This window comes from Esox lucius, chromosome 12, assembly GCF_011004845.1.
Source record: "Esox lucius isolate fEsoLuc1 chromosome 12, fEsoLuc1.pri, whole genome shotgun sequence".
Classification (NCBI taxonomy): Eukaryota; Metazoa; Chordata; class Actinopteri; order Esociformes; family Esocidae; genus Esox; species Esox lucius.
This window is the reverse complement of record NC_047580.1, coordinates 8,412,711-8,529,514: the sequence shown is the minus strand read 5'-3', so window position 1 is coordinate 8,529,514 and position 116,804 is coordinate 8,412,711. Positions and strand designations below refer to the sequence as shown.

Genomic DNA, 116,804 nt, shown 5'->3' with positions numbered 1-116,804 from the left:
GACAGTTCTACTTTTAAAGTTCCATCATACAGCGAGTGGCCTTGGAATGCGTCTCTGTGTTGCCTCAGCAAGGGCCGCAGCATGTTTTGGAGCGCCAGAGAAAAAGGTGGCAAAAGCAGTTAAATCTACAAAACACACCTTCAGGATGTGCATCCTTGCTGAACAAAGTTGTTGCAAGGTCAGGTTAATCTGATGAGTATAGCAGTGAACAAACCGGGCATGTCTCTTTCATTAGCGTCTGTACCCTTCTGACGTTTCCACTCATTACAGCCTCACCATCATAAGTCTGAGCGATCAGCTGTTCTCCCAGTTTCAGTGGTTAGGGTTAGGGTTATTAGAGAGGCCAAGTCCAGTTTTATCTTTGACTTCCACAAACTCAAAAAACCTCTCTGTCATTATATTGTCAGGCAACATGTATCGCAACACAACCACCATTTGTGATTTACAGGAGACATCAGTTGTCTCATCTGCCTGTATGGAAACAAATTATGTCTCGTCCACTTACTTGGCTATCTCCTCCCTGTACACTTCATACATACTTCATAACAGTTTGTTTTGTACAGTGCTAGATGTCCCTGTGAAGATGGGCTGAGCGTCATAGTGCCTCAGAAGTCTCGAATCGCCCTCACACTCGAAAATGCATCTGAATATTCCAGGATTCAAGGAGTCCACCAACTGTGGTTTCACATTTTCCTGTATGCACTGTCAACTTGGGCTGCGACATTTACTCTTCTAAATAAGCCCAATTTCACAGCATTGTCCAGATGACTCCCGCTGCTCTCATGTTGTGCAATTCTCTCAGAAAGATGTTTCAAATCTTTGTAACACATCTTCGACCAAGTACCATCTCCACCAAATAGCAGACATGGAAAACAGAAGAGTACCTTCTTTTGTATGCTAACTGTTAGTCACTTTTTCTACAAAAACGACTCCACATTAAACCCGCGGTTACTTTTACTAGCAGTTTGAGTGATGACAACATCCCATGGCTGATGGGCACCAAGTCGCTTTACTTCAAGTTTCTCCTCCAAATTAAGGGTTTCAAACCGGTGCTCGAGTATGAAATCCACTTTATTCATTTTCTCAAGTTATCTGGCATTTGTGAAGCTAACAAGCTAGCTAAGACAATCTACCCTCCTCGCTCTTCTGGCCTAATGTTGGCGCCAGACAGACAGCCAATCAGGTATGAAATACAAAATGATGCTGTAGTGGGGCTACCGGCTGTCAGCCCCACTTGGCATCACATTCATGTGATCTATATTGATCACACTAACATTCTGAGCATGTGTATTAATATCTTCACACTTACAATGTACATTGCATTGTGAGAGAGGGGCTACTACTGCTGCAAACTCCAATTGGCAGAACGCAGTCTGAAGCAGCAAGGTAGGTACCAATGAACATGAAATAAAATCCTAACACAAATGATATGCAATTTAGGAAGATGCAATATTCATAGATAATAAATTATATGAAGTAATCCTTGAAAAAAAAAAAACATAATTTTGTTACAGTTCTTTCTGTTGACAACAGTTGGTGCTGGGCCCCACCTGCCCCTAATGACCAGTCGCCCCTGAATATGTAATAAATGCATTTTAAAGTTACAGTAAACGTTAGGTATTACAGCACTGGGGTTAAGATTTGGGTTAAGGTTAGGTATCACAGCACTGGGGTTAAAGTTAGAGTAAATGTTTTGGTTATTGTTAGAAAGAAAATCACTTTGTAACACCAGCACTCGCCGCTCCTAACAGGAAGTTCCTATTTGTATCAGCGGGTAGTTCAAATACTAAATACTCCAACAGAAGTAAACTACTTAGTCCAAATGTACTTACACATTATTGGAAAAAGTACTAATAATAAATCCCAAATTAAATATGTAAAATAACAAATACACATAGTTATTAGAACTCAGGCTTTGAACATCCTCCAAGTGGAATAAATAAAGTAATACATGAATATAGAGTCAAGTAGATAACAGAGTAAATACAAAGCATAATAAGTCAAATATGTAATTCAATATTGTTGACAGTATCAGGCAGCACTTTTCTTGGGATAAAATAAGTGCAGGAACTGACAAATCGCACATTAACCTATGTTCATCAAAATGTATGTTGTAATAAGGCTTGTTCCATTGAAGTAGACTTTACCAGATGGCCCAGATGGCCCTTTTGCCTAAAAAAGGAACTGGAACTTTGTTTGCCTAAAATTAGAAGTACTAGAACGCCGTTCTGGACCGTTCCAGCCCAAGTCAAGCTGGTAACAAATAAAAGGCTTTGTCCCCACAGAAGTGCTTTTGATTCCAAAATGTCTTGCATAGCCAGTGGAGGGATCTGCACTAGGAAATACTTCAGTTTCAGTTCAGGACTTTGAACCCATGGCACCCTGATGATTTGGAGAGGGCAATATTCACCCCATGTGTCCAGCCAGTTCTGTGTAGGCTTATGTGTTCTTTTCAGTGTTGTAGCTTAGATGTTCTATAATAGTCTGCTGTAAATGCTACGAGTCAGACATATAGGAAATTCTTTCTCAGTGCTTATTGTTCCAAATTGTTGTGTTTTTCAACACCATCTCTTTCAAACATACATGCCACACACAACAAAGTGCACACACAGACCACAAAACGCACACACACACACACACACACACACGCACACACACATTCATAATGCTTAGAAACTGATGACTCAAGTTGACGGTAAGCAAGGTCTCTAAGTGGGTCAGGCTTTCAGAGTGAGACCAAGGCTAATTCTGTTTAAACACCTGTACACACACACACACACACACACACACACATGCCGACACACACACATGCAGACACAGGCAAACACACACACACCTTTTAAGGCATGGTGGCATCAATCTGCTGTGTGTTCTATGAAGTGACTAGCGTTTTCCTGTTTTAAAGATACCAATGTTTCTTATCAGTTCACATGGTTTTAGAAAACCCCTGGGGGAAAAATCGGTTTTAAACAACATACAGAAAATCTGTGAAATTGCAACAACTTTGTATTTGTTTTTATGTATCAGTGACCAATAATGCATTCATGTATTATTGTATTCATGTGAAATCCATAGATTAGGGCCTAATTAGTTCATATCTATGAACAGCTTTCCTTACATGAACTGATGTAGTAAAGTCTTTTAAATGGTTTTATGTTGCATTTATATCTATATTTTTTGTCTCCACCCTTCACCGATCTGATTACCACTGTAAATAAAAGCCTTGCAAAAAAAAACTTTTTAAAAAGTAATTAGGGAAAGTACTTTAAAACCAAAAACAGTTAGGAACGTTGATCAGAAAGCCACTATCTAGTTTGACCATCATTTGCCTTATGCAATGTGACTTATCTCACTGACATACAGTTGATCAGGCCTTTGGAATGTTGTCCCACAAGTTGTTGGATATAAGCCGGGGATAGGAACGTGTTGATCCAGAGCATCCCCGACATGCTCAGTGGGTGACATGTCTGGTGAGTAGGCAGGCCATGGAACAACTGGTACGTCTTCAGCTTCCAGGAATTGTGTGCAGATCATTGTTACATGTTGTGGTGCATTATCATTCTGAAACATGAGAGGAGAGTTGGAGAATGAATGCAATGGGCCTCAGTATCTTGTCATACACTCACCTAAAGGATTATTATGAACACCATACTAATACTGTGTTTAACCTACTTTCGCCTTCAGAACTGCCTTAATTCTATGTGGCATTCTATGTGGCAACAAGATGCTGAAAGCATTCTTTAGAAATGTTGGCCCATACTGATAGGATTTGTTGGATGCACATCCAGGGCACGAAGCTTCCGTTCCACCACATCCCAAAGATGCTCTATTGGGTTGAGATCTGGTGACTGTGGGGGCCATTTCAGCCATTTCAGTCATGTTTAAGAAACCCATTTGAAATGATTCGAGCTTTGTGACATGGTGCATTATCCTGCTGGAAGTAGCCATCAGAGGATGGGTACATGGTGGTCATAAAGGGATGGACATGGTCAGAAACAATGCTCAGGTAGGCTGTGGCATTTAAACAATGCTCAATTGGCACTAAGGGGCCTAAAGTGTGCCAAGAAAACATCCCCCACACCATAATACCACCACCACCAGCCTGCACAGGCATGATGGATCCATGTTCTCATTCTGTTTACGCCAAATTCTGACTCTACCATCTGAATGTCTCAACAGAAATCAGACCAGGCAACATTCTTCCAGTCTTCAACTGTCCAGTTTTGGTGAGATTGTGCAAATTGTAGCCTCTTTTTCCTATTTGTAGTGGAGATGAGTGGTACCCGGTGGGGTCTTCTGCTGTTGTAGCCCATCCGCCTCAAGGTTGTGCGTGTTGGGGCTTCACAAATGCTTTGCGGCATACCTCGGTTGTGACGAGTGGTTATTTCAGTCAAAGTTGCTCTTCTATCAGTTGGGCCATTCTCCTCTGACCTCTAGCATCAACAAGGCATTTTCGCCCACAGGACTGCCGCATACTGGATGTTTTTCCCTTTTCACACCATTCTTTGTAAACCCTAGAAATGGTTGTGCATGAAAATCCCAGTAACTGAGCAGATTGTGAAATACTCAGACCAGCCCGTCTGGCACCAACAACCATGCCACACTCAAAATTGCTTAAATCACCTTTCTTTCCCATTCTGACATTCAGTTTGGAGTTCAGGAGATTGCCTTGACCAGGACCACACCCCTAAATGCATTGAAGCAACTGCCATGTGATTGGTTGATTAGATAATTGCATTAATGAGAAATTGAACAGGTGTTCCTAATAATCCTTTAGGTGAGTGTAGTGTCTCTGTGCATTCAAACAGCCATCGATAACATGGTATTATTATTGTTGTCGGTAGCCCTGCGCATCAGTGGGCTAGTGTCCCAGGTCCCAAGACTGAAGTTGGCTTCAATGCTGCAGACTGCAATCAGGTCAAGACCCTGGTGAGAACGTCGAAAAGGAACATTTTGAATGAGGAACAGAAGCGTTCAATTTGCAGTGGTCTCTTAATGTCACCCAAAACCTTCCTTTTTTGACTTTTTTGGAAAGGAAAGAAAAAGGTGCAGTGGTCTCTTTTATTATTTACTTCAGGATGGGCTATAGACAATAACTGCCATAGACAATAAATGCTGTAATGGAAGGTACCATGAATTTACAGGTTTATGCTCTCAGGTTTCCTCAAAACCATATGCAAATGCATATTGTGATGGTAATTCCAATGTATCGACACTCGGGAGTAAGAAACAGAGACAAAGTTCTCTTGGCACATTCTAACAGTTTTATTAACTATTATGCAAATATGAGAGACGCGTCAACCGCTTACCAACATAATCCAGACATGTGTGTCACAATCAAAGTAAAGATCTACATACCAGCCAATGGAAAGACAGACATTTCTCAAATGCACCTTAGTCAAAAAGTTCCATAACAACATACACACAGATACATTTGCAATAAAGTAGAGTGTAAAGAGAGCTGCCGTGTCAACATGGCAGCAAAAGGTGTTCGTTAATTAGCATATAAATATAGTAATTTATGACATGTCAACTAAAGCTATAGCAGTGAGCTTATCTTACACCTCATCTCTCATTTAATTAAACCACAGGGTGATAGCAAACATGCTCCCACACATCCTGGAAACTCTAAGGGGAGGTTAAGTGGGGGGTCTTCATTTCTGTGAAATCTTTAATTAGTGATCTGGGTCATGTTGTTATTATAAAATTGCTTAGATGAAAAACATGAAATGGTATACAGTACAAAGAAGGAAAGAGATATACACCCACATTATGGCATTTAGCAATATTATTAATATGTAGTTCAACATCAGACCCACCATTTTAAGCACAATATTTTCACTACAAGGAGCAAAAAAATTTCAAGTCTTATCGTAAAGTCAAACTTATAATTTCTACCTTGGCTTGTTTTCAAGAACTTGTGCATTTTGTAAAGTACAGTCAAATCTATGACCAGGAAGTGACATACACAAAATCTAATCATACCTGGAACTAGTTAGTGAAATAATATTACAACATATGACCTTTGAAATGTGTAAACAGGAAGTGAAAGTTGTAATAGTTTACCAACATACAGTAAATCAGTTAACATATGACTAGTGTTTTTAGAATTAAACTGTCAGTCCTGCAGGCCTATCATGGATGTAGCTTTCATGGTACAGAACCTGTAGAACCAGTGCTGTCTGTGTGTATTGGAAAATAAACCCGCCTACAGACACAGGTGTGGACCGTCACGTTGGGAAGAAAATCACCAAAGACAGATGACAGTGTCCCATTTCGACATCTGACATCCTGTTCACAACCTTCATACTGTTCACAACCCTCATCCTGTTTACAACATATTTACTGTGCCTTCATAGAGTCTACAACCGTAGTTCTCCACCCCAGGCCTCAGGACTCAAAGAACTGCTGGTTGGATTTCTAACACTTTCAATACTGACCAGCTTAGACCTGGGACACCAGGTGAATGCAATTAACTGTCAGGCAGAACAGAAAAATAGCAGTAGTCTGGGTCCCAAGGCTCGGAGTTGAGAACCCCTGATCCACAACCATCTCACGTTTTGAAAATGCAAATTTTCTAATTTCATTGTCTCAGGATTTCTTAGGTAAGAATCTTTTTTAGTTTTTAGTGGGTAAAATTATATTTGTCAGTGATTATAACGGATTACAAGTGTAAGCCTGCTAGGAATTGGATAGGTCAGGGCTGGCCAACCCTGTTCCTGGAGAGCCACTGTCCTGTAGGTTTTCTCTCCAACTCTTATTTAGCACACCTGATTCTAATTAGTAGTTGGATGAAAAGCAGACTCAGGTTAGTCACAAATGAGGCTGAAGAGAAAACCTACTGGACAGTGGCTCTCCAGGAACAGGGTTGGCCAGCCCTGGGATAGGTCTTTACCAACTTTCCATAAGTAGCAATATAGATTTAGCAATATTCGACCAATCATCTTAGAAAGCTACTCAAGTTTGGGGAAGTTCCTTAGGTAGCATTGGTTGACAGCAATCTTCAAGTCATGACACAAATATTTGATTGGATTTAGATTGAAGATCTGAGTATGACATCCAAGGACATTTACACTTATTTTTCTCAATCTCTCAAGTCAGTTGTCTACTTTGCCAGTCTTTGAATGGCTACAGTACAGACACCTGTATGCTATTGACTGATGATTTGCACACAGGTGTATATCAAAAATGACACATGCAGAGGAGAATGACATCACTGCTATATAATGTCAGAAGAAAATTCTCACCAGAACAGTTTACATCTCCAAATGTATTAGAAAAGCCAGCATTGTTATCAAACCTTTGTTGTAGTAACTCAAGGTCTGGCAAAGCAGAACAATAGAACTATATTACTTAGCTATTCTACTGTAGCTTTGCCTGTGTGCTTTCAGTTGCTGTCATGCTTTCTGTCTCAGTTTCAGATTTCTTGCACACCTGACCCCAACCAAGCCTTGTCAGCGGTAGCATAAAGGGCCTCTCAGAAAACAGCTCCGGGTAACAAGGAGTAGAAAACTGCAAAGAGCAAGAAGCTGTTCCCCGGCCCAGGTTTTTGTTTTATTTATCAGTTGAATATAGTTACATCCATTTTTTAATAAATGCCCTCCAGGGCCAAGAACACTGGCACAGTGCCCATTCCCTGCGTCTCCCCTCACAGTGTAATTGAAGACAACCACCAAGTGGGCGTAAATCTTCCATAAGCTATATAAGGTATACTGTACATAATGACTGAATGATAATAATGGTCAGGTGTCAGGTTTCTGCTGGGACATGAGGTATTGGTCACCTGTATTTGCTATTTGACTATCTTGTCCTCATAATAGACCATCTTAGTTTGACCAGAGCCAGCCGTTTCCTCTCGAGTGACCCAGATTATTAATGAACCATGTGCTCACCCAGGAAAGCGTGATCATGGAGACAGAAACTTACTCTGATGCTAAGATTAGATTTTTTTTTACAATGGTAAACGACATTTGTTAATCTCAGAGATGGTTATAGAATATAACAAAAAAGAAATCCAGCATGGACATTGCTATTTAAGGCATAATGTGAGGTAAAAACAAAAAAGAAGCAAGGATCAGCCAATGAAGTGCAAAGAAGATGGGAGTCCCACACAGTTGAATACATGACAATTGTGGCAGCCCTTGATGCTGATGGCCATGCAGCTGTCTACTGGTGACTGGAGGCTTCTATCCTGTGTGTTTTATCCTGGGTATTCCCTGTGTACTGACTTCCTGCTTACTACAGGGAAATGAAGATCAAAGCACAAGAGTCCAACCCCCGCTGTTCACAAATGTTTGTATAATGTCAAGTCTACTGCTGTAAATAAATGTGATCACTCTCTGATTGAGATGTACACACAAGCATACATAGCCAAAGATACATAGGCAAATGATTGAGCACACAGGACAAAGACTTGTAGAAAACTCAATTATTTTATTAAACTTCTATCTTATGTAATCTGTATATATAAAAGTTCTAAAGCCGTTGGCCTGAAACTAGAACAGAGTGAGGCTGGCGTGTTTCATCATTTACGCATTTACATAAGTCCTCATGATTTACCAGCCACCAGAATGGTACAAACAGACAAGAACAATACGAGCCGTAAACCGAGGCGAAAAAAAATAAAATGAATCACGTACGGAATAGAAAACGACTGCGTGATGCAACTTTGTGAAAAAGGTCACTCGAAAAAACGGGGAGAAGAAGACCGGAATAAATAACAGGTGAAGCGTTGTCGCTCACAGTCGATTGGCCATGCCATCTGACCCCGTACTCCGCTTAGCCATGATTGGACGTGTGGATCCAAGGAGGCGGACTTAGAGGGGGTGTTGGACCAGTGGTACTATGGAAACATAAGTGCACACAATGGGGTGTGTATGTGCATATCTGAGAAGAGCTTTGTGCGTGTGCGTGTGTGTGTATGTGTTTGTGATACGACCCTCAGTTTGCAGACCATGTGCTTCAGTCATTGGTAAACACTCATAAAAAGGACAATTCTCAATCACGCCTCTGGGCATAGCATTTTTTCCATCATAATATCCTTTTTTGTTTCAATTTCTCTTAAATACAATATTTTACATCTCAGATTAAATACCAATGTGTGTGTGTGTGTGCACGCACACGTGCGTGTGTGCTCGAGTTTATGTTGGCGCACAAGGTGTTGCCTGTGCTTTCCAATAGGTTCTACTGGCACATTGTCCAGCCTGACGGACCCAGCCAGGGCTGACAGACCAGCCTGCAGACCTCAAACCATCACTACCCTCATCAATACCCGGGGTGACGTAGTGTGTGCATTTGCGTTGTGCGTCTCTTTGCGAGTCTGAATGGCACGCGTGTGTGCGTGTGTGTTTGCGCTGGACGAGCTCAGTCGCTGTCGCTGGTGTCGCTGCTGGGGTCTCCCTGGACCTTGTTGCGGTGCTGCATGGCCCGGTGGTACGCAACCTGCACGGACTTGCGAATGTTGGACTTCCTCCCCTCCTGCATCTTCTCCTTGTCCAGCTCCTGATCCACACCCAGGGGCACCAGCTTGGAGCGCGGCAGCCACTGCCTGTGGACACACACACACACACACACACACACACACACACACACACACACACACACACACACACACACACACACACACACACACACACACACACACACACACACACACACACACACACACACACACACACACACACACACACACACACACACACACACACACACACACACACGGCTTGGTTTCCACAGAAAAGACACGTGGGGGAAACGGAGGGTCGCGGCTCCTTCTGATACTCGCAGTCCCAAAGAGGAACGCTTTTCTTGCGTAATGAGTTTAGAGCCACAAGCGGCAGGTGTCTTGACCTTAAAACGCTATTTTCAGAGCATCCTCTTCAACCAGGCCTGACCTACTTCTGATTATTTAAAAAAAATATTATATTTTTGCTTTTCTTCGCTAAGAAAAGTTCCGTTTGTTTTCGCCCTGCTTGCAGACAGCATTCTGGGAAAGGCTGTTGAGCTGACTGTCGCCTACATCCTGAGGGTTTCTGCCTGAGGGTTTCTGATTCTGGGTTTTTTCTGCCTCCACTTAGTAAGTGGCTGACATATACAAGAGGAGGCCTTCAATTCAACACTTCTCTGCCAGAGTGGGAGAGGACTTTGTGTGGGACAGAGACAAGGTGAAAAAGACAAAAATTTGTGGAAACAAAGAGAGAGAGAGAGAGAGAGAGAGAGAGAGAGAGAGAGAGGAAGGAAGGGGAAAAGACAAACACAAAATACAGAAAAACAGAGAGGAACAGAGAGAGAGAGAGACAGCATATTTACTGACCAGGTCCTCTTGTTGTCAAAGAAGAGGACCAGGAAGAGATGCTCCCGAGCCTCCTGGGTCATCTGCTCCCCCAGCTTCAGGACGTCCAGTGGAGGCACAGGGATGGGGACCCCTCGGTGGAACACCCCCTCCCGGGGCATCTTAGGATCTATGATCTACAGGAGGAGATGGAGGCTTAGAGTACACTACTTTTTCAGTCCCCCCCCCCGGTTAAAACTACATTGACAACAACAAAATGTAACACATCAGACACCAAACATGACACTACCTTGAGAGAAAGAAAAAGAGGGGAAAAAACTATAAAACCATATTTGGATCAACTTTCCCCTTTCTCCCCTGACTCATAAGATGCATTCTCATTTAAGCCACTCTGTCGGTTTCTGACTATCTGCACATTTCCACTGACGTAGAGGAAGTCTAGTGACAGTTAGAAAACCCACTGAGGCCAGACAAACACCTCTCTGCTGACACCTGGTGGTAGGAGAGAGCTATGACCTAATCAGAACAACTGTGGGTTCTCAACACTGTTAAAAAGCAACCCTTTGGAAAACAGTTGCTGATCGTAATATTTCAGGCAACAAAAAATACTGTTCAGGTAAGTGTCCATATGACTAATTACTGATTACTCACAGAAGACCACAGAGAACTCAATGGTTGTAAATACTTCCAGAGGTCTCCCTCATCTGACAATCAGAAATCCCTTCTCAGTTGGGGATATGACAAGTCCTCCCTCATATCATTTAACTAATAGTTTCATGAATATGCTGTAGGAGGAAGGAAACGTGTGTGTGTGTTTGTTCAAATACATGTTGGATTACTAGTGTTAGGTTAAGGTCAGAGTAAGGTAAGGATGAAGTTTAGGGCAGGGGTATACAACAGGGCTGGTTTTTGGTTCCTCCTCATTATTAATTGCACCCACCTGGTGTCTCATGTTTAAATACGTTCCTGATTAGGGCGTCGAAATGAAACCATGGGGTGGAACTGGCTTCAGGGACCAGATTTGAATACCACTGGTTTAGTGGATAGGGAACATTGACAATCACTTTTCTGGTTCCCACAAACATTTAAAAACCAACGTGTGTGTGTGTGCGTTCATCCACGGCTGGGTTACCAAAGCAGGATATGAAGGATAGCCTCGACACTTGGCCCACACCAGGTCCAGAGCGTCCAGGGAGGAGTAGTCATCTGATGGCATCCTACAACCAGATCGTCCTCGGCCCCACCCTACTGGGAAAAACACAAGCTATATCACACACACACGCACGCGCACACACACACACGGTAGAGGAGATGGACCAAGACAGACCGGCGTGCGTGCGTCACTCACAGTGTGAGACGCTGCGTGACCCTCCCACAGAGTACGAGTCATTCTCTGTCCCCGACGTCTCCTCGCTGCTGTCGTCCGGGAAAGCGGAACGGGAGAACGTCTGCTTCCCTCGGCCCTGCTTAGATGGTGTGGTACTGAGAGACAGAGAGAGAATGTTATTCAGTTCAATCATCCCAAACCAAATCAAACTGCAACTGTTCAGTATTAGCCAAACATCCAGAAATACTATTGTATATAATTATGTATGTGTGTTTGTAGGGCGTGTGTGTCCGAGAGCGTTCAATATGTCTGGGTCCCAATTCGTCTGAAACTGGCCACCAATTATATAGCATCTGTTATATTAGATACATTTAAAGGGCTTCATAATGAACACAGCCTTCAATTTCTTTAGTCACTTATCATGTTGAGAAGGCTCACATCTCTATGAGGCGGTCGGCTACACTGTTGGCATGGTAAGGACGAGTTGAGGGACAGATCGGATAGAGAAGCGGGACCGTCTGAGACTGATTCAGTAAATGTGTAGTATTTCATGTGTATTCCTTTTATCAAGATTTGATATTTGAAAGAGCAGAAAGTATAAACTTAGTGGTGGTGGAAAGCTAGCTAGCAGTCAGCGGTAGACTCAGTGATTTGGAGGCTGGAGCAAGATTTCAGTCTGAGCCCCCCCAAACACCCACCCTGCATGAAACAACTTTTAAAAAACATGAACACTCCTGGTTTTCCATTAAGAGGTAAGAATTGGTTCTCTGAACAGGAGGATGTCTATAATACTACTAGATGGGAATGGGACCTTTTTTTGTGACCTTAGTATGAATACTTAATAATAAACCGGGTGGTTTCATTGCTGAATGTCTGATAGCTTTAGTATACGTGAATGTATACTACAGCTATGACAGGAATGTTTTTCATCTTCAAACTGCAGTAGTCTGTTTAAAACTGTGAAAAGATAAGTTAGGGGTTTTTGAGTGCCAGTCAAAAGTTTGTATACACCTACTCATTCAAAGGTATTTCTTTAGTTTTACTACTTTCTGCATTGTAGAATAATACAGACAGTTGAACCCACACAAAAGTAACAAATTCACAAGGGGAAATTCAGCAGAAACCCCTATTAAGCTTAATTTGCAACAAACCCCACCACCCCAAAAACATTATTTTTGCCTACCACTACAAAAGAGTGGATATCACATAGACTTTTGACGAGGATGCTTGTGTGTGCCCCATTTGAACTGGTGTCACTTAACACATTTGTTCCTCACTCAAGCAGTTCTCTCCTTTCTGGTAATAGGAACCAACCAACACTGACAGTTCACCTTTTAAAATATATCAAGTTTGGATATATATATCCAAACTGACAGTTCACCTTTTAAAATATATCAAGTTTGGACACAAGCGACCTTTGAATGACTCTTGGTGGAATGCACTCAAATACGCAGCCATGAGGATGATCTGCGTATTTGTACCTCTAGCATTAACTCTTAAACGATGACTTCGTTTGGATTTGATTATAAAGCATTGTCTATAAGTTACATGACACATTAAAAAATTAACTGTATTCATTCCACAAGATAAAATATCGATTGTAAACGACACATTCTTCTTTATGACATTTTACAGTATTCTGTATATTTCTTTATCTTGCTGTAGAATGAATCGCGTCCAGGAGGCCAAACAAACAACTCCAATTAATCTACTGACGAGGGTGTTGTAATTACCTGGTTCTGTCAGAGGCGGCGCTACTGCTGCTGCTGGTAGTGGATTCAGAGTCCGAGCTGGACCGAGGGAGGCTCCGCTCATTCCTGTACACCCGAAAACTCTCTGTAACCGGCTGGTTTCCCCCGTCGAAGCCATTGGTGGGCAGACCTGGGAGACATAACCATTCAACTCACTGGAGGGAGCAAGAGTTGAAGCTGATTGATCCCTGCCGTTAAATGACAATGTGATGTCGTTGTGTTACGGGGTAGTGTGTGTGTGTGTGTGTGTCTCACTGGGAAGGAGGTCGTCATTGTCACTGTCGCTCTCGGAGCTGGAGCTGCTGTGGGGGCTTCGGGGCCTCTTCCTCTGGCGCGTGGTCGACAGGAGTGGCAGCTGTGGAGGGCCGATCGGACTGGGGCTCACCCCCGCGCCCCCGTGCCCCGCGTCTCGGTTCTTGGGCGGGCGTCCCGGCCTCTTGGGGGGTCCGGCCGTTTTGGGGTTCTTCTTAGAGAAGAGAACCGAGGTGCGGCGTCCCACCTCCGGGGCCAGAGCAGACGACGAGGCGCTAACATCTACACAGGGGGGTGGGCGGAGACAAAACGGGAATGTGACACACACACGAGGACTGACAGTCAGGCACCCATTACCGGCGCCGTTGTTGCGGAGCGGCGCTAACAACCGCCTCACCTTTGCCGCCGATCTCCTGACTGCTGCTCTCCTCGCCCTCGTCGTGGCGTCCCGTGGAGGAGGGGTGATGGGGGAGGGACGGCCCCCGGTCCCCCCCGCCCCCCGTCTCCCTGCCCCCCATGCCCGAGCCCCCGTCCCGTTGGTGGGCCAGTTTCCTCTTGATGACCGCCATCTCCTTCCGCAGGGCTTTGGCCCGGCGCGATAGCCCGACGCTGTGCTTCCCCGAGCTGACCTCGTCGTAGCGCGTCTGGAGGATACACAGCTGCTCCTCCAACGGCAGCCGCCGTCGGTTCTCCGGTAAGAGCAGGTCTAAGAGGCGGAGAGAGATACACAGCAGCGTGGTAACTTAAAGGAGCCACCCACTGGAGTTGTCCCCAAGGTGGAAGGTGAATGTTGAATTACAAGAGGGAAATAGTCCACTGAAATGCTAAAATGCTCCTTGCTCAATTGAGACATGCATACGCTTCTGAACACACATTTTTTTCTCAGATAGGTAAATGATTTTCAGATAGGTAAATGATAATTTGCTATAGTTAGGAAATGTTTTTTCCCATTAACACCAACTGAGCGATTTTTTGTCTGTTTTATTTGAAACCAGAAAACTGCAGTGATTTCTTTATTGCCTCGTCCACAAAATAATGCAATAGCACGGCAGAAATCTCCAGGAAGCATGGCAAAGAGGCTTGAGTAGAAGTACCGGCAATAAAATCGAACATTGGGCAACTAACCCTCATCGTTGGAAGAGAGTGTCCTGTCTCTATCCCTCTCTCGTTCTCGGTCCCTCTCGCGCTCCCTCTCCCGGTCTCGTTCTCGGTCTCGTTCCCGGTCACGCTGGCTGTCTGGGCTGGGCTCTCGGGGGAGGTGCATGCCCGTGTCGTAGTCCAAGCCAATCCGCTCGGCCTGTCTGCGCGCGGTCCTGATCACGGCCCCGCCCATCTCCCGGAGGCGAAGCGCGGCCCGGTAGAACACGGTGTCCTTGGCGTTGTACTTCAGGCAATTGTTGACGATGAGGCCGAAGTCGGCCTCGAAGGCCTCGAAGCTGAGGTAGCGGTGGGACTCTAGAAGGTTCCACATGGTCTGGAAGTCCATAGGCCTCTCGATATGGTCCAGGTAATCCGGAACCTGAACACAGGAAGGAAAAGAAACGCGTGAGATAACCCTTCAGCTGTCAGAACCTTCAATGAAAAGGTAAACCATGTTATGTCGCGTTACTTCGGCCAGGGGGACAGGCTCAGTGAAGAAGTTGCTGGTGTCTCTGTCTTGCAGCTCCTCCAGGGTGCTCCTCAACAGAACCAGGAAGGGAGTCAGCTGCATCTCTAGTGCCATCTGCTGGACTTTGATCTACGTGCAGGCATGGGCGAACAGATCAACACCAGCACAGTGTATACACACCTGTTCTCTGTGCAAACTGACAGATTCCATGTGGGTGTGTCGTACCGTCTCTCTCTTTAGTTTTTCCCTCTTGCGGATGAGCTCCACCAGCAGTCGGGCTCTCTCGAGGTCATGCCGCAGTCTCTGCCAGGCCTTCAGTTGCTCCTTCAGAGCCCAGTTATTTTCCTCGCTGTCCCTCTGTGGCACCAACACACATGTTAGATTGGCAATGTAACACAAACACACAATCACGTGTCACTATCTTTGTGAGGAACCCAAAGATTATTCACATTTAAAATAACTTTTTCCTAAACCAGGCTTTAACCCGAATAAATCTTTTATGCAAAACTTAAGCCCTAAGCCAAAGAAAATGGGGACCTGCAAAAAACTAAAAAAAGGTTTTCCTTGTTTTATTTTTGTTCTATGATTTTTTGGATCCTCACCAGGATAGTAAAACCTATACACACACACAAACAAACACACAGACATGAACGTTTAGTTCGGAGGAGTAACACACCCATACCTCTACAGTTAGTCATGATGCAGAACGAAACCATTACGGAAGATTCAATCACCTAAGACAATGCGAAGCCAACCAAGCACATACGCAACTCGCTCTCACTCGTGAAAAGCCACCACACTTCAGTTCAAACACATGCAGAGCTTCCGGAATATTCTCCCTACCGCTGGGATAACAACACCAGACTGTGTGGTGGTTACCGTAGGAACCTGCGGCGCCGGCACCGGCGGCTGTAGCTGCTCCGCGTTGCGCTGTGACTGCAGGTGGGTCTGGAGACGGCGCAGCAGGGGAACTCCATTCCGGCTCTGCCTCTTCAGGGTCCAGTAGCTGTGTAGCCGCTGCATGAACTGGCTCTTCCTGGGCACCGTCAGGTTACTGGTGATCTTGCTGAGCCTGGGGTGGGACACGTGGGTGGCGGGGTCAGGAATAAAGAGACTGGAGTCCGCGGTGTGCGTGCGTCTACGTGCGATTTGATTGAGTGTGTCATTTAAAAGCAGTACATGCAGAATGGACTAAAACACACCAAAGGTGGCAGCTTATTTCTACTGACTGGAGAGTAAACTGATGGCTGCTGACTGATTGGATGACTAGACAACTTAGCTGGGTGGTTGGCTGACTAGCGAACTGGCTGACTGACTGGTTGGCCGTCTGGCTTGCTAGGTGAACGACCGGCTGGGTAGCTGAATAACTGAATGGCTGTTTGACTGACTGACTGGCTGTGTGACTGACTGGCTGTTACCTGTGTGGTGGTATACAGGGCACAGAGACCACGGGGGCAGCATTCCTCTTCTCAGCCAGTATCTTCCTTGCCCTCTTCATCTTCAGCCTGGACTTGGCCTTTGCCCTCTTGGCCCGCTCTGAGCTCCAGCCCTTGGAGTCGTCGTCGTGGCCAAGACTGGGCTCGTCGTCCTCCTCCAGCTCGCCCTCACTGTGGGACGAGCCCACACTGGCCCCTCCCAGCCCTCCGAGGGGCCGCGCTGAGCCAGGGGGGGTGTGGATGTCGCAGTAGGCTGTCTTGCGGACGCTGAAGGAGGTGCCGTTGGCGCCCGTCTCCCGGACGGGCTCCATCTTCATGTAGAGGCCGGCTTGCTGGGCACAGGTGACGTGGAACGCCGTGTAGCAGTTGGCCTTGTGGCACTGGATGCAGGCCCCGGAGCCGCGCTGCTTGCAGATGTAGCAGGTGAGCTTCCAGCGGGCCGCCGGGATGTGCTCGATGCTGTCGATGGGCTCCAGGAAGACCGTGTTGGCGAAACACACCTGCAGGGGGAGAGAAGGAGGGAGGGGTCAGGAGACCAGCCACAGGGAGCGGATCTTGGACGAGACACAAACAGCGGCAAAACGATCGTACGAGCACTGCTCAAATACACACGTTCCCTGAAAGGCAGTCCTCACACAAACACACAAACACACATACGAGCGCGCGTGCCCTCACCTCGGGAATCCACAGGGCACACACCACGTGGGCCCAGCGCGCGTCGTCCGTCTGCTTGAAGGCCCCGCCCTTGTTGGGGCAGAGGGCGCAGTCAACGGCCCGGCTGGGTGACTGGAGACAGCGGCGGCACAGCCACTGGCCCTCTGGGATGTAGGGGACGCCGTAACACTCCTGGTGCACGGCCAGGTTGCACATGTCACAGAACAGGATCACGTTGCTGTTCTGACACTCGCCGTCATTGCAGATGCAGCACACGGCGTCCTCGTCGACCAGGGTGCTGGGGTCCATCTGGGGACAGCAGGAGGACAAGGAGACAGAGATGAGACGCGTTTAGGAAGAGTAAAGATCCGCTAAGCAGAGGCTGTTTTTACGTCCTACTGCTTAACGCAGTACAGTGCAACTCATAAAGCGAGAGTCTATTTAACCACACGTCTGGAAAACAGGTGGAAAGATGGCTGGCCTGACATGAAAGCTTTCACTCGGAGCTAAGCCCAGAAAAAGAGAGAGAGAGAGAGACAGACAGAGGGCTATGTCTAATGTCTTTCACCTTGTTGTGGCTCTCGAAGTAGGACTCCTTCTCCAAACGATCCATGAGGTACTCAAACACCTCCTGGGGGATCGGCGTTACTCCGTCACTACGCCGCTTGTCGTTCATGATGTCCAGCCAGATATAGTCCTCCTCATCGATGTCATACTCCACCTCCTCATCCAGCTCCTCCACTGATTTATCTATGTACCTGAGGGTGATGTAGTTGTGTGTGGGGTTGAGAGTATGGGCATGAATAGCTTTAGTTACATGACTGTGTTTGGTTATAACTGACCTGTAGTAGGATGAATGTTTGTTTGGTTATAACTGACCTGTAGTAGGATGAATGTTTGTTTGGTTATAACTGACCGGTAGTAGGATGAATGTTTTTTTTGTTATAACTGACCTGTGGTAGGATGAATGTTTGTTTGGTTATATCTAACCTAGTTATTCTTGACCAGTAGTAGGATGAATGTTTGTTTGGTTATATCTAACCTAGTTATTCTTGACCAGTAGTAGGATGAATGTTTGTTTGGTTATAACTGACCTGTAGTAGGTTGAATGTTTGTTCGGTTATAACTGACCTGTGGTAGGATGAATGTTTGTTTGGTTATAACTGACCTGTGGTAGGATGAATGTTTGTTCGGTTATAACTGACCTGTGGTAGGATGAATGTTTGTTTGGTTATATCTAACCTAGTTATTCTTGACCAGTAGTAGGATGAATGTTTGTTTGTTTATAACTAACCTAGTTATTCTTGACCAGTAGTAGGATGGATGTTTGTTTATAACTGACCTGTAGTAGGATGAATGTTTGTTTATAACTGACCTGTAGTAGGATGAATGTTTGTTTATAACTGACCAGTAGTAGGATTAATGTTTTTTTGATTATAACTAACCTGTATTAAGTTGACTGTTTGTTTGGTTATAACTGACCAATTTTAGGATGAATGTTTGTTTGTTTATAACTGACCAGTTTTAGGATGAATATTTGTTTGTTTATAACTGACCTGTTTTAGGATGAATATTTGTTTGTTTATAACTGACCTGTAGTAGGATGAATGTTTATTTGTTTTATAACTGACCTGTTTTAGGATGAATGTTTGTCTGGTTATAACTAACCTGTAGTAGGATGAATGTTTGTTTATAACTGACCTGTAGTAGGATGAATGTTTATTTGTTTTATAACTGACCTGTTTTAGGATGAATGTTTGTCTGGTTATAACTAACCTGTAGTAGGATGAATGTTTGTCTGGTTATAACTAACCTGTAGTAGGATGAATGTTTGTTTATAACTGACCTGTAGTAGGATGAATGTTTGTTTGGGCATAACTGACCTGTAGTAGGATGAATGTTTGGTTATAACTGACCTGTTTTAGGATGACTGTTGTGTTACTGTGACTGACCTGTAATAAGACGAATGTCGTACAGGGGCATCCGGCCTCTCCTGGTCCAGCTCTCGATACACCACCTCAGGCAGTTTGACCGCCGGGCCGGAGGACGTGTTGTGGTGGTGTGACGACCCTTCCTTCTTCTTCTCTTTGCTCTTGTGCTTCCCAGACTTGGGTGTGGCCTTCCCTCCGTTAGCAGCAGGGGTGTCGGGCCTGTCCTTGCCGTTGCCGCCCGCCTCGCTCCCTCCTCCCCCACTGTCTCCCCCGTTACACGCTCCTCCCCCACCCCCGCCTCCCCCTGAGGACGGAGGGTCCTCAGCCCCGCTGTCGTCCTCCGACACCACGTCGATGTTCTCGAAGATGCTGATGCGGTGGATGCGTCCCTGGATCTCTAGCTCCACCATGCGCTGGGCCTGGGCGTAGGTCATTGTCTCCCTGCCCGGGGAGTGGGAGCGCTCCGACCGGTTAGGACTCCCGGGGCTGTTCCCACCCTGCCCCAAACCGCCCGACTTCCCCACACCTCCCTCCCCGTCCCCGGGCCCCAACAAAGAGGCCCGAGGAGGACGACCCTTTCTCTTCTTCTGTGGCATGGCCTGGGCAGGCGTGGGGTTCTCATGGTCGAAGTGGTAGAGGTGGTACTCAATGCCGCTGTAGCTCTTGTAGACCTTGCGACAGGTCTCCACTGGGCACTCATAAGGGGGCTTGGTGGCCCGGAGGTTGTGACAGAAAGTTTTCACGTCAAAGTCCAGCCCCATTGTGCCGTGGGCCACTGCTGGGACAGGAGCTGTTCAAGCTTACATCTGGCACAGATGGGAGAGAATGAGGGAAATCACGCACCCTGATGTATATCTGTACCATAGAATGCTTTCTCTCACTCCAACATAGAGAAACAGAAAGGGGTGTGGGTGTTATGAAAATAAAGTATAAACCACACAGTTGTGTCCATAGGCTTTAGCCTTTTGGAAATCCTAAAAGCCATACCATTTTGTTTTGCAGATTTGAAGGTAACCAAACCCTGCTAACTGCAGGCACGTGGCTAGAGAGCTGTCAACTTTACCATGGCAACGACTGCTGCATCAATTTTTCTTGCTAGCTGCCTAAATTATGTTTGTCGTGCAGTATTGTTAATCATACAGCTGATTTGCAGTTAAGAGTAATGCCTGTTTTCAAATATATAATTTATGTAATTCATAAACTGTATTTTTTTAGTGTGCACTACCAAAACTAGCAAGACAGCTAGCTGGTCGATTTGACAGTCGACTGAAAACATTTGGAAAGATGGGCTACAGATAACGGAAGGTTGATTCAACCAGATACATAAACAGATAAAAATTCTGATTTCTAAACACATGTCCATAGCTTCCACTCACTGAATAAATATATTTACCTGAAGTAGCCCACCACGTACAACTCTGTCAAGCTAGTCAACTTATAATCAATTGCATGAATGTCTAGCCTGATTTTGATCGAGCGAGTGTTTAGTCAATACATTTGTTTAGATACGTATGTTTAGATATACCCTAGATTATGTTCTATTCACGTGCTCAAAATTTCAAGGAAATGTGTAACTGGTGCAACCAGATAGCGATATGCACTAGACTGCAACTGTTGTTGCTAGTTTGTAGCAAAGTGATACATTTGTATCAAACGTTATAGAAACGAGAAAGAACCGTTCTTATGGGTAACAACCTGAGATGATACATTGTAACAGACGACTGAATGGGGCACCATTCAGCTACGTTTCCCTCCACAATATTTAGACCTCACCCTGATCAACCAAACTGCTACAAAATAACAGTATGGTTACCTGATCACAAGCTTTTAATGAAAGGAAAGCTAAACCCAATTCCTTAGTGAAACATTTTGTAGTAGTGAAATTAGCAGTAGCGAAAGATAATTCGATTATTATTTGATAATGTGGCACTCAGCATTCTGGGTCTCATCTCGCTATAGGATAAAACGACTCGAAAAGCTAAATGTTCAATAAAAGCACAAACACATTAAGATTAAAATAGCTAATCAACCACCTTACACATATAAACCTATTCCTTTCTAGAAATCATAAATACATAGCCAATGTATCTCTGAATAATAATCACTTACTACAGGGCTCCTCCTCAAGCTTTCGTGCTGCAAAATATCTTACTCCAGTTCGGTAAATGGGACGATTGCAAATCGATTTATTACTGAATAAAACCCAATCTAATGTCGAGAAATGTGTGTTAAATGATTTAAAAAACAAGACAATGTCCTAGTAATTTCATTGTGATGGGAATAAGTCAGGAACTCTAGCGAACAAAAGGGGCAGCCACTGCTGTACGCCATAGGCGCGTGTGGGCACTTTCGTCAAATAGAGAAGGATTTGCTCGTTGTATTTTTGTCAAAATAAGACTATAATTTCGATGTGTACCATTCTTTTGTGTTCATTGATGGTGTAATGTTGAACCTCGACGCATAACTAGTCAATATGCGTCACATTTTCACCGTTAAATGTAATTTGCGTCCTTTTGTTGTTCTTTTTATGTGGCGAATCTAACGATTCATCTCACAACTTTTAATATACAGCTGGATGCATATGCATTTTTAAAAATGTCCAAAGACCAAAAACGTAATAATAACATAGAGCACATTAGATTTCATGAAAACGTTTAAGATACGATTTTTTCCTTTTGTTTTTATTTTTGTCATTTGCGAATCTGTCATTGTGGAAACGCGAATAATTAAGGGAGGGTTTTGCGCCATAAATTTGAATATGAAAATGACAGCTCAGGGATAGAGTTACACGTGCATGGAAGGTTTGAAATTGATATTTAATCTGTATGTACAAATTATCTAGCTTCACAAATGAAAATAATCCATTAAATATAATTATACAGTCAAATGTTGATTTTTTTGGTCACTATATGACATTTATGAATTTGGTAAGGTTATAATTGTGGAAACTCAAATTTAAAAGACGATTGAATTATATTACCACAGGTCTACATGAAAAAAAACGAGTGTAACAAAGAAAATACATAAATACTGTCACAGTATGTTTTTATTTTCATTGTATTCCTTTTGTTTGTACAAGATAACAGCCCTATAACATTACAGACCTACCACAATAATTCACAGTGTGTATTATGTCCTCTCCAGGACCATGGACTCTGGTTGTCATACAGTTTTATAGTCCTATCAGATAATAGAACATAGTTACAATCAAACTCCCCGCCTTGACATTTTTGTCCAGATTTACCTAGGGTCCCAATTACACTGATGGGCACTCTATGTACATTACCTTGCCAGCGTATTTAAACCCCTGACCAATTCTAAAATTTTACTGAATAAGAAATAGTACATTACCAGTTTGTTCTGCTTGACATTTTATTCACACATTTTATTAACAGCAGTTTTTAACACTGACACTCAAAATCCATTATTGTATGGTGGTATTGGATTCATGTTGGGACACATTAGAAAAACTGGAATGTGTTGCTTCTATCAACCAATACACATTAATATTTGGTAGGGCCATCTTTTTCTGCAATAACAGCCTTAAGTATTTAATGTTAGAGTGATTTTGGCCTATTCGCTACAGGTGTTCAAAGCTGGTTGGATGACACTTGTGGATCTACATTTTCAAATAGTGCAAAGATTCTGTGATTTAGAATTTCAGGACTTTACCACCCTATGAAATAATTTTTTGTTTGAGCCACACCAATGATGCTTTGGCCTTGTGCTTGGGAACATTGTCCTGATGAGAGATGATTTTCCTGAAAGCTTCAGGTTTTCAGAGGACTGAAGCAGGTTCTCTTGCAGTATCTCACTGTATTTTCTCCATCTATTACTCGCAAAATTTGAACTAGATGCCCAGTTGATGCGAATGAGAAACATCCTCACAGCATAATCCTGACACCACCATACTTCACCTTAAGGATGGAGTGTGTTGAGGTATGGGCCTTTTTAGGTTTGTTCCACACATTGTGCTTCCAGTTTTTACCAAAAGCTCAATCATGTTCTCATCTCCTTCATCTTAGCACGGCCACTCATGGATTAAAATAGTACTTTTTCAGTAACAGCTACTTTCTTGCCAGTCTCCAGTACAGGCCAATGTTATGCAGAGCTCTTGACATGATCGACCTTTGCACCATTAATATACTGTAGCCACTGAATTCTGTAGCTCTTTCAAATACATTTTTATCTGAGTTTTCTTTCTCATTTTCAAATATATATAACAGTAAATATAACCTGTGTGTATTATATATGTGAAGAAATCCACACTCACAGTTATGTATAGTTACTATACAGCAAATGGTGGAGACAATGCACATTAATATTTGCACTTAAATGCATCCATTAACAATACATTTTAGAGAATTGTGTGTTCTCAAACAGTACAGTTTGGAAAGTATCACTCTCTCTACATTCTGATGTATTTTCATACTTTAACACAGTTTCTGCTTTCATTGTTCACACAACAGCTTTGTCATCATGGAGTATTGTGATTTATGGCAAAAAAAATGTTTGAGTCAATAAAAAATTTATTCCCTAACAAAATGTGGACAAAGGGTCTGAATACTTCCTGAAGACACTGTACATACATACGTTTGGGCCGGTTTCGCAGACACAGATTAAGCCTAGTCTAGGCCTAAAATAACAAGCAGTTTTCTAAGGAACTTGATTTTTTTAGTCCTAGACTAGGCTTAATTCATGTCTGCGAAACCAGCCCTAAAACCAACATCAATGATCTTACGTCAGTGCTTAATGATTTGAATGATTTCCACCACGCAGCGCTTGCATACAGCCACTTCTGTCATTGCGTGCATCAACACTGACAGTTTCCTATGAAACTCCTGTATAGAGTAAGATACTTAAAATATTTTCACTAGTTCTAAATCACGTTGGCTGTCTGCAATGTCAGAGCGGAAAAACAAGTATGTCAGTGTGACAAATCACCACCCAGAACCTGGGAAAATAAGCAATGTGCATAATGAGTGCAACTCTCACCTGTGTTTTACAGCAAGTAGACAATCACATTTGTACAGTAATATAAGTTCATACTACACTCAAAACAACAAGTTATTTAATAGCTCTATGTTCTAAAAGAATAACAAGAATACACAACTTCAAGCACAAAATAATGTTTATTTCTCTTTAAACATGTACAGTTTTTGTGAATAGTGTGGCTGAATGGGTTGTAGGGCACGGACGGTTCACCTGCTCAGACGTTGAGTTTATTAAACATTAGGGCTCACGCGTCGCCCCCTCGCTGGTTCGGAAGAATGAAACAGCCACACATTCTTATAAATTGACAAAATTGCTGGTCATTGCTCTTCCAAATGTTAAAATGGTACAAAAACCTGCGGTGAACCATTCATTCAAAAGCTTAGAATGACATGTTGTCAGATTAAAATGATAAATCTTTTTAATTAATGGTTCACTAGACATATCTTTTGTACCTTCTCCACATTTGTAAACACTATAACCATCAATGTTGCCAAAATGTTTATGGGAAAATAACTGGACACTTTAATCTCAATCACAGTGTGAAAGCCCTATGGAAAACACCCATCCAGGTGGTGCAAGATCTGAGCAGAGGATTCCGACCAATGTACATGGAAATACACAGCAGGCAAAAGCATTACACAGAGCTTCAGTGCAAGCTTTCAACAATCAGGGTTATATTCAATAGGAGCCAATGTTTCCACAGAACTAAGTGAAATGCATCAGAACAGGCACTGTTCTCTACTCCTCACAGAGAATCGCATCTGCTCTAGAATGTATGGATCGGAATCGCTGACTCCCAGTGAATATTCCAACATTCCCAAATCTAGTCACTAAGTGTAACAGACATGGAGGTGTAGCAGTAAATGTCAGATACAACAAGTAACAGAGAACAGAAATCTCTTACTACTGGAAGTATTTCACCAAAGCAGAACACTCTGCATAATATCCTATAAAAAGTACCAATTCAAACCGAATTGTTGGAATAATATACACTAACTCAACATCCCGAAACAGACAAACAAAAATTTACAAATACTAATTACAGAAACACTGTACAGTTCACAACTTGGCAGGACTGGGGTGCTGAAACCTTAACTTTTGTTGTGGTGGTGAGATTTCTAACTAGATATGCTTATCAGAGGTCAGAAGGTCAGGGGTAACCAAATGTACTGGTGGGTTAAGAGGTGTATTTTCACAAAGTGGAACCAATATTATTCAGTCTGGTTAGAACACCGGTCAACGGGCCTTAATCGAGAATCTACCCCCATTTGTCATATCTAATTCTGAACAGAGAAACCAACCACTTAAAACAAGAAACGAATGCAAGACTATAGTCAATAACCACCTGGGAAATGATACAATTTATTAATTTCAACATGGCAATATAATAACACTGCTTCACATGAACATCCTCTCATTGAGAAAACAACTCACCCTCTGACAAAGGTTCCATTACTGGAGGGCCTCCGCTGTAACATCTAGTGCATATTTTGCTGTTGCCTTATCTAGTACCATGATCAGATAACACACGGTCAACTACCCCTCCTTTAACAAAACCTCAGATCCACCTCAGACAAACTAGCAGCATCAAATCAAGCATAGAAAAATAAAAGAATGGCAATATCTTAAATAATAGTTGTTTGAACTAAATTAATTGTGTTCTTAAATAAAATAGTATATTTTCAACCAAAAAATAAAAAACTAGTTGTTGTAAATGCGATGACTGTTTTTGAGAATTGTAACTTTCCATTGGACATCAACAAAAGCAACTAGCTCGTGTTGCATGTTCCTGGGTAAGGCTTGTGGCAAGGCCACCAAAAAAGTTAGGTGAATGGGGGAAATTGCACTTCAAATCTTGCTTCGCAATCCTGCATCTGCTACATTCTGAGGTGGACACTATTGGTTTCCCTAAAAAAAAAACCTACAAATATAGAACAACAATTAAATAGGTCCACCATTGGGGAATGTTGACTTGAACAGGAATGTTCATTCTAGAAATGCTAACTCTCTGTCTATGACACTCACTACCGGCCAATGAGTGGGTTAATGGTTTAATTTTCAGTTTCTCTCTCAACTGTACATCAGCTGTCTGTTCCCACAAGGCAACTACACATCTCACCTCAATAGCATTCTAAAGTTACATGGGGAGGGTAAACAAAATTAAAAACGTGATTTTATTACTTAAATAAAAGCTTATACTGTTTTAATAGTGCAGTGCTACAAGGGCATTCAAATGTAAACCAAAAAGTATAAAGAAAAAGTGTCTGCAATGCATTACAAAAAGTGGCACCTAAGCCACTACGAAAGAAAATCTCATATGCAGACATGCTTTGTTTTACAGAAAAAGCAATTATCAAGGCACTACACCCCCAGAGAAATTCACCTTAAATACAGATCTTCTGTCCAGTCATCTGAAACCCTTCAACTATTCTAATGTAGTGTTGTTAAGTTTGACAAAACATTAGTAAACCATAAAACTCCATTACACATGACTGCTTATTGGTTATGACGGATTGAGTGAAAACATTGCACTTGTGACCGCTGATATTACAGAATATTTTGTAAGTTTAGATAAGACCAAAGCCAAAAGCAGTAGGTACACAGACGCGCACACATACACACCATTTATACTGTACACACATGCATACGCACTCTCCAACACACAGGAAAAACGACAGGTGCTGTATAAAGTATATCTACACGCACACTGGATATTTACAAGCTCACAGGTTATTTACATGTGTGTTGCTTTTTAATAAAGCGTCAGACCACAAATTCAGAGTGGAGCAGGACTCTCCTGCATAAAGGATCATAGAGGTTGAGCATTATGGTCAAGTAAAGGCCAATACTGAGAACCTCCAACACATGAGCTCCGTCCCATTTTAGCAACCGATGACAGCCACCATCTCAGGTCGCCCCGAAATGTCTTCTGTATTTAAAAACAGATTAGCAATTTAGATTACAAGATTTAGTTGAGATTATTTGATCTGAGAAGTTAAGCAAATCGAATGCACCAAAACTGGACTAACGAAATATTCAATCCACATAGTACCCAACATCCAATTTGAGGAAATGGGGAATCCAGCTTGACATGCTGCTGCTTTCATCCTAATGCATGTCCTAGGATCTGGTCCTCCTCCTCTCACCCTAATGGACGTCCCATGATCTGGTTCTCCTCCTCTCACCCTAATGGAGGTCCCATGATCTGGTTCTCCTCCTCTCATCCTAATGCACGTCCTATGATCTGGTTCTCCTCCTCTCACCCTAATGGACGTCCCATGATCTGGTTCTCCTCCTCTCATCCTAATGCACGTCCTATGATCTGGTTCTCCTCCTCGCATCCTAATGCACGTCCTATGATCTGGTTCTCCTCCTCTCATCCTAATGCACGTCCTATGATCTGGTTCTCCTCCTCTCACCCTAATGCACGTCCTATGATCTGGTTCTCCTTCTCTCATCCTAATGCACATCCTATGATCTGGTTCTCCTTCTCTCATCCTAATGCACGTCCTATGATCTGGTTCTCCTCCTCTCACCCTAATGCACGTCCTATGATCTGGTTCTCCTTCTCTCATCCTAATGCACATCCTATGATCTGGTTCTCCTTCTCTCATCCTAATGCACGTCCTATGATCTTGTGATGATGTGAGCATCGTAAGAGGACAAACTAAATGGCTTTCAGGCAGGACTGTCTTGAAGTGCGAGGGTGACAACATCATGAGCCAAAAGCTATTGCTTTTCTAACCTAAGTGGCAAAAAAGAAAATGTTCAAATAAACACTGATGAGTAAATTAATAAAATGGTGTGGGCCAAAGCAGGCACAATGACATTTAGGAGAGGTCCAGGACTACTGTAAAACGAGTACTTCCACACTCACTGAAGAACAATAATGCAAGACAAATGGAAAGGCAAACCTCTCTACAAAGGGAAGTAAACCTCCACCATACGCATAGAATGAAGAAACACTACTCCCAGTTACAGCTACAAAAGACACTATGAAGAACACTGGTTGTTGAGGTGGGACTGGTGTTACAGTAGGTGGGATCCATGGATGGCTTTTCATTTCATGTCTTATTTGTTATTTGCAAAAGTTATGTCAACACTATAGCCTTCATATAATCATCAATGAATATTGTTTGGCATGCAAACAAAAATGACATAAAAAAATAAATTTTAGTTTAATTTCTCAGATCAAAGTAATCAACTTAGCAGAACTCTAACCGTATCAGTTTTAAGGACAGGATCAATTTCAACACTAAGATCTAAGGTGTTCAAATCTTCTTCCTTGTGCTTTAAGGTGGAGCCATTTATCAGAGCATTGAAAGGTGCTGGCCCCTACGTCCCTCTATTTCCCGGCCCATCATCCCATTGAAAGTGATTAGAATGGTAAACCCGGGGGGAGAACCGGGGGAGAAGTGGAGTTGGGTTCTAAGCATGGCACTAACAACATCCGGGGGCAGTCTGTGTTGAGCGTCGGGGGCCAGGGTTTTTTCAGCTGCAGGGAAGTGCTGGTTGCATCGTTAGGTAGTCCTGGCGTTGGGGCCAATCTCATGGCTGTGTAGGGTCAGGAGGTTCGCCTGCTCCCCTGGGTTGGCCATGGCGGGATAGGGCCTCCCTCCTGCTGCCCCCGTCATGCCCACATAGCTGGGAATACCAGACCACTGCTGGGGGTATATGGTGCTAGAAACCACCCCTCCATAGGGGCCTGCGGGTACCAGACAGCCAGGATGGAGCATGGTAGAGGGGTTGGAGCCAAGGGCAGTGGGCACAGCGGGGCCCAAAGCAGCTGCTAGAGGGCAGGACAGAGGCAGCTGGAACTTGTTTGCAAGGATAGGATGTCTCACCTGAAAGAATCAAAGAGGATGTTTAACAGCGCACACAAAGGTCACGATTCTCATGTAATATAATGGAAAACAAATGGAGACTCGCAACTCCCAAAAAGGGCTTTGTGTTGGTGAGCAACGTTCCCTCTATCTTTTGTAACACACGGTTCAGTGACTGAGCTGGCCTGTGTGGCAACAGGCCGATTTGCGTACTGCCTTTCCGCTGTTCTGATTGGCTGTGGTGCACCTGTCTGTGAACGGCTCCAGACCGACATTTATATTGACGTGCTCACGATCAGCCTACAATCAAATTTGTCATAGTGTTTGTGTGATAATGTGGTCTGCACCGACTGGCCTTCTGTCTGGCGGACCTGGGGGAGCTGAGCGGCATGCATGCGGGGGCTCAGAGGGAATATTGCCGGTGAGTCTCCTTTAGACTTTCAAACGGTTTCTCAGCAGCAGTTACCCCCTGCGTGGCCCCCACCTGGGGCGTCGCTCCAGCATCCAGGGCCTCCCTGCGTCTCTGCTGCTGGATCTGGTTCAGAGAGGGACGCGGCTGATTGGCCGCCAGCGTCTCCTTCGTCCAATCGTCTACGAGCTTGTGCAGGTCGTCCGTGAAGGTGCCAGGCTTCTTGTTGTTGCTGTTGTTCGTCTGCGCCTGAGCCAGCGCTGTCATTGGCTGAGGAGACGGCAAGGGAGTGGAGGCTGGGGGCTGATTGGACGCTGTTGCAGTGGTGCTGTTAGAAGACCCTAGAACCCAGAATGATTGATTTGTAAACACTGGCCCGTTAGACCCTTCTGATGGAATCAATTGGCTGCTATTAGTTTTTTTACAGTTATCTATGGGATTTTACCCAAAGGCTTCTATAGCCTATATATTTACAAAACAATAGTTCCAACTATAATTGGAAAAAGGCGAGCTTGGGTTTTTTGGTGGAACGAAAATAAATCGCAAATCATTTTGTAGAAAAAGCTCAGCTGACTAGAGCAAAAATGCACAATTGACCTGATCTCATTTAACTGGTCGGCAAATGTATAGGTTCCCTTAAAACCTAGCAGCCAAAGGATTCCAGCATGGTTGAAACCCACCCACCCCACCGCGGTAAGACACAAAGGAACCGTTAACGCTGACACAGACCACCACACCAGTCACATTACTCAGACACTTAGGCCAAACACTGCCATGCACTAACAAACAAATCGATCCACCAAGGAGTGTGCACAGTGTCCTGCCACATTGTTTTCTCCACGCCGCCAAACTCGACACGTGGACATGAAACCAAAAAAAGTGCTCATGCTAACACAGTAAATAACAAAAGAAATACAAAAAGAAAACACAAAAAGAAAGCAAAAACAGAGAAAGAAGAAAGTAAATTAGATAGTTACTACTACTGCGCTCTTTGCCTAGACATAGTCGTTTCAGTGTGGACCCTATAAGAAGGTAGAACAGCACAGAGACAGACAGTTAGGCCGCGACACACCACAGGTCTGAACAAGCTGCTTCAGAGCCACACACAGCTATCAATCAGGAAGGGGAAAGAGACAGGAAGAACAGAGTGGAGGGGAGAAGGGGGTTTAATCAGTGACAGGAGTAAGGGGAAGACGAGGCCCTTTTAAATCGTGTGGCCATTCCAAAACGGTAACGGAAAGAAAACAAGGCGGAGAACAGACAGAAGCATAGACCCTGGGTACAGAACACTATTGGGGGTGGAGAACACTGGTCCACGTTAAGGTGGGGCAGGTCAATACCGATTGGTATCTTAAAATGTCTAGAACATTCCTTTAAAACATACTTGGATTAAGACATTGGTTCAGCAGTACTGTTCATATTTTAGGCTGGGAGCCTGCTTCATTTATTTGACTTTCAGGTTTTACATGTTGATCGTCGCAATAGATGAACCAACTGTACAACGGCAGGGTTGGTCGAGGATCTATGCCATGCTCACATTGTAGTCGGAAATAAGCAGAAGCTGTATTACAGAATTGTCAGTGCTCCAAGTACTGGAGTGACCAGACACCTGAAGATTTCTGAACATGGAGCTGTTCAACTACGAGATTGCCTGTGAAAGGTAACATAAAAGAACAAAATAAATATAAACCGAAGAGCACAGAGAGGCTATAGCCAGAGCACATCTGAGTCAGCACTTATCAAGACATGCAGGTAAAGCAGCAGGAGACGAAGAAGAGGGGGAGGAAGAAGATAATATTGATGATACAGCCCTTTTGCACGAGCCAGGCTCCAGCAGTGCCCTGCCCCCCGCCTGCCTGCACCATGCACGTCCTCCCAGTCCAAACATGAGACCGTGAGAAGGGGAGAGACATCCACTACCACAGCCTCTGGAACCTGGCTGGCCTATCAGAAGGGAGGGCTGGCTTTTGTCTCGGTATACAAAGGGTTTGTGGACTTCCGAGCGCCTCAATTCCAGACGTAATACAATTAAGGAAGTGAGTAAATGAAATCACACTCGCAGGATACAAAGGCTTTGGCGGACACACACATACACACATTCTTGCTGGGGTTTCGCATCTGGCATCGTCCATGTTTGGAGAAGACGAGCTCTATGGCATAGGTTATGATTTTGGAGTGGGTTTGAAGCTAGTAGCAGCGCACAAAGCATTTGTATGGAGGGAGGTCTACACCAAGGACAACTTAGAGCTGAGGGGGAGAAAGACACGAGGACAAACACAAAATGGCTACTGTGGGCTTGTGATGGGGACGGACAGGGGGGAAGTGAGGAGAAGGAAAGGATCCACTAAAACGCACAAAAAACAGTCTGGTCTAGAGGAATGAGAGAGGTGAGATAAAGAGACAAGGGATGGGCTGGGAAAAGTAGAAAAGAGAACAAATACAAACAGATGGACAGAGACACTGGTCCACTGAGGAATCTAGTGCGTGGTTTGCTACTAGATTTATAGGTCACTCTCTCTGACGTTTGGTGGTATACCGTCCAGCCTGGAAAAGTGAATATAAGAGGGAAGAAGAGAAGAAACAAAGAGAAAGACACTTGTGTGAAAGGGCTTGGGGTGCGAGAGCCCCACCCATAACAGCAGCAACACCAGGAGACGGGCCTCACATTCACTACAGGGACCAGATGGATCTAAGCACTGGTTTAAGACCGGGTCCCCTTTTCCCCTGAGCCACCCAGACCCACCACCATGAGGAGAGTTAAACTGATCTGTGACCAGTTTACCAGCGGGACCCTCATGCACATTGGCCTCAAAACATTTGAATGGAAGAATGCCGCAATAACAGTGATCATGACTGTTCACGACCATCAACGCAACAATTTCCATGTTCCCTTACGAGATTCAGATTGAGCTGAGAGGTCAGATCACTACAGACGAGGTAGAGCTGTTCGTAATCCTCAGCTGATCCTCAGTGTACATGGTCCACACGTAGTGATTAGTCTGCACTTGGTTTTTAACCTGGATATGGAAATGTGCCAAACCTGCGTGCTGTTCTCCAGTGTGGTCAGTGTGTGTGTGCCCTGGCATCGTGTGTGTATAACTTGGCAGTGTGTGTACCTTGCCCAGGGCCTGCGTGGGTGACCATGCCACCGCCGTAGATGTTGTCAGAGGAGAGGGAGCCTTTGAGGGAGCAGGGCTGCTGGGTCTGGACGGGCTCTGGGGCCATGCTGGTACCGGTGCTGCTGTTGGCACCACTGGAGCGGGACGAGCCTTCGGACACGATGGAGCTTTTAGCCGGGGAGCCTGAGGAGCTCGGCGTGCTTTCTCCTTCCGAGGAAAACACTGGGTAAGCAGCGGAGCGGTTTAGGGAGGACTCATCTCCTGTTATTCGTGCCTCCCGTGCTACAGAGGTTCCCCCATTCATCAACCTCGGCTCAAAAACACCCCCGTTTCTCCTGTTCTCACTCCCTCACGGAAACATTTGTCACCCTTCCCGCTCAATCACACCTCTCCTTATCCCAGTCCCGTCCTCCACCCCCCCAACCCCCCCCCCCCCATGGCCTTGCTCTCACCGGTGGGGGTGGGGTTCAGGTTGTTCTTCAGCTGCTGCACCATGGGGTTGAGCAGCTTGCCTGCCTTCAGCTTGTGTTTGCTGGCGCGGCGCCTGCGGCCACTAGGGGGAGCAGCGTGCAGCAGGCCCACGCCAGGAGGCACCGCCTTCCCCAGCTCCTTATACAGGCGCTCGATCTCGTTCCTCTGGAACGCCTGCAGCTCCGAGATCTCCTTCATGTGCCTGGGGGTGGGGGTGGGGGTGAACGAGGGATGCAATAATCTGTGCAGCGCAATAAGGAAACAATGTAATCAGTTTCTTGCTTTAACCCGGGGGAAGAGCTGTCACACGCTGGCTCGTTGAAATGTTAAAAAGGTCACTCATTTGCAGTTAAACAACGTCAGTGTTTAATGGGAGGCAAATGTTAGTATGTGTGTGATTTCATAGGAGCGTGCGTGGCCGTGCGCATACTTCTCCCTCAGCCTCTGCAGCTCCTTCCTCATGTCCGCGTCCTCGAACTCTGAGTCGTTGTCACTGCTAACGTACGACGCCTGGCCCTGCGGCGAGGGGGTGTGACCGTTCGCCATCACCATCTGCCGGCTTGGCGAATCCGAGCTCTGCACACTGCTGCTCCGGCCGGTGCGGCGCAGGAAGGCCACGGCCCTCTTCATGAGGTCACTTCCGCTGTGCTCCGACAGGGCGTGGCTCGGAGGCTTGTGGTGGGCGGGGGGAAGGGCTAAACTACTGGTGTCCTCCTCGCCGGAGTCGGAGAGGAAGGAGCGGTTGGCTAACACGTCGGCGGTTTGGGCGCGAGTGAGCGGGCCAGGGGTGGCGTTGGGGCCGGAGACGGCAGTGTCCTGGTAGAAGCCCGGAGGAGCGGAGTAGCGGTTACTGCATTGGGTGTCTGGGACGCTCTCTTCCTCCTCGTTGGTCGTCATCACTATAGACCTACTCATGGCCACGCCCACCTCTGCTGCAGCATGAGAGCCCCCCGAGCCACTGGAGGGAGCCAGGGAGCTGCAGGTGCTGTGACTTCTGCCTTTCTCTAAACGACGGATAACGTCCGGAGGAGTGGGGACAATCTGGAGATGGACCAGATATAATTAGAATCCAAGGAAACTTAACTGAAACATAATCAACTTTTTACCAGGTCTAAATGCAATTGAGAAAGAATTACATCTGATTCATTAGTTGTAATCAGTCAAATCTAGTTGTTTCAAAAGAGTCGTCGTATTTTAGCAGGGTTGTCTTAGTATTAAAGGAATAACAGTTGCTGGTTACCTGGAAGCGGCTCTTTGAGCCTAAGGAACTGGGCACAAAGTCTCTCCTGTTCAGCTCATTACAGGCTAGACAGAAAAATTATGCAAAGGCAACATTTAAAATGTGGTAAATCAATTTAATCCCCAATAGTCAAAATAAACACCACACAATACATATAGGATATGCAAGTGTATGACGTAATTTACCTTCAGAGTCATTCTGTGTTACCAACCTATCTGTTAGCTCAGGTATCTGAGGCTGAAAACCAGAAACACATATTTAACAAAAACAATAAAAAAAAACATTTAGCCAAATGTTAGATCAGGGTTACCGTCTGTTAATCAATCTAGCCATTATCAACCCCCTCCAACCACAGAAATCAAACTGTCAGGGGTACAGAGCAACAGCCTAATGGAATATCTGGCCAGAAGCCCTGAGCTGAACTCCCTCTACTAAACACAGTATCAGTTTCACTGAACGCCAGTGATCACAGTCAACGGCTGAATCAATATCACACCAGGGAAACACACACACACACACACACACACACACACACACAACGCCTCACCAATGCCTCTTCCTTCCTGGGGAGCCCACCCTCTGAGGCGGTCTGGGTGTCGGAGACGGGGGGCGAGCTGACACCATCTGTGCTGGAGCCCTGGTGGTCTGAGGCGGTGCTGGAGGGGGCTGACGGAGCGTGCTCCTGGTACAGCAGGTTTCTCAGCTTCTCGTCCAGAGTCTTGATGGTCCGATCCACAAACTCCACCCTGGGGGGCCCCTCTCCATCAGACTCCCCCGGCCCACCGCCACCCCCGGGTCCATCGGGCGGCTGGGAGGCCTGGTGGGCGGGACTCTGTGGCTGCGATGGTGTTGAGGCGCCCCCACCTCCCCCCACCATGCTGGGCGTGGCGTAGGGCTGCTGCAGGACCACTGGCTGCTGGGGGGGTGGCGGAGGGGGCGGGTCCCCCGACAGGCCAGCCCCTTGACCGGGCAGGCAGGAGGGGGCACCGCCCGCGCGCTTCTGTCCCAGCACGTTCACCTCCAGGGACACGGGAGGGACTATGGGGCAGCATGGGATGTCCGTCACCATGGAGACACAGGGCTCACGGACTGAGCACGAGTCGCGGCGCCCTGCGGAAGCAGGGGGTTCGGTTCCGGGGCCCTGGCCCATGTCGTTGTCCTGAGGTACGGGGGGAGCCGAGGGGGCTGGAGTTGGGGCCGTGGTGGTCAGGGACGGGGCCACGGTCGGGGTAGAGACTTGGGGAGTAGTTCTGCAACTGGACCTGGACAAGGACGTGATGCCATCTATACAGGAGGGAACATACGGAGAGGAAGACTGAAGGAAAGATGTCCTGAGGGTGTGTGAGGGGATATTACATCATCACCCTTCCTTCCCCATCAGAGCTCCGTCAGCGAGTCACAAAGCCTGCCCTTCACCAGAGCCCCTGTAGCACTGACGTTATATAACTCACCCATACGCAGAACACGCAACACACACACTAATACCCAACAATATTTACCCACTGTCTTTTATGTGTACGTACTTACATACGTGTAGTGTTTTCCCTATTACTATGAGGACCTGAAAGCAAGTCAAATCTGGCAAAGGTAGTACCTTCTGCACCAAATACACTTTTTGGTGAATTTGGGTTAGATTTCAGGTTTTGGAATTCTTATGCTCCCTCACAAAGCTATAAAAAGTGTGTGTTACCCTTGGCTGTAGAGGTGTCTGATGAAACCTCTTTGTCTGGCGTTGGCGTCTCAGCTACGGGGCAGATGATGAACCAGCGCTTCCCGGTGTGGAGGACTGCCAGAAAGACAGATACACACTCAGAGATACACATCTACTAACATGAACTACCTGGAGCTCAAGAGAATAAAGATGACCACCCAAGATAGAGCTCTAGAGACGGATGAATTCATGCAAGCAAAGTACCTACATTTAGAGAAACAAACATGCTTGGGGGCAGAGTACTCAGGAAAAACAAATATTCAAACACCTCCCAATAAATACTATGATAGCAGTATATTTTTTCAATGATCTGTGTTAAAGATGCTGGCACACATCTTAGTCAGATTGGGAAACACTGCGCACTCCAAAAAGGTTTAATCAATTGGCAAGTGTGGCTGTCCATAACAAAATGGGCAGGTGCGTGTTAAGGTGGTTGGCCAAATGCACATGGCTCCACTTGTTCATGACCCCAGATCACTATTCACTCTCAGGCCACAAGTCTCCCTTCAAGTTCCAAACACTGTGTATGAATCATCATCATCTGTAAATTATCAGTTATTCTAGTCTTTGGTATCGTCTTAGTCTGTCCATCAATATTTCTCTGACCACGTCTGGACGGTGTAATGAGTGACAGATCATTGGGAAATAAAATGAGTAGTGCTGTTCATTTTTATTGTATAAATGTTTTAGTGAGTGTGAAGAAATGAGTCCTCACAAAAATTGAAAAATTGAAATAGGAACATTTTAACATTAGGATGCAGTACATCCATCCATAATTTACAATGCATTCAGAAAGTATTCAGATAGGTTTGGTAAATTTTGTTACATCACATTATAACATTTATTAAAATATCCCCCCCCACTCAATCTACACACAATACCCCATAAATGAAAAAGTATTTGCAAATTTATGAAAGATATTTTATATATCACAGAAATATCAGATCCAGAATCATATCCAGATATCTGGGGACCAAAGTAAAAACCTGATAGCGGTACAAAGAAAATGACTCTCACCCACCCTGAGACTGGTAGCAGTAGATAGGAAGACAGAGACCACAGACCTGACAGATGTCGTAGGGGACAGAACCATTCATCATCTATACCTCGTCGACCATAATATCCTCCAGTCAGGGACTGTAACATCCCATCATTTATCTGACATTGGTTTACAGACCTATTCAAAGCTAATTGAGGGCCTGATTAGTGTCTTTTCTGAGTGGATGTGTTATAAGGGTTGGGCTAGAGATGATGTGCAGACAATATGGGCATCAGGCAGCCAAGCCTTACCGTTCTGCTGGTACACCAGCTGTGGTGAATTCGGTGTGGCCATCTTTGAACCCTTGTGAGGGAGAGAAGCATTTGAAATGGCAGGCACACAAGAGTATCACTTCCAGACAATGAAGCTTGAAAGGGCTTTCAACAATGTCACCTTGTCGGCCCTCTGGATGACAAATGAGGTTAGCGAAGTGTCCCATCAGCAAAGAAAAAGATTTTCTCTGGGTGGTGTTTTGTTGGCAGCCCTTCTCACAAAGCCATCTTGACCGTGTAAAAGGATGCATCTGAAACCGACCACAAAGTTGGCCGCATTGCCACCCCAAACCCTGTCTGCAATACCCTCTCACCTCGCCGCCGAGCATGACAGCCCCGTGGTTCTGCTGGGGACTCCCGGCATGGTCGGAGCCCCTCTCCCCTTCAGCGTCCTCACTCAGCATGTCCTCAGCCTTGTCCACAATGTCCTTCAGCTGCTCTATAAACATCTCCTTCTCCAGGAGCAGGATGAAGTCGTTCTCCACCTGACAGACACAGAGTCGTAGGGGACACATCAATCAGTGTCAGGTCCACTTTAAAGCTTGTTACAAAATGGTCTCGTCTGGACTCGTCTTGGATGAGAACTGGGCTGGGTCTGTGTGAATGTGTTGTAAACCTGCCTTTTCAATGTTAGGCTAACTGCAACAGTTTTGCAATTATTGGCCGAATTCTGAGGGAAATGCAAGAAACAAAAAGTAATGTGCAGAAATTCATCATCCTCAAACAAAAGAAACCCTTCCAGAATATAAAGGACCAGAGTTTATGGAGAGTTTTTGCTGCAATGCAGTGGAGAACAAAATCACAGTGAGTTGTTAAGTGCCTTTAGACATGAAAGAGCATCAGTCACTAAGAGCTAGTTGGAAACACACACCACAAGTATATATTTTTGTCAGAGCTACAGTGCGTGTCTGTGATGTTGAGATTGTTACAGATTTTCAGCCATACAAACGTTTGTGGGGTTCCTCGGCTGTGGAGCTTCTTCAGAAGCCTGTGGAGGGAAGCAACAACCCTCCAACAACCCTCCAACAACCCTCCAGAAGATTACTGGCCTGATGCGGCAGCTCGCTTCTTTCCTCTAACCGTACCATATAAGTCGCAATTTCCTCAGGTGCATCTCCGTCCAGGTCGAACTTGAAAGTGACCATCTTGTGGTTGTGCGTCTCCAGCTGACATTCAACCATCTTGTCACCCGTGTTACACACCTGCATAGGGGGAGGAGCAGTTGTCAGGGACACGGAGACGTACAGGTCGGCGTAAGACAGCTGGTCCCGTACTCACGTTGAGCATGCCAAGTTTGGGCTTGTTGATCCTCTCCTGGCGCGAGCGGGTGCGCGTGGACCGCCGGTGGTGTTTGCGGACCTTGCAGTCGCCCTTCCCCGACCCCTGGGTTCCCTCGTTACCGTCGCTCATCTCCTTCCCAGAGGTGGCGTCCGAGTTCACACTGGGTTGGGCAACGTGACGGAAGGACAAGGTCAGTGAGACGGACTGTACAGCCTGGCTTATGATTTACGCAATGCCTCGAGACACCTGGAAGCCTGCACTGAACCTGGTGAACTGGGGTCTGGTGAAGTGAGAGTACATCCCAAATGTTCATTTATCCGGTACGTGCATACGAAATGGAAGCTTAACGAGTCAATTGAGATTAAAAAAGCCAAATCGGAGGCCTGTATACACGCTTTGATTCAGGGGAAATGGTTTTTCATAATGTAATGCAGGGAGTTCTTGTTACAGCAACACATTTCCAGCACGTACACCAGGGAGAAGAAACAGCATCCGGTTCTCCCTGTTGCCAAATCGTTTATAAATAAACAGTCGGACAGCTTCCCACATGCCCAGCAGTACAATCATGATGTATATATTGAAACCGCAACAAGCCTGGGCAACACTCTGCCACCATATCACCAAAACCGTGGGATTCCACAGCACCAAACCCCTCCCGGTGCCATTTGGCAGACTAGACTAATCCTGATAAATGGGCGAGAGGCATCGCTGAATGACTCCGTCCCCCCTAGTCCAGGACACTGGGAATATCTACAGCAGATAGCCCAGGTTCTCCATCATACCTGTCGTAGGAGCAGCTGGCTCCTGATGCCTGCTTCTCTGCTCCAGGATCCTGCAGATAAAAACCCAGTGAGCCAGACGGCACATACAAACAGATCATGTTGTGAAGGGAGGCCCGGAGGACCTGACATTCTAGATTCACAACGTGGACTTTGACTGACGGGGAGGTGGAGGTTTGGGGACTTCTGGGGGGGGGGCACGGCAGGTTAATCCTCCGTACCTCCAGACTGGACTCTGCAGGAGCCGATCCAGAGATGACCGTGTTTCCCAGGCCACTGCCGATGGCACTGGCTTGGTTCTGCTGAGTCAGGCAGGTGCTGGCAGGGCCTGCAGCTGATCCCTGGGAGCCAAGAGGCTGCGGCACCGTGGGTTGGCTCTGGGCCTGATGCTGGGACTGTGCTCGGGTTTGGCTGGGGTTCTGGTTGAGGTCGAGCTGGGCTGCGGCAGTGACCGCGTCCGGCCCGCTGTGTAGCGGAGAGGAGAAAACGGCTGACTGGGAGGGAAGCAGAGGCTTGGCAGAGGGGACTGGATCTGAATGTTGGCTTTGGGCCAGAGGCTGGACCTGCTGAGTGAGGACACACACACGGACACACTTCAGCTATATAATATTGTGGGGAAAAGTTCATGTCCAGGCAAGACAAACATCTAGCTCTACAAACAGCTTTGCTCCCTCCCAGGCCTGCCATATTTACCTGTGTAAAGGTTTGTGAGCAGGGCCGGGCCAGCGGGGAGACAGTGGAGAGCTGTGGGAGCGTGGGGTGTTTGCTCTGCATTTGTCCAGGCAGTGAGATGGGGTGGGAGTGAACAGGGTGTGTGTGAAGGTGTGCGTGAGTCAGATCGCTCTGTGCCAGACCGCCGGGGGGAGCCTGCTGACTCTGCCGCACGGTGGGGGAGACTATCTGGGGTGCGGTGGTGGGGGGAGCCAGGGCGTTTTCTATCTGTGAGGGGGCGACGGGCGAGACGGATGGGGGAGGAGGGGCCGGCTGGCCGGGGGAGAGGTAGAGGGGAGGCAGAGAGGAGGGACAGGACTGGGGAACGGGGCAGGGGTCACATTCAGTCAGAGAGGTCACCGCTTGGACGTTGGGATACGGTGAGGGAAACTGGGAGGAGAAGAACAAGGCCAGAATCAGAGGAGCGTCTGGAGGCTAATGATCATTTAGAAACCAGACTGACAAGACAAGCAGAAGGAAAACAGAAAAAAGGCCATGCCCTAAATGGGATGTTATTAGAAACAGATCCTAACCTACACTTAACTCCAAACTGAAGTCTTTAAACAGCAATAAACTCAACTAGTACACAGCTGTCTACAGAGTCTATGATGTGAACAGAACTCAGGACTAAAGGCTAATCCACACACACAGAAGTAGGGGCGGGGCTACCTGGGGAAGGTGGGCTGCCGGCGGAGGGGGAGTGACATGTAGTTGCTGCTGCGGTTGAGGGACGGGCGCCTGGACCAATGGCTGCGGAGGGGGCGAAGCCTGAGCAGGCAGACCCGATGATTGGGGAAACGGTGAAAGGCCTTGACCAGCAGGGACATTCTGCATACAGAGCACAAGTGAGGGAGAAGGCAGACAGAGGGAGAGAGACAGAGAGAAAGATCTGGGTGAGGGAGAAGGTCTCTGGTTCTCTCTCAATTGGTCATGTGCCTTTGCTGCTATTGACCCAAATCAGAATTACATCGGCATTGGCCCCCCGTCTGGCCATGTGAGTCAGCCTGGCTGAAGCCCAGGTCAGACACCACGCGGCCGAGGCAAAGGTGGATGCAGCGGACCAAACCACTATTACCACGGTTATTATTCTCCATTACCGCTCCTAGTTCATTAGGCTTGTACTGGCAGCGTTAGGCACCAAACACGACAGCTCACCAACTCCCACAGCTGGTTGTCATCCCAAGAGAAACAAAACAAACCGACAGGAAAACCAAAAAACGGCAGGCATACATAAACACACTGTTGATCTGACACAAAGGACACTCCGTGCCTTCCCCCTCTCTCCCACACAGCCATCGAACACATTTAGTGCATTTAGTGTATTAATAGGAACTGAGATCTACCTGGTTCAGGAAAGCTGGGTTGTAGAGATGGGGTTGGTACTATGAGGAATGAAAACACAGGGTCAGAGAACTGAAACTCAGAACTGAAAAAGAAAAAGGGGAGAACTCCTGCACACCTCTCAGCCATGTTCTGTCAGGCCAGGTCAGCACCTGACCCTGGTGGTAAACAGGGTTAGGAGATACGCACGGCGCCAACCACGGCCCGTCACCTTGACTCTACACTCACCTGTTGGCGTTGCGGTGGTGGGGCCACCTGGAGCTGGCTGTGGTGTGTGGTAGGTGCCGTACTGCCGGCCTGCTGTTGACCCCCGGGAGGCGCCGGGAAGTCATGAGTGGCTGCAGCCTGCGGACCCGTCAGGCTGGGTTGAGCGGCGGCGTAGCCCGCTGGCGTCTGCTGTATGTGAGCCGCTGCTGATGGGTAGCTCTGCAAACCAGCAGTCTGTTGCCCGGGCAGCGTGGAGGCGTTGGGGTAACCCTGGAGGGTGTGGCCCGGTAAACAGTAGCTCTGGACGACGGCAGGCTGTTGGACAGCGGGCGTCAGCTGGCTCAGCGGGGGCAGGTGGCCCTGCAGAGGCTGCGGGCCGTGTCGTGGGGAGGACTGGGGGACTGGCTGGCCGTGTCGTGGGGAGGACTGGGGGACTGGCTGGCCGTGTCGTGGGGAGGACTGGGGGACTGGCTGGCCGTGTCGTGGGGAGGACTGGGGGGCTGGCTGGCTGTGTTGCTGGGGAACGGGGGGCGGGACGGACTGTTGGCTGTGATGCACGGGATTAGACTGGCCCGGCTGCACACCGACGGGCATGGCGGAGGCTGGAAGACTGTGCGGGGCAGGGCAAGGCTGGGCGAGGGGCGCGACGCCTGGAAGGCCCTGAGCAGGGAGACTGGGTATAGGTACGGAATGGACCACACTCGAAGCCACTGACGCATAGGTCAGCGTGGGCACGGTCTGCTGCAGACGCACCACCGGAGAAGGGTAGCTCTGTGCAGCCGCTACGCTAGCTGCCAATGCAGTCTGTTGGACGGGCGCGGCCACCGCTGAGTAGCCTCCCACCGTTGAGGTTGGTTGCAGAGTCGGAGGCGGGTAGCCGGCGGCGGTTTGAGTCGAATGCCGCTGACTCGGGACAACATAACTCGGAGCGGTCGAAGTTTGCTGGATGGGCAGAGTTGGCACGACGACTCTCACTGCGGCCTGCACCTGCTGAGGGGGCGCATTTGTGGACGAGTAGATCGCCGCGGGTTGCTGGACCGGGACGTTCGTGGGCGAATAGCTTGCCGCCGTCGCCGCCGTCTGGGGTAGAGTCGGAGCTGGGTAGATCTGTCCGGTGTGAGGGTTCAGCTGAAGAGGAGCATTCGATGCAGGGTAACTAGCTGAGGCCGGCGTTTGTTGGAGCACTGCGGCGGAGAAGCTAGCTGCGGTGGTTGTCAGTTGGGTGGCCATGGGAGCGGGGGGGTAGCTCTGGCCAGGCTGCAGGTACTGCAGGGGGGTCAAGGTGGGAGCGGGCTGGACCTGGAGGGACCCCTGGTTCGGAACCAATGGGTGCACAGCACTGGGCTGAGGAGGAGACGGAGACACTGGTTAGAGAGGCAGAGATACTGCTTTTAGGTCCTATTTTAAAGTGTGAAATATTTCAAAATGAACACGCTACACGTGACAGCAAGGAAAACAGAGGTCAATGTGTTAATCGGGAAAAACACAGGATGTCTGTGAACAGCTTAAAATAGTGCTACAAACACCTAGACAATGAGCAGAGTTGACGGAAGAAGCAACAGGTGTGGACTAAAGAAAGCAGAAGGGGGACTGAGGACACTGGATTAGAAAGGCCACACGGCCATGGGTCAGTTCTTCGGTGTAGCAGCCACCGGCAATCCCACGGTCAAGGACATATGAGCAGGTGTTTAGACAGGTTTTGCGTTATGCCGTTTGGTCAGTGAAGCAGAAACAGAAGACTTAATATGAAATAAAAATTTTAAAAAAACAGGCCAGCTGAGGTCAGCGGAGGGTTAGAGGGCGAGTCAGTCAGCAGCATATGAGGGTACTCCAGAGAACCAGCTCGTCCAAAGCGCACCGATAGAGCCAGGGAAAGACGGGACTTTCCCTGTGGAAGTTTGAAGCTCAGCAGAAGACACAGTGGGGTCCAGTCCAATGGCAGCACTAGAGGAGCGTCCTCTATAGGCCTACAGTGAGGTGGGCTGAGAACTGGCGGTCATCTCAATGGTCTAAAGCGGCTTCCTCTCATCTGCTTTACCCAATGTGCCCAGACAAGGAACTGGACAGGTGAAAGCAGAAAATCCCTTGTTTGCTTTCACCACATTACTTTCACTGAACCGTGGATGTCAGTTCAGTATAGATTCAGCAAGGCCAGTTCTAGACTTTTGGGGACCCTAAGCAAAATTACATTTGAGGCCCCCTCCCCAAGCAGTCCCTTACCGTTGGGGCCCCCCAGCAGTCAGGGGCCCTAAGTGACAGCTTACGTCGCTTATGCCTAGAACTGGCCCTGAGATTCAGAGGAGACATGGAGAGAACGCCTTTTCAGACCATTGAGAGATGTCTCCCTTGCGTGACCTACCACTCCCAGGGCCCCGGGGGCTCGCTGCTCCCCAGAGTAGCTGGCTCTGCGGTCCTGAGGGGACTTGGCTGCGTCGCCGCTGCAGGGTGACTTCAGACTCTCGTCCCCATAGCTCCGCACAGGCCGCTGGGCTGCAGGCACGTGGAGGAGAGAAGCCGGGCCCTGGTTGGATGGGACTGTTTTACGACTGATGATGTTCAACAGGTTCATCTGCAGCACGGAGAGGTCCGAGAAGTCACTGCCCATGTGACCTTGACCGCGGTGCCCTCCCGTCCCAGCGGTTGCCCCTGTGGTGGTGGGGGGGTGCCGGTGGGGGCAGGCACAGGGCTGGGGTGGGAAGGGAAAGGCGGTGTACTGCTTGTGCATGCCCTCTCGTAAACTGGACAGCAGCAAAGAGAGACACGCCTGACACAGGTGGTTTCTGGGAGTGCCTTGGCGGTGGTGTTGAATGGAAGAGTGCAGGCTCAGCAAAGCGCCCAGGTCTGAGTGCCTCCGCTCCCCCGTCGACCGCTCTGCCACACCGGGCCCCCTATGGCCGGGGGCGGATTCTGACGCGGGCGATTTGATAGAAGAGTCACTGTGACGTCGGGCCTCAGAGAGCGTGGGCGACGGGGGGGCCAGGAGGTGGGGGGCACGCGACACACTTGAGGAAGGGAAGCCGTCCTCTGCCTCGGAGTGGAAGTCTGACGGGCTGCTCTCGGATTTGTTGTCTGGCGAGAGGAAGGCGGGACTTGCAGCTTGTGGTTGGCTGCAGGGGCCAAAGGTCAGAGGTTGAAGCAGCCTGCGGAGATCAATGTTGTTGTCGTCGTTTCCCCTCAAAGGGTCAATGACCGGGGCGCTCACTCTCCTAGTCCCTGCTCCTACTCGGAGCGCCGGGACCAGGGCTGCTTCCCATCCCTCGCCATTTTCGTGGGAATGGGCAATTCCCGACCGTTCTGAAGCAGAACACGGACCACTGCGCCGACACTGAGCCCACACAGGGACCCACAAACAAAACACGTTACTCAAAATCAGCACACAGCTCATAATCCACAACCAAGACACCAAAGATCTTAAACACTAAAAACATTTGAATGGAGGGGATGGGGATGAACGACACAAACCCAAGGGAGTACATCACAAGCATAATGCATGTTTCTATGTAAATGTATGTGCAATGCTTTAGAGTGCATCTTAGAATGCATGTAGGTTGTTAATGACTGTTCACATGTGCCGTGTGTGTGTGTGTGTGTGTGTGTGTGTGTGTGTGTGTGTGTGTGTGTGTCCATCTATGCTAATGACTGTGTAAAGTGCAAATGGGTTGCGTGCCAGTGTGGTGCAGACCTGCTGCGTTGCCATGGTGACAGGCTCCACTAAGGACTGGTAGAGGACGTTGTGCTGGCTGTTGTGAGAGTCCGAGTACACAGCAGAGCCCATGCCACTGTCAAAGTTACTGTCTGCTGCAGGAGACACACAGGAACGGAGGTCAGCGCTTGCAACACGGCAGGCCACCGGGAGAAAAACAAACCCACCCAAACTACCGTAGAACTCAAACGCCGCTGTTACAGATCAAAACGACCTCGCAACATCAAATGCGAATGTGACAGGGAGATTCACGTGTTGATACATGCGCTCGGGGAGTCTCACATGTGACAGAGGTGGTGCTGGCCGGAAGGTTACACAGCCTGGCGTGCTGCTCCGCCTCCACTTCGTCGGGCTCCAGGAGACAGGGCGGTCCCGCCTGCGCAGCCCCGGCCGAGGTCCCCTGGGCTGGGACGGCCCTGAGCCCCGCCTCACCCTGGTCCGCAGGGGGTCCGGCCGACACGTTCCTCTCCCTCCTCCATTTGATCAGTGCCACACGGTCCCGGATCGACTTCCCCACAATCTTAGCATCGCTCTCGTGGAAGAACCCCGACTCCACCTGTCGGGTAGAGGAGAGGCGCGTGGGAACAGGGCCATTTTTAGAGTTGACGTGTTAGATGAAAAGCAAACGCAGAGAGAGGGGGAGCGTGAGAGAGATAGAAAGGAGGCGTGAGAGCAGGAAGGGGATGAGATGGAGAATCTATTTTAAGAGGAGAAAACCGAGGCGTGGAGGACTGTTCCCCCTGTCAGCAGCAGGGATCAGAGGGTTCAGAGAGAACAGTCTGCATGTCTTGAGGACAGGCGCATGCAGAGCTACAAGATTCTCTTCAGCAGGTTTGGAGCTCAAGTCATTTCATATCAATGGCTTTTTATAGTTGCTTGTACAAACCATCTTGCTGGCTCTGTATTGATATAGCAAAACAACATTTGAGCTTGGCAGATCAAGAAGTTTCCTATAAAGCAAATGTGATAGAAGGGTCCAGACACATTATATTGGCAATTCCACTGTTTTGAGTCTGAACCAGACTGAGTTCCTCAATCCACTTTCTATACTACATCGTCTGTAGTAGAATGTGGGCTGAAAAAACTGAACTAAAGCCTTTAAGTATAATGATTCGGAAACCCACAATATACTTCCTCATATCTTATTCTGCAGTAAAGGGGGGGGAACAAACTAAGTCCACGAAAACATCCTCACACTCACCGGCCAGGTGACCACTTTATTACGCCCAGCCCTCTATTAAACCAAATCTAGATTTTGTCAGAGTAACAAAAAATAAGCATATTTTCTTTCTGCACTAATGCCATTTGAGCTTAAAATAATGATAGGTGGCTTGTCAGCACAATGTTTACATTTTTACAACTGGTGAAAAATAAAACAGCACATTTTTTAAATAAAGTGGACAAGCTAAGCAAAGAAATGTATATTGTTTATTGTAATCATATTGCATGTGTACAGCAATTATAACTGCTGTACACATGCATTAACATGCTGCCCTAGAGTTTACAGAAGAATGGTGCGATAAATAAACTGTGGGCATTTTTCTGTGGGCAAAAACACCTTTTAAATGAGGTCAGAGGAGAATGGCCAGACTTGTCAAGCTGACAAAGGCCACAAATGCTTAAAGAACCAAAGCGGTGTACCTCTGAACGCACAATGGGTCACATTTTGAAGCAGATGAAGGCAAAAGGTAAACAGTAGATACAAGACCAGTCAGTGTAGAAACCATAAAGCTTTGAGTATAGTCAAAGATTTTCATAAGTAAACCAAGATAGCACTGTAGCGGTCAACGTTAATGGGTGGCATAGTGATGCAGAGTGGGCAGAGCCAAGCATTCTGTGGGGCAAAATGTGTACGTTCTAGTTACAGTTAGGAAACACCTGGAAGTGTGCAATAACAATTTGCCCAGCACTGATATTTTTGAAACTTTGCCAAAGGCCAATAGTGATTATTCAATCCATTCGCACACTACTTATAAGAACCGAAAAATCTGAATTTGTGTCTTTCATAGAGGGTAATAAGATAATTTTGCCTTAACAATAATCATTCACCAGTAGCAGAGTTCACGACCTGAGTCCTGACAGTCAAGACGAACTGCATCTCCCATAACGCTCGTCTCTAGAGAAATGAGTCAGGGTGATTGAAGATGTTAAGTGCTGACCACACAGCCCCACTGTGCCTCGGGCAACATTCCTCTTCTCCCCTTAAATACAATCGTTACAGCAAAACCTTACATTTCCCCCAGCACAGCACAGCACAGCACAGCACAGCACAGCACAGCACAGCACAGACAAAGGAAAGCAGGTTAGCTTGCTGCCTGCCAAAATAATCATCAATGGTCCTGATCTTTTAGTAACAAAAGGCACTGAGGCTTGACCCATTCACAATGGCACACACACACACAGACATACACGTATCAAAAACAACTGTGAAACTCACACACACATGGCCAAACACATGGACAACATCTGATAATGGTCAGTGTATGTTTGTTCTGATTTGATGGAATACATCATGGTATGAGGCGTGACATTCAAACTAGCCTGGTTCGTTTCAATGGGGATATAAAACAGGGCCAACAGGTTAAGCTAACTTAGGCCAAAACAAATATGAAGCTGCTTTACTTCCTACACCAGGGGAATCAAGGTGTCAACGACCACCCTACCTTGCAGCTCTGCAACCCTCCTCACCATTTGCAAGCAATCCTTTGAGACAAGCTCAATAATAAGCAGTGATTTAGTGATCCCCAACCTGGCATGAGGCCCATTTCTGTTGAGTACAGTTAAACCATACACTAGATCTAAAGAAATGCAGATGTCAGGTTCTAGAACCCTCTGAAAGGGAAAACTGTAGCTGGCAGTCAACCAACAACCTACTGCAGGGACGGTAGCACTACTATCATCGGTAGAGAGAAATATTCTGCCTCTTCGGCACAGTGGTTTATCAGAGGGCATGACCAGATCTTATCTGATGGTGGGCGTTTGTTGGACAAAAACAAGCAAAGATAGACAAGCAAAGATAAAAATATCATGGCAATCACTGGATTCCTGGAAGTGCAGAGCATATCGCAGCTAGTCTACATCGGGGCACATTCCCCCGATGAGGAGATAGGGAAGTGGGCGGCACAAGGTTGGACTCCTGGACTCCACACAGACCTGCCCTACATAACTAGCTACTAGACTAACACAACATGGTCATATATGATGAATAATCAAGACACTAATGTTAGGGCATAAATAATCATTAATACATACATTGTATTCAGTGCTAATTCAACTCCAACGTAACTTACCATTTCCTGGGCCACGCCCTCCGGCGTCTCCTTCTCCAGGTCAAAGGTAAACTCTATTGCCCCACTCTCCTTGTACTTTCCCTTCAGTTTCTTTGGGTCTTCCACCCACAGCTTCAGGGCAATGGCCGCCTTCTTCCCATCGTCCTCCTCTGCCAGCTCCACCCGCACACCCGTGTCCTCCGCAAAGAAGGCATGGTTCAGTAGGTCCTTCATGGAGTACCTGAGAAGAACACAAACAACCCTTTCCACTACTGCACTAACATGGCATGACTCCAACTGGGCCCCTCAAGTCGGATTTTAGGAATGAATCCAAAAGAATGAACACAATGAGTCATATCAACTGAAAACTACACAGGGGACTTAATGCCTCATCATATTTCTATAGTTATGCCACATAGAAGCTAAAAAAAACAAGTTCATCTTCAGAGCACAATTGTCAGTGTTTGGATGTGAACAGAGCCAGAACAACATTGGCCTTATCTAAGAATACCCCCATTTATTAGCAGCCAGGACAGAAAGTGTAGCACAAAATCCCCTTTCAATGCAGAAACCTGCAGCGATGCAAGTACTGAGTGTAGTTTTCCCTGCTGCGTCAAACCTGAAAGGGCCCAGAGGAAGGCCTACAGATCGGGAGGGGAGATTGCGCAGTTGTTGAGAGGCCTGACTCATCGCCATGTTGACAGGACGGGGGTGGGGGTGTGGACTGATAGCGGGGCACCTTGGTGGCCTGGTAAGACTGGTGGGCAGACAGGCAGGTACAATCACTCACCGCTCCTCTTTCTTTTGGCAGATGCACTCGCCAATAATCTCCTTTATTTCAGGATCCACAACCTTGTGGTAGCTGGCCGGCTTCACCCCCTGAAAACAGACAAGGGAAACATTTCATAGGGATGGATGGAGCGTTCTGGTAAAAAGAAACAAATAAAAGCCTCACACCACTACCCTACTGTGCTTAACCTTTTATATGGGGTCAATATTACTGAAGGCAATGCTTGTTCTTTGGTTGAAAGACAGGATCCATTTCATTGAAAAGTATATTTGGAAAGTCCATTTACTAGATATACTAAATGATCATATCTGCAAACATCTTAATAAAGTAGAAAAGTACACAGGCGTGGGTATTCCTGCATTGCCACTTCAAAACACTAAACAGAAATAAAAATCAGTAATGCAGTATTTCTTTTATTCAGTATGTCTAGTAGATTTCCTTGTGGCTTTTAAGCTTGACAATGAGTTTGAAAGACAATAGCAAGAAACGTTCAAGCTACCAGATGGCCACAAACCGCTGCAAAAATTATAACAACAACAACTATGTAGAACAAGTGTCCCCAGGGGGCAGAGGTTCATTGGCCTGGTCCAACAACTCCTGGTACCTGCCTGAGCTCATCAGTACAAGCTGTTGTTGGTGTAATAACGTAGGGTCTGTTTGACCGTCACGTTGGGTCCCTGACACTGACCAGCATCTGAATGCCACAGTGCACCTGAACAAGTACATCCCTGCACAACCACCCCTTTATCACACGGGTATTTCCAGCAGGATAACGTGCTGTGTAACAAAGCAAGCATCGTCTCAGAATAGTTTCAGATACACGAAAGGGACTTTGGTTTATTTGAGTTGCTTGTGCAGTCCGTAGATCTCAGCCCAGTTGAGCATTGAGATGGAGTAATCTGCGGTTAAGGAGCAGTGCCATGGTGTCACCGTGGACCAACATCCCTGTGGAATGATTCAGGCACCTTGTAGAATGTGTTCCCAATGAGTTCTGACCGTTTTGGAGGTAAGGGCGAGTCTGGACAGTTACCAGATAGGTGTGACCTTATAAAACGGTGTATATTATTTGAATCTCCCAAACCTAGTTAAAAATGTCTTAGGTTGGAAACCAAGTGTTTTAATATTCCAACTGAGCATTTGAGAAAAAAACTGCGTAAGAACTCAAATTACATCACGTTGCAGGAGGTGGTGTCGACATTACTTGTCAGATTGTTAATGCTTTAAACAAGCTCTTCGTAGAGTCAAAATAGGCATTTTCAGCAAATTCACACAGTTGCCAATGCACACTTGGCATATTAATGGAGTATGTAACTACCAGCTCCCATTGATATACAAGATAAATAACTTTGTGGTCTCTCCATAGCAGTCGGATATACATGGCGTTGACGAAGTTAAGAAATAAGGTTCTGTTTTCAAATATCTGGGGCCTTGTATGGTTTTTGCCGGACCGCGTAAGTGGAGCCGGCCTAGAAGAGAGAATGTGACTGACAGACTGACTCACCCTTGTTAAATATCGTTGGGGTTTAGATACACGGACTACCAAATAACAGGTCCGTGTTCGATGCCCATCACAGTCAAAACAAACTATGCATTAGGATTTCTTCAGGACAGACTAAAACTTTGCCGGCTACAACCTTCAGTAGCTATGTTACATGAATCCTAAAATAACAGTTTACCGTGTCATATTGCAACTATTTCTGGTGGATTTTCGAATTATGTATTAGGATGTGTTCAGGATAGTCAAAAACTTCAATGGCAACACGATTCCCTCAGCTTTTCATTTGATGAAAAAGTTAGTCCCCTATATTGATAGTTCCTGTATCAATGTCATTCACAAATGGCTAATAAGCTGTTAAAACAGCCAGCGGCAATAGCCATACATAGATGCCATTTGTGGAGGTAAACTTAAGAAACATTTGTCAGTTTAACACAGTGCTTAATGGTGTCTAGCGAAATATTCTACCGTGACAAAATTATCCAATGTCGAGACACTATACCGACACAATAAGCATGCAGCTCCGTGGCGTAGTGGTTAAAGACACTGCCTCTTATGTGGGTTACCTGGGTTTGTATCCAGGGAAGGCAACAACATTCATCACTTTTAATTGCAGGCTGGCTGAACTAGGCTTGTTATTTTCTGGTTATTTATGGAGAAAGTGGCAAGGATGGAGGAGATGCTATCATTCTGTCCCAAAAATCTGGGGTGTCCTGAAGTACCTGAACAGTGTTGGCTAAAGCATGGATCTTGTTCCGGGTGACCAACCCCATTCAATCTAGCTCGGTCAATTTTTGAGGGTGCAAAAAATATCCGCCCTCGAAATATCTGGACACCCTTGGCAATGATTTCACATCATAATCTTTACTATCTTTTAACCTTAACATACTAGGCTATTATTCTAGTATTGATATTTAGAACCTCTTAGAACATGTGCCTTCCACTGAAAGATGTATTACAGTCAACAAGGCATTTCCATGAAGGAATAGGGTACCATAGGGCAGTGTTCTCAAACCTCACACGTTTGTTGTAGCCCTGAAACATCTCACCTGAATCTATTAATCAAGGGCTTAGTGATTAGCAAATACATATTCCAGAATCAACATCTAATGCATGGAATGGCTTTGGGTCCCAAGGACAGGTTTGAGAAAACCTGCCAATAGTTGACCAACAGTTCACCAACACTTTACAATGGACTGCAATGGGAAAAACTATTGTTTATAAATACTGCTGCTATCCGTAAACCATCCCCTTTTGTTAAATCAAACATTACACAGAAATTAATAAATTAATTTCTGTGTAAAAAATAGAATTTAAAGGTAAAGCCCCAGTTATAAAATGAAAAACACCCACCCACCCAGCAGGATGAAACCAGTTAATCCTTGATGAAGTCTAAACTGTAAAAAATGTCCAGGAATATTGCAAATAATTTCCACTGGATGGAGAGACTGAAATGTATACCCAAACAGGTAGAAAGAACAAACAGATATTCTTGATACTGTGTTGTTAATTGAATAGGTGAGTCTTTTGTTTTCATCATTGCTATTGGGAAGTCAGTGAGATTACCTGGCTTCGCTTTTTATGGTTTTAAATTCAATTGAGAGTTTGTAAAATTACTGGCATGTTTGGGTTAAATGGGAGAAGTAATTTTGGGTGACACAGAATATATGGCCTTTCGGTTATTAATGCTAAATACTTGTTATTTTGAAATCTATCGGCTATGCATAGTGGCCATTTATTTTCCAACCTAGCTGGAATCAGAGTCAGAGGTGAACTGGTGTATACTACTCACACTGGTGACTTTGCGGTAGATCTGTGCAGCGTTCTGGCATTCCGAATAGGGGTACTCCGAGGTTGCCATCTCCAGCATGCACATCCCAAACGCATAGACATCCACCGACTCATCATAGTGCTCCTCATACATCTCTGGGGCCATGAACTCTGGGGTGCCTGGGAAGACAGGGGTCAAAGGTTAGGATAGCATTTGTTTCAGGAGAGAGTTGTCCGTTTAAAGACTAAAGAACGCAAACATCTAGTTAGCGCTGATGCCGATTGGCTGGACCGCCTACCTATGACACTCTTAGCAAAAGAGGCCCTCTTCAGCGTGGCCAATCCCAGGTCTCCTATCTTGACGGAGCCGGTTGGGCCAGTGATGAAGATGTTGTCACACTTCAGGTCCCGGTGGATAATGGGAGGGGCCCGAGTGTGGAGGAAGTGGAGGCCCTTGAGGATCTGTCTACACCAGCTCCTCAAGACCTTGGGCTTCATCACCTTGAAGCGCTTCAAGTACCTGCAGGAAAGAACAAAGGGCATGAGTAACACCTACACATAACACACCAGAAAAAATAAGTTGGAACTTGGGGTTAACACGTAGCAAATGTTCACACACACCACATCCCACTATCTGCATTATAGGGGATAAACCAACGCTGGTAATCTGATCAGGACAGGGCCACATTATATTCAAAAACATGTTAACAGACTCACCTGAGAAAAGCACATTTAAAAAAAGCTATCGGCTTTGCCCAGTTGTAGCCAATTTTGTTGATTATAATCATCCCCATCATCTCCTACCTACAGCAGGTCTGACTCACGTTTTGAGCGTGCCGGAGGTCATGAGCTCCGTAACCAGGACAATGTACTTCTTCCCTTTCAGGGGTGACTCCCAGAAGTCGTAGAAGCGGACTATGTTGGGGTGCTGCAGCCCCTTCAGCATCTCTGCCTCCTCCTTAAACCGCTGACGCTCAACTCTGGTCAACTTACGGTCCTGGGAGAGGGGAGGGAGCAGATGGGGGGGAGGGGGGTTTACTACAAATCCCGGGATGCGTGGTCCAGGGGACGGATAAATGATGGAAAACACGGAAATACAACCTAGCGGGACCAAGGCCGTTACCAGGGTTATCCAGAATCAGCTGTGCGACAGTCTCAAAGTGGTGGGTATAGTGGTTTGAGGGGAGGAAAACACTTCAGAGACCCGGTGAAATGAAGAGGTCATTACCACAGAGCGTTTTTCAGGAGGACCTTAAAAGCAGAACAGATGGAAGAGAGCAGTGCAGGAGGCTCTTCCATTGATGTCTGTCTGTCTGTCATTAGTGTTTCCATCTGGGAGCCATATTCAGCTCTCTAATTGGATCATATGTTTGACCCAGCTGGTCACCCTGGAAAGCAGCTTGCAGTAGCCCCCCAGGGCAAAGGCTACTTTAGGCAGTGAGGATGGGTGGAGGATCACAGGTGTAAATTTAGCTCAGAGACACTGGCCTCAGACCACTGTGTATTCTATGTAGGCATGAACAGAGGCTCTCCCGTTTTATGCTTTGTCAGGTGCATGGTGTGGTCCCTGGTCCTGTGGGGGGAGCTCCAGGGGTGAGAAAACGATTCATGTGACACTCCCTTCTGCTGCACACCCCACCGTCAGCCAGCACTCATCAATAGGGCTTTTTGTTCTATGGACAAGCTCCACCATCCCTCCAGCCACAAGCTGACCACAGAGAAAGAAGCACCATTATCTCAGCAGCTCGGATAGGTTCAGTGTGATGACATCCCATTAAAACGCACGCACGCACGCACACCTTCGCTCCCCACGAGCATTAATGATCCTTGGCCATCCACGACCCTGTCGCCGTTTCACCTCTTTTCCTTCCTTGGACCACTTTTTATAGGTACTGACCATTGCAGTCTGGGAACACCCCACAAGGGCTGTAGTTCTGGAGATGCTCTGACCCAGTCGTCTAGCCATCACAATTTGGCCCTTGTCAAAGTCACTCAGATCCTTACGCTCGCCCGTTTTTCCTACATCTAACACTTCAACTTTGAGGACAGAATGTTCACTTGCTGGCTAATATATCCCACCCACTGACAGGTGCCATGATGACAAGATTATCAGTGTTATTCACTTAGCTAGCACTAATAAATACATATTACGTACTAACTGATAAAGAGGAACTATAGGTCCGAGACTCTGAGCGATCCTTGACCACGCTATATATCGTTTCTAATAAGGTCTCGTTAGACCTTGAGTGTGACGTTATAGATTTCCTCCTGTTCTTGTAGTAAAATTAGCCCACGGTGTTTATTATGTTATGGACTATTCATTATTGTAGTACCTTCTACAAGCTTTCATATTGGTTTTCCGGAACGAAGAAGGGGGAAAATTTTTTGGGGATAAAATAGTTTTGCCATGGCCAGCGCTGCCGTCCCGCTTCAAGGAGCGGGTAGCCTTTTATGAATGGCTAGCAATGGAGCGCTTCCGCTTTCAACAACGTCATGCAGCTGGTGTGAATCAGAGTTCGGCTCAACTCGACAGTTACAGTTGATTAGTGTCATGCATGTAACAGAGATTCGGCAGCAACAATAAGACTTCCGATTTTCGTATTTTGTGTTCAAAATTAAAGTGTGCGGTGTATGTTGTGTACATTTTCAAAGGTAAAACTACATGGTATAAAATATAAATTAAACAAATTACTATTGAAATAATACTATATAAAAAGGTAACGAATATTAGAAGGTGCATCACATTGAGAAACGTTTAGAGCTTAAGTTAATGTAGAAAACCTTTCTAAAATAAAAACATTTTATGTTATTGTTGTTAATTTGCTTTTGCTCATTAGCTTTGGAGATGTTGTGTGTTATAGATCTGGGAGGCAATTCATGAAGAGTTTGAGTGGATAATTGAGGGGAAGTACTTAGCTAATTAGGGAATGATGTTAAGTAAGTATTGTCAAATAATGTTAAGAAAGTTGAAAAGGAAGAGATGCTGGTGTAAAGGGATGACATTATTGCAATACAAAAAAAAAAACTTTTGTAGCATCACATAGAAAAACATTTTGTGAGAATTGGAGGTTTGGAGATAAAGGATTTCAAGAGGCTGGCTACAGTATGATGCCGAGGCGACGAGTTGTTCTGTGTGGCCAGTATGCTAAAGATAAAAGCAGAAACACTTGTCATCGAAACATTTTGTATTAAAAAAAATACCTTAAAAAGTACTGAAATGAATGTATACATGACAAAGGCAATTTATTATTTTGGCAGATAAAATATGCTTGGCCAGTATATTTTCTCATCTACTAGTCTCCTTATAGAGGAGACTATAGAGGAGAAATAGAGGAGCAAATAGAGGATTCACCACAAGAATAGATGTTGCCAAAAAACGTATAAAAAAAGCCAGCCTAGTTCTGGAACTGCATTCTTTGTATAGATGAAACTAAGATCAACCGGTACCAGAATTATGGCAAGAAAGAAAAGTATGGAGAAGGCTTGGAATGGCTCATGATCCTAAGCATACAACATAATCTGTAAAACACAGTGGAGGCATTGTGATGGAATGAGCATGCATGGCGTCCAATGGCACTGGTTCACTAGTGTTTACTGATGATGTGACAGAAGACAGAAACAGCCAGATGGATTCTGAAATGTATAGGGATATAATGTCTGCTCAGATTCAGAGAAGTTCATTGGACGGCACTTCACAGATGGACAATGACCCAAAACATACTGTGAAAGCAACCCAGGAGTTTAAGGCAAAGAAGTGGAATATTCTGCAATGGCCGAGTCAATCACCTGATCTCAGTCCGATCAAGCATGCGTTTCACTTGCAGGAGACAAAACATAAGGCAGAAAGACCCATGAACAAACAACAACAGAAGACAGTTGCAGTAAAGGCCTGGCAAAGCATCACAAAGGAGGAAACCCAGCTTTTGGTGATGTCCATGCGTTCCAGACTTCAAGCAGTCATTGACAGCAAAAATTCTCAACAAACTATTAAAAATGAACATTTTATCATTATGTTAATTTGTCCAATTACATTTCAGCCCCTGAAATAAGGAACTGTGTATGAAAATGGTTGCAATTCCTAAACATTTCATGCAATATTTTTGTTCAACCCCTTGAATTAAAGTTGAAAGTCTGCACTTCAACTGCATCTCGGTTATTTCATTGCAAATCCATTGTGGCGTACAGAGCCCAAATTATGAAAATTCTGTCAGTGTCCAAATATTTCCGGACCTAAGAAATATACAGCTTCGGAAAAAATTTGGACCACAGAACCTTTTTCATTCCTTTCCAAGAACGTTTTAGTTTTGAGTGAGGAACAGAAGTGTTCAATTTGCAGTGGTCTCTTAATTTTAAAATTTCTGTTCCTCACTCAAAACCCTCCTTTTCGACTTTTTTGGAAAGGAAAGAAAAAAGGTGCAGTGGTCTAAATTTTTTCCAGAGCTGTACATTTTCACTGAAAAACCAACCCTTACTCTGACATTAACCATATAACCTAAGGTTTATGCCTAAAGTGAATCTAACCATAACATCTAACCCTAAACCCAAATGGAAATGACTAAACCTAAAACTAAACACTAATTGTAACACTAGGCCCGATTGTAACAGCTTTCCCTAAACCAAACCCTCATGACAGAAACTAGGGATGCACCACTACAAGAAAAACACTAATGCAGCAGCGCCATTCAAAATAAGTCTGCGATGGGTTGTGTATTGTTTATATTTTCAGAGAAAAAATTACATTAAAAAAATTACTAGTTAAATAATACATTATATAAGGTAAATAATATTATAAGGTGGAGCACATTGAGAAATAGTTAAAGCTTAAGTAAGTTAACATTGAGAACCACAAGATGTTTAAGGGACAAACCTTAGGATTTCTTTCAGTAAAAAAACTACCTAGTGCAGCTTTGAATACTTGGTATCGGTACTCTGTATTGGCAAGTACCCAAATATAAGTACTTGTTTTTAAAAAATTATTTCCTAACGGAAAAGCAGCCAAAACAACTTCGGGGGGACCAATGTTTTTAGTTTTCACCCTTCAGGACTCCACATGTAACATAGATCTGAATCACACACAGAGCACACATCCAACGGAGCAGAGAGGCGGGCGCCATTAACAATGAGATCGGGTGTACGTAAAACTCTGATTAAAACCCATTTAATTACCCACTCATTCAAACAGCTGTTTGTAGATAAGGGAGAGTGCGAACATAGACGAGGAACTCAATGAGTGTGTGCGAGACTGCCAAAACAGTGTGTATGAATGGAGAATAAACACAGGGACATTTAGTAACAGCTTCGTGAGGCAACACAACGACAAGGAGGTGGTCTGGTGACGGAGGGTGTGTGAGTTCTCTGCACTCCACTGATGTCCAATAAATAATTGAAGAGCTGCAGAGGCAATTATATTGAGCAGAGTGGAGCTATGCACCAGGCAGGGCTGGACTGAGATGGGGTGTCCTGGAGGAGGATTCCTCCCGTCAGGCTGTAGGCTTCCCTCCCTCCTCCCTCTCTCTCTCTCTCTCTCTCTCTCCCCGCTATATCCTTCCTGTCAGGACATAACCGCCTCTCCATCATTTCCCCTCTTCTCTGCTGTCCTTATTCAGCTCCTGCATTATTCAGCTGTTAGAGGTGTTGTATGCAGCAAGAGAACACACGCGGAACACACGCGGAACACACGCGGAACACACGCGGAACACACGCGGAACACACGCGGAACACACGCGGAACACACGCGGAACACACGCTTCATTGTGTCCAACAGCTGTGCAAAGGTAGAGGAGTCTGTAAGGGGAAGACCAAAGTGGTCCAGGCAAATGAGGCCCTGAGCCACCCCCCAGAACCTGGCAGGAAGTAATCTAATCAGAAAATTCATCCCCCCGACTATAGGCTCCGAGATCACTCAATTTGTAAAGATTGGAAACAAGCCACAGAACAGACCCACTGTTCTGGGGTTAAACGGTGTAGTCGCATCAGTGATAACGCTTTGTGGTTGCGAAGGTGTGACTGCTTTCACTTTAGGAACAAACTCTGCCAGCGTAACAGAACGTACAAAGTGTTAGTTACCTCTGAATTCTAATGACCACAAAACAAAAACTGGCTTTGCCTCTCAAGGCATAATTTGACCTGGGTTACTACACATTGAGACAGATACTTTGTGACCGATTCATGTGTAACAGCTCAGAAGTTAGCAAACATGAAATGATCTCCTGATTTGCGTTTCAGCAGCCTGACAAAGGCAGCAAACGATTAGCAATGTAAAGATCAGAGAAACAGGGCCTACACAGACGTGTTGTGAGGACAGTGGAACCAGGTGGGACCTAAAGATCTGTGAGAAACAAAGACCTCATATAAATACCCTTCCAGTTGTCTGTTAGGAGAACAGGAAACACCCACAGAGAGAATCTTTGTTCCTGCGGTCATTTCTTTTCCTAAGGCTACCAACACCAAAGGGATTTTTCCACCACAGAATGCCTAGAGGGTAAATGTTTGTTTTTTGGAGGACCTGACCAACCATACAATTTACCTTTAGTGTTGTTCCCTCTTGTTCAGAGTGGTCATTCTGTGGCCTTTCCACTGGCCAAGTTAGACCAAATAAATGGCTTTGATCTGCTGACTGGACAAAGAACATACAGGCCCTATGAACCCCTGGCCGTGTATTGAAATAGGAAGTAAAACTCTGGTGGGAGAAATTAGTCTGTAGTCTAGTAGCGTCCAGCAGAGGATCACATAACTGAGCTGAACAGAGCAAAGTTTCTTGGTAAAGGTAAAAAATATTATGAAAAAACAACCTTTCTTAAGGGAATATTCTATGAGGACATATCCAAACAATGCTGGTGACTCAACCTCACCCTACTAGCATGTGGCCAAAGCCCACATTTAGGAAATAAACTTCCAACTGGATCACAAACAGACTGTTTAAAAATCGATTTGCATAAAGGATGATACCATTCCTCCAAGGACCATGATCTGCCAGACTCCGCGGTGAACTGGGTTTAATATTTGCAAAGAAGAGTAAACGCCCACCACAGTCTGTCAGAGGGGCATGCCTAGTAACAGGGCGGGTGGGTTACCTAAACCCAGGGAAAGGGCCGTCTGTAGGGGTGGACTACAAGCTGGGCATGGAAGTTATGTCACAGGGACAACATCCACACAATGTTCAGATGACCCATGTGCGCAAACACACAGAAAGATGGATGAGTCTCTGGGCAGAAGGACCTTTGTGAATACTGTTCCAAAGATTGAAAAAAGGGGGGTGGTGTAAAGCACCTCCCCCCACACTGTTCACCGTACTCACCTCTTAGCCGACTACGAAAGCCTTGTCATTTACAAAGATTAATCCTACATCATTCCACACTGGAACGACAGATTTGCCCAGCAGATGAATGAGGAAGACCTCCAGAAAGGACAATCAACAGTAAATATGAATCACTTCTAACGATCAAGGCTATGACACATTCAAATAGAAAGCATTAGGCTCAAATCTCAATTAGGGGTTTTGAAGGCGAACCAGCCACTCACGACTCCCCACATTCGGTAAGGACCCTTGGCCTCAATCAACATTGTGGTTGTTTAATTATCCTATTACATGTCACAACAGCAGCGCCTCAGGTGGCCTTTATCATGCTTCCTTATCAGAGGGCTTCCTGCCCGGTCATGGTTCATTTAGATCCCCCAATTAACCCAATCCTCCGCCCTGATCGCCCGCTTTAACCACGGAACGAGATTAGCTGCGCCTGTGATTACAAATTATATATTAATGCCATAACACACGCTTGGGACACTTGACTGAACACTGCCTGGGGTCAACTGGGCTTATGGCACAGTATTTTGATCATGACAGTTACTTTAAAAAGAGGAAGTGGTTTACTGATTTAACAGAGACATTCAGTGACACAGCAATACTGCAGCAACACTGAGGCTAAAGTAGAACATGTCGGAGCACGGCCCTGAGAGCGATGGGCCTTCCCCTGCGTTCCGTCTAATCAGTCCTCCAGTGCAGGAGGTTTGGGAGGGCAACAACAACAGCGTGCCGGGTATCTCTATTTCAGTGGAGTTCGGCTCAGGGCACCTCTATAATTGGCACACTGGCATCCAGGGTGAAGCTGTGAATTATTGAAGATGGCGTGAGATGGTGAGACCGCCCGCGGCAGCAGGAGGAAGAGGAACAACAATAGGCTGGGAGGAGAGACGAGAGTGTGAGCATCCAGAAGTCTGTACCAGCAAAGACGTCCTCTCTAATTAATATAAAAATTAAAAACAACCCCCCAACCATAAATACAGAATAAAACACTAACCCAACGTTAGCCTAACAACACGGACCCCTTGGCATCACTCAGACGATGTGGCCAGCTACTTCACTGTGTGTGTGGGTGTGTGTGAGAGAATGTGGACATGAGGCGAGTGGTGTGTTACGACACAAAGGCCTCCCAATAAGCCTCTTTCCTGTCAGAGACAAGTTAATGTGGAGGTTGGATAACAAGAACTGCCAGAGACAAACTAATAACTGTGATCAGCTTTCTCTCCTTCCTCCTCAGACTAATGCTGCTTACATAACGGGCCTGACAAATGCAGGGTTGTGGACATTCCACCTGACCAGGTCAACATAAAGCACAAGTCAAACATTGGGCGATTTATTTAGAATTCAAGGCACATTCAACCAGCATGGTTACAATAGTATTCTGTAGACATGCCACCCCATCTGGTTTGCCCTTAGTGGGACTATCATTTGTTTTTCCAGGACAATGACCCAAAACACACCTCCAGGCTGTGTAAGGGCTATTTGACCAAGAAGGAGAGTGAAGGTGCTGCAACAGATGACAAGGCCTCCAATCACCCAACCTCAACCCAAAGAGCATATGCATGAACTCCTAGACTGTTGGAAAAGTTATTCCAGGTGCCTACCTCTTGAAGCTGGTTGAGATGGGAAGTAATTGGCCTGAAATACGATTTTTTGTAACTTAAACTTTTCTCCATATTTACTTTTTTTATTTTTACATTTGTAAAAACAATAACCAGCAGTGTTGTATAAATGTGTGAGCCTTAAACCCAAAACTGAGGATAGGAGGATCTTTTAGTCTGAAGGAGATCAGCCATGTTCCATCAGTGTTTGCTCTACTCCCAAAAGACCAGGGGCACAACTCCCCCCTCCACAGACCAGGGGCACAACTCCCCCCTCCACAGACCAGGGGCACAACTCCCCCCTCCACAGACCAGGGGCACAACTCCCCCCTCCACAGATCAGACCAATAACAGACTCCATGCTGGAGTAACCCACCGTACCACTGCCAACACCACCGAAGAGACAGCGAGCAGGGGAACAGGAGCCATACATCACCATGTGTCCCACAGACAGAACAGCTGGTGGCGACAATCCTCAAATTAACCAAACACACCCGGATAATAAACACACACTAAGATAAACATGGTTACCAGGGAATAAATGGGGTATTATAAGACCCAAAGATGAGAGCCTCATCAGACTCATCTGTCTGGGAACCAATCACTCTCCAGTAAGAGGATGTTTGGCCTACAAAATCAGAACTGGAACTCCGAAAGCAGTGAAAACCGGACAGTATGACAGGGCTTACACAAAGCCCCGGTCCCCACTTCAAGGACTGTTATCTTGGAGACCATGCTTGCATCCAAACTGACACACGGCCTGGAAAGGTTTTCACAGTGGTGTCACGGTCTGTCAAGACCTTTCCGATCCTGAAGCTTTTAGGACAGAAAACAGGAGGAAAGAAAGAACGCTGCTGGGCATTTGGGGACTTATCCTGAGCTGAACTCCTTTGCCTCCTCTAAGGCGTTCCCACTCTGGTTTTATGGCCCACTGCAGTGAAGCAGCCCCAAGCCAGAGAAACAGGCTTGACTCAGCAACACCACTGGGCCCAGACCTCCCACCCCCACAGCTCACCAGCACAATTAGCTGAAGTTTTCAGCTGAGAATGTTGGTGGCGACGACAAGGCCTCAAATTACCCTGTTGTCAATGCACTACTGAGGTGCCACAAAAGCCTTGTCAAATAAAATGCATGCCTTTAGGGCAATGTGTCCTAGTTATGGAGAATTTATTTCAGGCAAATCAGATTAGTTTCTGAAGCTTTATTTTCATGGATGTCTAACCTGCACAAATAGCCTTTTCGAACCGGATAATTACCTGTCAGGGATGGAAAGCACACACCACCCCCAATGGTTAATGCATGGAGAAAAAGGTGTTCTGAAAAATAAGAGTGATGCACATTTCCAAATACAACCAAAGGGAAAAACCCAGCTTTCAGGGCCAATAATGTAGAGAAGGCACACAATAGTGGGCAAGTCAGAGCATCTCAATGTGGGATGAGCGTTATCAGTTCCTTTCTATTCATTTATCAGGGGTGCAAATATTAAAATGGAACAGAAGAAAAAAGTTTAACACATAGTAAAAGTAGCAAATGCTTACTTGGTAGAATAATGTTCAGTGGGAATTTATCACATGTATTCAAAGGTCCTATCACATGTACACTACAGAAATAGAGCTAAACTGACTTGTTAAAGGGGAGCTTTAGTAGCGGGACTTTCCAGTATATTACCAGTCCAGAACAGTGGTTTACTGATATGGTTAATGAAGGGACATGTATTTCATCTCCATGGTTAAATAGATGAGACTATACCTGGGCTTTGACACAATACAGAAAACATTCAGCCATTTCATTCTTTAGCGTTTCAGCCTAATTACTGGAAACAGCCTAATCAATGCAAAATGAATTGCGGCACGAACATATTTCTTTCCCATTCCAAATAAACAATCTGATCCGGATGGGGCCAAGGACCTGGGCCTCTGAGAGGGATCTAGGAACTTAGTTCTGTAAGCTGAGAGGGGGTGTGTGCGTGCACGTGTGCAGATTTTCCCCTGGTCCACAACAACATATCACATTCTAGTGCAGCTCACAACTGATTATACTACCCGTGATATGACATTGCAACTTCAGGCAGTTCATATAAAAATGCCCCAAGGATTGACTGTTAAAAGCAAAACTACTTCTGATTGCGAACCTGGCAATCAAAAACCAGTAAGGCATGAAATCAGCAACTCTAGTAGTAAAACACCCTTTCAACACAGTATTCTGTAACAATGGCCCAACAAAAAACATTGGTTTTCACCCAACGAATAAAGCCTATGATTTGACATTGCAAAAGCCATTTAACATTCAATTAAATGGGGAAGGTGGCCGTTCAAGGAAAGAATGAGCAGCTGCCAAACTGCCTGTTTCTCTGCCAGGCAAAAAAGAGGATGCATGCTTGATTATTGCAATTCCCTCCGGTCTGGTCTTAACCCCAACAAAATTATATTTATTTTAGAATGCAGCAACAGATGTGCTAACAAATACATTAACATACAGTGGGCAGAACAAGTATTTAATACAAAGCATGTAGAGGTCTGTAATTTTTATCATAGGTACACTTCAACTGTGAGAGACAGAATCTAAAACAAAAATCCAGAAAATCACATTGTATGATATTTAAATACTTAATTAGCATTTTATTGCACAACATAAGTATTTGATCACCTACCAACCATCCATCGTTCTACTGGGGGGACTTCAACGCCCACATGGGCAAGACAGCGACACCTGGAGGGGCGTGATTGGGAGGAACGGCCCCCCTGATCTGAACCCGAGCGGTGTTCAGTTATAGGACTTCTGTGCTAGTCACAGTTTGTCCATAACGAACACCATGTTCAAGCATAAGGGTGTCCATCAGTGCACGTGGCACCAGGACACCCTAGGCCGTAGGTCGATGATCAACTTTGTTGTCGTTTCATCTGACCTGCGGCCGTATGTCTTGGACACACTGATAAAGAGAGGGGCGGAGCTGTCAACTGATCACCATCTGGTGGTGAGTTGGATCCGATGGCGGGGAAGCTGGACAGACTCGGCAGACCCAAGCGTACTGTAAGGGTCTGCTGGGAACGTCTGGCCGAGTCTCCTGTCAGAGAGATCTTTAACTCCCACCTCCGGCAGAGCTTTGATTGGATCCCGAGGGAGGCTGGCGATATTGAGTCCGAGTGGACCAGATTCTCCACCGCCATTGTGGAAGTGGCTGCTCGGAGCTGTGGCCGTAAGGTCTCCGGTGCCTGTTGAGGCGGCAATCCCCAAACCTGGTGGTGGACACCGGAAGTAAGGGATGCCATCAAGCTGAAGGAGTCCTATCAGGCCTGGTTGGCTTGTGGGACTCCTGAGGCAGCTGACGGGTACCAGCAGGCCAAGCGGACTGCAGCCCGGATGGTTGTGGAGGCAAAAACTCGGGCCTGGGAGGAATTTGGTGAGGCCATGGAGAAGGACTATCGGCTGGCCTCGAAGAGATTCTGGCAAACCGTCCGGTGCCTCAAGAGAGGGAAACAGTGCCCTACCAACGCTGTTTACAGTGGCGGTGGGCAGCTGTTGACCTCAACTGGGGATGTCGTCGGGCTGTGGAAGGAGTACTTCGAGGATCTCCTCAATCCCGCCGTCACTTCTTCCATTGAGGAAGCAGAGGGCTCAGAGGTGGACTCGTCCATCACCCGGGCTGAAGTCACTGAGGTAGTCAAGAAACTCCTCGGTGGCAAGGCACCGGGGGTGGATGAGATCCGCCCTGAGTACCTCAAGTCTCTGGATGTTGTAGGGCTGTCTTGGTTGACACGCCTCTGCAGCATCGCGTGGCGGTCAGGGATAGTGCCTCTGGGATGGCAGACTGGGGTGGTGGTCCCTCTTTTTAAGAAGGGGGACCGGAGGGTGTGTTCCAACTACAGGGGGATCACACTTCTCAGCATTCCCGGGAAAGTCTATGCCAGGGTACTGGAGAGGAGAATATGGCCGATAGTAGAACCTCGGATTCAGGAGGAACAGTGTGGTTTTCGTCCGGGCCGTGGAACACTGGACCAGCTCTATACCCTCTACAGGGTGATGGAGGATTCATGGGAGTTTGCCCAACCAATCCACATGTGTTTTGTGGATTTGGAGAAGGCATTCGACTGTGTCCCTCGTGGCATCCTGTGGAGGGTGCTTCGGGAGTATGGGGTCCTGGGTCCTTTGCTAAGGGCTGTCAGGTCCCTGTACAACCGAAGCAGGAGCTTGGTTCGCATTGCCGGCAGTAAGTCCGATTTGTTTCTGTACCAAATATTAAGTTCTGCTTTTCTGATGTATCAAATACTTGTTATGCAATAAAATGCAAATTAATTTAAAAATCATACAATGTTATTTTCTGGATTTTTGTTTTGGATTCTGTCCCTCACAGTTGAAGAGTACCTATGATAGAAATGACAGACTTCTACATGCTTTGTAAGTGGGAAACCTGCAAAATCAGCAGTGTATGAAATACTTGTTCTCCCCACTGTAATTAACCTTAAAAGTCTGATATGGCTGCCAGTTAGTTTTCAAATTGGTTTGAAATAGTTTTGATTTTTAAAGACGTATGCGTTTCTGAAGAGTTCTCCGACATGTTTGTCCAGAAGGTTCCTGAGCTCCACTGGAGTGGATCTTTCAACTGTCCCAAAAATTTGATATAAAATGTTTGCAGATTATTGTTAAATGTAAAACAAATGAATTTGAAATAAAATATTAAATGAATTATAAGGAGTCTCCTGAGTTGTAATTTGTCCTTACATGCTATTACAGTGTTCATATTTCATCAACATTGTCAATGGAGTATAATCACTATATCGTTCAGATTTTATAACTGTAATGTGATAAGAGAGGTAAAGAAAACTACTTTCACACAGCATTCCGTAAGCCTATTTTTTTCCCTGCTGCTAGAGGACAGAGTGCACAATGTTTGTTCGTAGATTTATATATTAAATATCTTTGGAAAATCCTGACTTTTGAATGCTGATGCAACCTCTACTAATAGAACACATACTTTCAACAAATGTCATGATTTGTGGATTACCCCTGTACATGATAAGCTACTGAAAGAGAGGAGGATTTAGTTCAGGAAATAGATTAGATGCATTTTTAGACAGGGCTAATAAAATCACAAGGTTCAGGCTAATACATTTTTGGACCAATTCATACTAGATCTGGATTGGTTTGCACTCCTGCAGACAGATTCACTCAGTCTACAGTGACTTGAATAATACAGGGGGTTGAATAATGGTCCACCGGGTGAAGAGGGGGGTTTGCGATGGAGAGGGTTAAATCGCTGTGGGTCAATGCTGAGGAAGAGTTTCTCTAGAGCCCCTAAGCAACATTATGCCAGGGGACCACTGTAAAAGGAGGATAGGAGGCAGGCTGCTGTGGAGGGATGATAGGAAGGGGGGGCACTGCAGGACGTGGGTGTGTCTCCTGTGTTCTAAGTCTCTGGTCACGTCCATCACGCATTCAGTCAGACACGCATGACCATTGATCTGCTGAAGCTGACTGACAGCAGTAAGGAGACGCCCCCTGTGCCATACAAACCCATTAGGCTAAACCCCCCACCGCGCACACAGACACACCACAGGCCTCATGTTCCCTGGTCAGTCCTGCCTTTAAAAGGAGCCTGGCTGCCAGAGAGGAGGATAGTCAGTTCTACAGTAGCCTCACTTTTGGCCTCTTTGGAGTAAAGTCTCCTAGTTTTTTCTTCCTTCCAAAGAAAACAAAAAGGCACTAAACTGGACAACGAGATCAAAACATTCTGGGGTTATATTTTACTTTAGTATTAAAGACATTACAACTCATTCATGACTGTGGGTGGATAAGAGCTCAGAGTGGAGAGTTCAGGCCAAAATTATTATTCTTCACTCATTGACACTTCTCAATATTTGCTAAATGTTTCTCATCCTGTCATTATGTACAAGTAGGTCAATGACGGCCGCCCTTTTGCACCAGTGTCAGACCGGAACTGTTTTGAGAGTATATTGACACAATAGACAGCCTTTAGTCCCACATTTGAGCTGCATCGTTCAGATTGTCTTTCCACAACGCATACACGAATAACACGTAACGCCGCCTGGGGGATGAAGACAGGTGCTCTGATCTCTCTGAAATGCAAATATCCCTTCTGTGCTAAAAGCTTGGGAATCCAGTATCCGAATGTAGTGTAGCTCTGACAGTGAGTTTCTCGGGGTAAACATAGCCCATACATCACTGCAACAAGCAATAAACGGCCTGGCCTACAAATAACATTGCATTAGTGCCTGGGTCCAGTTCACACACGCCAGCTACTAACTGGTACCATGCCCGCTGAACATTGTGACGGTCCCAGATCAGGTAGTACAATTGCTGCAGCCAAAAGCACATCAACTGTAACATTCCTGGCCCACTTGACCATGGCTGACAAAGACTTTTGCACTGATCAATCAGAATCTGCCAAATTTTGCTTAAAAAGGTCAATGAGCTGACGATTTCTGTGAGGTAAAACCTGAGCCAAAATACAGATTAAATATTTCTTTAGTCTACTGATTATTATAACAGTTGAGAGATCTTCCCAGATGATAAAATAGCAATGTAGCAGGGTTGGCCCAGTTACATGAATATCTGATTATTCAATATTTAGATAGTTTCAAATCTTTGAGAGTATTCATTTGCAAAGAAATACAACATTCAAAAGAATAAAGATATTGGCCTGAACTTGCTTTGTTGTTGTTGCTCAGCCAGAAAGCCGCAATATGCACTGTTAGCAAGTGTGTCACAGTCCACAAATTGAAGGGAAGATGGAACACATTTACAAAATGAAAAGGTAACAATGAAAATGTGGCTACAAAACTGTAAGTAATGTAAGGCTGTATAATCTGAAGGCAGTTAGGAAGGGCAGAAAATGGTAGTTTAAGCAAATAACATACAGCTGTCTAGCCAAGCTAAATAGAATCTGTATTCAAGAAAGGCACAGTTATGAGTTGATAAATAATGGCTTATAGTTCTGTAGAAGAGTTGAGTGGCAACCACTGCTTCTCTCTCCCCCACCAGTGCAGCCATTATTATTTGAGAACAACACCTACTTCTTTGCACACCATGTAGTAGCATATTGCTTAGGTTAAAAACGCATATTTGGAATAGTTGAATATTTAAATAACAATGCTTACTATTTGAATACAAAAATAACATTCAATGCACATCCCTAGAACATAGGAGATTCATTTATTTTCATAGCAATGTAAACGGTGCGCCTTATTTATAGATTGAGACCGCTCGGGGGCCAACTTAAATGAATGCACAACCGTTTTAGTTTATTATGGATGCAGAGATCTGTCAAAGCTAGCAACATAGTCGCATCAGAGTTTCTCAAACTCATAAAAAAAAAAAATCCATTAATTACTGAAATAATACAAAATAATTATTTTTTAGAAATGTTGGCCAACTGAAAAGTATGAACATGAAAAGTATGAGCATGTAGAGCACTCAATACTTAGTTGGGGCTCCTTTTGCCGCAATTACTGCAGCAATGCGGCGTGGCATGGAGTCGATCAGTCTGTGGCACTGCTCAGGTGTTATAAGAGCCCAGGTTGCTCGGATAGTGGCCTTCAGCTCTTCTGCATTGTTGGGTCTGGCGTATCGCATCTTCCTCTTCACAGTACCCCATAGCTTTTCTATAGGGTTAAGGTCAGGCGAGTTTGCTGGCCAATTAAGAACAGGGATACCATGGTCCTTAAAACAGGTACTGGTAGCTTTGACACTGTGTGCAGGAGTCCTGTTGGAAAATGAAATCTGCATCTCCATAAAGTTGGTCAGCAGCAGGAAGCATGAAGTGCTCTAAAACTTCCTGGTAGACGGCTGTGTTGACCTTGGACCTCAGAAAACACAGTGGAACAACACCAGCAGATGACATGGCAACCCAAACCATCACTGACTGTGGAAACTTTACACTGGACTTCAAGCAACGTGGATTATGTGCCTCTCCTCTCTTCCCCCAGACTCTGGGACCTTGATTTCCAAAGGAAATGCTAAATTGACTTTAATCAGAGAACATAACTTTGGACCACTCAGCAGCAGTCCAGTCCTTTTTGTCTTTAGCCCAGGCGAGACGCTTCTGACGCTGTGCCTTGTTCAAGAGTGGCTTGACACAAGGAATGTGACAGCTGAAACCCATGTCTTGCATACGTCTGTGCGTGGTGGTTCTTGAAGCACCGACTCCAGCTGCAGTCCACTTTTTGTGAATCTCCCCCACATTTTTGAATGGGTTTTGTTTCCCAATCCTCTCCAGGTTGCGGTTATCCCTATTGCTTGTATACTTTTTTCTACCACATCTTTTCCTTCCCTTTGCCTCTCTATTAATGTGCTTGGACACAGAGCTCTGTGAACTGCCAGCCTCATTAGCTATGACCTTTTGTGTCTTGCCCTCCTTGTGCAAGGTGTCAATGGTCGTCTTTTGGACAGCTGTCCAGTCAGCAGTCTTCCCTATGATTGTGTTGCCTACAGAACTAGACTGAGAGACCATTTAAAGGCCTTTGCAGGCCTAATTAGCTGATTAGTGTGGGGCACCAGGTGTCTTCAATATTGAACCTTTTCACAGTATTCTAATTCTCTTAGATACTGAATTTGGGGTTTTCATAAGTTGTCAGTTATAATCATCAAAATTAAAAGAAACAAACATTTGAAATATACTGTGTGTGTAATGAATGTATACATTATACAAGTTTCACTTTTGGAATGGAAAAAAAAAGTGGAAAATTATATGATGCATTTGGTTTTCCAAAACGGGAACGCCAGGATATATTGATATAGGCCTTTATGTTCTCTGAAAACAATGTGTCAAAACAAACATTTCAATGGTTATTGCGGTTTATTATTATTATTCTGGAAAATGTATCATTAAACCAGCATTTTTTTAATTTATTTTTTTTACACAGAACTGTAGCTCACGTTAGCTAGTTTAAACAATTTTCAAACAAAAATGCCAACAAGTTCTATTAGCTGCTGGTAAACAGACGCAAATCGGATTTATCCGGCAACTGGGTCTGTTTACTAAACTGTAGCTCAAGTTAGGAGTGGGATTTATTATTACGGTACCTAATGTCATGAGAACCTTGATGTGTCCGTGGATGAGGCTGAATCAGCACCAACGAGGCATTGACTTTCAAGCTCTTATCAACCAGGTAATTTTGGAAACTACAGAGGCTGGGGGGACCAAACGGACAACGCTCAATTCTTTAAGTAGGCATGTACTGTAATAGCTATTTGGGCAATTCTGTAGTAAGTCCCATTCTTCATGAATAGTATGGGGAGTACTGAAATTATTACTATGGAGCATTGGCATGATTTTGATACTGTTGGGAATGGCCATGTCAATTATTTTCCCTGACTGATAACACTCCGGAATGATGGCCTGTCTTTTCGACAATAAGCTAGGTTTCATTTTATTAACACATTCTTGAAATATTTTGATAAATACTGTAAATGTTTCTTGTTGCCAGCTAGTAAACTCCAATGAGGTCAGCACCGTAGTTTAGCTGTTTTCAAACAGCACCCTGCCATTAGGTTGAGTATGGAAGTTTACAGATTTTGTGAGGTAGTGCATGATTTATGAAAAACAATTGTTTGGTTTCACATAGAACATAACCAATGAAACAATGCTCATTTTGGCACAATTATTTTAAGGAGAACATATGGAGACCTATATCAATACACCGTGGCCTTCCCATTTTGGAAAACCAACTAACTATTTCGCATGCTATATTTGTTGTCCCGTTCACTTATTTTAGTCAGGAGGTTTCCTTTAAAAAAAAAATTGTAAACGCTCAAAACTCTATTAATTCTAAAAAATGATGTTTCCATAGTCCAGGATTAGGCTAGATTGTCTGAAAAAGGCCCCAGGATCAAAAACAGCGAACCGGTCTTTTAAGTGCTTTTGAAAAATGTATACTCATTTAATTCAATGACGTTTGGTACTTTGCCATGTTTGTGCTGTTTCCATCACTAGTCAGACAAACTTCATCAGCCCTTGAGTGATATTTTCTCTGTTAATAATGTTGGTAGGCATTGAAGCTGAAACTCTGAATAAACAGGCTGTTATGCATGGGGGACAATATCATGGTATGTGACTCTGCTGATTTTGTACGTTTGCCCACTGACAAAGAAATTATCAGTCTATGATTTTAATGGAAGGTTTATTTGAACAGTGAGAGACAAAATAACAAAGAAATCCAGAAATACTCATGTATGAAATTATATAAAATGTATTTGCATTTTAATGAATGAAATAAGTATTTGATCCCCTCTCAATCAGAAAGATTTCTGTCTCCCAGGTGTCTTTTATACAGGTAACAAGCTGAGTTTAGGAGCACTCCCTTTAAGAGTGTGCTCCTAATCTCATCTCGTTACCTGTATAAAAAAAACCCTGTCCACCGAAGCAATCAATTAATCAGATTCCAAACTCCCCACCATGGCCATGACCAAAGAGCTGTCCAAGGATGTCAGGGACAAGATTGTAGACCTATACAAGGCTGGAATGGGCCAAGACCATCGCCAAGCAGCTTGGTGAGAATGTGACAACAGGTGTGATTATTCGCAAATGGAAGAAACACAAAAGAACTGTCAATCTCCCTCGGTCTGGGGCTCCATGTAAGATCTCACCTCGTGGAGTTGCATTGATCATGAAAACGGTGAGGAATCAGCCCAGAACTATACGGGAGGATCTTGACAATGATCTCAAGGCAGCTGGGACCATAATCACCAAGAAAACTGGTAACACACTACGCCGTGAAGGACAAATCCAGCAGCGCCCACAATGTCCCCTTGCTCAAGAAAGCACATGTACAGGCCCGTCTGAAGTTTGCCAATGAACATCTGAATGATTCAGAGGAGAACTGGGTGAAAGTGTTGTGGTCAGGTGAGACCAAAATTGAGCTCTTTGGCATCAATTCAACTCGCCGTGTTTGGAGGAAGAAGAATGCTGCCTATGACCCCAAGAACACAATCCCTACCGTCAAACATGGAGGGGGAAACATTACGCTTTGTGGCTGTTTTTCTGCTAAGGGGACAGGACAACTTCACTGCAAAGGGACGATGGACGGGGCCATGTATCGTCAAATCTTGGGTGAGAACATCCTTCCCTCAGCCAGGGCACTGAAAATGGGTCGTGGATGGGTATTCCAGCATGACAATGACCCAAAACACACGGCCAAGGCAACAAAGGAGTGGCTCAAGAAGAAACACATTAAGGTCCTGGAGTGGCCTAGCCAGGCTCCAGACCTTAATCCCATAGAACGATATGTGGAGGAAGCTGAAGGTTTGAGTTACCAAACATCAGCATCGAAACCTTAATAACTTGAAGATCTGCAAAGAGGAGTGGGACAAAATCCCTCCTGAGATGTGTGCAAACTACAAGAAACGTCTGACCTCTGACCACCAAATACTAAGTCACGTTTTGCAGATGGATTGAATACTTATTTCACTCATTAAAATGCAAATCAATTTATAAAAATGTTGTCATGCGTTTTTCTGGATTCTTTTTTGTTATTCTGTTTCTCACTGTTCAAATAAACCTACCATTCAAATTTGACTGAATTTCTTTGTCAGTGGGCAAACATACAAAATCAGCAGGGGATCAAATACTACTCCCTCCTAAATAAAATCTTCATTTTTACAAGACATGGACATATGTGACACCATGTAGATAACCAAATAATGAGGTATAAGAGCACAATGCTCTTATAAAAACGGAAAACAGTACATTTTAAAACAGAAAGTTAAAGATCAACAAAAAAATAATTGTAATCCTAGGCCTGTACTTAAAACAACAAAATCTAAATCGTACTCACTATTTTTGGATGAGAATGCCTACTACATTTAAATGAGGCCAACAATTCTTCCGTTTCTTGCTTAGATCATGCAAGAAATTGCCAAGATCTCATACAATGTTGTGTACTATTCCCTTCACAGAACAGCACAAACTAACTAGAATTGGAATGGGAGGCCCCAGTGCACAACTGAGCAAGGACAAATACATTAGTGTCTAGTTAGAGAAACCGATGCCTCACAGGTCCTCAAATGGCAGCTTCATTAAATAGTACCTACACAACACTAGTCTGAACATCAACAGTGAACAAGTGATTCCGGGATGCTGGCAGTCCAGACAGAGTTGCAAAGAAAAAGACACTTCAGACTGGCCAATAAAAAGAAAAGATTAATATGGGCAAAAAGACATAGATAGAGGAATCTAAGTTTAAGTGTTCAGATCACAAAAAAGGAAATTTGTGCTTCGTTGGTGTTAAAGTGGGAGATTTGTACAGGGTAAAAAAACATCATGACGAAGGAAGGCAATCACTCCATTTTGTCAATGCCATTTCATACCATGTGGACGGCGCTTGATTGGAGCGAATTTCCTCCTACAACAGGACAATGACTCAAAACACAGCTCCAAACTATGTAAAAACTATACAGTCAGCTGGTATTCTCTTCATAATGGACTGGCCAGCAAAGTCACCAGATCTCAACCCTATTGAGCTGTTGTGGGAGCAGCTTAACCATATGGTATGTAAGATGTGCCCATCAAGCCAATACAACTTGTGGGAGGGGCTTCAGGAAGCATGGGATGAAATCTCCCAATAAATTGTCAAATAGAATCCAAAAGTCTAGAATTGCTGCAAATGGAAGTTCAAAGGATGTAATTATTATTTAAGTTCAGGGTCCAACATTAACTTTTTTCCTCCTGAAATCTACTGGCCTGGACTGAACTTTTACTCATCCAAACTGATTATTTTTATTTTTCTATTGTATTGTACAGAAGTATTGCATGTAAATATCAAATTCAGAATATTGATTTATACCACCGTTTTACATGTGATGTGAGAAGAGCTGATACAAGCAACTGCAGTAAAAAAAAAAAAAAAAAAAAATCTCCAATTTGGCTACCCTAACCTCCTTTTAAGATGGGGGACCGGCGGGTGTGTTCCAACTATAGGGGGATCACACTTCTCAGCCTCCCCGGGAAAGTCTATGCCAGGGTTCTGGAGAGGAGAATACGGCCGATAGTAGAACCTCGGATTCAGGAGGAACAATGTGTTTTTTGTCCAGGCCGTGGAACACTGGACCAGCTCTATACCCTCTACGGGGTGTTGGAGGGTTCATAGGAGTTTGCCCAACCAATCCACATGTGTTTTGTGGATTTGGAGAAGGTATTCGACTGTGTCCCTCACGGCATCCTGTGGAGGGTGCTTCAGGAATATGGGGTCCTGGGTCCTTTGCTAAGGGCTGTCAGGTCCCTGTGCGACCGAAGCAGGAGCTTGGTCCGCATTGCCGACAGTAAGTCAGACTTGTTCCCAGTGTATGTTGGACTCCGGCAAGGCTGCCCTTTGTCGCCGGTTCTGTTCGTAATTTTTATGGACAGAATTTCTAGGCGCAGCCAGGGGCCGGAGGGTGTCAGGTTTGGGGACCACACAATTTCGTCTCTGCTCTTTGCGGATGATGTTGTCGTGTTGGCCCCTTCAAACCAGGACCTTCAGCATACACTGGGACGGTTTGCAGCAGAGTGTGAAGCGGTGGGGATGAGAATCAGTACCTCCAAATCAGAGGCCATGGTCCTCAGTCGGAAAAGGGTGGCTTGCCCACTTCAGGTTGGTGGAGAGTGCCTGCCTCAATTGGAGGAGTTTAAGTATCTCGGGGTCTTGTTCACGAGTGAGGGAAAGATGGAACGGGATATTGACAGACGGATCGGTGCAGCTTCTGCAGTAATGCAGTCGATGTATCGGTCTGTCGTGGTGAAGAAAGAGCTGAGCCGCAAGGCGAACCTTTCGATTTTACCGGTCAATCTACGTTCCTACTCTCACTTATGGTCATGAGCTTTGGGTCATGACCGAAAGGACAAGATCCCGGATACAGGCGACCGAAATGATCGCCCAGCCACCCTTTCTCCGCAGTGTGGCTGGGCGATCCCTTAGAGATAGGGTGAGAAGCTCGGTCACCCGGGAGGAGCTCAGAGTAGAGCCGCTGCTCCTCCACATCGAGAGGGGTCAGCTGAGGTGGCTTGGGCATCTGTTTTGGATGCCTCCGGAACCCCTTCCCGTCCCACCGGGAGGAGACCACCGGGGGGAGACCTAGGACACACTGGAGGGATTATGTCTCCCGGCTGGCCTGGGAACACCTCAGTGTCCCCCCGGAAGAGCTGGAGGAAGTGTCTAGGGAGAGGGAAGTCTGGTCATCTCTGCTTAGACTGCTGCCCCCGACCCGGCCCCGGATAAGTGGAAGATGATGACATGGCTACAGAGCAGGCCAATTGGTCAAAACAGACGTGGCATCAAATATTAATGGTGAAAAAGACAACACCGGTCATGTACCACACTGGGGGAGAAGACACATTTTAATGTGAGAACAAGCAAAAATGGAAGATAACGTTTTTATACTTTGAATTAAAAATTGGGACATTGCGCACTAGCCCTTATGGGCCATTGACTGTATACTGGCCAAGTACTGAAGTGCTAAATTTAACCCTGTCTGTCTAACAGTCCATCCTCCTGTAACACCTGGATTGTCTGGACAAGCCCTGGGCTGGTTCCATTCCTATCTTGTAAAGAAGACGGTACATATGACATGAATGTCCCTGCCCTAGCACGTCACCTGCGGTGTCCCACTAGGACATGTTCTTGGACCTATCCCATTTGTCATGTGCACACTTCCATTCAGTTACATCATTGGCCAACTATTACTATGCAAACATTTCCAGAACCTCAGATATATCCAGAACCACACTGCCAGGACTTTGACAGGAGTGCAGTAATATCACATCAACCTTATCCAGGCATCTCTGACATTTCTAACCCTCCAGCAGACTTTCCAGTTTATTCACAGCAAATCTCCATACCGCAAAGGGCTCCTCCAGAATCCCATCCACACCCCTGTGTCCTTTAAATAATACATACTTGTTAAAGTTGAGGCCTGAAGACATGCTTTGCCACTGGCCCAGTGGGGCCAGGGGGCTTTGAAACTTACTGGCCCCCCAAAAAAGTCTGTCCTTCCAAAAGTTGTAATTTATCAGCCATAACATTCTGACTACCTGCCTAATATTGGGTAGGTCCCCCTTTTTTGCCAAAACAGCCCTGTCCCGTCGAGGCATTGACCTCTGAAGGCGTGCTGTGGTATCTGGCACCAAGACATCAGCAGATCCTTTAAGTCCTGTAAGTTGCGAGGTGGGGGCCTCCATGGATCAGAACAGTTTGTCCAGCACATCCCACAGATGCTCGATTGGATGGAGATCTGGGGAATTTGGAGGCCAAGCCAACACCTTGAACACGTGTTCTTCAAACCATTCCTGGACCATTTTTGCTTTGTGGCAGGGTGCATTATCCTGCTGAAAGAGGCCAATGCCATCATGGAATACTGTTGCCATGAAAAGGTGCACATGGTCTACAACAATGCTTAGGTAAGTAGTACATGTTAAAGTAACATCCGCATGAATGAAAGGACCCAAGGTTTCCCAGCAGAACATTGCCCAAAGGATCACACTTCCTCTGCCAGCATTCCTTCTTCCCATAGTGCATGCTGGTGCCATGTGTTCGCCAGGTTAAGCGACGCACATGCACCCAGCCACCCATGTGATGTGAAAGGAAACATGATTCATCAGACCAGGCCACCTTCTTCCATCGCCCCATGCTCCAGTTGATGCTAACGCGTCCATTGTAGGTGCAATTTGAGCTACTTTAGCTCATCTGTTGGATCAGCTCCCCACATGCATCAATAACCCTTGGCTGTCCATGACCCTGTCGCCGGTTCACCACTTTTCCTGCCTTGGACCACTTTTGATAGATAATGACCACTGCAGACCGGGAGCACCCCACAAGATCACCCACTGACAGATGCCATGATAACGAGATTATCAGTGTTATTCACTTCACCGGTCAGTGGTCATAATGTTATGGCTGATCAGTGTATAACCAAATACTTTTGTCACATTTGAATTTTAAACAAAACACTAATTAATTCATCCCTGGGGAGCAAGGTGAATGGCTGATCCATCTTAATTACTAGGAATGCAGTTGTTACGTGGTGCAATCACCGAATGGGCATCTGCATTAAAATTCCTGACCTTTACTGTCAAGGAACCTGAAGACAGACTGTCAGCCACCCACTTGGCTGCCATGCAGACCAGGTGCTGTTTCCTATTGGCATGTCTGGTCAGGGACTGTTTGCAAAAGTTGTCAGTGCCTTTGTAAAAAGGCCTACATTCATCCACTCTAGCTGGGAACTTACGACAGGCGACACAGTGCATGAGAGTTCAAAGTTGAAACAGGTTAATAATTTTTTGCACCGAGGGAAAAAAATCAATTTTAATTTGAGCTCATACTTATCCTTCACTGCCTTCTTCACTTGAATGACTCACGCAAGTATTCAAAATGTTTTATTGAAAATAATACCAGACAGCCACACATCACCGCTCAACTCTTGACGTGAGCAAAGAGCGGCAAGGTAGTCATTTGTGCGTATGCCGGATTACGAAACAACTGGAGGATGTGGAGGTTATAATGTTTCGGTTTTTTTCAATGTCCATTTTATTTTTTGTTGCAACGGCCCGATCAAGACAGTGAGTTGTTAGTTGTATTAGTCCCGACTTGACTTTTTACTGGCCCAGTGCCATCGTTATTGATGACCCTTGGTCTTGTTTCTTCATTTACATTATTAATTTGTTAGCACAGAAATAGTGGACACAGGGATCCCATTTTGCATTATTAACATATTGGATGTTTCAATCACAATTGCATTAGTGGAAAACTTTCATAATTTGGGTTTTTGAAATAAGCCAAAATACAATTTTGTTTTCACCTCATTGATCAAGAGGGTGCTAGAGTCTGTAATGTAGGTTGCCCTCATCAACTGATTTGCACTTCCTTTAACAATTCAGCCCGATCCAAAACAGGAAGTCAGCAGTAGAACTGGTTACAGACGTGCTGCTGTTTCTCAGCCCACGCTCAGACAGCCTGAGAGACAGAGCAAGTGAGCTTCATTCTTCTGGCATGGTGTCATCACCATCATTGCATTCCCAAGAACACTGCAGATTTTATCTGCAGAGCCGCATGCACCCTGCCAAATACCAGCACACACACACACACCTCTTTGTGTGTGAGACCTGATTAAAGACATACTTAAAACAGAACAGAGTCAGAACCAGACATCTTCTAACTGTTTGGGTGAAATGGCAATAAACATTCAATGAGCATCTCTCTGGCTTTCTCTCAGCAAGTGCCAACTGTGGGGTGCCACGGCAGAGAGTGATGTAGAGAGACAGGGATGGGGAGAGAAATGGAAGGGAGAAAGATGTGAGACAGAGACAGAGTGCAAGCAAGCTTGGTAGAGGAGAGCACGCAAGGCAGAGGGAGGAAGAGTGACAGAGAGAAAGAGCCGGGATAAAAAGAGCAAGAGGGAGGGAGAACAGGACCAGATTAAACTTCCAGGCAGAAGGGACCATGTGACCAACAGAGGGAGGGAAACAGTGGAAAATCACAGACACATCTCCCCCTCTCTTTTGCTCAGCTTTTATTCTGCTGAACAGGAAATGCTCCAACAATGTTCACATAACACCAGTCTACACTGGAAGCTGGTACACTGACTAGGGTGAACAGTATCTGAGCCTAGCATGGCCTGCTGTTCAGAGCCTTGGCTGAGCCCTACAGACAGGGAGTTGTGAATCAGGGCCTTAAGGCCACAAGCACAGACAGCACTACTTCACATGCTGCACACACTGATTACATACTACGGAATCTCCAGCCAAGTGTTCCATGTTCACACACACCTCACATTGAATGGTAGGAATGCTAGTCCACAACAGCAGAATCACAATGATGAGCAAAGCCAGCCAGTGTTGTGCAGAGGAACAAAAAAGGGTGACAGTATCAGAGAAAAGGCAATAAACAAACACGAGCAAGACCAATCTATCCAGCCTATCGAAGACTAATCCATAACCAAAACCACAGGGAGTAACACCTGCCCTTGGCAACTTACTAGTAAACCACTAACCTATTGGTCATTAACCGTGAGAACAATAGTTTCTTATAAATTACAAAAAACACCAACATGGAACTCAATCAACGGGGGTCAAGCTTAAATCAATGTGCCTGATCAACAAGGCCTACGTGTCAACCAATAGGCAATAACCCACTAATCCGTGTAGTGTTTCATTTGTTAAACATGCAAGATTGCTCATAACAAGCGGCAAGCGTACCTTACTAGGGGCTTACATGGACAGCAATGGGGGAGAAAGTGGTTCTAGGAAAAAGGTTGAAGGTGATGGTATTTTTACAGTAGACAACTGCCCACTAGAGGGGGTCTTTGCATGCGTCTATGGGAGAAGAAGACAGCTATAGGATGAAATGAGTTCCTTTTCCACATCCAGTGTCCAATCATGAGTAATCCACTTGCTGGATACACTTCCCTATTCCACCGTCACCCGTATGAGAGTAACCTGTCTCACAGCTACTGGCCAGCGATCATGGCATTAAGTTAACAGTGTGGAATAGGATCAAGGGACACTCACTGCAGAGAAAACATCTCCTGATCCACAAAGCAAGCAAGATATAATTCCCACATTCTCAGACACAACCTGGTCTAGCAGGCGGTTGTAGAACACAATGCTAATGGCGCTTTAGTGAAGCCACAAGGCTCCCAGCATGCATCAGCACATTTCAGTTGCTTCCTGTTGCACAGCAGGGGCCTTTACCTCTCAGGGGCCACTGTTTACTGCTGGGAACAAACAGGCACCATATCCGGAAATTATGTCTGACTGCAATAGCCCAAGATTGCGCAAAGGTCAGGGTATTATTCTTCTGTTAGTGTCATATGATACGAATCAATATAAGCCTCTGTGCAAGATGGGCTATGGGCAATTTCTTGGTATGAGAAATATGTTGGACCTCTGAATATCACTAAAATGTCTCCTGAACAGAATCTATGGAAGTTTTAACCTATACAACTATACACACGGGTTACTTTATGTACATGGACAATGTTGACCAAAAAAATAACCATCCCAAAAAAAATAAAACATTCAAATTTGAGCTGTTGGTGCCAACCTTTTAACACCAATAGAACTGCCCCTGTGAACTGACAAATGGGTGGGTTTTTGTTTGCACCAACGACAGCCGTGTCATACTTACTGATGGGCCTTCAATTAAGCCTAATCCTCCTGGGAGACAGAGTTATAATCCCATGCTGAAGACTTTGTAGGTTGGAAATAATTAGTTAATAATCATGCGTGGTTTAATCTGGTGATTTTCCAGCATAACCCTCTACCAGCTGTAGAGTCCTGGTTTTCGTAAAAACCCAAAAAAGTACACGCCTAAAAATTTTTTGACCTGGTCGACAACCTATTAGTAGTGTAGCCTACAAAGGCATGTCGGAATGCCTGGGATTAATGCTTGTCAATTCTACAGGTGTCTGTAAACCATTTAAAATATAGTGGAAACCCATTTACGATAAGGAATCTACTAAATTGTAATCTAAGGATTGACAGTTCTCCAGAGACGTCACCGTTATGCTGTCATCAAGTATGGACGCTCGCTGACAGAGTACGATGGAGGATTTCCACTGAGAGCCATGCAGCAGCCCTCTAATGGAAATCACTCAGGGAAACAGACCAGTCCAGCATGACAACCGCCAAAGGACCCACTCTCACACATACTGATAGATAGTTGGGATTTGCAAAAGGTCAGATGACAAGGCCTGTTAATACATAATTTTTTAAATTCCTATTAATATATGATATAGTAGTCAATAATTTATAGCAGGGCTTTAGGGAAAATCAGACTGATATTTTCTCTAAAGACATGCAATTAATTATTGACTGGAGGGGAAAAACATCCATGGTTTCTATTTGACAGTTTGTCTAAATAAAACCCTAAAAATCAATATAAAGCGAAGATAAAGTAGGGCTTTCAAAACTTCAATGAAATGCTTAGGCAACAGGACACGTTCAGTTTTTAGTTAAAAAAAAATGAAGTTCAGCAATCTTACCTGAAGTTCACACCAGGCTACTTCCACCCACGTGTCGGTATCCAGACCTTTATAGACAGTCTTGAAGGACCCTCTGCCTAGCTCAATATCAAACTTGAGAAAACGTCCCCCTGGAGAGGTGGAAACCGCTTTCATCTCAGCCTCTTCCTCAGTCTCGTCGCTAGCTGTTCTGACAGCGTTTTTACTGCCATCAGTGGATACAATGTTCAATTTATCCCCAGCTTTCTCCTTTTCCTCATCAGCGCTGGTGCTCTCTGTGGCACTGTCTTTCTGCCCGCCTTGACTCTCAGTGCTGGAGCCCTCCTGTGGCCCCGATCGAGCCCCCAGCGTCCTGTCAACTATCGTGCGGAGGTTAATGTTGAGGATTTTACTCCTGTTGTCCCATTCTGGCACCTCAAATGCCTGTTCATCCGAATCCGAGAACCACAAACTTCTCCTAATGAATCTTTGACGCACTATCCGCTGATAATTCGATGGAGGATATGCACTTGGGTCGCTCCCACCTCTTACAATCGCCGAAGTGTCCATATTATTGACGTTTCCGTCGCTGATGGTCTCATACATATTTATGTTGAGTTCACATTGTGAATTGGGAACAGATGGATATTTTAATCCATCTGGTTCCGCACCTGATTCCATGGCGATAAACTGTTTGAGTCACTGACGTGTCCAGATGATTGCCATGGTCGTTCTCGACACGAAGCCGGAGGAGACGGAATACCTGCAGCGCCCGCCCGGTGACGCAATTTTCCAGCATGGGGGTATCAACCGAACGATGTCAGTCAGCACATCCAATCTAAACGAAAGCAAAGGATTATAAATATTTAAGAGTCGGCAAATTAGTAGCATTGACTTCCATGCCGCATTTAGCAAAAGGGCATTGCTGGTAAGCTAAATCAAATGATTTGGTTTCTGCTTCCTGGCTCAGTCATTACAGTACTGACCAGGCAAAGTTGATGGGAAATGCCTAAGAGGAAGGATGATACAAAACATTAACTAAAACCACTTAAAATTGGGAAGCCAGTTACCTATTGAATTAAGGTACAAGTACAGTAGTTCGCATTTGAGGAATGAAAGATCACCAAAACGATGTTGTGACTAAAGGTGACAATTACAGGCCATCATTATCAATATAACAAGTTCCTAGCAGTTATAATAACTACTATAACACGTTAAGACCAGTTATATTAACTACAGTAAATATATCCACACAATAATTGAAAGATACCCCGTGTGGTAGCTAGTTAGCTACTGTAACCTTACCCAATGATTTGTATGGCCTAGCTAACGTTACTGTATTGCACTCGTTGGAGCAGGCTAGTAGAACTAGAAGGCTGGTTGATGATGAAGCTAGCAGCCGTCCAATGCTAACTAGTTAGCTACAACTGAAACAAACGTCGAACCACGACGCGAGCAAACCAAAAATACTATAGAAACTATTTGTTCGTTCCACATAGGTCTGAATTGTCATTACTCGTAAGCGTAAGAACGGTTGTCACTTGGGAAGGAATAACCAACCTTGCATCCCTCTGCGTCTGGTCCAATGTGGTAACTTCGCGTGCAGTGGAGATTTCTGCAGTTACGCGCGCTAGGCTTTCAGAAGCAAGGAATCTTCAACGAAGCGTAGTAATGCTGACTGAATGTCCATAGTGTCCAGGTGAATATTCTCAGCATCCCAACGACAATATTTATTGCAGTGTCTACCATCACACTATAAATCAACCTGGTGAATGCAACTGCGAGGTCCCCTCTTTTTTTAGACATTCGATTCCACGCCCCTAGTACAGACTTGAAGGACCACCCAATTGAAGTTCACGTTTTAGCTCGAGACCTCCTACCATGTGATACAGAGGAGGGGAAGCGTGTTGACCCAACCCATTCGCTAGATCCACAAGTCAAATGACACTTAATATAGCCTATATTATTTAGAAAAAAACAAAAAAAGGTTACTCTTACAGATCATATATCTGACAATGTATGTTCAGCAATATGGGCAGGGTTATGCATGTTGTTTAATTTTTTTATTGATAAACCAAGTCGAAAATAAGAATATGAAACGTCAGAAGTTAGAGAAAAAATCCGAAATTAAACAATATACAAACAAAAGTTTGGAGGCATAAATACATTTGAAATGTTTTATTGTTAGCTATGTGCAGCATTGTAAAAACGAGCATTTTAAAAGTATGAATTACAAGGGAAATAAAAACATTGGTTATGTTTGTTTGTGCTCCACATGTTGCACTCATCGCGTACGTATGACCCAGATCCTGAAAAGAGTCCCCACAAGATTTCTGGGCAGATCCCCTCTAAGAATAAATTATGCAATTTCTAGTTTAGGGTAAGCTTTCAATTAGCCATTATTTTTTTAAATTGTATTTACTTTTAGTTATTACTGATTAGAGTTTTGCATTAGTGTTACCTAGTTAGAATTAGGCATTTTCGCTAGGTTAAGTTTAGGTATAAAGGTTAGGTAATTGATTTTAGGTTTAAGGTTAGGTCTAGGATAGGGGATAGGAAACATGGATTTATGGGTATTTGTTTGTATGTGTGTGTGTGTGTGTGTGTGTGTGTGTGTGTGAGAGTGAGGGAGACACAATGTAAACATAAATATCCCTTAAACTAATAATGGAAATAATACAAGCATTCATTTATATTTTTTTGAATCTATTGCATGATTTAGTACTCTTCAGGCATAGACTTCTCTGAACCCTATATTATAAGGATAACCTTTTCTTACATATACATTTCCTAAGGCTATCATGCTCACTGTATAACATTGTCACAAAAAACATTAAGTCCAATGCCTTATTAAGCAAAATAGTCCCACAATGTAGCATATCCATCCCCATACTTCAAAGTAGGGATCAGATTATTTTCTGAACTATTTTTTAAAAAGCCAATAAATCATTTATTTAAAAGGTCACAACCTTTTGTCTCATTTCAATTGTGTGTTCTCTGACCTTCCCCTTGTTAATAGAAAAGGGTCTGGCATATTTAGGTTTGGGCATGTGTGTCACCTCATATATACATATTATAATGGGAGAGGTTCGTTGGACTTTCTAGTGGTGCAAATAACCATAACACAAATTTTTGAGGAACATTTTTATACTAAAAAAAAACATAAATTCTATTGAAAACGTGTTCCTGGGATCTTTTATTTAAGATCAGGAAACTACAGGTTGGTTTCATATTTTTACTAAGAATAATGTATTTCGTTGAACAGTTTTTGTATTTGAGATTTCAATAGACTATATTAGTTTAAGATCAAGCTGATGAACAATTTTCTTTGCTTGTTCTAGCTAGGGAGGCAAGCGTGCGTGACCAAAGAGCAGATAGTGGAGTCCTGTTTCCACACCCTAGCAGACAGTTTAATTCTACGCGTGTAATAAAACGTGCATCTTGTTTATTTTTAACCCTGAATTTGTCATAAAGATGGAGATTAACGGAAGCGCTGACAGAGAGAACCGAGGGGAGGTAAGATATGTTCTGTAATGTAGCTTGCAACCCATCAAGAACTGTAACGTTAACGCTCGCAAGAACTAACCGTTGTGTTTGAAGATATAACCGCCACAGTCACCGTTTGTTGACTAACACAAACATGTTTTAGGTAGGACAACATGCTGTACATTGATGAGACCAAATTCACCTTTACTTAATCACAAACAACATACTGTTTTCAGAAATGTGTTAGGGATCTAGCTGGTAGACTGATAGCCTTCCTGCGATGCATTGTTGCCATGGTACCCCTCCACGTTTATGGTTATCGCTGCTGCGCTAAGAGGCGGTGTTCCCTTTCCCTGGGTTCACTTTCCCTCACAGGAATTTTAGGAATTGCTGCATTGTTCCCAGCTTACATACAACATTGATATCAGCTTACATACAACATTGATATCAGATATAGACCAGCAGCATTTAATTCTAACTTGGATTGTCAAATAACTGTCATAAATAAAAGTGTGGTCAGGACTGTATGCTGAAGTTAAAAAATGTAGCTATAGGTGTCTAGAAAGAAAATTATGTGAAATGTAGGCCGGCTATTAAAATGTTTGAGCTATTAAAGCAACACGTTTGAGACAGTTTAGAGGGGTGTTATTAGAAAAAATAAATAAAAAATCGCCGCACTTTTGTGTTTGGGAAATAGAGTGAAGGTGGGTATAGTCAGTTGAAAATATGAAATTCTTTCGGGTCGGGACAGTCAGGATCTGCGTTTCCAGAAATGGCTGACTGTTGTTGGTCTCAGGTGACAGTCTGACCGCTGAAGAGTATTGTCCTGTATGCACCCAAGTGGCATAGTAAATAATGAATAGTTCTACATTTTCCTCCTATTCTTTCTTCATTTTGTTCCTTTCACCACAGAACTCTGAAATAAATATTTAATAAAGTGCTTGTGTGCATTTTAAATAGGCCTACATTTGTATTGATAAGAAAGTGCTTAATCAAACGATTTAATGAGAAATTTGTGTTAACTACCCTAGAAAGTTTTCTTAATGACATGGTGTGATGTTTCCATTTCCCCAGTTATTGGGAGGAAATTTAGTGCAGCTCACAAAGCAATTAGTCTGCACTTCATAGAAGGGAGGAATGAGTTTCCCCAGTCATCCAACAGTTTGTCCCCTGCCCCCTAATAGCCCCATTTAATTTCGGAGATTGAGACTGAGAGATTGGCCAGATAGATTGCTGTATGTATGTGTGCATTTTCGGATGCCTGTGTGCCTAGCTACTCTCCTGAGAGAGTCACAGCCCAGTCAAGGAGGACAGAATGGAATATCCTTACGCTCAATAAAATGTGCAGTTGATGCCATTTGAAATATCTCTCCAGTGAGAGTCAATCATCCCCTATAGATGCTTTGTAAATTGGTTTCTCTCCTCTTAACTCTATTTTCTCTCCACTAACTGAGCTCAAAGCCCAGCCTGTAGATCCACAGAAAAGTCAAATAAGGCTTACCTAGTTGGCACAAATCAGATCCTTATTCAAGGGGAATTCAGTAAACCAAAATAATTTCAGAGCCTTGAGGTCCAGATTAGAGAATGGGAACAGTAATAATATACTCAGGCTACAGGTTGGTTTACATTGTGTTGCTGTAAAGTAGGTAAGCTATAGTATACTGTTCTTTGGGGCTGCAGTTATTACATCTGTTTCCAGTGGGCTGTAAAACTAAAAGCCCTTTAGAGAATCGTGGAAATTTGATTTTATACAGTTGGGTCGATCACTGGGCTGGACACTAGCCAGAACCTGAGTTGAGCTGAGAGAGTGGAGGATGATGGGACATGATGGATGGAGAACACAGGAATGCTGATGCACAGATAGAGAGAGAAAGCGATGTAAAGACACTTCCTGTAGCAGCATCCTCTTCATTTAAAACCCAACCACGCATAGGCTACTGCAAGTCAAACCATTTTTAGAATAAAAGACATTCCGATGACGATTGCAAAACGCAATACCCCTGTTGTCTTGTATTCTTACAATAAGGATGGAACTGTCAGAATAGAAACATATGGTCACCCAGCCTGGTTGCCATTCTTTTTCCTGACAATAGATTTGGCTAAAGAGACAGAATTGTAACCATAGTATACAGTACGAATGCCAGAGTGTCCCTTTTGTATAGCCTAGAGCCCAACCGGTCCCTCAGTCAACTAGGACTACCGGACAAGCACTATAATGGTCTGGCAGCTTAGAAAAAACCCATTCACAGACTCAAACAGGAGAGTGGGCACAGTTGTTCATTGATGCTTGTTTGAGGTTCAATGAGTTCACTTTTTTTCAGTAAGCCCAGAATATTGTCTGATGAATATTCTTAATATTGTCTGATGAATATTCTTAATATTGTCTGATGAATATTCTTAATATTGTCTGATGAATGTTTTAATTTAACATTTGTGGTTATCAAAATTGGTGTTTTACAAAACAAATCACCAGCGATCAGTTTGTCTTTAACCCATCAGATTATCAATGACAATGATGAATAGGAAAATTATGCTTTAACCTTATCTGTCCAACCCAAAGTTTTAGAATGGATACAATGACTTTGCATGTGGCCTAGGATGGTCCAGATGTCTAAGCAGCAGTCTCCAGACGTACTGTTGCAGCATGGATTTGAGTCTATCCCACTGTTCATTAAGCAAACAATATCTTTCACCATGGACTCTATAAAAAAAAGCATTGAAAAAACGATTGTGTTTGCATTTTAGACATTTTTGGTGAGTCAAATATAGTCTCATTGCTCAGACCTTTTGTGGGCGTGGCATTTGGCTGAAGCAATATGTTTTTCTAGCCAGGCAACCCAAAAACAGGATGAGTCTGAGAAAATATATGTTTTCTCCAAGGACTTTTTTACATTTTGTGGTGTTATTTGAGATAATGATTGATGGATTCTCTGTTTGATTACTAGCACATACTCCAAACACTTTGAAGGTGTCAAATACTGTTTAATGTAACTTTCATGTCTTGTCCACAATTGGATTTAGGTCTGAGTTTTGACTGGGCCATTTTAGGACTAGTTTCTTGTTTTTAAACCAGTCCAGTGTAGCCTTGGCTGTGTTTAAGATCATTGTCTAAACATCCACCCCAGTTCGAGATCTCTTGCAGACTGATGAAGGTTTCCCTTTAAAATGTGATGGACAGATGGACTGTAATTATGTCACTTTTGAAGGCAATTGGCTTATTTGCAGCTTATTTATGTGACATAAAAAAGACAGTGAATACTTTCACAATCAAGACTTTTCTGTTTTCTATTTATCATGATTTTTTTTTAATTATGTAACACAGATTTAAATTGCTTTCATTAGGCTTCCCTACCCTAGAATAATATGTCAGCTATACAATAAACTCAAGAAGTATGGCACCTGTCATGAAATTGAGCACAAGTAAATGCAAAAACGACAAGTTATATTTTGGGCTCAAACATAAGCAGGAACCATACACTTTCCTTACAACACAATCATTTCTCAAACCCAAAACATATTGCAGAGTACTATTTTTTTGTCTCACAAAATATAGGTTTCAAAAGTATTGCACCCTTTTAAATTTCATTATGGTACTGAGCCTCTTACTGTAAAGTCTGACAAAGTTGGTGCACACTTTTGGATGGATACTGGACAACTCAATCCAGAACATTTCAAAATCCTTGACAGTCTTATGTTTTGGCTCATGGATATAGACTGCCCTCTTCAATTCAGCACGCACATTTTAAATTGGATTGAAGTCCAGAGATTGAGATAGCTGTTGATTTTGTGGTCCCAAAACCATTTCTGTGTTGAGTTTAATGTATGTTTGGGGTCATTGTCTTGTTGAAAGGTTCATCTACCTCTCTATCACCTGTCAGAGGCTAGCAGGATTTGGGCTAAAATATCCTTTTACTAGGTGGAATTCATTATACCATCAATCTTAATGAAAGCTACTGGAACACTAGCAGTAAAACATCCCTGAAGCATTGATTATCCACCACCATATTTTACAGTGGGTATCAGGGGCCTTTTGTCACCAAATATGGAGATGGTGTGTATGGCCAAAGGAAAAAATGTTGTGTCATTAGACACCACACACGATTCCAACTGCCAACACTTGGCAAAGTTCAGGCTCTGAAATTTGTGGGTTGGGCTTATCAACAACAACCCTTCCAAGGTATTTGTTGACATGGAGGTGGCGTCTAACAACTGATTTTGAGACTTGATAACCCCAAAAGTGATCCTTAGATTCTTCTTCACTTCCCTGACCATCTTCCTCACCGTGCGTGGGACCAATATGCACATGCACTTAATTTGCAACTTGTTCAGACTCATGAAACCTTTTGATTATTGAATTGACTCTGCTTAGTGGTATTTACAACTATCAAATTCCAATACATTTTAAACTAGCGTTTTGCAGAAATATTCATACTACTCGATAAAAGGCTGTGTTAAAACAAATCTGTATAACTGAGCCCAAAATATTAGTCATTGCTTGTGTGGTACTTTTGCATGCACTTTTGCTCCAAATTTATGAAGGGTGCCAAAGCTTCTTGAACTGACTGTAGATTCTATTGTAGAGGGTGAACATTTATTTGCTACAGTCTATCTAGGTACTCACAAAGATGAAGAGGCTTGTTTTTTCACAAAATACTGATGCCAAGGGGTAAATTGTATGGAATTGTCACATGCAAGTCTAGGCTACCTCAGCACATAGCAGTCACACAAATCATATCAGGTAACTTCTGTAACACACTAGAGGACAGGAAACAGTTGTTTATGGCTGGAATCAGTCTCACCATAGAAACACATTCCATTCACACGTACTCTAGTGGCTGGGGTGGGACGTGTTGGAAGGTAGGCTATATAGACTGAGAGACACCACAAGATTTACTTGGATCTAAATTACTCACCTATGTAGGCAGGATTCTTCCCGCTTGCTGTTATAAATGACTGCTGCGGAGGCACCTCTGAAGTTGTACATCTCTCTCTCTCTCTCTCTCTCTTTCTCCCTCACCTTTCAAAGACAGCTGTATTTAGGCCAGTACAGGAAACGTTGAGTCTGGTCAAGGGCAGTATGTGTTGATTGTTCTCTGACGAAAAATGACAGATTTATGCTAGAGATGGTCATATACTGCTACTGAATGATCTTTTCCTCTTCAGGACAAAAAATCTTTGGGGTTTGTTTTGTTTGCTTTGTTAGAGAGTTGAGAGTGGGGACAGGAATTAACTGTGCTTTCCTTTAATTTATTATTGCTTCATTGTTTTCTTTTCATTTCTCTCCCTCAGACAGAAATTGTGTTGAATAATTAACTTGAATAATTCATTAAAATAAAATAAGCATCAAACAAGCCCAACCTGACCAGGAGAGGCATCCAGTCGACTTAATGAGGGCCCTCTGTTCTGGCACAATAACAATGGACCCGCAGTAGCTGAGTGATAGATTGCTACATGGCCTCTCCAGTAGAGAACGTCCAATTATATGCAAATGTATGCCTGGTTCGATTGTGCTTTTCAATCTAGAGTTGTATTCAAGTACAGTAATGCGTCAGTCAGGGCTTTCTGTACCTTTAATGAAAAGTGAGGCTTGTTTGTGTATGTGTGCATAAATGTGACGTGCACTTGTCTTTGGACCTATGCCATTGCAACTGTGCCAAATTACCACTGTCATTCTGTTTCGTAGTATAAGGCCTATTGATTAACGGCAGATATTGAATACCTATTGAAGGTTCAGTGTGTGTTTGTGTGTGTTCAGTGTGAAACAAGGGGCCATGGCAGGTCATGGCAGTCATTGTTTATTCAGATCCTGAAGGGAAGGATACTGCAGAGCTTGGAGAGGTAGCCATGCCAGAAATACAGGTCAAACCCACACCGCTAAAAGGCCAGGTGTAATTTAAAGAATTAAATGTGTCGGGTTAAGTCTCCTCTCAGTACTGCAAAGCATATAACCCCCTCAGGATATTGGGGTGCTAATCGTCACTCTGCACCAAATACTACGGTTACTGCAGAGAACACACCCCCCTCTCTCTCTCTCTCCCTCCCTCTCTCTCTCTCTCTCTCTCTCTCTCTCTCTCTCTCTCTCTCTCTCTCTCTCTCTCTCTCTCTCTCTCTCTCTCTCTCTCTCTCTCTCTCTCTCTCTCTCTCTCCCCTCTCTCCCTGTAGTTTTGGGGTTGGGTGTTGGTGAATGCAGAGTAAAACTGCAACATGCTGCACCAACTCTCCCTGGGGGCATGGTAATTCAACTCAGCTCTGTGGTAAATTAGAGGGTTCTGTACTCCCCTTCCTAAAACAGAGCCTCTTACTGACTCTCTGTTCTGTGTAGCTTACCCCCCATCTCATCCACTGTCCCTATTCCTGGAACAGAGGAAAGGCAGGGAGATTGTCTATACACAGCCTTGTTGTTAGACACTGGCAGTTTAATAGCCACGTTGGGGAGAGCTGGTCCAAGGAATAAGCAGGGAAGGCAAGAAGAGTGTTGGGATACATCCAGTTGGCAATGCTGTTGAATGGTTGTTAAATGTGTTGAAGGGGTATTAATGCTATTGCAACTGAGGTTTAGCATTACATTAAGATCACTTCCATTAGGAAGCCTATAGTTGTTCAGTTGGGATTTTGGGGGGGAATTTTGCTGGGATGTCTACATAGCCTTGGTTTACTGACTACACACTACACATCTCTGAGGTATACCATGGTCATGACATATCATCACTTTTTACTGCTATAATTGTGTTGGTTACTGATATATAATAATAAGGGGAGCAACAGTGAATTGCAATTGTCAGGTCACACCATAGATCAGTTCAAGAAGGTTAAAGTCTAGGCTTTGGCTGGGCCACTCAAGGACATTCACATGTCCTGAAGCAACTCCAGTAATATCTTGGCTGTGTGTTTCAGGTCGTTGCCATGTTGAAACATGAATCTTCGTCTGAGGTCCTTTGCGCTCTGGATCAGGTTTTCTTCAAGGACCTTTCTGAAATTTACTTTGTCCATCCTATCTTCAAACCTGACTACTCTCCCAGTCCCTGCTGCTGTGAAGTGTTCCCGAAGCATGATGCTCCCACCATCATGCCTCACCATAAGGATTGTATTAGCCAAGTGATGAGTGGTACCTTGTTTTTTATGGAGTTGAATATCTGCCAAAAGGTTAAGCGTACGTGTTGTTAGGATCGTAAGAAAATACATTCGTAAATTGGTATGATCGTAAAAAAGGTCAGACGTAAAACATGAAACGTAAGTGTGAAATAAAATCTGTGAACATGTAACATTCCACACTTTAAATTCTTAATTTACGTCTTCATTTATTTGTTTACAAATCGCTTTTCTAGTACAAACCTTTGTCAGTAATCTGGCATCTGCAAAGATAAGACCCGAATGTAGACCTTTGAAACTGTAAAGCTAGCAACAATAAGTTGGACCGCTAGCCCAGTGTTCAACCATAGCTTTGCCATCCCGGATATCGTGTTCAAAATAAAGGTCCATAGCTGTTTTTTTTAAGGCTGCTTAACAACATTACACCAGTAGGCTATCAAGGATTTAGGCATTAGGTAAAAATACTTGTGTGAAAATTACAAGGACACAGTATACCATTTCATAGAATATCCTTCTGAGCTGCAAAATATTATGAAGTGATTTAGGTAAAAATATTCTTTAATCTATTAGTCTGGCATGTGCTATTAAATTGCTGTGTTCTGTCCATACTATTTATGATGGCTGTATGTGGCCTGGAACTTCTGTAGTAATTGCTTAACATTTCGTTTTAGTTATTCAGTATTTTAACATTTTACAGCAACAACCCAGGGGGAAAAAACGAAGACCCATATAGCAATGCTGTTTGAGTATTTGAGACCACAACAAGTGTGTAGGCCTACACAATAGTACCATTTCTATAAGTTTGAGTGATTTTTATTACACATGAAACCTATGCACAAAGAGCAGTTACACACATGAAAATCAGCATTTATATGCATGCATGACTTATAATAAATTGAAATCTTGCAGGATACCTATTTACAGTTTCCCTGATTTACAGTTAGTCACACTGCCTCTGCTTGTTATATTAGCACTCATCCTGGAAATTTTGGGTTACGTTTTTTGGGAGTATGAAATGAAACTGCTAAAACTCCAGATTGTGATTCTGTATTTTAGAATTATAAAACTAGATTTATAGAAACAAAAAATATGAGTCTGTCATCGTAACAGGGTGTTTGTACGTTCACAGATCTAATTTCACATGTACATTTTATGTTTTGCATATGACTTTTTTATGATCATACCAATATACAGATGCATACCACTTACAATACGTACGTACACATACCACTTACAACTCCATAGTTTTCGCCAGATATACAGTGGGGAGAACAAGTATTTGATACACTGCAGATTTTGCAGGTTTTCCCACTTACAAAGCATGTTGAAGTCTGTAATTTTTATCATAGGTATTTTTCAACTGTGAGTGATGGAATCCAAACAAAAAATCACATTGTATGATTTTTAAGTAATTAATTTGCATTTTATTGCATGACATAAGTATTTGATACATCAGAAAAGCAGAACTTAATATTTGGTACAGAAACCTTTGTTTGCAATTACAGAGAATATACGTTTCCTGTAGTTGTTGACCAGGTTTGCACACACTGCAGCAGGGATTTTGGCCCACTCCTCCATATAGACCTTCTCCAGACCCTTCAGGTTTCGGGGCTGACGCTGGGCAATACGGACTTTCAGCTCCCTCCAAAGATTTTCTATTGGGTTCAGCTCTGGAGACTGGCTAGGCCACTCCAGGACCTTGAGATGCTTCTTACGGAGCCACTCCTTAGTTGTCCTGGCTGTGTGTTTCGGGTCGTTGTCATGCTGGAAGACCCAGCCACGACCCATCTTCAATGCTCTTACTGAGGGAAGGAGGTTGTTGGCCAAGATCTCGCGATACATGGCCCCATCCATCCTTCCCTCAGTATGGTGCACTCGTCCTGTCCCCTTTGCAGAAAATCATCCCCAAAGAATGATATTTCCACCTCTATGCTTCACTGTTGGGATGGTGTTCTTGGGGTTGTACTCATCCTTCTTCTTCCTCCAAACACGGCGAGTGGAGTTTAGACCAAAAAGCTAAATTTTTGTCTCATCAGACCACATGACCTTCTCCTATTCCTCCTCTGGATCATCCAGATGGTGATTGGCAAACTTCAGACGGGCCTGGACATGTGCTGGCTTGAGCAGGGGGATCTTGTGTGCGTTGCAGGATTTTAATCCATGATGGCGTAGTGTGTTACTAATGGTTTTCTTTGAGACTGTGGTCCCAGCTGTCTTCAGGTCATTGACCAGGTCCTGCTGTGTAGTTCTGTGCTGATCCCTCACCATCCTCATGATCATTGATGGACCACGAGGTGAGATCTTGCATGGAGCCCCAGACCGAGGGAGATTGACCGTCATCTTGAACTTCTTCCATTTTCTAATAGTTGCGCCAACAGTTGTTGCCTTCTCACCAAGCTGCTTGCTTATTGTCCTGTAGCCCATCCCAGCCTTTTGCAGATCTACAATTGTATCCCTGATCAAACAGGTGTATACATGTAATGAGAACAGGAGTGCTTCTTAAAGAAAAACTAACAGGTCTGTGAGTGCCGGAATCAAATACTTGATACTTATGTCATGCAACAAAATGCGCATTCTATTCTATTTTTTTTTATCATACAATGTGATTTTCTGGATTTTTGTGATTCCGTCTCTCACAGTTGAAGTGTACCTATGATAAAAATGATAGACCTCTACATGCTTTGCAAGTAGGAAAACCTGCAAAAACATCAGTGTATCAAATACTTGTTCTCCCCACTGTAGCACTTGGCATTCAGGCCTCATAGTTCTATTTTGGAATCATCAAACCAGATAATTGTTTTACTCATGCTCTCAATGTCCTTCAGCCAGCATGTCAAATTCCTTTTCCTCAGGAGTGGCTTCCATTTAACCAATCTACCATAAATACTTGATTGATGGAGTACTACAGAAATGGTTGTCCTTCTGGCAGGTACTCCCATCTCTGCAGAGTAACTCTGAAACTCTATTAGAGTGCCCATTGGGTTCTTGTTCATCTACCTAACCAAGGCCCTCGTTGCGTTTCTTGCACCAAGCTCTAGAAGTCTTGGGGGTTCCAAAACGTTTTCAATTACAGTGATGGATCTCACTCTTTTCTTGGGAACATTCAATGCTTTAGCATCGCCAGATCCATGACACACCTCCTTCAAAGGTCTATGGAGAGCTCTTTGAACATCATGGCTTAGTTTTTACTTTGACACGCACTGTGAAGTGTGGGACCTTACACAGACAGTCGTGTGTCTTTCTAACCCATTTTCAGTCAGTTGAAATTGCAACAGAGTAGATTCGACAGACTCCAATCAAGTTCTAAGGACATCTAAAGGATGATCACCTGAATTGGGAGTGTCATACTAAAGGTTCAGAATACTTACGTACATGAGACATTTCAGTTAATTATTTTCAGTAAAATGCCACATAGTTCAAGAACGTGTTTTTGTCATCATGGAATCTTGTGTGTAGATTGACGGCAAACAATTGTTCAATAAATTATAAATCAAATCAATCAGAAAATGTGGAGACATTTCCAAAGGCAGTCAATAGTTAGGAGTAACAGGTAATAGGATGGATGGGCTTGCATGTGAGTAGTGTGTTGGCATTGGTGGGGGGAACGTTATCCGCAGAGATGAGCTCATTGCCGGGGGGGTTCACCCGCACTTAATGGGAGTGCTTATTTTCTGAAGATGTGGGTGTTGCTTTCCATCGTTTTTTTCTGAACTAATGAGCCTGTGTACATGGCTCATGCTCTCCCAATTACTTTGTCATAAATTAGCCACTGCTTCCGGTACACATATACCGCTGCAGCGCAGGTTTGAATACCGCACACACAGCTATTTATGCACACTCTCTTTCCCAATGTCTCTATCAATAAAGCAGGTAGTGACAAAAGTATTCCATTAAAAATGACCACATGTATTAATCTCTAAGTGTGTTGTTTGTCTCTTATAGATGGGAAGAATCTTGGCAAATGTCATTCCACTTAGCTTTTACAGACAGTGTCTACAGACAGTCTGACGGTATTGTTGACGTGTGTGTGTGTCCAGGTCCCCCATCCAGGCGAACGGCTTGCCGCCCGCCCCTCCCTCCTCCTGAACAAGAACCACTACGCCAACAAGAAGAGCGCGGCAGAGAGCATGCTGGATGTGGCCCTGCTCATGGCCAATGCCTCCCAGCTGAAGGCTGTCCTGGAGCAGGGTCCAGACTTCTCCTTGTACACCCCCCTCATCACTCTTATCTCCATCTCTCTCAGCCTGCAGGTCACCGTGGGGGTTCTCCTCATCTTCATCGGTGAGGAAGATCGCTGTCTCGCTCCCTGGGGGACAAGTGTATGTAATGCATCAGTTTTTCAGGTTGCATCAAACAGGCCTACGCAACACCATTTCATGCGAGACCCATGGAATGGTCTGGACTCGTGCAACACGAGCCCTGCTCAGAGGCAGATATTTATGAGAGGTTTGCTAACTTGTTTTTTTTTTGTCTGCAATGTTCCAAGAGCACGACTTTCTCTTCCATTGCCATGTGATAATTCACACCTCGCATTGTGCTGATAAGTTCTGGTTCGTTTCCAAACCAACGCTTTGAAGATTTCCAGTGAAAGCAGATACTTGTTGACACTGCAGTAGACTTAGATACACGTTATTCTAACTGCTAATCAATAAAAACATCTATTCATTTCTTTGCTCTATTGCACTTGTTTACAACTGGGGTTGTCAGAGGCTCTCTTGTCAAATGCACTTGAGAGAATGAGGGTGCCAACATGGCTGCCATTCTGAAACCTGGCCAAACTCTCTTAATAGATGCTTTTGCTCAGCGACCCTGTCTGAAAGGAGCCAATCGTGTCTCTCTAGCTGCATTCCAATCTTCAACAGTGATCATGTGTTTTAAAACATCCTTTAAACCTGACTGAGTGTAGCTATGGCAACAGGCATGTGAACAGGTCAGGGGGGTTAACATGTTTTAGTGCTGCTGTCAGCCAATTGACCTGAAAGATGGAGGTGTGTGTGATGACTCAGACGGGGTGTTGAAGATGGAGAAAAGACTCCCGAGGTGTAAACGTACTAATACAGTCACCTTGATCTTCAGCCTGGTGAGAGACGGCTCTGTATTATGTCCACACTGTCCTGACGTTTCTCCCATCACTGCTACAACACATCTCTGTAGTTTAAATTGTACCTTGCTGTGAAAGTAGGGAGTTAATTACTTGGCGTGTGTCACATCACTAGAACTCCCATCATCGCCAAATTTACCCTGTCAGCTTACGTTCTTAATGTACAGTGGCTCTGAAAGGTTGTCAACCCCTTATGAGTTTTTCAAATTTTTAGGTTTGCCAGTGGTCAACACAAAAAAGTACATAATGACAAGCGAAACAAAAGCTAAAAATAAAAGATAGAACCTGATTGATTGCATAAGTACAATCTTGTTTCCAAAAAGTTGGGAGTCTGTAAAATGGAAATAAAAACAGAATGCAAAGATGTGCAAATCATTTAAATCCTATACACAATTTAAAATAGTACAAAGACATCAAATCAAATGTTGAAACTGAAAAACATTATTGTTCCTTAAACAATATACACCCACTTTGAATTTCATGCCAGCAACATGTTTAAAAAAAGCTGGGACAGGGGCAACAAAAGACTAGAAAAGTTGTGTAATTTAAAAAAAAAGAACCTGGTGGAACATCTCACAACTATTTAGGTCAATTGGCAACTGGTCAGTAACATGATTGGTTATGAAAAGTGCATCCCAGAGGGGATGTGTCTTTCAGAATTAGATAAGGAGGGGTTCCAGGTCTCTTAGAAAGACTGCATTGGGAAATAATGTTTCTCAACCTAAAATTGCAAAGAGTTTGGGGCTCTCATCATTTATGGTATATCATTAAAAGATTCAGAGAATCCAGAAAAATCTCTGTATGCAAGGGACAAGGCCGAAAAACATTATTGGATTGGATGGCCGTGATCTTTGGGCCATCAGGCAGCACTGCATTAAAAAAAAATTATTCTGTAGTGGAAATCACTGCATGGGCTCATGAACACTTCCGAAAACCATTGTCTGTGAACACACTACATCGCTGCATCCATCAATGCAAATTAAACCTCTACCATGCAAGGAAGAAAACAGATATGAACAAAATCCATAAACGCTGCCCTGTTCTCTGGGTCCAAGCTCATTTAAGATGGACTGATGCAAAGTGGAAAAATGTCCTCTGGTCTGACATATCAACATTTTAAATTATTTTTGGGAATCCTCGGGGCTAAAATGGAGAGGGATAACATCTGGCTTGTTATCAGTGCACAGTTCAAAAGCCAACGTCCGTAATGGTATGGGGGTGCATTAGTGCACATGGCATGGGTGACTACACAACTTCACATCTCTGAAGGCACCATTAATGCTGAACAATGTATACAGGTTTTGGAGCAACATATGCTTCTACCCAGACAACGTCTTTGCTTATTTCAACAAGACAATGCCAAACCACATTCTGCACAGCATGGCTCTGTAGTAAAACATTTTGGGTGCTAAACTGGCCTGTCTGCAGTCTAAACCTTTCACCTGCTGAAAACATTTGGTGCATTAGGAAATGAAAAATATGACAAAGGAGACTGTTGAGCAGCTGAAATCCTATTTCAAGCAAGAATGGGACAACATTTCACTTTCTGCAAACTGCAGCAATTGGTCTCCTCAGTTCACAAATGCTTACAGAGTGTTGTAAATAGAAGAGGTGATCCAATACAGTAATAAACATGCCCCTGTCACAACTTTTTTGTAATGTGTTTCTGGCATCAAATTTAAAATGGGCATATTATTTTTCCAAAAACAATAACATTTCTATGGTTCAACATTTGATATGTTGCCTTTGTACTATTTTCATTTAAATGCAGGGATTAAATGATTTGCACATCATTGCATTCTGTTTTTATTAGCATTTTACACCATGTTTGCAACAGGCTGATTCCCTAACCCTGGTGAGAGAAAAAACTTCACACACTCCTAGCTTCCCCTCTGTCTGCCACTCACCTTTGACCGTTGCTTAACTCACAGCCCCGCCTTCCTCGCATTCCACTACACCCCTAATCCCTCCCCCGAAAACCCCCGTTCTCACTTCTCTACCCTGCATATCTCCTTTCCCATTCTCTCTGCCTCCACCCCCTCCATCCCCCATACTGTACTCCACACACCCCCACACCACCCCAGATCGCTAATGTATGCTGTGAATGCCCTACATACCATGCCCCCCGGGCAGTACCAGACACACACTCAGCCAGAGACACAGGCAAGGGTCCTCACAACGTTTAACCTATGCCAGTCACACACGCACACTGCATGAGTACAACATCTGCATCCACTACAAACACTGATTCATAGGCGCCATTACCCGTACACCTCTGCAAAAAAACTGACTGGGTTCACAAATGTTTGTTTTTTCCCCTCCTCTTTTGGGTTCCTGCTAATCGGTGTGTCTTGGTCACAGAAGTTTCCTCTGAGCTGAGCTGAGCTGGCAGAGCTCAGTGCTGGGGAACATGGTGACCAGGCCTGAGTAGCATTTATTCAAAGGCAGAGAGTTCAAAGCAGAGCGTAACAGGCTTTCTCCATTCCCAGGCTAGCCGCAATTATTCTGTCATGATTAGACTCTTTACAGTATGCCTAGAGTTGCTGTGTTTGGGTCTGTCTTTGTTGTACCAGACTTGTGAGGATCAAACATCCCCACAAGGATAGTAAAGCAAGGTATATTCAACATTGTTGGAGCATTTCGCCAGTCTCTGTAAATAAAAAAATAGTTTTTAGACTTAAGGATTAGCTTAGGCTAAAAGTTACAATAGAGGTTGGGATTTGAATTAGGGTTAGGTTTAGGGTAATGGGTTTGTTTTTAATTGTAGCATTACGGGAAGGGTTAGGGAAGATGGGATTTTGAATGGGAATACTTTAGTGACTTTTTACAAGGATAGTAAAACCTTCAAAAGTTTGCTTGTGGATTTGTATATAGCTTATGTGTACCAACTGTTCCCTCAACAGTGCGATGGAACCTGAATGACCAGAGTAAGCATTTTAGGCTGAATGTAATGGAGAGCGTAGCCACAGGCCTCGTCTTTATCATCGTTGTGGTCAACGTCTTCATCACTGCCTTGGGAGTGCAGAGACCCAGTCAGAGCAGCTGAACCGGAAAAGGATGCAGAACCAGCCACGTATGACACACACACACACACACACACACACACACACACATCTCCCCATCTCTCCATTCTCTATCACACAGTCAGTGTTTGTACATAACCTCAAAAGGTTTGTCAGTCACATTTAATATTTACAGTACCAGTCAAACGGTTGGAAACACCCCTTCTACAGAACCAGTCAATAGTTTGGACACAACATCAACTTCAACGGCTAAGTGTGTTATAACATTTGACTGGTTCTGCATATTTAAGTCATTAGCAGACTCTCTCATCCGGAACGACTTACAGCGATTGCATACCACCATAACATTATGCTGGTACGCGGGACAACCATGTAACTCAGCCCTAAACACATTTCCCCCTCCGAAAAGACAGCCAGTGACTCAGCAGCTTTCCTCTATCTAGACCACTCTCACACACACCTCCCTGACACAAAAACAGTTCCAGGGCTCCCCAGAAACCTGCACTAGAAACACCCCGGACAGAACAACTGTTAACTTACCAGTCCACAACCCTTTTGTCCCAGTGACTGGTTGAGAGGTTTGCTTTGATAACCATTGCTGTGTGTTTGGCTAGGGGGACCAACAGAAGGATCAGGACTACCGCCAGGGACCATGTGACACTGTCACCGCTCTGCCCCCCCCCCAGCATTGAGGAATACCAAGAGTGGGGTTTACATTTTTTATCACATTTATGACATGGAAAAGAGGCTTTTCCAGACAGTTGATGTGAAAACTGCTCTGTAAAAAAGCTGTAATGGCACAAGATCAAGGGGTTGCTCTATCCATGCTGGTGGCACCTCTGAACATCTTTCTCTTGAGTGATGCACACCCAGGAGCTGTGAGGGGGAGAGCATGTGTGGTCATTTTGGCTGAATGTGTGGTGACTCACTATTCTCAGATGCACATAGAGAGGGAACTGCTAATTAAAGTGTGACCCATGATTAGATGGTGTCACTGAACTGTCACTGTGATCTCCCATCCCTTCCTCAGACTCCGATTTAACATGCAGCCTCCAGTAGACTGCTGGTGGACACTCACGGAATAAAATCCATTTCCAAAGTTTTGGTTTAACAAAACTTTAAGATGGCATCCCAGTCCTAGGTGTGACAGGGAACACCTGCACGTGCTATGCATTTATGGAGAAGAAGGCAAACTACAACTAATGACAAGTTTCCCTCTTTTCTTTCCCATAGGTGCCGTCTGTAACCATGGAAGCACGCAGACAGATCCATATTGTGACATGAATCAATGCCGAGTCGGGCCGTAAGCCCTGTTTAGACTCGGTTCTGATATTGCCCGCCCCTTTTCTTGAAGTGATTAAAACACTTGTTGTGATCTGATTCTTCTCTGATCTGTCTGAGTGGTTTAAGGCTATGCCTCTAGTACACATAGACCGCAGCCCTGTCGGTTACATTACGGACCGCTGCTTCAGCACATTCTGACCCATCTTTCTTTCTGTCAAATTAAGCATGATAATCCATAGTACATACGAAAAATTAAAGATCAGGCCGAGATCGTCTGGTATCTGGTCAGCTGCAAATGAATACCCACGAGTTGGTTGGAGGAGCCAGTCTCTGGAACAGAAATATTGAAGATATTTCATAGGCAAGAGGCATCCTGATTATCCTGAATGCAGATCTTGGGACTACTGATAGCTGTCTACTGGGAATCAAACAGATCAGTCACCACAGAGACATTGTCCCCAACCGTCTGGAACAACACTCCAGCACTCAACCCCATTGTGACCTGCCTGCCCCCACCCCCGTGCCGTCTGCCTGGGCTCTTCCTACAGACAGCAGCTGACATGGAAACAGACAGAAGACTGCATCTACGACAGTGAACAGAACCTAGACTCTGCCTACCATCTATGCCACGGTAACCAATCATTAAATGGAGAAGCTACCTTTCAGGACATCCAGAACTGGTTGTATCTAAGGCTAGCTACCCCCCAACCTGTCCACTTCCATCACATATTGAAAATATTCCTGTATAAAGCTACACTGGCACTTTTGGGTGTCTTCATAGCAGCTCATTTCACTGTCCTTCTTCCCACATCAGGGTACTGGGCTAGTTCAGGAGTGCCCTCCAGTGGTATATTTGGTGCAATTGCGCGAGATCTCTGTATTGAATTATGTCACGTCAGCTTTAACACAGGTCTACCTCCTGCTCTGGAAGCAGCATTTAACATTCTAAGCATCTTCCTGTTCCTTGAAAAAAGTACCTAATAAATTTGCCTAATGAATGTTTTTTAATGTATCCAACATACTCCCAACAGATTTATGTGGATTTGTTTGTGGTGAAATACATTCTGGCTATGCTTTCAAAAATGCCATCTCTGTAAACCACTCAGTTTAATTTGGCATTAGTGTGAAGTTGTCGATTTTAGGTTGTAGTTTCCCAACCCTGATTTTCAAAGTGTTCTGCACTGTTAGTTCTATCAAATACATCTTACTAGATTTTCTTTGTGTGTGCTTCATATTTTTTCTCCTAGTTTCTCTCCTACAAAGCATCATAATTCCAGCCAAGGGAATAAAAAAACAACAAAAAGCACTCAAGATTAGACTTTAAAAAAAGATTTGAGAGTTTATTTATCATTGATATTCCAAAACTCTGTGGATACAAGCACTGAGACATGCAGTAAGGGCTTTAATTACTGAGAAAGTCTCAGTGCAAATACATGTGTATAGTGGTGCATAATGGTGTCTTTTAGAGACTGATCACTGTTAGAAGGCACTGGGCAGTTACAGTAAGGTGTTGGTGAAGACGGTGACAGTCCGTCTGTGGGTGAAGGTATGAGACGAAACATTGGTCTTAACTCGTTCAAACCAACAAAGTGCAATTTCTAGGGAACAGGGTGTAAAGTGAGACCTGTAAAGTAACATAATTAAACCAATGGACCGGTTAGGCATTCAGTCTTCAGACTAACAGTCCTGATAGGAGGTCCAAGTCACATGATTAGAACTACTTTGAGTTTTACTTCCACAAGTGAAATGTAAAGGTTCAGATAAGTTAAAGACTAAGTTATCCAGGACATTTGTGTCTTGTCATGTTCAATATTTTAAATCAAGTAGGCTTAGATGGCACAGATTGAAGACCTTACTCTGCTGATAACAGAAACTGTTAAAATACAATACAACATAGAAATATGTACACTTTTTTTAGCACCTCTTAATCCCCCTACTGAAAAATGTTTGGCATTGCAAAGAGATTTGTTTTTCCATTATTTAGCATTTCTCTCCGAATATGGCCTTATTGAATTCTGGATGCGTCCTCTTTGCAGGCTAAGAGGACCTCACTGGCTCCACTGCCCAGTCCCAGCGCTGAGAACCCCAGAAATGGACTGGTACCACTCAAATTACCCTCTGCAGAAAAAAGACATAAGGAAGGGGTGGAAAGACGGGGAGAACCTCAGTTACATTTCCTTGAGTCTTTGCATACTCATCTTGCCTCCTCAAAATCCATTCCAGGAGAAGTTCAGATGACAGGGATCTCTAACTCATCACCAAGGGTTGGAAAAGGAGCTCAGGTGTAGAACATGGGAAGACTCAAAGAAATGTAATTGACCAGAATTTCCAGGAGAAAAACGAGCAGCAGAGGTGAAGGATAGAAGAAAAGCAGAAGGAGAACAGAGTGAGAATACACTGATGGCACCAGTGCAAGAAACATATCAACACTGTATGAAATAACCTTCTATTCCTTCCATTGTTTCAAAATCAATGCACATCACTGCACAGAGAACATCTACTTCTTTGGTACTTTGAATTATTCAATGGGTAAACCTGTTCTCCCTGCCTGAATGACTTACCTCCATAATAATAGAGCAAGGCTAAGCCCACCGCAAGGCCGAAACAACTCAGAAAAAACAGAGGGCCTTCAGAGAGAGGGAGAAAGAGAAGAGTACACATCATCTGCATGAGAGGGAACTGAACCGTGTAAATGACAATTCAGCAAAGAAGAAACAGACAGACCGACATAGACAGAACCAAACAGAGTGCTGTTACACAAACGGCTTCCTCAGTCTAAAGCAACCATCTCCCACGGCTGCAATTTCTGTGATCAGATGTTTATCAGAAATTACTTACTGTACTTCTTTCTGATGTTACTTTTCACCTACAGTAAAAACAAGTCTTAGAAGAATTACAGTGGGGCACAGGACGTTATTCACCCCAATAAAAAGTCAATGTTTTGTTACAACATGAAATCGAAATACATTTAAATTGGAAATCAACTGATCAAGACATTCAAAGGTCTATAATGTCAAAATGAAGAATGAAATCAAAAGCTTCATTACAAATATAAAACAGAAAGTAACTGATTGCATAAGTATCCACCCCGTTTAGTCAATATTTGGTAGAAGCACCTTTTGCAGAGATTACAACCTTGAGTCTCTACCAGCTTTGCACACCCGGACACAGCATTTTTTGACCATTCCTTGGCTAAATTGCTCAAGATCCATCAAGTTGGATGGGAAACTTTGATGAACATCAACTTTCAAGTTTTCCGACATGTTCTTAATTAAACTGACGTCAGGGCATTGACTGGAGACCTTCAGGATGAAGACTTTTTGGGCAACGCCAGTGTGGCTTTGGCTGTATGTTTGATGTCATTATCCTTCTGGAAGAGTCTCTGGGCATACGTCAGCAGGTTTTATTCCAGGATTTATATGTTATTTTCTGGATCTATCTTCACAAGCTTTCCAGGCACTGACACAGAAGCATCCCCATAGCATGATGCTGCCAATACTGAGCTTTAAATGTTCCTTCACCTTCATTATATAGTTTTTGTTAATACTTGTACAAACCAACTGTGGGACCACTCAGATACAGGTTTATTTAACCTGAAATCATGTAAAAAACCTAAATTGCATGCAGGTGCTCTCCATTAAAGTAGTTATGTGATTTCTGAAAAATGGCACAATCTCCAGACAATTGGAGTGCTTGATTTAACAATAAATAGTTGAAACACCCCTAGGAGGTAAATCATTTTGAGAGTTATTGTGCATTAATAGTGTTTTTTTGGAGGGGGTGAATATCCCACTACCCCCATGCCACCCTTGGAGAGAGTCTCAGCTGGGGGACCAGACAATTTTATGGAGACCCTGGAGCAACTGGACATAGTGTCTTGATCAAACAAAATTAACTATTTTCCTGATTGATGGCTAACAACCTTTTGGTTACAGCTCAGATGCTCTAACCACCAGCGTACATTCCCTTAAGGGCTGACTGACTGGCGTTAGTTAAAAGACTAATTAAATGTTTCTTAGCTGTGGCTATTATGGTAATAAGATTAGATGCAAAACACATACTGGGTAGAGTTACAGGGTGATAGCCGACTAAGCAAAAAATACACTTATCCTCTCGATAAGAAGCAACAATTCCTTAAAACGTTGATCCAACCTCATACTATGGATTTGTTTGGCAGATTATTCTGAAATATCTGTGAAGTGGTTCTGACTGGTAGTGGTGTGGCGTTAGATTTACCCTGGTTGTTCAGTACATATTTGTCAATATGGCGGGTCACGGTGTCAGTCCCCACTGGGTCTGCATGCTCTAGAACAGACACATAGATCACTGTCAGTCTCCACAGCCTCTCACAGACACACGCAAAACTGTCGGAAACAGAAAAAAAAACGTATACCAACAGCGAAGGAGAAACACACAGACACATGGTTTTAAAATGCGTCCTTTGTAGTGATTTTGCCCAGGTTGTAGCCGTTGCATCTACACATGGTAATGCAATTAATCTGTTATCCATCAACCCTGACTGGAATGTTACAGCTAACCTGTTAGGAAATTATTTGAGAGATATCCTTGCAAAATAATATTTATTGATTTGGGTGTGCACACTAAGAATGTGGCTGAATATTAGGACTTGTGTTCGGATGAGGTATAAATAGGGCTCATCCAAGCCATACCTCTCCTTCGGCTGACTCTGGTAGGCAGGTTAAAATAGACCTCATCAGCGTGGATCTGAAGCCCCCTGTAGAACTCATGACACGCCTCCTCTCCCTTCCTCTGCAGGTGCACCAGCAGCTCAGCCAATCGCACCTCAGTAGGCACGCTCAGGTTCCTGAACTGTTTAGACAACCATCCAATAACAAGTGTCCAGTTATGTCTGGTTACCCATAATGCATTTATGGATCTGTAATAAGGTCCATGTCTTGACTTTTGCTAATTGGAGCCCAGTGTTCCCTAAAATCACCAAATAAAACAAAATGAATAGAAAAATACAAAGTTTAATATGATCATATGTAGCTGGACACGTAGTGGCCTACCGAGCAGTGTGGCCTAGGGAGAAGTGAGGTTAATCCCTTCAAAAGACCTGTTTACACCTGGTGCCAACATGTCTCCTCTGTTCGGATCTTGTCCCCATTCCGATAGTGCCTCTGTTTTCAGCTGTGCAGACATTTTATCTACACAGTGATTTCAATGTGATAAGATCTCACATTTGTAAACAAACAACATCGGGACAAAGGATGCATGTTAGAACCAGCTAAACCCTATAAAGATAGGGATGAGAGTTAGGAAAAGTTGGCAGACAGCAGAAATGACGTGTACTATTCCAAGATATATCCATTTGTTTTTCACTGACACAAAGTTGAGATGAGTTGAACTTTTTACGTGTTGTCAGAAACACTAGACAATTAGAATAGAGGACACATCCACAGAACACAAACAAAACTTCTGTTTAATTTGGTTTCAGTTCTCATTAACTAGGCTACTCACCCTCTGGGCCTCCTTGTCAGTTAGGATCTGAGGATAGATTCTGTTGAGCTGCAACACCAGCCTGTCCACAAGCTCTGTGTGCATCTTTGGTTCTGAACAAAGGAACTGAGAGTCCCTCTGCAACTGCTCATGGTAGCCATCGGACCCTGACCAGGAGGTAGGGAATACCGAAAATAAGGCACAAACAGAACATATGGAAGTTTTTCCGTTTTAGGGACCACCAGCAGTCTGTCGCAAACCACTGTAGTGCAAAACTGACAGGGATAATCATTCAAAAAGTACTTTTTCAATTTGTAAACTAGTTTGCAGGTCAAGTTGAGAATCAATTGTATCAGTGAAAAAGGCCTATTATACTGTGTATTGGAAGTGGAATATTATGTTTATGGTAATAAAACTATACTATAGTACTCCTAGTACCAACTTTGAACTTTTTAAAACTGTAATAAATGACAGGATAAAAACCTCTGTTTTGTCACAATGACAGAGGGCCCAAGAGTCATCCTAGTGTTTCTTAAAGTTGGTCCTATAGGGATTCTTAATTTTGTTTTTGCCCAGGCACTCACACCGCTGATTCAAACTAAAGGCTTGATGATAGGTTGATTACATCCAGGTGTGTAGGTGTCTGTCAATCAGGTGTGTAGGTGTCTGTCAATCAGGTGTGTAGGTGTCTGTCAATCAGGTGTGTAGGTGTCTGTCAATCAGGTGTGTAGGTAGTAGGGTAAGATTTGAAACAGGTGTGTAGGTAGTAGGGTAAGATTTGAAACAGGTGTGTGAGTGCTTGGGTAAAAACAAAAACGTGCACCCCTTTGGATACTAAGGACCAGGATTAAGAAACATACAGGTGCTGGTCATAAAATTTTAATATCGTCAGAAAGTTTATTTATTTCAGTAATTCCATTCAAAAAGTGAAACTTGTATATTATATTCATTACACACATACTGATATAGTTCAAATGTATCTCCGAAAATTAGAATATTACTTAAGACCAATACAACAGTTTTTTTTAAATGTTGGCCAACTGAAAAGTATGAACATGAAAAGTATGAGCATGTACAGCACTCAATACTTAGTTGGGGCTCCTTTTGCCTGAATTACTGCAGCGTGGCATGGAGTCGATCAGTCTGTGGCACTGCTCAGGTGTTACGAGAGCCCAGGTTACTCTGATAGTGGCCAACAGCTCTTCTACATTGTTGGGTCTGGCGTATCGCATCTTCCTCTTCACAATACCCCATAGACTTTCTATAGATTTAAGGTCAGGCGAGTTTGCTGGCCAATTAGGAAGAGGGATACCATGGTCCTTAAACCAGGTACTGGTAGCTTTGGCACTGTGTGCAGGTGCCAAGTCCTGTTGGAAAATGAAATCTGCATCTCCATAAAGTTGGTCAGCAGCAGGAAGCATGAAGTCCTCTAAAACTTCCTGGTAGACGGCTGCGTTGACCTTGGACCTCAGAAAACACAGTGGACCAACACCAGCAGATGAAAAGGCACCCCAAACCATCACTGACTGTGGAAACTTTACACTGGACTTCAAGCAATGTGGATTCTGTGCCTCTCCTCTCTTCCTCCAGACTCTGGGATCTTGATTTCCAAAGGAAATGCAAAATTTACTTTCATCAGAGAACATAACTCAGCAGCAGTCCAGTCCTTTTTGTCTTTAGCCCAGGCGAGACGCTTCTGACGCAGTGTCTTGTTCAAGAGTGGCTTGACACAAGGAATGCGACAGCTGAAACCTATGTCTTGCATACGTCTGTGCGTGGTGGTTCTTGAAGCACTGACTCCAGCTGCAGTCCACTCTTTGTAAATCTCCCCCACATTTTTGAATGGGTTTTGTTTCACAATCCTCTCCAGGGTGCGGTCATCCCTATTGCTTGTACGCTTTCTTTATTGCTTGTATCTTTTCCTTCCCTTCACCTCTCTATTAATGTGCTTGGACACAGAGCTCTGTGAACAGCCAGGCTCTTCAGCTATGACCTCTTGTGTCTTGCCCTCCTTGTGCAAGGTGTCAGTGGTCATCTTTTGGACAGCTGTCAAGTCAGCAATCTTCCCAATGATTGTGTTGCCTACATAACTAGACTGAGAGACCATTTAAAGGCCTTTGCAGGTGTTTTGAGTTAATTAACTGATTAAAGTGTGGCACCAGGTGTCTTCAATATTGAACATTTTCACAATATTCAAATTTTCTGAGATACTGAATTTGGGTTTTTCATTAGCTGTCAGTTATAATCATCAAAATTAAAAGAAATAAACACTTGAAATATCAGTCTTTGTGGAATTAATGTATAAATTATACAAGTTACACTTTTTGAATGGAATTACTGAAATAAATCAAAATGTTGATGATATTCTAATTTTATGACCAGCACCTGTATAGCTCAATTGAGTTTTCTATTGAACTTGATTTTTTTGTCCAAGACTAGGCTTAATCCGTGTTTGCGAAACTGGCCCTATGTGTGTCAGAGTTTGAAATTAAGAGCTAAGTCGAATGGTAGACCTGAATACTTGGCAAGAACAGCGCTTTTGATCTGGCTGGCAGACTACGGCCTACAGTGAAGGTGTTGTAAGCTATAGTCCTTCACTGAGAATTAAGAGGTTTAGCGTCCCCTTTTAGAAACATTATTAGACCTCGCTGTCACGCAAGGGGCACAGGACGTTAATAAGATGCAACTGGCAAATTAGAACATGTTAAACTCGTATTGCCAGGCAGTGTTGCATGCGGAACACATGAAATAGAGCCCGCACACTGGTTTGCTCCAACACTACATTTATTCGTAAACATCTCGATCCTGCATGGGTCTACGTCTGGTTGTTGCATGCACAGCACACAGCAACATGGCAATATTTGTTTTTTCAAACAATGATTGCATAAGTCGTTAGGCTACCACATTGCTATATTAGTGATAGCCTACAGCTCTTGCAATTATTAAGTACACTCCAACTTTGGTAAAATAATAAAGTTAATTAGAACTAAAACTGATTAGCTCGAGTTATTTTTGAGATCGAGGAATCAGGGGAGACGCTAGTGGACACCCGACGGAGCGAGAGGTCGTAGTCTCCTTTGCTGCGTACAAATCGGCCATAACAAAATCGAAAACCCCCACAACTCTAGGCAAATTCACTAACCTGCCATGCAAGAAAACGGAGATAAGCTTCCCCTTTTCGACCAGCGACCACTTCTCAATTTCCTTATCTGTCTACTTCGAACCTCTTCCCATGTTGACACCGACCGCACAGCAGCTCAGACACCCGGACCGCGTGGTTTGTAATGCACTAATTACTATTAATGAGTGACGTCAACCTATGAGGTGTAAAACATGCAATAACGATCACCGACTCTTAAGGTTCAAATGGCACCCAAAAGTACATTGAGACTGTTGGATCACTCAGAAGTGTTTCCTGATAGTTTGTTTTATTGATGGCGCACTCCTAATCCGAATTCGGGGACTGAGATCAGGTATGTGTCAGATAAATTCTAGGACAAATCTGCCTTATAATCGAATTCCAACCCGATGAAAGCACACCACAGCCTACCATCACATTCAACAGGCTATATGTAAATAAAAATGCAATATAATTCCCATTACATTACATTATTTGTACCATGAAATACCAGCAAATACGTCACACAACAGGATAGGGAACCTACACATGCAATCCCTGGATCCAACCAAATAAGAAACACCCAGTCTAAAAATGAACATTGAACAAAATGATTCTTACCAGAATCATCATGTCCAGATTGCATGGCTCAGAGATGCAAGCCATTCCTTCTCAGAACAGATATATTTACTGTGTATGTGTTTACTACTATATATTTCTACAAGAAACTATGTGCAAGCAACAAAATAAGTGATATTAGGACTGCCCTTCCTTGTAAGTACAACTCATCTTAGAGCAGGATCTGAGTTTAAGGCACATATCTGATGCAACCTAGAAATGCTGCCTTGTCACTGAACGTCCTCCCAGAGGTCAGTGTCAGTTTACATAATACCTATACACTGAAGTCATTAAACACAGGGGTTCCCAAAAATGTTTTGCTTTGTAACTCATCAATTGAAGTGTCTTTTGAGTCACGTCAAACCACAAGGTCTTGTACTAAGCATACACTGACCAAAGAATACGTAAAAAAAAGATCCTCAAGACATTAAACTGAATGTAGATTTGGATATGGTTTTTTGCAACCAATAAAAAAATATTGATTGCATACCAGAAACAAACATTCATAACAGAGCGTAAATGGTTTACAAAACATTTACAAGGTTAATACGTTATTATGCAAAACATGAGTACCTGATTTGTCCAGATTTTTATTAGGTGATTTTAAGTTCTCAAAGATTATATACATTTATATAGAAAAATATTTAAGTTTATACTCTCATACTTTCCCATCTCAAAAATGTATTTATATGTACACTGAACAAAATGATAAACGCAACACTTTAGTTTTTACCCCCATTTATCATGAGCTGAACTCAAAGATCTAAGACTTTCTGTATGTACACAAAAGGCCTATTTCTCTGAAATACTGTTCACAAATCTGTCTAAATCTTTCCAGGTCCTGCACATTTTAGAGTGGCTTTTTATTGTGGCCAGCCTAAGGCACACCTGTGCAATAATCATGCTGTCTAATCAGCATTTGATATGCCACACTTGTGAGGTGGATGGATTATCTCAGCAAAGAAGAAGTGCTCACTAACACAGATTTAGACAGATTTGTGAACAATATTTAAGAGAACAAGGCCTTTTGCGTACATACAGAAAGTCTTAGATCTTTGAGTTCAGCTCATGATAAATGGGGGCAAAAATAAAAGTGTTGCATTTATAATTTTGTTCAGTGTAGAAATCCATAACATAAAAAGACAAATGGTAATGAAACCCATCAGGACAATTCATGGTCGCAACCCACAGTTTGGGAACCCCTGATTCAAAATATTATTTTTCATAATTATTTTACTGGTCCCCAACTGACCGCCCCAGTGCGACAAATATCGATTACATCCAACTGGCAATTGAATCTGCCGATAATAGCAAAGGCTCAGTCACTATTAAGGTGAATGTCCAACTCCCCAATTGGATATTGATTACAGTTTCTTGGTCCATTATCGTTTATCCACATCCCCTATGGTCTACACCCAGTCATGGTCACCTGGTTGTGACATCAGACAGATATAACCTTTATGGGGTGCTCCTGGTCATAGTAGGGTTGAGGACATATCCCGTAGTCCTTCTCTGGGAGTGGAGTGCTCATCCCAGAAAGGCTGCCCTTCTGTCCCCCATTCTGCCAGGTTAGGCCTGAGGCTGGGAGTACCTCTGGGTTCTGGGCCAGGCACGGGGTCTGAGGTACACCTGGATACAGTGGCCCTATGGAGTTTGGAAGTAGGCCTGGATTGTGCATGAGACCTGACTTATGGTGGAGTCCTTGGTTGTGCAAGTGGAGGGGCTGGTTGTAGCCTCTGCAGGGGAGAAGAGCTGAGTTGAGGGCCGAGCAGAAGCCTGGTGCCGAGACTGGACTGCTAATGGAATGGATACCCCTGTGGAGAAGGCGGAGACAGTGAGCCTTGAATGGGACACGTACGCGCACATGCACACACACACACACACACACACGCACACACACACACTCTTCACCCGTTGGGTATCCTGTGGTCAATCGATGAAGGGTCATGGTTGTCCCATGCTGATAGTGTCTTCATCTGGTTGGTGGTGTTGTTATTATTGTTCCTGCCCTTGTGACCATAGCGAGAGGCCCTGTTTCCCTCCTGCTCCACTTGCTCCAGCTGGTGCCACAGATCCGTATCCCTGGCAACGCAAAGAAGAAAAGCCACTATTGTACTGCATCAATAGCTACTGTACATCTCAATGTCCTTATTATTCCTAATAGGGCACTACTCCTCTCTCTCCTCTTTTCCTCCACCTCCCCTCTCATGTCCTAACAGCTCTCTCTCTTTGCCTTGGTTATTCACGTGGATGCCCACTAGCTGACGCCATGGCAACAGCTAGTCTTCATGGGGTTAACTCATTTGTCTTCTCTTTACTGTACGTCTGTCTCTTCTCTCGCCTCTCCTTCCCTTTACCCCCCCCCCCCCGTGTCTAACCACGATGTGGACACCGGGAACCCAGATGAAAAAAAGGCAAAGACACACTCTCTCCTCTCACCTCTTGTCCTTCTTCCTCTCTCCTTCCTTGACACAGTCAAGCAGGCAGCAGGTGAGGAAGGCCATGGACAACAGGAGGATGATGGCACAGCTGATGATGGAGGCCATCACGGCCACGCGGAACCCAAAGTCCTCAGACAGAGACACCGCTAGCAGGGCAAAGATAACAAACCACTCATTCACTCCACAGACAACAAGCAAGAGATGTACAACAACAACAAGCTCTCCTGAGTGATGTAAGTACAACATGTTGGAATGCCTTAAGGTTATAACCCGGTACCTAAACTCTAACATGGACACCCACGCGACATTGGCCATCTGATCAGGGCGCTGAAAAAAACATCTCCAACATTTCTCTATACCAGTTCTTCATGATAACAAAGAGACTGACAGGCGCTACACTGGGGGAGTTTGCAATCCATGCACTTTTTCAATGTATTTTGAATCTCTCCCCTACACACACTCACACGCACACACTTTCCTAAGAGGACAACTTTCATTTCTACAATAGAGCAGAGTGTGACTCATAAATAATGTATGGATGATGTGACGGCTGTCTTTACACGCTTTCAGCCGTTGATTGGCCAGCTGCAGGGCTGACACAATACAGACGGAGGGGGCTGGGCGACTGACAAACCTTGCAGTCTCTCATTTGGACTTCTGTTCCTCATCAAATACAAATACGCTTACATAAGCGGCTTAGAAATATGGAAAGGACGTCCATGAATATTTCAAGAGTGTACAGACACTGCGGCCGATGCCGAAATGCTTTGATTGCTGGCTGGGGCTGTGTTATTTTCTAGCGGGCATCTTTAGACACCTACGAGGAAAAGGCTGTCAAAGGGCAACATGCGCGTGTGAAGGTCTTCTCTGTGTTATGAGACATACGTTTACACCAGGGGGAGCCTCCTGACCAGTGGGTGGTGTTGCTGCCCCAGACACAGGACACGGCGTTAGCCCCGACCAGGCGGTGTCTGGGCGGGCACTGCAGGGTGATCACCGTGCCCACCTCAGTCCCATTCCCCTGAACGATCTTCTGGGTGCCCAGTGCCGGCAGGGGCATGGGTTTGCACTGGCCTGGAAGGAGAGAAGACAATTGGGGACAATGTCAGTGCAGAACCAGAACTGTGGAACAGCTACAGCAGAACCGTCAGATGAGAGGGCGTGTGAGGTAACCGTGTTACACAGAACACCGCGTCACAGCATACCACGCGTAAGAGCGCCATACGGGACACTCTGCGTCACGCGACAAGGACACACCCCATCTGCAGACCTGCCCTTTGTTGCTAATGCTGACTGTCGAAGTAGCAAACATGATAAATCATTAAACAAAAGGCCTGCATGCCTGGCAGAAATGCAGTCGTCATCTGGGACATGTTAAAAAGCTGGTTATCAGACTTTGCGAGTAAAAAGTGTCCCTGTTTTACACACTGAACCATGACCCAGGTATGTCACTGCTTTGAATATATGCAAGTGTATTTCAAAAGGGCTGGAAACCAACTGACTTGACAGAGCTGACTGGAGCTTCCACTTTCAGGATGAAACAAATCAGGTCTGTCACTTCCTGTGGAAGTGTGTTTGTTCAGCTTATTGTTCTCACAAATTGATGCAGTGCGTTTTGACTCCACTAGAGGTCCTACATGTTCAAGAAATGATTGGATTTCAAATGAACTCATCTTCAGTAGTGTCTGAAAGAGAAACCAAGTTGTTTTATATAAGATAGTGTTAGTATATTCAAAAACTTTTCAGTCTCATCAAAGGAATTCCTTTGACGAATGGGAGGGAAATGGATGGAAAGGGAGAAGGAACGTCAGCCAGAAAGAGTTATGATTGACTGAGTTGGGGGGAAGCTATTTCATAAACCATGATTTCTGCAGGGTAGGCAGGCAGCTCTCTCCTGCTGTCTGTGACTCATAATAGATTTCTGATCAAAGAAATACATTTTCTCTCAGTTAGACAGGGTTGAGCTGGCAGAGGACGTTATTTTGCTGAGTAGGACTAAGCAGATCCACAGAAAACACAAATTGACTGCTAAATGTTTGGTACCCAATGTCTTCCTTGAGAATCGCATGGCAACCCAACACAATTGTATCTGTGTTTGAGTGTGGGTGTGTTTTAAGCATGGCAGCAGCCTTGCAGAATTAGTTTGTGAAAAACTCAAAAACCTGCTTGTCTGAAAGCCACCTGCAGCTCACACAATGATAAATCTCTCACTTCCCGTTTCCAATGCAGGCATTCTACCATACACACTCACATAACCTGCAATATTTGATTAATTTTAAGCATTTATCATTTGATACTTTTTCTAAAAGAAGTAATCTTGCAATTAGTCTCACATTATGTGCCTTTTGTTATGGTAATGGAATGTATTTTCTCCCAAAAAGTGCATGTTAGTAGTCTAGTCTGTGATGCACTCGAAATGCCCTATTCAAATATATTTATTCATAATGCTTTCCATAAGACAGTAGCCTAATTGCTATAAATGTATACCAACATTGGATAGATATTGAAGCTCGCTTACCTGTATTATTGTGGCCACGGTTTCCATTTTGGATTGAATAAATAGTTCTGGAACCATCAACAACCGAAGCCGTAACCGTTGACATGTTGGCGATGATCTACCCAACCGTCGACAACTCCTCCTGGACGCGCGTAAAAACAATAAGGAGACCCACTTGAGGACGCTCCGGTAGCCTGCAGCTAGAGATTTGCTTCGTGCTCAGTCTCACCTGCTGTGTGCACGCGTTGGTTCTTTCCGTCTCTCTCCGGCACAGATGTGCTGGCATTCACTTGGCTTGTCTCGCTTCGATCTCAGAACGCATTGACGGTTTCTGACCCGAGAGAAATCCGTCCCGTGTCTGAGAGATTTTGCCAGACTAATCGTGTGTATTTTAGGATGTCACTTAGATCATTGATGTCAGAGTAACATACTTGTAGTCATGGCGCGCCGAATGTTGTTTGTAGGTTAGTTCCTCCTTTCAAGTTCACTGTCATTGGTATGTAGGCTGGAGGTGATTCTCTTACATTAGCCTACCGCGCCTTTGGCGACGGTACGATAAACTTAATATAACTAGGCAAGTGCATGTACAGTTGTGCTCCAAAGTTTGCATACCCTTGTAGAATTGTAAATATATGTACCATTTGTAAAGAAAACATGAGTGAGCAGGCAAAACACGTCTTTTATTTTTTTATGGGATTCACATTCAACTGTAGGTCATAACAGAATGGCACAACCATAAAACAAAACATGGAAACAACAAAACAAAAAACGGACCCCTGTTCTAAAGTCTGCATACCCTTAGTTCTTAATACTGTGTACTGCCCCCTTTAGCATCAATGACAGGGTGCAGTCTTTTGTAATAGTTGTCTATGAGGCCCAGAATTCATGCAGGTGGTACAGCTGGCCATTTGACTTGGCAAAATGCCTCCAGGCCTTGCAAAGTCATTGGTCATCTTGCTGGAACAGTACATTTGAGATCTCCCCAGAGTGGTTTGATGATATTAAGGTCAGGAGACTGTGATGGCCACTCCAGAACCACTGGAGGGTCAACTTGGCCTTGTGCTTAGGGTCATTGTCCTGCTGGAAAGTCCAAGAGTGTCCCATGCGCAGCTATTGTGCAGAAAAATGCAAATTGTCTGCTAGTATTTTCTGATTACATTCTGCATTCATCTTGCCATCAGTTTTTT

At 44.4% G+C, this 116,804-nt stretch overlaps 5 protein-coding genes across 24 annotated transcripts; 1 reads left to right on the top strand and 4 right to left on the bottom strand.

Annotated features, from left to right (window-relative positions):
* Window positions 1-8,413: 8,413 nt before the first annotated feature.
* Window positions 8,414-21,587, bottom strand: brpf1 (bromodomain and PHD finger containing, 1). Of its 3 annotated transcripts, none has more exons than XM_029124161.2 (16): window positions 21,361-21,587; window positions 19,273-20,057; window positions 17,889-18,078; window positions 17,342-17,629; window positions 16,649-17,166; window positions 16,074-16,302; window positions 15,456-15,587; window positions 15,231-15,359; window positions 14,747-15,140; window positions 14,019-14,327; window positions 13,625-13,903; window positions 13,352-13,499; window positions 11,640-11,773; window positions 11,424-11,539; window positions 10,313-10,467; window positions 8,414-9,547 (listed from the first exon to the last, which is right to left on the bottom strand). In XM_029124161.2, exons 2-16 carry the CDS (start codon window positions 20,010-20,012, stop codon window positions 9,364-9,366), a joined length of 3,945 nt encoding a protein of 1,314 aa, XP_028979994.1. In that variant the 5' UTR covers window positions 20,013-20,057; window positions 21,361-21,587; the 3' UTR covers window positions 8,414-9,363. The 3 variants fall into 3 exon arrangements, with proteins under 3 accessions (XP_028979994.1, XP_028979995.1, XP_019907587.2); XM_029124162.2 differs by having other exon boundaries at window positions 11,424-11,536; XM_020052028.3 differs by having other exon boundaries at window positions 16,110-16,302.
* A 2,777-nt stretch (window positions 21,588-24,364) lies between these two features.
* Window positions 24,365-83,313, bottom strand: LOC105024957 (serine/threonine-protein kinase WNK2). 12 transcript variants are annotated; one of them, XM_029123988.2, is made up of 31 exons: window positions 83,061-83,313; window positions 81,543-82,338; window positions 53,501-53,673; window positions 52,976-53,196; window positions 52,699-52,856; window positions 49,412-49,500; window positions 48,643-48,862; window positions 45,635-45,908; window positions 45,332-45,447; window positions 44,009-44,974; window positions 41,671-42,993; window positions 41,445-41,483; window positions 40,771-40,929; window positions 40,084-40,491; window positions 39,612-39,956; window positions 39,394-39,443; window positions 38,609-38,771; window positions 38,416-38,532; window positions 37,645-37,815; window positions 37,310-37,361; window positions 35,999-36,094; window positions 34,856-35,592; window positions 34,494-34,545; window positions 34,309-34,373; window positions 33,499-34,109; window positions 33,050-33,270; window positions 32,595-32,819; window positions 31,924-32,022; window positions 30,456-30,500; window positions 29,536-29,819; window positions 24,365-29,090 (listed from the first exon to the last, which is right to left on the bottom strand). In XM_029123988.2, the coding sequence occupies exons 2-31, from the start codon at window positions 82,179-82,181 to the stop codon at window positions 28,767-28,769; spliced, it is 8,442 nt and encodes a 2,813-aa protein (XP_028979821.2). In that variant the 5' UTR covers window positions 82,182-82,338; window positions 83,061-83,313; the 3' UTR covers window positions 24,365-28,766. The 12 variants fall into 12 exon arrangements, 11 of the variants coding, with proteins under 11 accessions (XP_028979821.2, XP_028979825.2, XP_028979822.2 ...); XM_029123992.2 differs by having other exon boundaries at window positions 29,554-29,819; XM_029123989.2 differs by having other exon boundaries at window positions 32,595-32,804.
* A 1,565-nt stretch (window positions 83,314-84,878) lies between these two features.
* On the top strand, window positions 84,879-102,657 carry LOC105024958 (ninjurin-1). Of its 4 annotated transcripts, XM_020051477.2 has the most exons (4): window positions 84,879-85,016; window positions 96,113-96,521; window positions 100,080-100,249; window positions 101,433-102,657. In XM_020051477.2, exons 1-3 carry the CDS (start codon window positions 84,975-84,977, stop codon window positions 100,220-100,222), a joined length of 594 nt encoding a protein of 197 aa, XP_019907036.1. In that variant the 5' UTR covers window positions 84,879-84,974; the 3' UTR covers window positions 100,223-100,249; window positions 101,433-102,657. The 4 variants fall into 4 exon arrangements, with proteins under 4 accessions (XP_019907036.1, XP_010893593.1, XP_010893590.1 ...); XM_010895291.3 differs by lacking the exon at window positions 100,080-100,249 and having other exon boundaries at window positions 96,113-96,356; XM_010895288.3 differs by having other exon boundaries at window positions 96,113-96,356; window positions 100,080-102,657.
* A 139-nt stretch (window positions 102,658-102,796) lies between these two features.
* On the bottom strand, window positions 102,797-111,406 carry LOC105024959 (caspase recruitment domain-containing protein 19). 4 transcript variants are annotated; one of them, XM_034296151.1, is made up of 7 exons: window positions 110,086-111,406; window positions 106,965-107,110; window positions 106,154-106,313; window positions 105,720-105,788; window positions 104,045-104,110; window positions 103,687-103,783; window positions 103,520-103,601 (listed from the first exon to the last, which is right to left on the bottom strand). In XM_034296151.1, exons 1-6 carry the CDS (start codon window positions 110,090-110,092, stop codon window positions 103,731-103,733), a joined length of 501 nt encoding a protein of 166 aa, XP_034152042.1. In that variant the 5' UTR covers window positions 110,093-111,406; the 3' UTR covers window positions 103,520-103,601; window positions 103,687-103,730. The 4 variants fall into 4 exon arrangements, with proteins under 4 accessions (XP_010893594.1, XP_010893595.1, XP_019906953.2 ...); XM_010895292.3 differs by lacking the exon at window positions 103,687-103,783 and having other exon boundaries at window positions 102,797-103,601; XM_020051394.2 differs by having other exon boundaries at window positions 103,483-103,783.
* A 211-nt stretch (window positions 111,407-111,617) lies between these two features.
* Window positions 111,618-116,099, bottom strand: LOC105024961 (sushi domain-containing protein 3). Its single transcript, XM_010895295.3, has 6 exons — window positions 115,847-116,099; window positions 115,639-115,759; window positions 114,006-114,194; window positions 113,119-113,266; window positions 112,591-112,761; window positions 111,618-112,493 (listed from the first exon to the last, which is right to left on the bottom strand). Exons 2-6 carry the CDS (start codon window positions 115,721-115,723, stop codon window positions 112,121-112,123), a joined length of 966 nt encoding a protein of 321 aa, XP_010893597.2. The 5' UTR covers window positions 115,724-115,759; window positions 115,847-116,099; the 3' UTR covers window positions 111,618-112,120.
* Window positions 116,100-116,804: the final 705 nt, after the last annotated feature.

Bases quoted from the DNA above. Each gene is read 5' to 3' on its own strand.
- brpf1 (XM_029124161.2), bottom strand. From the start codon at position 20,012: ATGGGGCTGGACTTTGACGTGAAAACTTTCTGTCACAACCTCCGGGCC. The intron at 18,079-19,272 runs GTCAGTCACAGT...CATCACCCTCAG, and splicing joins CGACATTCGTCTTATTACAG to GTACATAGATAAATCAGTGG. The intron at 11,774-13,351 runs GTAATTACAACA...TCTGTCTCTCAG, and splicing joins GCCGCCTCTGACAGAACCAG to TACCACACCATCTAAGCAGG.
- LOC105024957 (XM_029123988.2), bottom strand. From the start codon at position 82,181: ATGGAATCAGGTGCGGAACCAGATGGATTAAAATATCCATCTGTTCCC. The intron at 52,857-52,975 runs GTAGGCGGTCCA...CTGTCTTCCCAG, and splicing joins TTTTGCTAAGAGTGTCATAG to GCACCCCAGAGTTCATGGCC. The intron at 39,957-40,083 runs GTAAATATGGCA...GTCCTCACTCAG, and splicing joins GCTCACAAACCTTTACACAG to CAGGTCCAGCCTCTGGCCCA.
- LOC105024958 (XM_020051477.2), top strand. From the start codon at position 84,975: ATGGAGATTAACGGAAGCGCTGACAGAGAGAACCGAGGGGAG. The intron at 85,017-96,112 runs GTAAGATATGTT...GTGTGTGTCCAG, and splicing joins ACAGAGAGAACCGAGGGGAG to GTCCCCCATCCAGGCGAACG. The intron at 96,522-100,079 runs GTTTGCTAACTT...TTCCCTCAACAG, and splicing joins GAGGCAGATATTTATGAGAG to TGCGATGGAACCTGAATGAC.
- LOC105024959 (XM_010895292.3), bottom strand. The intron at 104,111-105,719 runs GTAAATCTAACG...CTCTCTCTGAAG, and splicing joins ATATGTACTGAACAACCAGG to GCCCTCTGTTTTTTCTGAGT. The intron at 103,602-104,044 runs GTAAGTCATTCA...TTTTTTCTGCAG, and splicing joins CTTGCTCTATTATTATGGAG to AGGGTAATTTGAGTGGTACC.
- LOC105024961 (XM_010895295.3), bottom strand. From the start codon at position 115,723: ATGTCAACGGTTACGGCTTCGGTTGTTGATGGTTCCAGAACTATTTAT. The intron at 114,195-115,638 runs GTAAGCGAGCTT...CTCTCCTTCCAG, and splicing joins CCGTGGCCACAATAATACAG to GCCAGTGCAAACCCATGCCC. The intron at 112,762-113,118 runs GTGAGAGGAGAG...TTGCGTTGCCAG, and splicing joins GAGAGGAAGAAGGACAAGAG to GGATACGGATCTGTGGCACC.